Source organism: Pinus tabuliformis, chromosome 8, assembly GCF_031772625.1.
Source record: "Pinus tabuliformis cultivar Carrire ecotype Pingquan chromosome 8, CPIR1, whole genome shotgun sequence".
NCBI classification, from domain to species: Eukaryota; Viridiplantae; Streptophyta; class Pinopsida; order Pinales; family Pinaceae; genus Pinus; species Pinus tabuliformis.
Genome location: NC_142294.1, coordinates 660,919,442 through 661,063,620, shown reverse-complemented (window position 1 = coordinate 661,063,620; position 144,179 = coordinate 660,919,442). Strand labels below are relative to the sequence as shown.

General features: G+C 38.2%; 1 pseudogene; it reads right to left on the bottom strand.

Moving 5' to 3' along the window:
* Window positions 1-24,597: 24,597 nt before the first annotated feature.
* Window positions 24,598-125,714, bottom strand: LOC149237327 (putative galactinol--sucrose galactosyltransferase 1; annotated as a pseudogene).
* Between the last annotated feature and the right edge of the window lie 18,465 nt (window positions 125,715-144,179).

The window sequence follows — 144,179 nt, the reverse complement described above, 5'->3', positions numbered from 1 at the left end:
TTAATTAATGAAAGTATTACAAACTCATGTGCTAGGGTGTGCCTATGTTATTTTAAGCAACTGATCGATAGGATTGTGAAATACACAGGCACTTAAAACAACAAGAGAAACACAGTAAGCAAATACAAAACACAATAAATTTAATAAAGAGTTCACCCAATCCTCCTAGGTTACGTCTCCTAGTCCAGTCTTCAGTGGTGGCCTTTTATATTGTGTCTTAAAGCAGAGATTTTACAATAAAGAGCTCAATTTTAGTCTCACTTAACAGAGAATGATCAGTAGGATTGTTCTTGGATCCCCCAAGTCTCTAGAGTATATAGACTCCCCTTACTGAATTTCAACCTTGACTGGTCTTTGTGGTATGAGTCCAATTTGGTGCTCAATACCTGACAGGTCTACACAGAGGAGTTGCTTGAACCTCTCAAGCCTTCTGTGGAGTTCACAGGCTCTATGACTCTCTCTGTTCTGTCCCGCTCGATGCTGCCTTTGCTCCGCAGGTCAGCTCAGCTTCTTTGTTCTCTGTAATTCGCTTCTTTCTCTCCTTCAGTTTTTTCTACTCTTTGTTTGTTCATGGCTTAAAGCCAATCTACTCTTTGACCGTTCATTTCCTCTTCCCGTCTCTCCGTACCACCTACCTCAGTCCGCTAGAATTCCCCTGCTCTGTGTCATTATCGTTGTGTAACGCTACACAGAGAGGTGGCCACTTGTCACCTTACGAACTGAGTGTCAGTTTTCTTTAAATGGTCATTATTTCTGTTACTCCAAGATTTGCCCGTGAAACTGATTCTTCTGTCAGCTCATCGGTCATGTCAGACCTCAAATATTTATGTGCCTTAGTCTATTTCTCCGTTGAATTTGGTCATCCATTGGGTTAATTCTCCGCCGTTGATCTTGAGCCTCCAGATCCTATGGTCTCCATCTATATCGTGCGGGTAAGTTTCTCGACCATTACTCACGTGATGTAAGCAGTTTTCTCTCTCATCCACTGGACAAGTGTCGCCTGATGTGTGGCATCACGCTGAACTCGGCCAAACCCGCTTACCGCTCAAAGTGCACGCGATATCCTACCGGGTTTGGGCACGGGACCCGCCTTCTGACGATTTTGGTTATTTCCATGTGGTTCTATGCTTTTGCCCGTGACCAAGCACTCAGGGCTTTCATTCACTGAGAGTTTTTCCTTGCGATACGCAATTGGCACTTTGCACTAATCGAGTATCAGAAATTGCCTCTGTTTTTGGATCTGGGCTTCCGATTGCCAATTTGTATCCATGCGTAGTCTCCATGGGCCAATGGTCAGCGCGCTTTGACCGAGGGTCCTCGTTGTTTCATGCTGGCCACAAATTGCCATTGTCCAGAGGTCATATCTGATAAGCTCATTATTCATGATATTTTGAAGCCTGACATAATTTGAAATAGTCATGGAAATGTTTAAGGATCCAATTCGGATCACGGCCTTCCAACTGAAAAAGATTTTGGACCACCAAAAGTTTGTTTTCAAGCATCGAATAACTAAGGGTATAGCTGTCTCACTTTTCCAATCTCTATCCATTTTTCACTGCTTGGCTTTGAACCCTTGAGTCCAATCTCGAGGTACTCAACATCTCCCTTGCGCGTCATCCTCACCTTCCTGTCCAGAACTGTGTCTTCTTGCAATTCATTGAGATAATCAGGTAACAGATCATCCATAGAAGGCAATTGACTTTTCTCTTTGGGATCTTCAATTAACGAAGGTTCAAATAGTCTTAAGCTGTCTGCATTAACAACTGAGTAGATGTGCATGTAAGCTAGTAAATCAAGGTGAAAATAATTCTCACCAATTTTCTCAAGTATCTTGAAAGGTCCATACCTTATTGGATTTAGATTTTTACCTTCACCTTACATTCTGTCTTTGTTGATATATAGCTAGAATTGATCACCAACTTGGAAACTATGCTCCATCCGATGCTTGTCATGCCTTGCCTTGTATTTGGCTTGGCTCTTTTCTAGCTGTTCTTGTACTGCCTGGTGAATCTCTTGGATTTTTTCAATGAAATTGGTTGCCTTTTCCACATCACTATGTCCACCAACTGTTATGTCTTTACTAAAGACAAAATCCAAGGGAGACCTTGGTGTGAAACCGAAACAGGTCTCAAAAGGAGATCTCTTTGTAGAAGAATGTTTGGCTCGGTTGTAAGCATGCTGCACATAACACAAATGTTCATCCCAAAGTTTGGGATGCTTGCTGCAATAGCCTTTGAGCAACTGGATCACTGTCCTGTTGTCCAAAATTGGCCAGTAGTATTTCACATTCTTCCAATTTTGTGTTTTCGTAATCTTGGTCATCCTACTCAATTCTTCAAGGTTCTTCCAGATCCAACAAAGGTGGAAATACCTCACAAGATTCCCCTCCCACATACAGAGCCATTATCCGACCCAAGTTTGGAGGTAGTTCCAACGAGTTCCAAAATGTCAGTCGCCATTTATGGTTAGCATGTACATGTATGGGGATGGCATGGTAGTGATGCCCTTCATATCCCATCGCTCTCTCGATATCACTTGGCATCATGGCTTCCTTGACATGTGTTTGTTGGTGACCTCAAAACATGCCTTCATGTTGGGTGAATTGACTTGACATGTGTTGGTTGGTGAGCTCAAGGTGTGCCTTCATTTTTGGTGAATTGACTTGACATGGGTTGGTTGTTGAGCTTGTGAATTGACTTGGCATGTGTTGGCCTTCATGTTGAGTGAATTGACTTGACATGGCTTGGTTGCTAGGCTCGTGGATTGACTTGGAATTTGTTGAGCTCGAAACATGCCTTCGTGTTTGGTGAATTGAATTGACATGTGTTGGTTGCTAAGCTCATGTGAATTGACTTGACATGTGTTGGTTACTGAGCTCATGTGAGTTGACTTGAGATGTGTCGGTTAAACATTCCTTCATTTTTGGTGAATTGAACATAAATTGTCTTGATATGTGTTGGTTGTTGTTGAGCTAGAAACATGACTTCACGTTTGATGAATTGAAAATAAAGTTAGGGGATGGGATAAGAACATAAAACCCCAATTTATTTTATTTTTTGAGATCCCCTCATTCAGCATTGTGCCTCCATTCGCAAGACTGTCACCCTATTGGTTGAGAGCCCTCGGGGTCTGGAAGAAGGTAATGCCTTGGAAACGGAGGATTTCATTTCATATTCTCATGATGAGGGATGCCACCTTTCTATTTATTATTCTTCTCAAGATCCCCTTATTCAGCATCATCCCTCTATTTGCAACATTGTTGGCCGGTCAGTTGAGAGGAGTGATGCCAACTTGCTGTTTATTATTTTTTCCAAGATCCCCTCATTCAACGGTGTGCCTCCATTTGCAAGACTGTTGGCTTGTCGGTTAGGAGCCTTGAGGCCCTCGAAGAAGGTAACCTCTTGGAAATGGAGGGTCTCTCTTCAAATTCTCAGGATGAATGAACGATGCGAAAAGGAAAAACCAACTTAATTACAACATATTCAAACAGAGATAGGTGAAAACTTGAAACCCGTGATATGAAAAGATATTTTTTATTAATGCCCCACAAATGACTGAAAGGTAGGTCAATGGGGGTGTGGAAACTTGGAAAGGTCCTCTCCATTCAAGTCATCCACTAAATTAGATTTGCATATGGAGGGATGTGGAGACTGGGAAAGAAAAACCTGCAAGGATAATTGTATGCCCGCATATTGACAAAACTCCTATGACAAAATTCTTCAATTCCTTTCTTTGTCGGATTCTAGTGATACGACATTATACATCTTTTATGGAGATCCCGGTCCCAGCAACAGAGCCATTTTTGGCTTATTGGGGGGCCTGACCCAGGTTCAGAGTTAAGTTAGCCAAAGAAATCCCGATACTACTGGCCCTTTCGGCAACAGTCTGTGGAGCACGGACTGGGGTCTCACCCGAAGTAGTATGGGAGGGTGTTAGAACCAGGTTTCCACACCCTGGAGATGTTTGATGAGTTTCAGTGGTCCGCGGTTTCGATCCTGTGTGCAATTCGCTTCGCGCTTTCCCATACCTCGTAGCCTAATATACTACCTTCATGCAGCCCTGATCGGGGGCCGAATGCTGCGCTTATGGATTATTACCCAAGACCTTACTGGTATTCTAATGTTAGTTGATTATTTTAGCCTACTTACGTGCCTAAGTTATACTTAACAACATAAACCATTCATATAGGTACGCGTAGTAAATAAATAGTACATTTTCAAATTATATCAAACATGCATTAACCCAAGAACAGACACACAAAATTATGATAAAACTTCTCTTTATTAATTCCTTCCTTGGTTACAGACTCGACTCTACCTTGCACACTCAACTGCAGGGGTCCACGCACTCAGCTGCAGACTACTAGGCCTTTGCGCACTCAGCTGCAGAGCTTTCTCCTACTCTACGACCCAAAGGCACACTTCGCCTTACTTCCTTAGCCTCTATTCCTTTCTCTCTACTTCCTCTCTTTACACTTAGTGCCTCGCTCTATTTATACAATCCCATGGTCCGTGGACCATGGGTAGGTCTATCCAGCCTACATTACATTACAAATCTACGGCGGACAACCCTATGACTCTATCATACTTTTCGCACTCTGCACCCGCAATTCGCGGAGATTTACAACAAGATTGGGTAAAAACTTGGGCTTTAAGCCCCAATACATGCCTTAGGGGGGATTCCATGCCCAACACAGTTTCAAAAGTGTCATCATAGAATTTTTACGATTATTGTTATTATTATTTTATATTGGCGGCTTCAAACCAATAAATTTTGAGGTTACTAAGAAGATATATCAAGGTACATGTGAAAATTGTATAGTTTAGTTTCCTACAATTTTTGAGATACACCCTTGGATTTTAGGGTTTATGACTAGTCCTCACATAATATTTTAAACAAGTCATCTTTATCTGTCCACTCCATTTTTTCCCTAGAGAATTTTTAGACTATGAATTTTTTAGGATTCTTGTAACAACCCTCGTTAAAGTCCATGTAATAAAGTTAATAAAGGAAAAAATAGACCAAGGTCATGGGACATGTATTCCAAGGTGAATGTTGGGCAAAACATCTTAGTGGGGTGTTCATTTGGTTTGTTATGGCTAAGGAAATTGACAAAGGCAATGACAACGACTTTGAAAAGGGAAAAAGGCATTAATTGGCATTTTATTTACGAAAATAATGGAAAATAGGAGAAAAATAAGGTGAAAGGTCACATATTTGCATGAGAGGGAAAGTGAAGGAAAATAATGGAAAATGAAGAAAATAGAGGCCTCCATAATAAAAAGGATTCTGAGGATCAATTCAAAGCCTTTTGTCAATTCATTTTTGGAGCTCTCTCTCTCTATTCTCTCACACTCTTACACACATGGAGCATTCTTGGAGCACTCTAGCATTGGATAAAGGAAGGCAAAGGAAGGACAAGAAAGAAAAGGGAAGAAACGATCAAGCAAGGAAGAGTTGGATCAAGCATCTGTAATGGGATTACTTGCAGATATTGAGTTGCATGTATGATTTCCTTGCTATTTTTTTCATGCATGGGATATCCATGTGTGTATTTGGTTCTCTTGTTTTCATTGGCATGGGTTTTGTTAGGTGTGATATTGGTTTTCATCCTTTCCTTTCCATTTTGGAATAGCCATGGTGTTATGGGGTTCTTTCATTTGGTTGAGCTAGATTTCTAGATGGTTTTGGAACCGGGTGAGGTGGTCTCAGGAAGATTCCCAAAGGCCAGGAATCCCTTGACCAATAATGGCAGGATACATGGTAAAGTTTGAGGGTGGAGACGAGGACATTCCTCAATGTATTGATGAAGAAATATAGAGGCATCCATGCTTGTTTAGGGCATAGTGATCCGTTCATAGGTAATGACGGGATTGTGGTAAATCCTGGCAGTGTATGTTTATTGTTTGGCCTAGTAATCCATTGATCGATAATGGTGGGATTGTGATAAATCCTAGATGTATAGATGAGGGTTTTGGGCCTTGAAATACCTTGATCGTTAATGGAAGTATATGCAGTAAATATTGAGGAAGCCCTCATTGTTTGTTGTGAGTCCCGCTTTCATGCTTAGAATATCGCATGGGGGTGATTGGCTGAAAGAAAGATTGGGTTCAACCAAATCTATGGTCAGGTGGTATGTAGAAGTCCTTGACTTGGTTGGATTTTGCATATGTTAATAAGAACTTTTTTCCTCATGTATTTCCTGAGTATTTATACTTGTCATTATGTGGATTTGATGGGAGTTCTATCATTGTTATTATTATGGCTATATGCTGGTTATAAGCATGGTTTTACGATAGACTTTAGCTATGACTCTCATCATGTTTTGGTTAGTAAATGAATGGTTACTAAATGTATTCCCTAATAGTTGATAATGTAGTTATTGTGAGAGGGAATTAGACCTTCTTGACGATTCTCAGATAAGTATGAGACCCCTATGTTCAGATATGTAATTATGACTTGTAGATTACATGTTCATGATGTGTTTGACGAAATGTCTATCATGGTTAGGCCTAGTTAGGTCAAGTTGTTGTCTAAATTTTGTATTAAAGGCTTTTTTCTTATGGTATTTATTGTTTTGGAAAGTTTCATCAAGTTTTTGGCAGTGGTCTAGAGACTAGTCCTGAAAAACTGGCTCAAATATCATGGTCATAGGCACAAAACTAGGTGAAAAAGATTGTAGTCACTCCCTTGCAGGCTTATGCATGCGACTGGAGGATTATAGTCAAATTTAGGTAGTGTTGTGCCAGTTTATGGGAGTCCAAGTCACTGAAAAAGAGGTTTAACTCAGGGTTTGGGCACCTGGAAGGGTGGTTTATCCCTTTGGGGTCTTGCAGCACCTGAGGGAAGCCAATAAAGTTTTGGTTGGATGATTCCATTTCCTTAACTGTACCTAGGAGGTTGAGTCATGTCATAGTAACTCTTCATCACATATTTATCCTAGTGTACCAATGAACTTGGGTAAGTGTGGGAGGAAGGTGTTACAGAGTGGTATCAGAGCATGGTTGAACACTTTGACTGGATGGGTGGAATGTGTTTGTCATGCATGCATGAAGGTTACATATGTGCTTATGTATGCATGGTGGTGGTCATTGTTATAGTTGTGTTGACATGTAGAAGTTGCTGATGTTGTTGTTGGGATGTGTTGGTCATGAACGCATGTCATTTGTATATGCATTTATAATGCATGTCAGTGTATTTATGTTTGTTATGCATGAATTGTTATGGTCATGGTTTCCATGCATGAGGTCATGGAATGCGGTTGGTATTGTCATGCATGATGTTGATATGTTTTTATGATTATGATTGTACATGTATCATGCTAATATGGTTGATCTTGAAAATGAGATATCCTCCCCTGAACTATATAGAGGTATGTTGGTTATGTTTAAGTTTGGTTATATAACATAGTATGTTTACAGGAAGATGATCAAAGATGACTAGAAAAATGGTGGATTATAGCTCATAAGACTCTCCCTATAGATCAAATGAGAAACGTGGTGATGAGTACTCCCCTCACATAGCAGATACATTGATAATTTTGAAGGAAGAAATCATAAGTTGCAAAACAAACAATGACAAAATTATTTAGTCATAGGAGAGGCTTGCCAAGGCACATGAGAAACAAGCAGAGGTCAATGTAGTTATCCTTTAAAATTTGTTAAACTTGTAAAGACATGGGAATGCACAAATCACTTATGGACAAGAGGAGAGGACTAATGGGGCATATGGCAGTATATCTCATGGTGGGAACTGGTTGGATAGAGATGACATAGTTAGAGATGGAAGGTTTTTAGATACATCGGATAGGATAGGTGATGGACATGGGTTCTACTCTAGTTATGGGACATATAGATATCATGTTCATCATCATTATCATGCTTACATGAGGAATGACAAGGGATATTTTCCAGATGAGCTCAAGAAATCCAAGCCACCTAGATTTGATGGAGAGTTGAAGAAGCCGAAAGATGTAGAGGCATGGTTACTTGGGATGAATAAATTCTTTGAGTTGCATGACTATAAAGAGAACATGATGGCCATGATAGCTATTTTCAACCTCAAAGGGAAAGCAGACATTTTGTGGGAAGTTGTGAAGTAGGTCAAAGACATCAAGGCAAAGGAGTTGAGGTTGCATGAATTCAAGAGACTATTCAGAAAGCAGTACTTGTCAGAAAGGTACTATGACAGTAAAGCTAAGGAGTTCTATGAGCTAAATATGGGATTGATGACAGATGAGAAATACATGACCAATTTCTTGGAGTTATTGAGGTATGTATTGTATCTTAAGGATGAGAAAGCCAAAGTTCAAATATTTGTTATTGGATTACCAATTGAGTATGATGAACCTCGGACACTTGAAGAAGTCATTGGAAAGTTGAAACACTATTATGAGCAATCAAAGTGTAAGACATATTCTCAGTAAGGCTAGAAAGGGAAAGACAAGACTAAGGGTAAATGGCCATTGAAGAAAACAAGACCTCAAGATGCAAGTGAGAAAGAGAATATTGTTCCTTATAAGAAGTTTAATGTAGTTGGAAAGGGACATGGGTCACAACCTGGAGGGCAACAAAATAGAGGTGATAATAAAGGACATTTAGAGTGTTGGATATGTGGCAAGGAGAATCTTAAGAAAGATTTCCCATCATATCAGAGTGGTAGGCCTCCGATCTACAATGCATATGAATCACAAACAGTTGGGGATGTTGGACATAGCATTCCTCGAATCTATGCAGCATTGGATAACAAGAAAGTGGATCACCAGACATCTATTATCGAGGTGGGTGGTAAGATTTGTGATTAAGTTGTTTCTATTCTAATTGACCTTGGATCTAATCATAATTATTTTAACCCTGACCTAGTGGACAAGTGTGGTTCGAATAAAAAAGTGCATGCAAAGTCTTGGTTAGTGCAGTTGGCCATAGGTACTAAGAAAAGGGTTCATTATTGGGTAAAATATTGTGCATTTGAGTTGAATGGTATGCCTACCTCAGTGCATCTGAATGTAATTCCATTGGGATCATACTGTATACTTTTTGGTATGGATTGGTTGTATATTCATAGGACTAAGGTGGATTGTTATGGCAAGGATATTACGTGCTTGGATGACAATGGAGAATAAATAATCTTATAGGGTAAGAAGAAGGCTACATATGTTAGAATGGTTACAACTATGCAGGAAAAACACAGTCGCAGGAAAGGGTGTGTGTTATTTGGAGTGCATATTTCTAGTGATAACGGTAAGGATGTTGAGGATGAAAAAGTATTGAAGAGATATCCGATTTTGCATCAGTTTTAGGATGCATTCCCCGCAAATATTTTAGACTTTCCACCTCACAGGGAAGTGGAATTTTCTATTGAGTTGGTACCAGGGGCAACACCAACATCAAAGGCACCTTACATGATGCACACATCAAAGTTAGTGAAATTGAAGTTTCCATTGAAGGAAACGCTTGACAAGGGATACATCATGCTAAGTGTGTCACCTTGGGGTGCACTAATATTGTTTGTGAAGAAGAAGGATGGTACTCTTAGGTTGTGTATTGACTACATGTAGTTGAAAAATGTGAAGATCAAGAATAGGTATTCGTTTCCAAGGATTGATGACTTGTTCAATTAGTTGAAGGGAGCGACAATGTTATCAAAGATAGATTTGAGATTAGGATACCATCGGGTACGCATAAAAGAAGAGGAAATTTACAAGACTACTTTCCAGACCACGTAAGGGAATTATGAGTTTGTTTTGGTTCCTTTTGGTTCGACTAATGTTCTAACTACTTTTATGTGCTTGATGAATAGTGTATTGCATCCTTATTTGGACAACTTTGTTATTGTATTCATTGATGATATATTGATATATTCTAATAATGAGGAAGAGCATGTTGAACACTTAGCAATAGTATTGATATTGCTAAGGGATAATTAGTTATATGCCAAGCTTAGTAAATGCAATTTATTTAAGACAAAGGTACATTACTTAGGACATGTTGTTTCCAAGGAAGGCATATCAGTGGGTCCAGAAAAGATAAGAGCCATCATGGAATGGGTAGATCCTATGAATGTGGATGAGGTTATATCATTCATGGGGTTAACTGGCTATTATAGGAGGTTCATTAGGAACTTCTCAAGGATTTCCTATCCTATTACATCATTGTTGCAACAAGGAAAGAAATTTGAATTGACAGAGAAATGTGCATCGATTTTTGAGTAGTTGAAGCAATTTCTTACAAATTCTACAGTTCTAAATATTGCAGATCTGAATAAAGAGTTTTTGGTGTGTATAGATGCTTGAAAAAGAGGACTTAGTGGAGTCCTGATGTAGGAGGGAGAAGTGGTATGTTATGAGTCAAGGAAACTGAATGAGCAGGAGTAGAACTATGTGACACATGATCTTGAGTTAGCAGCGATCATTCATGCTTTGAATATGTGGAGGCACTATCTTCTTTGAAGAAGATTCAACTTGATGAGTGATCAAAATGGATTGAGATACTTATTTGACCAACCTAATCTGAATGTCAGACAAGCTAGGTGGTTTGCCACGATCAACGAATTTTACTTTGAGATCAGGTGCATTAAGGGAAAAGAGAATAGGGTTGAAGATACTCTTAGCAGAAGGATACATGTAAATAATATATAATATATGAGTTCATATGGGACATATTTACATGATCAGATCTTACATCCAGGACAACAAGATGATAGGTACATGGAGCTTAGGCACAGGTTACAACAGCAAGGTACAGGTGAAAAAGCTGTGGATTGACATTTCATTGTAGACAGTTTGGTAAGATTTAGGGACATGATCTATGTGCCGGAAAAAAATGAGTTGAAGAAGCTTATTTTGAGGGAATTTCATGCTAAGATGTATTCAAGTCATTTGGGATATCAAAAAACATTGAAAACATTGAAGAAGTTCAACTATTGGCTGAATCTAAAGAAAGAGGTAGCATATTTTATGGATAAATGTTTGGATTGTAAGTAGGTAAAGGCAAAGCGCAAGCAACCGAGTGGTCTAGTACAATCGATTCATTGCATTACATGTTTTCTGAAGACATCTAGATAACATGATTATATTATGCTTGTGGTTGACAAGTTGACTAAGGTAGCTCACTTCATAGTGGTTAAGTCTACTTATTCAACGAGTGAGGTAGCTCAAGTCTTCATCAAAGATATAGTGATACTGCATTGTATTACGAAGAAGATTGTATCAGACAGAGATGCTAAGTTCACTTCTAGGTTTTAGAAGGAGTTATTTGCAGGTTTGGATATAGAGTTAGCCTTCAACACAACTTATCATCCACAGACAGATGGACAGACAGGGAGGGTCAACAAGATTCTGGAGGACATGTTAAGAATGTATGTTATGCATCAACAACGAAAGCGGGAAGAGTATATTCCACTGTTTGAGTTTGATTACAATAATGGGTCTCAAGAGACACTAAGGATGAGTCCATTTGAGGAACTATATGGCAAGAGTTGTAATATTCCCATTAGTTGGAGTGATCTAGTGAATAGGGTATTGAGAGGACCAAACATGTTAGCGAAGATGGAATAAGAAATGTAGGTTATCAAGAAGAATATAAAGGAAACACAAGATAGATAGAAGAGTTATACAGATCATCACTAGGTATTTAAGGAGTTTCAGGTTAGGGAACATGTGTACTTATGCATCAAACCAAAAAAGAGCTCCGTAAGGATTGGGTCATGTGCGAAGTTGGCACCTCGGCATTGTGGGCCTTCTGAGACCCCTGAGAGGATTAGACAAGTGGCCTACATACTTGCACTAACTTCGACAATATAAGTCCATGATGTTTTCCATGTGTCATTGCTTAAGAAGTATGTTGAATATGTTGATCATGTGATTGATTGGGCTATATTGCACGTGGAGCCAGAAGGAGAATTCCAGTTGGAACCTCTGTTCATTTTGCAGTGGAAACAACTCATGCTCTCGAACCGAACAATCGAGCAAGTTAAAGTGCAGTGCAATAAATTTGGGCCCAATGAAGCTACATGGGAGATGCCTTATCAGATGTGGGCTATGTATCATTCTCTATTCGTATTAGAGGAAATTTCAGCCTCAAAGTGGCCTCCTAAGGAAAAATCAAGAAATAATAAAAAATGCCATGCAAACATTTTTTTAATATTACTTTACTTTTATCTATCTTCCACAATATTTATTAGCATGGGATTCAAAAAAAAATTTAATATATTATTTCTAATTTTTCACTTTTATCGAAATCCCTCAATAAATGAAACTTTTATTAAAATAATTGTCTATACATATTTTATATTTAAATTTAACTGTCTCTATTTATATTGTATACTTAAGTGTCTATATATATTTTATATTTAACTATTTTTTTGTGGTTTTTAAAATTGTTGTCTATTGAGGCCATAATTTTGCCCGAAATATTTTTTTTGGCTAGAATTCGTATATTTGTCCTTTATGGGTAATGTTTTTTAACTATCTAGTTATTTTGTATTTAACTATATATTTTATATTTTTGGTCATTTCATAATTTGTCCTTTTTGGAATATTTCTTTAACTATTTAACTATTTTATATTTAGCTATATATTTTATATTTAATTATTTTAGATTCAACTAAAATCATTTATATTTAACTGTCTATATATATTTTATATTTTATTTTTTTTGGTGTTTTTTTGGGGCATGGTTATTAATGTCAAATGGAGCACACATTTTTAATTTATATTTTTTCACTAGTATCAAGATTTACATTGCATTAATAATTTTTTTGATATTCTAATTCATATGGGTCAGGTAGGTAAGTAATATTAATAAAATATTTCACCAATACCCAAATTAATAATAAAATATTTCACGGATACCCAAATCAAACAATTTAAAATTATATAAGACAGGTACCTCTTTTTAATTTTAAAGGATTTTAATTGGTTTAAATATTATAACATGGAAATTACGTGAAAATTTCATGGGAATTTTAGGATGAAATTTCCTCTAAAAGACTAGTTGAGCGGATGCCTTTTGGTATATGTTTTGGTGTTGTGTTTTGGTTATGTCTATATATGCATATGTATGATGTAAATACCACATTGAGTTGTGTTATAAAGCTCCAATAAGTGGTATGGTTTTCATGTTGTTATGTTTTTCATGTTGGTTTCTTCTTAGTAGGTTGTTCATTGTAAATATTGCATTGAGCTAAGTTATAAAGCTCCATAAGTAGTATGCTTTGACTTTTCAGTGGTTTTACTAGTCATAGGTCTTATTAAACATCAAGGATGGTGTTCCCCAAGGGGAAGGGTTATGTAACAACTCCTGTTAAAAATCCATGTATTAAAGTTAATAAAGGAAAAATAAGACCAAGGTCATGGGATACGTATTCCAAGCTGAATGTTAGGAAAAACATCCTAGTGGGGTGTTCATTTGGTTTGTTACGGTTAAGGAAATTGGAAAAGGAAATGGAAAAGGATTTAAAAAGGAAAAGAGACATTAATTGACATTTTATTTATGAAAATAATGGAAAATAAGAGAAAAGGAAGGTGAAAGGTCGCAAATTTTCATGAGGGAAATTGAAGGAAAATAATGGAAAATGAAGAAAATAGAGGCATCCATAATAAAAAGGCTTCTTAGGATCAGTTCAAAACCTTTTTCCAGTTTAGTTTTGGAGATGTCTCTATCTTCTCTCTATTCTCTCATACTCTTGCACACTTAGAGCATTCTTGGAGCACTCTAGTATTAGAGAAATGAAGGCAAATGAAGGACAAGAAAGCAAAGGGAAGTAAAGATCAAGCAGGAAAGAGTTGGATCAAGTGATTACAATGAGATTACTTGCAAGTATTAACTTGCATGTATGGTTTCCTTGCTAGTTTTGACATGCATGGTATATGCATATGTGTATTTGGTTCTCTTGCTATCACTGGCATGGGTTTTTCCAGGTGTGACAATGGTTTTCATCCTTGCCTTGCTATTTCCAGATAACCATGGTGTGATGGGGTTCTTTCATTTGGTTGAGTTGGATTGACAGATGGTTTTGGAACCGGGTGAGGTGGTCTCAGGAAAATTCTTGAAGGCCTAGGAATCCCTTGACCGGTAATGGAGGGATACACGGTAAACCCTGAGGGTGGAGACGAGGAAATTCCTTAAGTTATTGGTGAAGAATTTCATAATAATCCATGATTGTTTAGGGCCCAATGATACCTTGACCGGTAATGCGTAAAAACTAGTAGTGTATGTTTATTATTTGGCTTAGGAATCCCTTGATCAGAAATGATGGGATTGCGGTGAAGCCTGGTTGTATAGATGAGGGTTTCATGCCTCGAAATCCCTTGACTAGTCTGGCAAGATATGCAGTAAAGCTTGAGGAAGCCCTGGTTGTTTTGTTGTGAGTCTCACATTCATGCTTGGAATATGGCATGAGGGTGATTGGCTCAAAGAAATATATGGTTCAACCTAATCTATGTTTGGGTGGTACGTGGAAGTCCCTAACTTGGTTGGATTTTGCATATGTTAATAATAACTCTTTTCCTCTTGTATTTCCTGAGTATTTATACTTGTTATTATGTGGCTTTGATGATTATTCTATCATTATTAGTATTCTGGTTATATGTGGGTTATAAGCATGGTTTTATGACAAAATTTAGTTATGGATCTCATCATGTTTTGGTTAGTAAATGAATAGTTAATGAATGTATGACCTAATATATGATAATGCAGCTATCGTGAGAGTACATCATACCTTCTTGACGATTCTCAGATAAGTATGAGACCCCTAAGTTCATATATGTAATTATGACTTGTAGATTACATGTTCATGATTTGTTTGAAGAAATGTATATCATGGTTAGGCTTGGTTAGGTCAAGTTATTGTATAAGTTTTGTATTAAAGGCTTTGTTCTTGTGGTATTTATTGTTCTGGAAAGTTTCATCAAGTTCTGGGAAGTGGTTTGGAGACTAGCCCTAAAAAAGTGGCTCAAATCTCGTAGTCATAGGCACAAAACTAGGTGAAAAAGACTATAGTCGCTCCCTTGCAGGCTTATGCATGCAACTAGAAGGTTACAATAAAATTTAGGTAGTGTCGTGCCAACATCTGGGAGTCTAGGTCATTGAAAAAGAGCTTTAACTTAGGGTTTGGGCATCTTGAAGGGTGGTTTAGCCCTTGGGGGTCCTGTAGCACTTGAGGGAAGTCAGTAAAGTTTCGGTTGGACGATTCCACTTCCTTAACTATACCTAGGAGGTTGAGTCATATTATAATAACTTTTCATCACAAATCTACCCCAGTGGACCAGTGAACTTGGGTAAGCATGGGAGGAGAGTGTTATTATTCTGAGGAGACATATCGAAGTGCCTCATGTGGAAATTTTAGAATCAGATTTGAAAAAATGGATATGTGGCATTATGTACAAGTTCAATCTTGGGAAGTGGCCAAACATCAACAAGATTTGGGAATGTGACCATCAATTTCACTTGGCACAAGATTTTGGTTAGGCTTATGGAATTGCAAAGAAAACATATTAGAGTACTATAGGATAAAATTCTAGACTTATAAAGGTTGAAGTTGTAGAGATACATTAAATAGACGATTGGTTAGAAGGATAAACTCCATAAGAGGGTTTTAAAATGTATCTTAACCTCAAACTATCATAACTTATGATTGGGATGTTCAATTGAGGTGATTTAAAAGCGATTAGAAATACACAACATAGAAGAATATACTTGGAAAATGGTGATAACTATTTGAAATCACCATTGCTAATATATGAAGTTATAAGTTGAGGTTTTTGGTTAAACCCCAATTAAGAAGCAATGTGAATACGTAAGTTCAATGGAAATGAATTTAAAGATAAAATAAATACTATAAAATGGTCGAGGATAATAAAGAAAGTTATTTAGGATCTTTTTGGTTAGGATTTTACTTTAAAGTTGAAGTTTCTAGGTGGTGGAAAGGCCTTGAGGAAGGTATTAGATTTATACTCCATGGGGGAAAATTTGAAGAATTATTCTAAAAAAAATGGATCAAAGACTAAGAAATGGAGGTCATGCATAAAATTGTAGATGAATTAGAAAAAGGTAGAGAAGATATCAAGAAGAAGGGAAATGAACTGTCTAAGCTACAAAACCTTAATGAAGCACTTATTAAGGGATTCATAAGTTAAAACATGGAAAGAGTAGCAAAGGGAATTATAAAAGGAACGATTCATGGGAATAATTGAAAAATAAAGATGAAGAAATATTTAGATTACAAAACAATAACATAAAACCACTAGATCATGTCAAGAGATTGAAAGAAGAAAATAAGCATTTTCAAAGCCAAGAAGAAACAAAGATATTAAAGGAGCAAACTACCAAAAGGCTTAAAGAGTAAATTCACAAGAATATTGAAGAATCCCTAGACGCACATGAGGTAATATCAGAAATTCATTATAGAATTAAATAAGGACATCAAAATTCAATAGATGAGGTCACATTAGAACTTGAAAAAGAGAAAGAAGAAAAGATTCAAGAAGGACACCAAAGGATACTTGAAGAAGTTAAACTCCATCCAAAGGTTGTACATGTCAAATATGATGGTATTATCTCTAAGGCTAGAGTAATCAAGGACCAACCAAATATGATAAAGGAGGCCACTGTCTCTAGAAAGAAGACATATGAAAAGTGTATTCAGAGTGAAGGAAAGCCATCATATGTGAAACTATGTCAACTTCCTCATTATCAAGGAAGATTCGATGGAAAAAAGATAAATATCAACATTATCAAGGAATAAGTTGGAATAATAATCAACATTAATGGAATAAGGCATAAAAAATCATATTCAACAAGATATTATCAAAGGATAATGGCTACTACAAATTGGAGGAGTCACAACAACACTAGATGCAATCAAAGGAAATAAAACTATGCAAAAACCAACCATCAAGGATTAAGATGAACACGAATTGTGGTTGAATGGATGGATGATCATAAATAGAAAAAAGAATGTATGAATATAAGGAAATCCTATTCTTTGGTTTCATTGCATGTAACATCCTTAACTACAAATCTTTAAGGACAAACCTTTTTGAAGGAGGGTACTATAATATTATGACCCCAAAAGGGTCATATTTTGGGTTAAATGTATACGGTATGACCCGAATGGGAGGTATATATGGGGTTAAATGTAAAATAAGGGGCACACATGTAATGTGTGAACATGTATATATAGAAATAATGTAGTAATTATTGAGGATATGTTATTTGGATGTATAAATGTATCAGGTTATTAGGAGGAGTTTCTCTATTTATATAAAGAGTTATTGTGTAACTTATCACTCCTATCTATATTGGATTCATGCTCCATCCTCACATCATCATACATCATGTATAATTATGGTTTTTTATGTATTTTATGCATAACATATGTGGATGAAAGTAGGAAAGAAGTAGAAATCCTCATTTGCAAGTCAACCAATGGTGACTTGAAGCTAAAGCCGTGAATCAATATAACAATGTATTGATTTTATCTTTTCTTAGATAGAAAATTTCAATGAACTTACTCATGCAAGAAAAAATGGAGAGTAACTCACTTGGGAACATGGAAGAGTAGACTCATAGGTTTGAAACAAGGGTTATCAAGCCTTAAATCCTGAATATAACATCTCATATTTCCCTTGTTGTACCCTTTCAATAAGCTTTGTTGCAATTTTCAGTTAATATAAAATTTGCTAGTTTATGTTTAGAAAGAAATAAATTAAGGAGAATATTGCATATCGTCTCAAAACTTAGTAGATGAAGCCAATATTTAAATCCTTCAATGCCCTACCCATAATCATAGCTTAGGGAATTTGGCTTGCTCAAAATTCTAACATCTTTTAGGACAAACATATCTCTTCATTTCGATGTGCAACTCAAAGAAAATCCATATTTGATAATTTCAAATATCATCCTAAGATTGATACCCATAGTAAAATTGTCCAAGGGCATATATATGACTGTGGGACATCGGGGTCAATTTGGTTTAACTTGGGTGGTTGGGAGAAATGTTATTATCCTCTCCACCCTAGTTCAATTCACACATGTGACATGTTGAGATGATAATGAGTATTTCTTGTAATGGCTTCAACCCTTTTTGTCTGAGCAGTCCCTCAAGGACCCAAACATGCATATTCCTCATATAGAATAAAGATATTGCTCATGGAAAAAGAAAACTCATATGGGAGTTAAAGGCATTTTAACATAACATGTTAAGGAAACCTTTCTACTTGTGAGGTGGGTGGATAGTCTGTTTAAAATTAATATCATTTTAATAAGTTAAACGAAATTAAAGTTGAAGGCATGGATATGGAGGATGGATGAAGAATTAGTTGATTTTGGATGATCCATTTGAGGGTCACCAAAATTAGTCATGCCCTAATGTCTTAGGTTTGACTAGTGAACCAAGTTTCGATGTAAACAAGTATAATCCCTTGGTATCATCACCATTCGAGGCAAAGACACCAAAAATACTTTCAAAATTGGAAAAAAATATAAGTATGAATTGTGTAGATAGTGCTAGTAGAGGAGCTTATGGTATGTGAGAATCATACTATGGGGAGGAGAGCTTGCAACTGGTGGTATTAGGAGAGGACACTTCAATATATTTTTGTACTATTTGTGAGATGTATCTAGATCATATCTTGCGTCAATTATGTTTGTGAGTTTTTATGTCTATGTTCTCTATTTTCTACATAATTTTATATTGCATGCATGCACAATTAATAATAATCATAGATTTAGAGATATAAAGAGGAATAACACCTGAATAGTGTACATTTTGGATTTTTAAATACAATTTTATGAGACTTTTTGTGATGAACTACTAAGTGGAATATTCATGGAAGTTTATGGATCATATTGGTATCAATGTAGGATTCATTGGGTATATTACAGATATTCGTAGGGGATCTATATCCTTTAGGCAAAAAGTCGTAAAACCCTAATCATGGATAATGAATCTCTTAGTTGCCCTTGTGATCCTCCAGAGGAGAGGTTTTCATGGATGGAGGCATAAGTTTCAGATATAATCCATAATATGAATCTCGTTATGTCCACCTTGAGCAAGAAGATTTAGATATTTGGAGAAGATGGGAGTTCTAATGCATAGGACAAATCAAAGGGGATATCAGGAGATTGGGAATAAATAGAGAACTAGCTGAAGAAAGGACTTGAAAAAGATCAACCTAGTTGAATTGTCGTGAATCATTCACAATCCTTGTTCAAAATGAAAGTGAAGGTCAATATCAAGTTGTATCAAGGTGAGGTTGATGCTATAAATCTAAACAACTGGTGGCATCAATTAGAATTTTACTTTAGTGTCCATATGTTATGGCGGACTAATCGCTCTTGCGGACAAGAGCGTTCTCCATTGGTTCAGAAAGAGATCTAGTAACAAACAGACAAGCGATTGCTACATTTACTTAATTTGTAACTGAATAATGAAGTGTGATATATGCAAGATCCTGTTATCTTTTCTACAAAATTCTTGTGTACATTTTGGATTTTTAAATACAGTTTTATGAGACTTTTTGTGATGAACTACTAAGTGGAATATTCATGGAAGTTTATGGATCTTATTGGTATCAACGTAGGATTCATTGGGTATATTATGGATATTCGCAGGGGATCTATATCCTTTAGGCAAAAAGTCGTAAAACCCTAATCATGGATAATGAATCTCTTAGTCGCCCTTATGATCCTCTAGAGGAGAGGTTTTCAGGGATGGAGGCATAAGTTTCAGATATAATCCATAACATGAATCTTGTTATGTCCACCTTGAGCAGAAGATTTAGATATTTGGAGAAGATGGCAGTTCTAATGCATAGGACAAATCAAAGGGGATATCAGGAGATTGGGAATAAATAGAGAACTAACTGAAGAAAGGACTTGAAAAGATCGACCTAGTTGAATTGTTGTGAATCATTCACAATCCTTTTTCAAAATGAAAGTGAAGGTCAATATCAAGTTGTATCAAGGTGAGGTTGATGCTATAAATCTAAACAACTGGTGGTATCAATTAGAATTTTACTTTAGTGTCCATATGTTATGGCGGACTAATTGCTCTTACGGACAAGAGCATTCTCAATTGATTCAAAAAGATATCTAGTAACAAACAGACAAGCGATTGCTACATTTAATTAATTTGTAAATGAATAATGAAGTGTGATATATGCAAGATCCTGTTACCTTTTCTACAAAATTCTTGTGCAAGTCCTTCCGATGCTTTCAAAATCCTTTCCTCGACAATTCACAGGAATATCTACATGAACAAAAAAGACAATGCATAAAATCATAACGTAGATAAAGATGAAGCACAAAGTGAATGAAAATTTCAACATAGCATATATCATAATATTAAACCAATATTCAATTATAAATTATGCAAAAGATCAAGGAGCTTTGCAAAGAGTGTTAAAACAAGTGCAATTAGGAAATAACAGTGCTTGAAGTAATATTGAACAAGAAGAAGCATTACAACCTTGGCCTTGATGATGTATGCATCCTCCCAATGGTCTCCAATCCTCCCCTTAGGTGACAAGCTTTCTAGACCTATTCCAACAACATAAGTTTACATAAAGAAGTTCCCCTTAGCTTCCTATCTGTGTTGAATTTATAGGCCAAGAGTAAGAGGTTTGAGATCCTCTTATCAAGGGATTAAATACTCAAAAGGAGGGATTAGGGTTCCAAAAAGGGAGGGAGTTTTCTCCATGAACATAGGGATTAGGCCCAAGTATGTAGAGGCTCGAGGCCTTCAATTGGGAAATATTCCTCTAACAAGGCTTCTAGAAATCACTTTTTATTTTTACCCACGTTAAGATATTTGCACAATTTTCAGTGGAAGACAGAGCATAGAGTTGTGCTGGCCAAAATGGTCAAAACTGTGCTTGTGCAGATACTAGCTAGGGAACCACTCAAGTGCTTAAAATTAAGTTTTGAGCAATGCAATCCAATATTCTTGTGGTATTTGGGATATTTTTGCTTCCAAAATTATAGGGGAATGCTTGGAACATTTCATCAGATAGCGAGATATTTAGACTAGTGGTCATTTCCCTAATGGTGACAAAATGACATGTAACATATTGCTCACTAAAGTGAAAAGTTAGAAAGAATGTTGAGGACTGAAGCACTTTATCATGCCAAAGTTCAGATTAGAGACCAATTGGTTGGAGACCTAAAATAAACAATCAAGGATTACAATACAATATATTCATATAAACATCACTAAGGTAGGAATTCCCATAATCAAAGTAATAGTATCTCAAAGAATCAGTATGGAAATATACAAAGATTCATGTTAATAGTGGACACAGTATGGACATAACCATCAAATATGGATCTATATTTACAATCATGAATATCTTGAAACTCCATGCAACCTGCATGGATGAAAATAGATCCATGGTCATGGTATTTATCTCTATCGATCCATGGTACAAATCTAACCATGTGAGTGAATGTCTCAATGTTGAACGTGGTGGAAACCACTTGATTACCGGTCAATGATGTGAGCCGTTAACAAGTGCGAGAGAAACCACCGATAATGAAAATGGTTCTCAAGGTACTCTAGTATAATATATGAAGTGTGATTAAATGTCTTGAAGTCAAACATTCATAAAATCATTCGATCGAAGGTAAATGATGAGAACCTATTGTCAAAGGTGAGAAACTTGCCATTAAGGCATGCAGGCTTCAAGGTACTAAAGGAGGTTTCTAAGTCAACTTCCTAGATAATGAGGTAAAGTCAATAGGAAGCGACCCATCGCAAGAGGGCCTACAACATGAAGTTCATTTCAAGTTTTTAAGAACAAATTTGGAGTGGTTCAGGACTGAATTAGGGATGGATGACATAATTGAAGGCTATGAATTGCAAGGTAATTTTAATTGAGGTTGAACTTCTCTTGAACATATTGGCGACATGACATTTTGACTTGACAAAATTTGACATAAACATAAGACCCAAAATTGATATTAATACTTTCATAAGGTGTGGTAAATTTAGAGGAAAATGAATTTCCCAAGCCACACAAAAAAGTGATGGAGTGTCATGTTGAAGAGTGACATACTTCCTTCTTACAATTAAAAAACAAAAAATACTTTCAAATTCCCCCCTACCACTACTGGTAAGTACCTCTTTATTTTTGAGCAAGCTTGAGGAGGATAACATATGCTTGTCCTATAAACTCATCCTTCGGATGAGTCCTTCAGAGTACTTTTAACGAACACTAGGAAGAAGTGGTTTGGTCTCGTCATGATTGACGAGTCCTACAATGTTTATGTTTAACGAGTCTAGTGAAGGGGTAACTTGATGTCATTTCCATATTTAAAGAGTTTGAAAAAGACACAAAAAGAAAACTCATTCATTTCTTTCAATATAAAGTTTTAACGAGCTCAGAGAAAGTAAAACTAATTGTTTCTCAGTTTTAGGGAGTCAGAAAAAAAAAATAAGTAAACTCCACAATGTCCTTTTTCATAATTTTAGTCTGTCAAGCCTGAAAAAGGGTAAAATAATGCAATAAAGAACTCTTTTGACCATGAATAATCAAAATATACATTTTCGTAAATAGTCTACATGATTCGTAAAAGGGGTAAACATATATCAGGGAGACGTCCTTTCACTTACTTTTATGAGTAGGGAAAATTTTAAGAACCTCCCTAAGTTTATATGTATAATAAATGGGTGAATCCCCATGATACATAGGAAAAATGGAAGGCGATTTTATTAATAATATAATATGCATATATAAGTTTTTTTTGCGAATCTTTCACCAGATTATATTATCTTGTAAAATCATGGCGAATGACAAGTACAAAATGGTGAATCACTAAGAAATCCAAGGGTTGTTGCGGTCACTTAGCACCAAGAGGGTATTAAAGAAGAAACTATAAAATTACATGACTACGTTGTTGGCGAATTAGAAGATCTTGACTAGTTACCATCAAACATGCCACTTTAGTGTCTAGATCATACAAATCTAGAACCAATAGTTTCTGCCTAACAATTGCTTTCAAAAGTGATAGTGAAATGATAATTGAGATACTCTCTAAATATATAAACATTGGACATTGGAGAAACACGATTAATGGATCATTTGAGAAGGTTGTATTTGCATGTCCCAAAAGCATAATAAGTAAATCAACAAAAGTATTCATTAAGGGACTGCCACTCTTTATTTTTGTTAGGACCATATTAAAAACTAAGGAGGTAATATTGCTACTATGAATATCAATAGATGGAAGGGGAAGTCTCAATAGTCAATCCAATCATTTCACAAAATGTGATATAACTCGTTCATACTTAGATTTCAGACAATACCCTCATAGTTGTATAAAAGGGTCTAACATCACTATTAAATATTAATGAATCTTATCTACTTTTAATTTTCTCACATGGTTCTCAAGAAGTCTTAGTGAAAACATTGAAATTAGATATCTATTGGGTGTATCTAGCTTATCATCATTAGTTCCCTTCATCAAATTTTTATATGAGTCCAATGATCTTGAAGATTCCCGGCTAGGTTTAATAAACAAATCAATATTCCTACCCATATTTTCTTCCTCCATACCATCCCCAATCAATCCATATACAAAAAAAAAAAAAATCTGTTTGACTTAATGATGCATTAGCTTGAAGATTGGTTTCTAAATAGTGTAACATGGACTCAATCTTAACTTTTTCTTTTGGTGTAAGATTTCTATGAAGATTACATCTAACAAGTACCAACAATGTACTAGATTGCATAGAGAAAGTAATACAGTGAGAAATTAACTACAAATTTTCAAAATATTTGGTACTTGTCTCCATCATTTGGAAGGCAATTATTTCAACTTCCTTTTCTTCAACAATCCTATGATATCATTTTCTACAACTTCTAGAAGTTGTTGCACACAATAATCAATATCTCTAATGTCCAGAGAAGATGAAACTTTCGATAGGACAAGGGGACGAAAAAATTAATATGTATATATACATATTAATTATATATAATATATACCTTAGTCAAAGTCAAAGTCAAATTCAAAGTCAAAGTCATGTCCACCAGGTTGTTGTTGCCAATATAAATCCAAGGAAAAAACAAATTGTCATTAATTTACTATAGAAAAATTATGTCCACAAGGCTTTGGATTAACGGTCAATGGATGCATTGTTAAGACGATCAGCCACAATTTAAATCCCCCGTGGATGTTTACCCCAAAAACTATATAATAAACAAGAAACATAATTTCCCTAGATAACCAGATTGGTTAAGAGAAAAATGCTCCAAAATAAAAACAAGGGTCAAATGTGCAAAGAAGAAACAACTTAATCCGCCTATGTATTTGGTTACAATGGTTCCTCATACTCAAGGTGAAAACCACAACATAGTGACAAAGTCCTTCAAGATGCAAACACATTGAGGTTTGTGCCTTGAGTTTTTTACTTCCTCTTAGTGCTAAATAGATCCAGAGGTTAAGCTGGATCCATCATAAGAAAAAATCTTCCTTTTTTTTTCATTTGAAACATTATGCATACACTCATGCATGGACACATAAAGTACTGGACATATCCCCGATCTAGGTTATAGAATATACCTATTGCAACCATTAGGACTAAAACCAATCAAAAAATTTACCTAACATAAATTGAGCACCCCTCAATAGTTCAGGTAGCAACATGGTATTCACCCATTGGATGAAGACTCTGTATTATAAACATATAATAATGATCTACTATTTGTAGACTTGAAGCTTGGAAAATAAACTTGGAAGTACAAACAATAGATATATTAGAAGGGGCATTACATGGAACATATCCCAATCATGTTGCATAAACTCTCCCAAGAAAATGATGTTGTAGGCTAGAGAAGCAATATGAATAGTATGTGATGTAGGATCACTTGGCCATAAATCATCAGACGCTCTTATAACAACAATATATTTGGAATTGTATAAAATATTCAATACAAATTTGTTACTGTTACATTCAAGGGAGATAAAAGATTGGCTAGATTGTTTGTTTACTACAAGAAAACATACACAATTCTATGGAACTGACCTGTAAAGACTCCAATATGGACATATATGCTGATCCAAAATTATATGTTTCATTTACAAAACCACCTTCATTTACTCATATCGCTATAAATTCATTGTGTCAAGGACAGAAAGTGCTAAAATCTATAATGGATCACTTTTGGAACTCCAATGTTTAGCTCAGAAATATCAACATCTTATGATAGCAACATGTTAGTTTAAAGAAAACGTCACACTAGCCTTTAATTTAATACTGAAAATATCTTATGAAATTGACTATAGCAAGGTATTCACTAAGATATCACACTATCCAAATAGGAGATCCAATATATTGGGTAAAATTTATTAATAAAATGGAATAGGGTAATAAACACCTTGCAACAAAGGTTCTATAGTCCTGCGGCTGCAAAGCAGAGGACTTGCATTCTGCTGGAACATGTTTCAAAATCGTGAAATGTATGTTTTCAAGTTGCATAGCTATAGAGATGCACTCCATGTGAATATATATTCCTAATTTTTGAGTTTGCCTGAGCATGCCTCAGATGTAACTACTGTACTCACCAGTGGAAAACGACAATTTAGAAGAGTAGAAAAAAAGGGAATATAATCTCACTTAAACATAGTGCACACAAGGGAATAGAATCCTGATTGGCTTGTGTGCATTATGTTTAAGTGAGATTCTATTCCCTTTTTTTCTACTCTTCTGAATTGTCTTTTTCCACTGGTGAGTACAATAGTTACATCTAAGGCATGCTCTGAAAAACTCAGAAATCAGGAATATCTATTTCCATGGAGTGCATCTCTATAGCTATGCAACTTTACAACATACATTTCAAGCTTTTGAAACATATTACAACATAATGCACGTCCTCTGCTTGGCAGCTGCAAGACTGTAGAACCTTTGTTGCAAGGTCTTTATTACCCTATTCCATTTGATTGATAAATTTTACCTAGTATATTGGATCTCCTATTTGGATAGTGTGATATCTTAGTGAATACCTCGCTACAGGAAATTGCAGAAGATATTTTTAGTATTAAATTAAAGGCTAGCGCGATGTTTTCTTTAAACTAACATGTTAATATCAAAATATGTTGGTATTTCTGAGCTAAACATTGGAGTTCCAAAAGTTATCCATTATATAATTTAGCACTTTCTATCCTTGACACAATAAATTTATAGAGATATGAGTAAATGAAGGCAATTTTGTAAATGCAACATATAATTGTGGATCAACATATACATCCATAATTGTGGATAAATATATACATACATAATTCTGGATCAACATATACATAGGGAAATTTCGAGCAATAGAAGCCTCCATTGCTTGATGATATTGGTTGACCAATTTAACATGATCACCATGTCCTGCACCTAATGTCTTGATAATATTCTGGATGTCTTCTTTGACACCATTGATTCCAAAAATTGCTAGATACGAGTGGAGATCGTCATAAAATTGAAACACATTTTTGGGATGGACTAAACCTAATCCATTTAATTTTACGCATTCTCATTCCTCGTCTGGTTGGTGATGAAGAATCCCATGAGGCTCAATAGGGAACGACAATTTTGAATTATAATGCTCCATTCCAGAAACATCAGGCTTCACTCCTCCCCAGTAACCAGTGATAGCGTGCCAAACATAAATGTACCTGGAATAACACAAATTTAATATAAATTCAAAACAAAGTAGCATGACAAATCAACTATGGTGGTAAGTAGTCTGCATATACAAATGATAGTTTAAATATATCGACTAGTCAATAAACAAGGAATGTAGCTTATGAATTCATGAGGCAAGTGCTAGAATACAGGGTTTGGAGCATATAGATAAATAAGGAGTATAAATGAGTAATTCCTAAACGACAGCTAAGGTAGATCACTTTAAATTGTGGGTATTCTTTGCTTCTATACCAATGTGTTTGAGGCCCAAAGCAGGATCCTCTTGTCTCTGGCTAGTCCTTCCATCTTTTTGAAACTTATAATTCTCCTTTATATGTGTCAACCAATTTGCAAAATTGAATTATGAGCCCATATAATTTTTAGTGTTCCACTAGAAATTTGAGAATCAAAATGAAATTATCTTCATATTGCAAGAATGTAGAGAATCAAAAGGAAATTATCCTCATATTTCAAAGAGAGATGAATTATTGTCTTCAAATGTCATATTTGAAGAGAAAAGAAGGTCAAACCTACTTTTTTGTATTTCCAACTAGATGAGGCTTTGCATTAGGGTCCATTTCAATAGATTTATAGCCATCATCAACAAGTAAAAACTTTGGAGGGGTGCCCCCTTTCTCTAGACTGTTAAATAAATACAAAAAATCCACAAACATTTGGAACTAGACCATTAGGATAAGGTCACTGTGTAATTGCATCTTGAAAAGAGTTCATGTATGATTAAAAAACATAAAAGGGGGCCAAGAAAAATAATATAGCTTTCTAAACCTTGTTTCACACCCTTAGCTATGACATCTGTGTAAAATGCTTCCCATGTATACCACCCAAACAAATTGAGTATATCAGGTAATTGCAAGAGAAATATTCAAATCATAAGACTACATAGAACCAATAAGAACTTATAATGACTTAGTAAAACAATACATGGATGTGTCATTCTCAATTGAAAGTTAAGGCGAGCTAAACTTTTTAGCACACAGAACAAATTCAGACACCATTGGAAAGAACCAAGCTTCCATTCCATGAGAAATTACCGTCTTTCTTTCACGATGGGAAAAGGTTTTAGAATGCCTCTCAAAAACCCTGCACTATAAATAATTGATGTTAATCATATAACATTGATTCCGAAATATGAGAAGTTCCAAAAGAGAGTAAATTAAATAAGAAAGGTTTTAGAACGCCTCTCAACATACTACGCTATCAATAATTGATGTTAATCACATAACATTGATACTGAAATATGAAAAGTTCCAAAAGAGATGAAATTAAATAAGAAATTTGAAACATGGAAAGGTTCTCACTTTACTGCACTAATATTAACATCATATGGATTCATTCTAGCAAAAAAAAATTGAATAAACTTCTTGAGTTGTCTCAACAATAGGATCTTCTGGAATGCCAAATACGAAGTAAATTCAAGAGAAAATAAAAATGCCTATTTTACTCCAAGGAATTGACAAATTGAGTCACATTAAGAATTTTGTACCATTCATAATCCCTGAAAGTCTTACTGCTTTCCAGATAGATTTCAAGATCATTGTTTTCATTTCCTTGCAAAAATGCTCTAATAGATCTTTCCAACAGTGGTAAGAAAAAAATATAGATTTTTGGCTCTCCAATGCCATCACCCACACTAGTGCTCATAGGTGAATCTTCAATACCCTCAACTAGCAAAAATTTAGTCTCAAATGGGACATCTCTCCCATAGGAGCCCATCCTCTGTGTCATCCACCAGAGCTTGAAGCAGAACAAAGACATAAAATGAAGGCCTCTGTAAAAATACATATTTAATCATCCATCATAACCCATAGAAAATAATTGTGATCAGAATAACCAAAAAAGTCCCCCAAAAGTGCACTTCTTGCAGCTGTCATAATGCATTGTAGTCCTGCACATTCAAGTTGACATTTTCTGAATACAAGATGCTGGTAATAAGGATTTCATACACTTAAGCATGCACTTTCAGTAAATTAATGAAACCAAGTCTTGACAATAAAGAAAACATCCAAATTGAAGACAAACAATATCCTAATATAATAGTCTCCTACATGATATTTTATTGCATTATAAAGAATGTAATCTTCAGTATGTCATTCAAAATTCTCATAAATTATTAAAACCGAGTCCTCATCAAAAGTTCAAAACCAAAAAACAAGATATCCAAATATCATTCTGGTTTTTATTATCATACATGAACATGTAGTTTCTTTAGAAATTAATGAAACTCATTCTTGACCAAATCATGTTGCAACTAAAAAAACATAAAATGATAGATTCCAATACCCAACATTCTACTACTTCGGTTTTTACATAAGTAGATCATGTAAACTATCATACTACTGAAAACAATAACAGTCAAAATGACCTTCAAATTAGGCTTCTGAATACAAGATCAAGTTCCCCCCAAAAAAGTGTAAAACACAAAAGAAAATGCAGCTAGGCTTCTGAATACAAGATCAAATTCTCCCAAAACAAAGGTGTAAAACATAAAAGAAAATGCAACTATGCTTTTGAATACAAGATCATGTTCCCCTAAAAAGGTGTAAAACACAAAAGCAAATGCAACATTCTGTTGCTTAAGATCGTACAGAACCTAAATACATTTTGTTGTCACAAAAACAACTAGTAAAATGAATCAGATCGTTACCCTAGAGAAAGCCACATAAAAAATTTAATAGCACAAACAACCTTCAAATTAAGCTTCATTTTGAAACCCTAATCTTCAGAAACAACAATTTTCCATGAGCAATTTAGTTGTAGGGAAAAACCGTTCTACAAATTGGAGAATATTGAATTTTCTAGTCCCAATAAAACACCAAATATAGCCTACAAAACTATAAATTACACTACTGAAAAGAAGATAAAACTCCCACCCCCAAAAGAACCATAAAAACTGCAAAACCATATATTTTAGTAGCCTCAATGGGAAAAAGGCATCAAAAACATCCTGCAAAATAGGCTACTCAAAAGAAGATCAAGCTTCCTTGAAAACCAAATGAAAAGTGTCCTACATCACTATGACATTTATGGGCACAAACAACCAATCAAAAACTTGCAATAACAATTATAAAAAAATTGCAAGGAGAAACTCAATGAAAAATAAATGAAACATAAGCATTATAAATAGTTCAGAAATCAGGGCAACAACAAAGACTCCATTCTTATTTTCTCCACAACCATGGACCCCACTGCTAACTATTAACCCTCTTTTGATATGTGTCCACTTCCTCATTTATTTCCCTAAACATATGAGTAAAGAAATTCCATCAAAGGTGGCTGCTATCTCATGTAATTGATCTCCTTTAAATATGAGCAGGATATTATGTAATTCAACACTTCCCTTCATCTAGTTTATGAAAAAGGAGGCATAGTCAACATTCTGAATATGTTTGACTCTCCTTTCTAGTGCACACTAAAGAAATAACCTCAAAGTCATAAGCTCTGCATAGTTATTGGATCCTGCCTCAAGGCTTGATTTAAATGTGACATGATGAGAATCAAATACAAACAAAACTCCTTCAACATTGCTAAACTTTGGTGGACCCTGCCTAACTCCGTCAAAAAGACCCCAAGCTTGAATTTTGTCTAGTCCTAGTTCTTTCAACTAATGAGGAGCATCTTGCTTCTAACATTTGAAACCATTGATCTGATTTGTCAGAATTAGATCTGACTTGTGAGAAAACTTGAAAGGTGAGGAATGTGTTTATCCCCCAAGCTTGAATCTTGTCTAGTCCCAACTCTTTCAACTGATGAGGAGCATCTTGCTTGATAGGCATTCTAACATTTGAAACCATTGATCTAATTTGTCAGAATTAGATCTGACTTGTGAGAAAACTTGAAAGGTGAGGAATGTGTTTATCTTCAAAGATTTGATTGTTCCTAGCCATCCAGATTCCCAAATTATTAGGCATGTCAAGGCTATAAATTCTTTCAATTCTTTTTTGATATATCACTGCTTCAAACTTTACTCCACTATCTCCTCTTTCCACACATTTGAAATACCCAAGATTTGCTATGACTCTTTCCATATTTGTGAGCATAAGGACATTTTGTTAACTAGAGTAATATATTATATTCCTCCTTTCTACACAAAATCAAATCCGTGGTCCCTGTCTACACCTCCTCTGCATGAATTCCCATCCCAATTCCTTATTTATCAATGTTGACCATAAAAAGATGAGTCTTCTTGGGGGATTTTCATTGCCAGATCTGTCTCCACCTCCAGGTTGGCTCTTGAAATTTTGTAACAAACAAAGCTTTGCATCCAAGCTTTGCATCAATGCTTAAAAGATGGATTATCAATATTACTCTTCTTATGAGAACTCTTCTTATGTTACAAGAAAAAAAGGAAAGAAAAATATTATTTGTTTGTGCTCAGATCAACATGATGTCATTTCTACCATTCTCAAGAGCTAGGGCTTCTTCTTATATCAGAAATGATTAATTATATGGTTTTCTAATTCATATTATTTCTAGGGTTTATGAACCCTAGATGCTTCAATGTCCAAATCCTTCAATACATGTCATCTTTCAAACTTGCAAATTCTACAAGTATACTAATGTGTTAGCTACAAATCCTAGAAATGTTATTGACAAGCCTTCTATACATGAGATAGATTTCCATTTCATTCCTTGATCACAAAAATCTAATCTTCATATATAAGGAAAGGATTTGAATGCTAACATATCAATTATGTCAGGATCTCTAATATATCTATACATACCCTTTTATAATATGTCACTATCTTCCAAAGAAGCATAAGGTCGTTACCTTATTCTTCATGTGATTTCACCATGACCTAGAAGACTTAGCATTATATACAATATAGTTGACATAGGTCATTGGTTGCAAGAAAACTTTGAAATGAACAAAATTATATGTACTTCTTGAACCTCACCTGGCCATTTTTACAAATATTTGGTCATCTGCAACATATATTTTCTTCAGTTGATATATCATCTTTCTATAACATAGGTACCTCAGACCTTTAGCTATCGAACTAGAGCACAAATTACATATATTTCTTTAGGGTGCTTCAAAGAGATATGTTCACAACAAACTTAGACTTCTCATCATAGTAGATCAAGTTAATAATTCCTTTCAATTTTTTCCATAAGTTGTTATATGTCTGTCTTTCATATTGCCTCAGAAATGCTATGCGAGGTTCTTTAGAAGTGTTTTCTTTAATCATAGTAGAAGGTACCATAGACCTTTGTATTATCCATAGAGAATAACATAAGTGTCATAGTCCCTTGCATGAGCCAAGGGTACATATCTACACTGTTAGGTCCCAATAATACTAGTGATTACCCCATTACTATTGTAGTTGTATCCCTTATTAATATTTTTGTGCCCCTATTGTGTCCATATTGTTATTATTGTGCCCCATAGAATCCCTCTACTGTTATTTTTGTGGCTTTATATTATTATTGTTAGGTCAACTAGGTTATATTGTGACTCCTTAGAATCCTATATATAGAAAGGAGGTTTTGTCATTTGAATCATCCAAGAATTGTTCATTTATGTAATGTAAAGGAGGTTGCCCCCTCGAAGAGGCTGAATTCTAAGGCGTTGATATATCTTTTCTATCTTTTTGTGAGCTGGTTTCATAACATTTGGTATCAGAGCTTTGGATTCTAGGGTTTCGCTGCTCCAAATAGGTCATCATGGAATTTTCACTATAAATTTTTTTCTGCAATGTTTCAGAATCTAAAAAAAAACCCATTTGAGACGAAATCACGCTGAACCTCGAATCCGGATTTCAAAGCTTTTTGCACTATATTTGCGGAGATATGATCTGAGGAATTTGGTCTTTTTGCAGACTCCTGAATTATATTCCAAATAGGTGGCCTGGGGAAAATTGTCATAACATTCTCTCTGAGCATTAGATTGAAATTTCATAAGAAGATACAAAAAGAGGACAGATTGTAGTTTCTTGTATATATTTTTTAGAGCTAAAGGTTGAAACAGTGACTCGTGGCACATCGTACAAGTTCGCTCTTTTGAACTAGTCTATAATCAGGTCACTGTGGGAGATTTGGCATAAATCTTCCCTGGAGAATCCAATTTGGATCTGATTGGTGGCATTAGAAAGAGGACAAAGAGGGCTACTGCAAATCACAATTTTAGAACTGGATGATTCGAAATTACAGAGATACATCAGATTCAATATCAAGCTCCTATAAAGTGAAAAAAGGTGTGTAGTTTGTTTTTTAAATTTTTGCATAAGCTTGGTTTGAAAAATTAATTTGAAGGAATTCAAAGGGCATAGTAAAGAATTATTATCGGTAATTTATTCCCCAAGGAAAGAAAATTCAAACACCTAGTAAGAAACCTGAAAGCTCTAGCATGACTCATGAAGAAGAGGAAGAAATGCAACATGATATATCAAAATTACAAGACCAAGTGCAACAAGTTTCACTTGCACAAAAAGTAAGGGAATCTAAGATGGATGGTTTAAAGAAAGATGTAGAAGCTAAGATGGATGGTTTAAAGAAAGGTGTAGAAGCTAAGATGGATTGTTTAAATAAAGATGTAGAAACTAAGATGAATGACGTGGAAGCTAATTTGAAGACAGGCATGGAAGACTTGAAGACATGCATGGAAGACTTGAAGACAGGCATGACAAAGTTTCTACAAGAAATTCTTACTAATGGTGAAAGGGTAGTAAAGGTAACTCATGATGAGAACAATAGAAATGTTAATCATGATTTCATAGACTCTAATGTTGGACTGAAGACCCACCATATTCCAAAAATCGATATGAGGAAGTTTGATGGCAAGGATCCCACAACATGGATATTATAGATGGAGCAATTTTTTGATCTCAATAATGTGGAAAACACACAAAAGGTACGTATTGCAACTTTGTATTTGGAACCAAATCAGTTTGTATGGTATCAATGGCTTTGCTCTCGTAAACAAATTATCACTTGGGCAATTTTTACGGAAGAATTGACAGCACATTATGAGGATAAAAAAAGCAACACTTTTTTTAGCCAATTGATAAGTCTCAAACAAAAGGGTTCAATAATGGAGCACATTGAGGAGTTCCAAAAATTGAACATAAGGGTAAAAAATATTCCATAGGAGCATAGGATTGATGTGTTCATAAGGACTTTAAAGGATAATATCCAACATGATGTTCGCCTTTGGGAACCTGATTCATTAGAGAAGGAATTCAGGTTAGGAATAAAAATGGAAAGCAAAATTATGACAACCAGGAAGCATACCACTCACAACTATAAAGATGGAAGTGTTGTTGCCCCTAGTCTTCCACAACCTATAAGGTTGACACCAAAACAATGGGAACAAAAAAGAGAAAAAGTGCTTTGTTACAGTTGTGATAGCAAATACACTAAAGTTCATAAGTGTGCTGAGAAGAAATTATTCTACATAGATTGTGAAGAGGAAGAAGAAAAGGAGCAAGAAAGGTCAAAAGAAGAGGATATACTACAGGAACAAAGCCTAGATAAAGAAGAAATGAATCTGACCATATCTTGTAATGCATTGGCTGGAATTACCACTCCTCAAACCATCAAGATAAAAGGACAAATCAAGAAGAAAAATGTAATAGTGTTGATTGATTCAGGAAGCACCCACAATTTTATTCATTATAAGATAGCAAAAGAATTGAATTGCTTCCTATATCCAGCACTAGAGAATCATGTGATGGTTGCAAATGGAGGAACAATAAATTGCTTTGGAAAGTGCCATAATATCAAGCTATCCATGGGAGAATATGTATTGACTAGCCCAATGCTTTCCATTCCAATGGGAGGTGTTGATGTTGTACTAGGAGTCCAATGGCTACAATCCTTGGGTACAATAGCTTTTAATTTTCAAGAACTTTTCATGAAATTTTCTGCGGAAGGAAAGGAAGTTGAATTAAGGGGTATTGCAGGGAAACTAAGAAAGATAATCAACTCTAACAGTATGACAAAGCTTCTAAAAAAGGAACAAAGAGGTGTAATTGCACAATTATGTTCCCTAGATGTTTCCACATCGGAATCATCTATTTCTCTAGATCTCCAAAAAGTCTTGGACAATCATTCCAAGGTATTTGAGACTCCTAAAGGCCTTCCACCTATTCGTGATCATGATCATGCTATTCATCTGATTCCAGTAAGTGTTCCTCCAAACATCAGGCCGTACAGATATCGCTATGCCCAAAAGAGTGAAATTGAACGTATGGTTGCAGAAATGCTAGAGGTTAGTATAATTCAACCTAGTCAAAGTTCTTTCTCTTCTCCAGTAGTATTGGTGCACAAGAAGGATGGATCATGGTGCATGTGTTCAAATTATAGGGAGCTCAACAAGCTCACTATTAAATATAAGTTTCTCATTCCGATCATTGATGAATTACTAGATGAATTGCGTGGATCAATTTACTCCACCAAGGTGGATCTTCATTCAGGATATCATCAAATCAGAATGAAGACTGAAGACATTTTGAAAACAACATATAGAACTCATGAGGGTCATTATGAATTTTTGGTCATGCCTTTTGGCCTTACCAATGCACCTTCTACATTTCAAGGTTTGATGAATTCCATTTTCAAACCCTTCCTTAGAAAATTTGTGTTAGTATTTTTTGATGATATACTAATCTTTAGCAAGTCTTGGAAGGATCATGTTGAACATGTTGACAGGGTGCTACAACTATTGAGGAGAAACAATTATATGCAAAAAGATCCAAATGTTTCTTTGGAGTACAAGAGGTGGAATATCTGGGTCATATTTTATCTCATGAAGGAGTTAAGGCAGACCCTAGCAAAATTAAAGTCATTAAGGAATGGAAAATACCCACATCCAAGTGGGGATTTCTTGGGTTGACAGGGTATTATCACAAGTTTGTTAAGAATTATGGGAGAATAGCAGCACCTCTAACAACATTATTGAAGAAAGATGCATTTTCATGACTCCAGAAGCAAAAAAGGCCTTTGAACATCTTAAAGAGGTAATGTGTCAAGCACTATTCTTAGCTACACCGGACTTCACAAAAACCTTTATTATGGAATGTGATGCTTTAGGAAATGGAATTGGTGCTGTTTTAATGCAAGATGAAAGACCCATTGCTTTTGAAAGTCATCCAATCAAGGGAAAGTTTTTACACAAAGCTATTTATGAGAAGGAAATGTTGGCAATACTACATGCACTTAAGAAATGGCGACCCTACTTAATGGGAAGACACTTCAAGGTAAAAACGGATCATGATAGCCTTAAATAATTTTTAGAACAAATATTATCCTCTGAAGAGCAACAAAATTGGGTCACAAAGATGTTCGATTATGACTTTGAAATCATGTACAAAAAAGGGAAGCAAAATGTGATGGCAGATGCACTCTCAAGAAAGGATGAGGATGTGGAAGCATTGTTGTGTGCCATTTCTATTATCCAACTAGATTGGATAAATGAAGCAAGGGAGGAATGGAAGAATGATGAAAAAGTGTGGGCACTTATTCGAAAGTTACAACAAGATTCCAGTACATCTGATACATTTAGCTGGCAAAATGATTTGTTATGGTACAAAGATCGCTTATACTTCTGTAAGAATTCCCAATTCAAACAAAATATTCTTATGAAATTGCGCACTTCTCCCTTAGGAGGGCACTCATGATTTTTAAAAGCTTACCACAGGGTTAAGAAGGAATTTTTTTGGGATGGCCTTAAATCGGATATTCAAAAGTTTGTGGTGGAATGTTTGGTTTGCCAACAAAATAAAGTTGAAACAATTAAGACCCCAGGTCTATTACAACCTTTATCCATTCCAAGCCAACGTTGGGAGGAGGTTTCAATGGATTTTATCACAGTTTTACCCAAGTCTGAGGGAAAGAGTGTCATCGTGGTGGTGGTTGACAAACTTACCAAGTATGCACACTTTTGTGCATTATCACATCCATTTAAATCCAGTACAATTTCTACTACATTTATGGAAACAATTCAAAACCTACATGGAAACCCAAAGATTATTGTAACTGACAGAGATCCCATTTTCACTGGAAATTTTTGGACAAAGTTATTTTCTTGTCTTGGTACTCAGTTAGCTCATAACTCATCTTATCATCCTCAATCTGATGGGAAAACTGAGATGGTAAACAAATGTTTGGAAGGATATCTTCGTTTCTTTGTATCTGATAAATAGACACAACGGGTCAAATGGTTGCCTCTGGCTGAATGGTGGTATAACACTTCCTTCCATACAAAAACAAAAATCACCCCATTTATGGCACTTTATGGATATCAGCCACCATCCATCACATCATATTTAAGAGAAAATTCTAAGGTTCAAGCAGTGGAACATCACATCGAACATCAACAACAAGTCCTCCAACTCTTAAAGGATAGCCTCATGTTGGCACAGAATAGAATGAAACAATAGGCAAATCAACATCACAACGAAAGAAGTTTTAATGTAGGTGATTGGGTATTACTACAGCTACAACCATATAAACAAATGTCCCTCAAGCAAGCTAAGAAGGATAATAAATTATCACCAAAGTATTATGGTCCGTACAAGGTGTTGCAAAAGATTAGTACTATGGCATACAAATTGGAGCTTCCTGCAGCTTCTCGAGTGCACGCAGTTTTCCATGTTTCATGTTTAAAGAAGGTTATAGGCGACAAGCTCCAAGTTCAAACAATATTGCCAGAACTTGACGAGGAAGGAAAAAGTATGTTGTAACCGGAAGCAGTCACAGAAACAAGAACTCGATAGCTACAAAATCAATCAATTTCGGAGTATCTCATCAAGTGGAAGAACTTATCTGTCGAAGATTCCACATGGGAGGACGAGAATTTTATACAGAAGCATCTAGAACTACTCAAGCATTGAGGACAACACTTTTTTGAAGGAGAGGGGCATGTTAGGTCCCAATAATACTAGTGATTACCTCATTACTATTGTAGTTGTATCCCTTATTAATATTGTTGTGCCCCTATTGTGCCCATATTGTTATTACTGTGCCCCATAGAATCCCTCTATTGTTATTTTTATGGCTTTATATTATTATTGTTAGGTTGGTTGGGTTATATTGTGACTCCTTAAACTCCTATATATAGAAATTAGGTTTTGTCATTTGAATCATCCAAGAATTGTTCATTTATGTAATGTAAAGGAGGTTGCCCCCTTGAAGAGGCTGAATTCTAAGGCGTTGATCTATCTTTTCTATATTTTTGTGAGTACACATAAACAAGTGATATTTTCTTCAAAGATACAAAATTCAGACTTCAGACTTCAAATCTAGTGCTTTTATTTTGTGAGAAAAATCTTCACATCATAAATTGAATTCCATGGATGTTATGTCATAGGAATTTTCATAATTGGGATAGTGTTCCATGAGAGAGCTTGGACCTATTTAGAAAGGATAAGACATGTTCCTGGACAACACTGAGATACAAAACTACCACTTCACATATCATTTACAGACCTTCAATCTATCTCAAGAACTTGGCTTTATACATAGGGATCATAGTCATGTAGACTTTGGCTTTGATTCAAGAGGAGACCTAATCATGTCACTATTCGAGAGAGGCTTGGAATTATTTTTCATCAATCATAGAGAGGAATTTTGGATGTCATACACCCTCTTATTTTTAAGTCTAAAAATCATCCTTGACACTAATCTCTTATACTTGCCTTAAAAATGTCTACTCAAACTTTAAAAATTTTGGATGCCTTATTCCATAGAGAAAAATCGGATGCATTCACAAATCAAACTTTGTATCTCATAACACTTTTAGCCTTTTGAGAATTAGTTGTTCAGACCTATTAAATTCTTGAAATTGTCCTTGTTCTACCATAGAGATTATTACTTCTTTGGATTACTATTTCATAGATTGATCAATGCTTTAAGGATATTGGATCTTTAAGTAGGCATAGGTCACTAGCTTGCATAGTTTGAATGTCATATAAGGGTTTCAACATGTATTATTGTTTGTTATTATTATATATGTCTTGTATTTGTCATAGATATATCACAACTTCAGACTTTTTACTTTCCATACTCAGATTAGTTATTTTTTCACAAACTCTGATATCATTTGGATATTATATCACATATATGAGATTCAATATATTTTATGTTTCCATAGACTTCAAAATTCTATAGTTTAGATGCCTTCAAATCATAATAATGAAATGCTTCATATTTACAAATTTCCATGGAAACTAAGTGCCATAGATAGCTTACATGACCCTCAGAGGACTACCACAGAACTTAGCTAAATTTGTAGATGTATAAAGTCATAGGTAAGCACTATCCATAGCAACATATCACAATGTTCCATAGGGATTTTGAGTCTTCGTTTTTGAGTGAGATGTGTGTCCAATCATTTCTTTGAAATTCTTCAATTTAGCATTTATAGGACTTGAACCATTAAATCTAGCTTCATTGGAAATCCCTAACCCTAAACCTAACCCTAATGCACCTAGTGGATCTCATCATCATGTGTGGATAACACTGCTTCAAATACAAGACCCAGTAGGATAGACTGAATGCATGAACTCATGCACCCAACAAACTTAGAAAACTACACCATTCACAGAATAGACATTCATGCATGCCCTCTCCTGGATGGGTAACTGTGCCTTCCTAATTGAAGACAATACATTCATACATGTGCCTCATCCAGTGATCCTACTAAACTAATACACCTCCATTAGAGGATCTCTTATGGGCCCTCTACTAAACATCAACTTTCCTATGTACAAGCTGGAATGTATTTGTTGAAGGATGATGTTGTTGCCAAAGGAGAACAACCACTGAGAAATAGGTAAAATATAAGACTACCTCCACTCTTGTATCAAATAAAAGTAAAATTGCTGTAAAACTAAGAAATATTGTTAAGAAATTTTCTCTTTGTATATTCAGTGAGCCAAAAATGAAAAAGGATAATTGTAATTTTCTTTCACCCGATGAAATAAAGAATATATAACTGATTTCAAATTGTTATAGTTATGTGGGTAATATATTATATCATATGTCATTGTACATGGAGAAGTTAGAAATCAATCTACTGCCATAGACTGAAATGGAGTACAACCCTATTACTAGGCCTATGGTACCAAGTGCAACATATAGTTTAATCACAGTAATATTCATTGGCTTGTAGAAATCTTCTTCTGGAAAGCAACTAAAAGAGATTTATTACGCTTTGAATTTCAAATGCTTGTTAAAGGATAAAGTGGTGGGCACAATAAACAACTCAAACTGGGTGATCTCAGAAAAAAATAATTTAGTATTTCAAAGACAAAATAACATTATTGATGTATCTCTGAATTCCATGAAAACAAAACAATTTGATGTATTGAAATGATGTTAGGAGATTAGTAAATAGGATCAAATTAAGTGATGTTATGGCCATATCATTGTATTCGTTGACGCTTCAAGTGAAGAGACTCGGCAACACTAAGAACATCGGGTGCCCTCCAAGCATTGGTCATCCAAGACAATGTAGTCCTTGTGGTTTGTAGTGAGTCTTCTCACTCTAACATTGGGCTCTTCAAACCGACTCTACACAAGGTCATTACAAATGTAAAAAATCAATAAGATGCAAATTTGGTAGTAAATATGACCAAAATAAGAACTAGTTCAAACAATTTTCACAATCCCTCTTTTGAAACCAACATTCTAATATCCTTAGCATTATGATTAACTATTACTATTCTTCCTAGGTCAACGAACTCAGCTCCGACTTGAAAACGTGTAATTGCATAAAAGGAATTTCAGTCTCATGCCAATAGGTCTCCTACGATGAACGTGCAGGAACCTAGTACGTAGACCATTTTTCTCTTCGCTTCGCTACCCAGGGCTTATTTCCCTTTCCAAATATCAATAATTCTTTTCCAAGAAAATATAAAATAAGAATAATATTTTACTATATTCTAAAAGGTGAAGACGCTGAAATCATGCCAGAGAGTGAAAGGAAATCAAATATCTTTCCTCAAACCACAAAATATATAAAGAAAACAATAATAATAATAACAAATTCTTTCAGAAACAATCACATAGGAGTAATTTCGCTGACACGATTCGAACCATCCAGTGTGGTTCATCTTCAGGACAAGATTATGAATCAGATCTAGGCAATGAATTAAATAGATGAAGAGAGCAACTAACTAACCGTTAAGAAAACAACTAGTTTGAAAAAATATATTTATTTTTCTATTTTATTATTATTTTATTTCTATTTTTGATTTTATTTTGTTTAATTTTTAGTTAAAAAGAATTTTAATTATTATTAATATTATTATAATTATTTATTTAATATATATATATATATATATATATATATGTATATATGTATATATATATGTATATATGTATATATATGTATATATATGTATATATATATATGTATATATATGTATATATATATGTATATATGTACATATATATTTATATATGTATATATGTATATATTTATATATATATATATATATATCTATATATATATATATATATATAAGTCAATTTAAGTTAAAATGCTATAATAAATAAATAAATCGTATAAAAACAAATAATAATTATAAAAATAAAACTATATCTATCGATCTATGCATGAAATGAGTCAAGCGACTAAAAGAAGCTGACCAAAATAAACCAAAAATTTCAAACTTGACAAAATCCTATAAACAAGCAACAAACAAACTGCTAAAATTTTCTAAGATATCAGAGCTAGACATCAACGCAATTTAATGTACTTGAAAAAGCCCATTGTTGCTTAGCATTAGAATTCTTAAGTTAGTTATTTATCATTTAATACTAGGACACTATCTATGTGAAAATAAATAGGTCTCAGCTTCATCAAATCTGACTTCATTTCCAATCAAAGGTCAAATCCAAAGGAGACTAACTCATTACTCTAGGGTGGTGCTAAAGTTAAATACACAAAATAACAAAAAATAAAGATATGATAAAAAATAGACCTGAAAGATTATATTGGTCGAGTGTGACAGGGACACCAATAACTGAGACTAGAGAGATTTATAGAATGTGGTAGTTACTAGTGTGTGTCTATTGTGTGATTAGTGGTATGGTGGAGAGACCTACCAAGAAGGGATGTTGGTCTCCAGAAAGTATAGTAGGGAGATCCATAGAGAATTTATGTAAAAGGAAGATGAGAAGTGTTGTCTTCAAGTTGGGTTATGTTATGGTATAATTTTGGTGATAAGTGGTACCAAACACTTACATCAATAGGTAAAAAGTAAATTTGGGGCATGAGTTGGACTGACTCATGTTATCTCATCCCTTAATGGTCCTAAGGACATGTGGGGACCCGAACAACTTAGTACCTGAAAGACTTGAAAGCATGGCTGACAAATGACTGACAAGACTATACAAAAGAATGTCGTTCTCATGTCAATAGGTCTCCTACAATGAATGCGCAGAAACCTAGTACATAAACCATTTTTCTCTTTTCTTAGCTACCCATGGCTCATTTCCCTTTCCAAATATCAATAATTATTTTCCAATAAAATATAAAATAAGCATAGTAGTCTACAAAGTCATGCCACAAAGTGAAAGGAAATAAAAAAAACTTTCTTCAAACCACAAAATATATAAAGAAAACAATAATAATTATAAAACTAGATCTATGAATCTAAGCATGAAGTAAGAAATAAAATAATTTAAGGGACTAACATAATATTTGACCAAAACAAAACTCAAAACTCAATAAAATGCCCCAAACACAAGCAACATATAAACCATTAAAATTTTCCAAGATATCAGAGTTAGACATCAAGGTAGTTTCATGTACTTGAATGAGCCCATTGATGCTTTGTGTTAGTCTTGTTAAATTAGTTATTTATCATTTAATAATAGTCAGACACTATCTATGTGAAAAGAAATAGGTCCCAACCTCATCAAATCCAACTTTATTTCCTGTCACAGATAAGAAACAAACAATGTAATGATTAAATATGAAACATCAATCTTAAAATACCACACATCAAACTAATGTCGATGTAATGTTACAATGAAAAATACAAATATAGAACCTATTTTTACCTGAATTTGACATATAGTAATCTTGCATGATCAATGGAACATGTATACCAAAACAAGAGTCCTAGGGTATTTTAATTTCCCAGTTCGCATCTTGGTCCTCATTTTCTAAATTGTGAATATGATATTCTCTAAATGAACTGTCATTATGAGTCTCCAAAACATTATGTTCTATATCAAGTTCATTAGAGAAATTTGTTATATTGTTTTCTCCCCTTCTATCACAATCTGATCGCCAAAGAGTTAGCACTCTTTCATATGGAAAATTGTCAATGTCATACTTTGTTACATATAATCTTAAACATGTATTCATGTGTTTATCAAGCTTTTTCCTCAACTTCAACTTCAAGAATGATAATGTACTAAACATTCTCTCATCCTCCACTGATCCAAAAATCATGGTTTAACACAAATTTGCTAATTTGAAATATTTTGATATGTTTTATTGCAGGCATTGGCTAGCACTTAAAGTAGTCCATAATCTTGTTATAGCACCATTTTCATTATTCTCTAAAAAAGGATATTGCTTCCACATTGTTTTAGCAAAGCATCCACCTTGTTGATACAATTTTGATGAACCTAAAATAACTTCAATTTGTTCTCCATGTATCGAGACTTTCTTGCAAAAATGGTCTACCAAACATTTTAATCTTTTTTGAAAGTTGGCTTTTAAAGTTCTTGGACATTGATACTTGTTCCAATATTGAGGGTATACCACATACATGGCCTCCAACAATTCATCTCGAGGAAATCGTTCTCTTATCTCTAATGATAGTGATCTTGCAATTTCTATCAAATCTGGTGTCACTGAAATCACAATATTATCAAATTGGTCTCTTGACATGTGGAAATATTTTGTGATTCATCCCGTCTTACTAATATAATAAAAGGGAACCATATACCCACGCAATGTGATACTTAGTATCCCTTTTTCATCAAATGTCAAATTTTTTTTCAGTATTTTCTATATTGATGATATTAGTCCAACTTTTAAACTCTGGACCAGTAAAAGAGTCTAACATCATATACAAATGATCTAATGCAAGACATGTTGACTTTCTCACATTTGTGTATTTTGCAATATACATTGTTATGTTTTGAGACATTTTCACGAGGACATTCATTTCATGTAGCATAGGAAGAATTTCAGCCAATGTCAATAATGTCTCTATATTATTCAGTTGAGAAAGAATATCTTGAGCTTTGTCTACATTGTAGCAATTTTCATACATCAACCCTACCAAATATTTGAACTCACTAAATAGTCTTTGAGTTGGTCCATTTAATGAGATCCATCTTGTATCAACATCTTTCAGTAGTTTTTTTCCATCCCTAACACCATCTATAAATTGTTGAAACTCTAAATATTGTTTAGGACTACAAGAAAAGTATGCATGAGTCTCACGTACAAGATCTTCAACTTTTTGTTAGAAAATTATATATTACGGAGCAATGGAACACATAAAATATTGCAGAAATATAAACACAGAAAACGCACAAAACAAGAGAGACACAGATATACATGGTTCACCCAGTTTAGGCTACGTCCACCCCGAACAGCCAGTCCTTCCTTTCTATTATCCAGCAAAATGAAGAGATACAACCTACAGCAAAACCGCTGTAATATCCTCTGTTTTCTCTCACAGTCTCACCTCTATGTTTCTCGCTCACCGAATACACATCTATATCACAGCCTCAAATACAATACCCTCATATAAAGAGAGGGGTTGCCTTCTAGGGCAAAAAACCCTAAACTAAACATAAGTTCTACCGTCAGATCATCCGCCTAATGAACGGCCCAGATTGACTAGAAATTACTATACTTTTACAAGGCAATTTCGGCAGCAATTATTTTATGGGCGGCGTTGCCACCCCATTTTGAACTAGGGTCCAATATGCCGGTACTATAGAAGATAATCAGGCTCCACACCCAACACTTTTGACACTGATGGAAACTTGCTTACTATTTTAAATGCAAGATTCATCCTATGAGCCATATAATGAATATTAAGCATATATGTTGAAGTTGATAGTTGTAGCCTAACACAAAGGCATTCCATTGTTGTAGCATTACCGATGCTCCATCTGCTCCAACACATACCAACTTTTTTGCAATAATTAAATGATCCATACCACTTTCCTTCAAACCATTAAGAATAATTTCATAAATATTTTCAGCTGTAGAAGTCTCTCTCATCTTTTTAATCCCAAGTAGATAGGAATGCCTAATATGGTCATTAACCATATAAATTCTCATGCAAATCCATGAAGTATTATCTATAGCCGTAACCTCATCCAAAGACAATGCCAAAAACCTAGAATTTGCAATCTTCTCTTTCAAATCATCCTTTTCTACTTGAGCTAGATATCTTGCCCATTCCCAACCATTGGTTACAGACCAATGAGAAGATGGAAAGTTTGAAACTTGAAGAAAAGATAAAAATTTCATGTGATTTGGATAATCTGAAATAGGATGAACTTTAGATAAGATGTGAAATATAGTGCTCAATTGTATCGTCTTGGATAACAAATTTCTTTCCATCGTCTTTTCAAATAGAGATATGATGGTTCCTCCACTTGCCTCAAGTTTCCTCTTACTTATTAAATATTTTTTATATTCTTCTGCATATTCAATATGTCGACATTCCTTAGAATATTTCCATCTAACAATAGATTTCTCTTAACCATTTACAATTTTCTTTTCATACACCTTTCCTACATGCTTTTGTATTGTAACTAGCTTCATTTGAAATTTCACTACCTTTTGAGTTTTCCACTGGCGTTTTTTCCTTTTCCGCGAATGGATTGTGTCACCTTCCAAGGAAAAATATTTAACATTTTCATCACCAATTTATGTTGAAACTGCATTTATCTCACCCTGATCACTTGAGGAACCTATTATTTCATCAATCGTATGGATATCAAATGCATTTCCACAAGAGTTAACCTCTCTCTCAGTAACAGATTGTTCAAAGGAGCTTGAATCATGAAGAGAATGTGTATTTTTGGATGGAGCCTTTTGGAAGTATGATAATACATCCATTTGCCTTGATGATTTCTTCCCACGATTATCTTTTGACATATCACTGAATATTCCACTAGTAAAATTTCAAATCGATCTGCAAACCTGCATCAACAGTTTCTAAGAGTTGAGATATGCTTCATAAAAATTCACTTGTTCATAGAAAATAGAATTGTACTTTGCAAAAGAATTGTTGAGTCAACATTGAAAGAACATATATCAGAAATTGTATTTTGAGGCAAAAAGGAATTTCACAAAAAATATTTAACAATGATAATGGGAAACTATTAACTTTTAAGACATAAATATAATAATTCATTTGTATAACATTGAAACAACATCATCCTTGCAGGTCTATCTTAGTCCTTTTGGTTTACTAGTTTGGCTTGGGTCGATATCCATGCTAAATGTCTATGGGTGGGCTTTGAATCATTCTCATTCCATGCAGTCAGTTTTTTGGACAAATTCTATTAGAAAAATTAGTTAATCTTTGAATTCTGTGTAGAAAATAGAATATTAATCCTCATGGATTTCACTGTAGTCATGATCTAGCATGAAATCCATTGTTAAATGAGTAAATTTCATATGGATTTGTTGTATAATTCCCTTGTTGTTTTACATTTGTGTAGCCATCTATCATGCTAAGAAGTGGGTGAATCAATGAAATTTGCATGTGTTAAATGGGAATTCTATGTGAGCATTTGTAATTCCATCTGCAGTTTGCATCACGAATCCCATCTCTTCAATAGCGCTAACACTTTTATTGGTTCTTACTATATTAACACACTTCTCTCTATCTTGATGATTTGGGGTTTCTCGGGGCCATAGTGAGTGGGGTCTGTCACACAACTTTCACTCCCTTAATCCAGATATATATAAACTTTCTCTCCCTAAATCAAATATATATCAGCTTTTGCTCCCTTAATCTAGATATATAAGAGCAGGGATGGACAGATGTGAATGTCAAACGAAAATTTTGCTGTACACATAGTTGTCTTTGTTTTTGGATGTGAAGAATAATTTGATTTATATATAATACCACAACAACCATTTCAATATATGAGCAGGGATAAGATATTGGTCTCTGCATATATTTTTCCGTTATGAGATGGGCATTTATGTATGTGGATTTTTTTGGATGTGAAGAATAATTTGATTTATATCTCACTATAGCGATTTCAATTATGGCTCGACTTTACAAAATGTGTGTAGGAAGGAAGAAGTGATGTCATGTATAATATCCCCAAGTCATTAGCAACATGAGAAGCACTTTGGTAAACATTGAAAATTTAATTTTGAAATGTGAGAATGGGGGCAGGTTAAAAATTTAATTTTGAAATGTGAGAATGGTGGCGGGTTGAAAATTTAACTTTGAAATGTGAGAATGGTGGCGGGTTGAAAATTTAACTTTGAAATATGAGAATTCGGGTTAGCATAGTACATTTCTAGAGCATTCAAGTATATTTTTTTCATTATCAGTGAGATGATGGATGTTGGACTATACAATGTCGAATTCTTCTTCAACACATCATCATGATGTTGTGAAAAGGTCAGAATAGGGATTTCTTAGGGAGAGTGCAGGGTGCATGCTCAAATATATATGTGTACATGATTTTGCTTGCTGAACCCATTTTGGGCAAAGGAAGATGACACTGTGCTGCGCCATATGTTTTTTGGGATAGGATGGGATGCCCATTTCAACATTGCGGAATAATGTCATGTTTGAAGATATGACACAGGAACAAGCCAACTGAAAAGGAACTTGGCAACTTTTGGCTGTAACACACATTTCATTTTGGAGGAGAGGTGGAAGATAGGTTGATTGATTATGATAAGAATGTGAAGTTCATTTTGATTGGTAATGATATAGATTCCATTCTTATGAATCTAATTTTAAGAAATAAATAAACACAACATGTTTTCCTTCTTATTTATTAGTTATCCGAGTAATGTAATTTACAATGCTTACAACCTCCAATGGCTCTTGTTGATACAATAGTTAAAACCGCAACATGACCAAGTCCTCTTTATCTCACAAGTCCCATTGTTTTGAGTCTCGGTTATGCCCACATGCACTGTACAAACTAGCTGTAAATGGTTCCTCTTAAAAATAGGAATTATGGTTACCCTGTTTTTGCCTTTTCTCTACTTCACACACACACACACACACAGACACACACACACACATAGTAAGATTGGTGGACTTGTTTTGGGCAAAAGGCAGATGACACTTTGAACATCATCCAAACCCAATGTGAAAATAGGAATGAGAATTTGCAGCTTTGGTCTTTGCCCTTATTTTAAGGAAAGGTAACAAAATCAATTATGACATTGCATTTTTGGTTTTTGATGCATGAAATATTGCTGAGCCAAATATTTGCAAAACTATTCTCTGCTCGCCCACACTATTAGCCTTAATGATTAAAAAATAAGAAAGTGCTTCACTTGACCCACGTTGGCTCCAAAAAATATATTTCACAAATCCAATGATAGACAATATGTCCAGATGTGAAAGTCTCCATTCTAAATTCGATTTTGATTGTTTAAAAAAATATATTTCACACTGTAAAAACCACAAATTCAGTGATAGAAAATATGTCCATTTGTGAAAGTCTCCGTTCTGAATACGATTTTCCTCGATCAACAAAAGATATTTCATGCTATAAAAACCATAAATCCAATGACAGAAAATATGCCCACTTGTGAAAAGTCTCACCACACCACAAATCCAATGACAAATAATATGTCCACTTGTGAAAGTCTCCCTTCAAAATACGATTTTCATGGGTCAAAAGAAGATATTTCATGCTGTAAAAACCACAAATTCAATGACAGACACTATGCCCACTTGTGAAAGTCTCACCACAAATCCAATGACATAGAATATGTCCACTTGTGAAATTCTCCATTCTAAATTCGATTTTGATGGTTCTTCAAGAGGTTTCCCTAGCAAATGCAGGTTTTGAGTTTGTAATTAGGAATCACATGGAAGACCCATCCTATGTTGCTATAGGGAATATACGCTAACCTGCCAAGAATTATGTCAACATTGTGGCAGCTAAGAAGGAGCTAGAGTGTCCATAAATTTGAATGCAGAAGTGTAGACTTGGAAGGGAAATCGAAACTCAACTGTGATCAACTAAGGAATCAAAAAACTTCCATGAATCATTGGAGGTTTGATTCCATTGTCATAAATGAAAAGGGTGGCTTCCCTCATCCCCAATTTGGAACTCAAACACAAAAGGAGCAGGAAGGACGGGTGCAACAAGATATCCAGATATGTGGAGCATCCTCCAAGGGGATATGAAAAGACAAAATTGACTTCTTGAATGATGCATACAAGAATAATGTGGGAGGATCAAGGATCTTTAATGATGGAAATTCAAGCCACCAATCCACCTTGCCACACAGTGAATAATTGGGAAGGATCCATCCATCATGGCACTTAAAAAGTACCTAAGTGATCTGAAAATCACTCGTGAATGATATCAGTTAATTAATGAAAGTATTACATAATCATGTGCTAGGGTGTGCCTATGTTATTTTAAGCAACGGATTGATAATATTGCGAAATAAATAGGCACTTGAAACAACAAGAGAAACACAGTAAGCAAATACAAAACACAACAAATTTAATAAGGAGTTCATCCAATCCTCTTGGGCTACGTCTCCTGGTCCAGCCTTCAGTGGTGGCCTTTTGTATTGTATCTTAAAGCAGAGATTTTACAATAAGGAGCTCAATTTGAGTACTTAACAGAGGATGATAAGTAGGATTGTGCTTGGATCCCCCAAGTCTCTAGAGTACACAGACTCCTCTTACTGAATCTCAACCTCGACTGGTCTCTGTGGTATGAGTCCAATTTGGTATTCAACAAAAGATAGGTCTACAAAGAGGAGTTGCTTGAACCTCTCAAGCCTTCTATGGAGTTCACAAGCTCTCGGACTCTCTCTGTTCTATCCCACTCGATGCTGCCTTTGCTCCGCAGGTCAGCTTGGCTTCTTTGTTCTCTGCAATTTTCTTCTTTCTCTCCTTCTGTTTTTTCTACTCTTTGTCTGTTCGTGGCTTAAAGCCAATTTTCTCTCTGACTGTTCATTTCCTCTTCTCAGCTCTCTAGATTGCCTGCCTTGGTCCACTAGAATTCCCTTGCTCTATGTCATCATCGCTGTGTAACACTGCACAGAGAGGTGGCCACTTGTCACCTTACGAACTGAGTGTCAGTTTTCTTTAAACGGTCGTTATTTCCATTACTCCAGGATTTGCCCGTGAAACTGATTCCTCTGCCAGCTCATCGGTCATGCCAGACCTCAAATATTTATGTGCCTTAGTCTATTTCTCTGTCGAATTGGGTCATCCATCAGGTTAATTCTCTGCCGTTGATTTGGAGCCTCCAGATCCTACGGTTTCTGTCTATATCGCGCGGGTAAGTTGCTCGACCGTTACTCATGCAATGTAAGTGGTTTTTTCTCTCATCTGCTGGACACACATTGCCCGGTGTGTGGCATCATGCTGAACTCTGCCAAACCTGCTTATAGCTTGAAGCGCACGCAATATCCTACCGGTTTTGGGTGCGGGACCCGCCTTCTGACGATTTCATTGATTTCCATGTGGTTCTATGCTTTTCACCATGACCAAGCACTCAGGGCTTTCCTTCACTGAGAGTTTTGCCTTGCGATACACAATTAGCACTTTGCACTCGTATATCATAAACTGCCTCTGTTTCTGGATCTGGGCTTCTGATTGCCAATTGGTGTCCATGCGCGGTCTCCATGGGCCAACAGTCAGCGTGCTTTGACCGAGGGTCCTCGTTTTTCTATGTTGGCCACAAATTGCCATTGTCCAGAGGTCATATCTAATAAGCTCGTTAGTCATGACATTTTGAAGCCTGACATAATTTGAAACAATCATGGAAATGTTTAAGGATCTAATTCAGATCACGGCCTTCTCACTGAAAAATCTTTTGGACCACCAAAAGTTGGTTTTCAAGCATCGACTAACTAAGGGTATAGCTGTGTCACTTGTCCAATATCTATCCATTTTACATTGCTTGGATTTGAACACTTGAGTCCAATCCTGAGGTACTCAACATCTCCCCTATGCGTCATCCTCACCTTCCTGTCCAGAACTATGTCTTCCTGCAATTCATTGAGATATTTAGGTAACAAATCATCAGTAGAAGGCAATTGACTCTGCTCTTTGGGATCTTCAATTAACAAAGGTTCAAATAGTCTCAAGATGTCTGCATTAACAACTGAGTAGATGTGCATGTAAGCTGGTAAATCAAGGTGAAAATCATTCTCACCAATTTTCTCAAGTATCTTGAAAGGTCCATATCTTATTGGCTTTAGCTTTTTACCTTCACCGTGCATTATGTCTTTGCTGATATATAGCCAGACTTGATCACCAACTTGGAAACTATGCTCCATCCGATGCTTGTCATGCCTTGCTTTGTATTTGGCTTGGCTCTTTTTCAGTTGTTCTTGTACTGCCTAGAGAATCTCTTGGATTTGTTCAATGAACTTTGTTTCCTTGTCCACATCACTGTGTCCACCAACTGCTATGTCTTTACCAAAGACAAAATCCAAGGGAGACCTTGGTGTGAAACCGAAACAGGTCTCAAAAGGAGATATTTGTGTAGAAGAATGTTTGGCTCGGTTGTAAGCATGTTGTGCATAACACAAATGTTCATCCCAAAGTTTGGGATGCTTGCTGCAATAGCCTCTGAGAAACTGGATCACTGTCCCATTGTCCAAAATTGGCCAGTAGTATTTCACATTCTTCCAATTTTGTGTTTTCATAATCTTGGTCATCCTACTCAATTCTTCAAGGTTCTTCCAGATCCAACAAAGGTGGAAATCCCTCACAAGATTCCCCTCCCACATACAGAGCCATTATCCCACCAGAGTTTGGAGGTATTTCCCAACGAGTTCCAAAATGTCGGTCACCATTTATGGTTAGCATGTACATGTATGGAGATGGCATGGTAGTGATGCCCTTCATATCCCATCACTCTCTCGATATCACTTGGCATCATGGCTTCCTTGACATGTGTTTGTTGGTGACCTCAAAACATGCCTTCATGTTGGGTGAATTGACTTGACATGTGTTTGTTGGTGAGCTCAAGGCGTGCCTTCATTTTTGGTGAATTGACTTGACATGGGTTGGTTGTTGAGCTTGTGAATTGAATTGGCATGTGTTGGCCTTCATGTTAAGTGAATTGACTTGACATGGCTTGGTTGTTGAGCTCGTGGATTGACTTGGAATTTGTTGAGCTCGAAACATGCCTTTGTGTTTGGTGAATTGAATTGACATGTGTTGGTTTCCGAGCTCATGTGAATTGACTTGACATGTGTTGGTTTCTGAGCTCATGTGAGTTGACTTGAGATGTGTTGGTTAAACATGCCTTCATTTTTGGTGAATTGAAAATAAATTGTCTTGATATGTGTTGGTTGTTGTTGAGCTAGAAACATGCCTTCACATTTGGTGAATTGAAAATAAAGTTAGGGGATGGGATAGGAACATAAAACCCCAATTTCTTTTATTTTCCGAGATCCCCTCATTCAGCATTGTGCCTCCATTTGCAAGACTGTCGCCCTATCGGTTGAGAGCCCTCGGGGTCTGGAAGAAGGTAACACCTTGAAAATGAAGGATTTCATTTCGTATTCTCACGATGATGGATACCACCTTTCTATTTATTATTTTTCTCAAGATCCCCTTATTCAGCGTCATCCCTCTATTTGCAACACTGTTGGCTGGTCGGTTGAGAGGAGTGATGCCAACTTTCTGTTTATTATTTTTTCCAAGATCCCCTCATTCAACGGTGTGCCTCCATTTGCAAGACTGTTGGCTTGTCGATTAGGAGTCCTGAGGCCGTCGAAGAAGGTAACCTCTTGGAAATGGAGGGTCTCTCTTCAAATTCTCAAGATGAATGAACGATGGGAAAAGGAAAAACCACCTTAATTACAACATATTCAAATAAAGATAAGTGAAAACTTGAAACCCGTGATACAAAAAGATAATTTTTATTAATGCCCCACAAATGACCGAAAGGTAGGTCAATGGGGGTGTGGAAACATGGAAAGGTCCTCTCCATTCAAGTCATCCACTAAATTAGATTTTCATGTGGAGGGATGTGGATACTGGGAAAGAAAAACCTACAAGGATAATTGTATGCCTGCATATTGACAAAACTCCTATGCATGGGAATATTTTGATGGATCTTGTCAAGGAGAGCCACAAAAGTTGGCGCAGGAGGAATTTCACATTTGCAGGAAGCTAAAAGGTAATTGTTCCATTGAAGCATTGGGAGAGGGTACAAATAACTGGGCTAACATTGAATTCTCTTTGATTGCTGACAAGGGTAACAACAGGAAGGAGGAGTCTACATATTCAGATTTTAAGAGATTCCAAGATCGCCATTGACCAGATCAATGGTAAAGTAAATCAACCAAATTTGGTCCTTTCCCCCAATCTTGGAAAGAATCAAGGAGCTGAAAGAGAATTTCAATAAAATTTATTTTTCCCCAATCTTGGGGAGAATCAAGGAGCTGAAAGAGAATTTCACTAAAATTCCTTTTCAACACCTTTGTAGAGTTGAATCTTCCTACATAGGAGGAAGAAGCAGAGTCCCAACTCTCGGCCAGGGTCTGATGCTTGTACGATTAACACCTAGCCAGCCACTGTCAGATGCTATTATGATTAACACCCAATGAGGAGACCAACCACAAGAAGTGGCTAAAAACTGCAGGACGGATGCTCACAGAACTACACTGTTTCATTTTCTTGTTTTTCCATAGGGAAGATCTGGATCCAAGATTTTGTTAGAAGAGCCTGTATGACAATTCTTTTTTGATGTATGCAGTAATTGGGCTTTATAGCCCCTATTTTGTTGTCAATTTTTGATGTTGACAAACAATTTTTCCTCAATTGCAACATATATTCAAATTCAATTCCTCTCTCTCATATGGTAAATATACAATTTCTGTTTGAAATAGTAAATATACTATTATTTTTTTTTTTTTTTTTTTTCCTTGAAAAGGAAAAGCAGCACAAACATAGCATCCCCTTAATATGGCAAACAACACATCATGAATATCCAACAGTTTACTACAAGAATACAAACAAATAAGAAACGTTTGCCTCGTTGTGAAACCTTTGCGGCTACTGTGAAAATGTTTGACAACAAAATTCCACTGTTGGGACATAGAGAACCAAACCAGGGTCTCTCAGGTGAGAGTAGAAAAAGTAGACTAAAACTGAGCAAAAAGAAGTTAAGTTGAGAACGTGAAGTAATTTTGAAGACAAGCTTGTAATTTAGGAAATTGGCATTGTAATTGGTTTGAATCCATGATCAATCCATCAATGGCATCTCTATGTTCATATATATTTCTAGAACAGAAGAATGGAACACTAATATCAATCTGTGAATTGAATGGCACTTGCAAACAAACAAGAACAAGATTAATGGAAATTCATGAATGGAATGGTTAATAACAATATGTGAATGAATGGAATGGCATTTGCTAATAAACATTAATAAATATTACTAATAACAATTTGTGATTGGAATAATAGCATTTGCTAACAAACATTACTAATATCAGTTTCAATTTGGAAATAGTTACAGATAATTTCTTTATCAGTTTCAGTGTGGAGGCCAATTCTAATTACAAACAATTTCAATTGGTTTGATGGTTGCGGCTTACCTAGAATGCCAAACCCCTTCATAAATGGTCCAAATGGAGGATTTTGATTCACAAATTGATACCCTGGCACTGCTTGGAATGAGTCACCAAGAAATGGAGGATTCTGCACAAAATGTATACCCTGGTCCTTGGCGCTACTGGAAAGAGTCACCAATTTATAAATCAGAAATTGAGGATTTGTGAACAGAGGAATCTAAAACTATCAAATTTATACACCCTTGCCATCGATGAAAACTAGATTTGAAAATAGGGAGTTGTTCACCCTTGCCCTCCATTTGAAAACAAAAAAAAAACAGGGTGATTGGGACCAAATCGAACCTCCCAAACCACCTCCCAAACCAGAAAAACCAGAAAATGGGCAATTGAAAATGAATTTAACATTGAAAATCAGAAAATCAGGAAATTGTAAGGGAACATGATGTCCCAAACCAGGCGAATTGAGCCAAATGAGCCTTCACATTGTTTATCCACCCTTTTTTTTGGGGTAAAATAAAAAAATAATTATTTTTTATATCAATGTTGGGCTAACTATATGAAAAGGGTGTTTTATAAAATTTTGCCCCTCTAAAACGTAAAACCCCTTAAATTTCGCCCTTGGGCTAAAATTCGCCCCTAAAATTTACCATGTTTATGAGTTCGAAAGAAACAAGTGTACTCAACAATATTTTCATATTTTGGGAGTCTGAAAAGAGATTTAAAGAGAACTCCTCCTATAGGAACAAGTGGTATGAAGTGTAACCACGAGTTCCAGTCATGATGGAACTACTCAAAACATGCAAAGGTTAAGAGTCTGGCTAAGACGACCACTCATCACAATAGTTCCTCAAGAAAGTGTAAAACAATCAAGTGAAAGTGTATGATCGGCCAAGCAAATGGTGACAATGGAAAGAGAAAACCAAGGCTCATCTGGCATAAACAAGCTAATAAAAATAACAATCACAAAGGATAGGATGAGAATGGTTTCATTTTTACACAAGCTTGAAACACGAGAAACAATGCTTGAGATTGGTTTCATTTTTACACAAGCTAGAAACAAGGAAAAAATTTGCTTGGGAGTACTTGAAAGTAGTTTCATTTTTACACAAGCTTGAAACAAGGAAAACCTATTCTTGAGATAGGTTTGTTTCATTTTTACAAAATCTTGAAACATAGAGAAAACTATGCTTGAGATAAGTTTGAATGTCCCCCAAGAATAACCTACAAGGGGACACACCCCCTAAGCTTCGTTTGATCTGCCTAAGTAGAATACTGGTTACTAATAAGCAGATGGAATGAAGGTTCATTTACGAGATCAGGTGAAAAACTCGAATTAATTAGGGCAAGAATTGTTTCATTTTTTAATGAGCTTGAAATAAGAAAATAACTATGCTCATGGAACCTTGTTTCATTTTTTAACGAGCTTGACACAAGAAAAATAACTATGCTCATGGGTGTTGTTTCATTTTTTAATGAGCTTGACACAAGAAAATAACTATGCTCATGGGGATATATTTCATTTTTTAATGAGGTTGACACAGTAAAAGAAGCATCCTCATAGGGACTTGTTTAATTTTATAACGAGGTTGACATAGTAAAAGAACCATCCTCATAGGGACCTATTTCATTTTTTAACGAGGTTGACATAGTAAAATAACCATCCTCATAGGCACATTGATGATGGCTTCCATATGGAAGGAACACATTCCAAGGGATACACCTCGATCATGGATTCCAATATGTATTCATCATAAGGAAGAATAATTCTTTAGATGAAACACATGTTAAGGGAATCAATAGGGATAAGAAAATCAGATTCAAATGTCCCCATTGAAGAGTTATCCATGTAAATTACCAAATCTAAATGAAAATAAGTTGAGAAAAAATAGTAAGAGGCTCACTTGCATCGATAACTGATAACATGGGACAGGATGCCACATAATTAACCCATGGTGGGGTACATACCACTTCCATATAGGAACATTCAGGAATGTCATATGGTTGGCAGTCAAATCAATACCAATGAATGAAAGTTGGTCAATAGTCACAATGTTTCCATTATGAGGGAAAGACATCACTCGAAAGAGTGTCAACATGATATCTTTCAGGGCATAGACATAGTCTCTCCCAAGGAGAAAATTGAAATCCAAGGGGCCTTGGACTACCATAACATCAATACAAACAATTTTACCTTCCAAGGTAATGGTTAACTTAGGAAGGATCCCTAAAGGTTTGCTGATGGTTCTGTTAATAGCCAAAAGATTCTATGTAAAAGACAAAAGTTGAGGGGAACCCAAAGCTTGTAAGTGGTTGAGGATAAAATACTAACATAAGCACCTTCATATACATTTTTTCAATGCAAATTCTTACCATAATATTTCACAATGATTTGGAAAGGGATGGAAGAAGGAATACGAGGGTCTATCAGTATATTCCAATCAAAGGAAGTAACCTCAATACTTGGAGGGGCTTCTATGGAAACATGTGAAATGCCCCCTTGTGTGGTGTAATCTGAAGTAACAAAAGGAAACTAAGTGGTATTAACTTCACTCTCCAAAGGGGGAGTGGGATCAATGAAGATGGAATCAATTCAACCACTTGATCAACCAATGGTTCATCAACATGAGTGATATGTGTTTCAATATCTAATGGAAGAGTGGGATTGATTGTACTTGGAATTAGATCAATCACTTTGTCAACTAATGGTAGGATGGGAGAAATATTACAGTAACCAATTAGAATTTTCTATTGAGAAATAGAAAGTTTTTCCAATAATTTTGAGGCTTCATCCCTGTAAGGAAAAAGGTGAGTTTTATGACTCCCTTTACATAACCTACAAGGAAACCTAACTTTACCCTTTTTCCCTGAAACCTTGGAGTCACTAGTTGATGGATAACTAGTAAGTTGATGAGAATTTTTAGAACACACTTCTAACACCTTTGGAATACCAGGACAATCAATAAGAAGTTGGTCACCCTTACAAATATTGCAAGGGAATTTGGGATTGTGACGTATTTTCGAAGGTTCCTCAACATTTTCCATACTCAAAGCAATGGTTGGTTGATTGACTTCTTTCTTATCTTGCTTCTTCTTGTTAGCCACCTGGTTACTAACATTAACGATTTTACGAAGAAAAGAAGAAGAAAGGGAGGAAGACATTTTGGGTGAAGAAGGTAAAGGGTCAGCAAATAGTTGGTATTTTTGAGATGGATAACTTTATTGAGGTGGAGAAATTTGGGTATTTGGGATTAAAGAAGTTGAAAAAAACCACAACAGTAAACCTACCGTGAATCCGAGAAGTGACAACATAACCATATAAGGAGGACCAAAATTTCAAAAGCAAGGAAAAGGAATAGGATTCCCATTAAAAGGGATTCCTTGATTGGTAAATTCTAGAATTGTTGCCATTAGATTCAACTTTAATAAATTTAATTAAGAATTTAAACAATATTAATAGTCCAAATTCACAATCCACACCTAAGGTCTGCAGAAATTAAAACAAGAAAATAACATGCGCTAATAAATCTAAGGAGTCAAACCATGAAAACAACCTTTTCACACCGAAATCACTAGTTGGTGATGAAACCCAACACCGTAGAGATCAATGTAAAAAGTGGATAGAGATAGAGTAGGTAGAAATAATTACTCTGAAAACATACTTAATGGCTAGAATCTAGTGCAAGTAACTTCACTTATGCCATCTCGAGTGAAGAATAACCTCCAAAAAGGTCAAAGTGAGTCTAATCAAGGTCTTATCTAGATACAACAGGGACTTCCCCCACAATTTTACCTTGGGAAAAATCCCTAAGATAATGGTCTCTATGGTTACCACATATAACAACTTAACTTAGGGGGACAGTCAAAGATCGAACATACACACAAGGGCATAGTAACAAATATCAATCCCCTTGAAGGTTCCTTAACATGGCCAATCTGAGGTTTATCCTTCAAGTGAATCCAAAGTACCTTTCGACACCATTTGTAATGCATGAAAATCACACTACCATAACCAATGAAGTGGGGTCGATCACTTCATTGGGCCCGACATGATGTCGTGCTTAAATCCCTTGTAAGAGGAGCTTCCCAAAGTGAAGCTGTAATAGATGGATTTACTCCCTACTACAAGATTCTATTATTTGTTTGCATCTTTGCAAAGTTAACCACTTTCCTATTCCAAAGCCCTACAATCTTATATAATGTAGGTGTAATTAGCCCTAGAAATATAAAATGTCTAATTTATTTTATTAGTGTTGTTTTTTAAGCTGTTATTTACTTAGTAGGTTGATGGATATGAAATCGGTGGTGTTATAACCTGACTCAAAACTAAATCCAATCGATTATGATAATGTAATATTTTTACTTTGATGAATCCTAACTAAAGTAAGGAGAGAGGTTTCATTTACTTTTCAATAATGCAAGAATCAATGAATCATTTTAAAATTGCAAGTCAAAGAGAATGCAAAATACGCGATTCTTGGCCCCCCCCCCCGCAACCATGAGGGGATTTTTTTTTTTGAAAAATGAAACATAATTTCCTTAAAATACAAGCTATAAAATGCTAATTTCTAATCTCAAAAACTTCATGCATACCCAAAAGCAAACAGTTAATTCCTCCTTCAAGAGACACAATCCATAATTTCAACTCGATGTAATGAATTACAAATCATTATAAGCATAATTTTGTGTTGTCTTATAAAAAGGAATAATCACTATTTCACTTCAAAACAACAATTCTAAATCAAAAGTACTAATCTTGAAAAACATTAAATTTTTATCAATGCTAATGATTATTTGCAATCATGAAAACAAAGTACTTAATCTGATATTTTGATAGAAGAAGGACAAACTCAAGCTATCTTAGCAATGACCAATATTTCTTTTGATTAATCAACAATTCACCAGATCAAACCCTGAACCCTAGTTTGCAAAGATAAGTAATTTCTCAAGAAGGAAACTCAAAACATCAATCAAAATAGAGTGGACTTTTCCAGAATGTAAACAAATCCAAGAAAGTACAACAATAAAAAAATATGGACCCAACAAATGAAAACCCTAATTTTTCAAAAATTTAAGAGACTTGTGTAGGTAACTAGTTATGTCTAGTGCAAAGATGCATTGTTGCTAAAGGAAAAGTGCACAAATTTGCGCACTACTGCCAAAGAAAAAGTGCACAGACTGATAAAACTTAAGAAAAATAAAAAAAAGCTAAAAATCAAGAACTTTAAACTTTCAAGATTCAGATCACAGTGAAAGAAGGCTACAGAAAGCAATCAGAGGTCACAAGAGGACATAATGAAGAAACAAATGTTCCCTAATATGGTCGCCAATTTGTTATGGCGGACTAATCACTCTTGCGAACAAGAGTAATCTCCCTAGATTCAGATTAGTTCTAGTAATAAACATACAAGACACTGCTACCTTTCCTTAATTCGTAACTGAAGAATCAAGTGTGATGTATGCAAGAGCCTCTTACCTTTTCTACCAAATTCCTGTCGAAATCGTTCCGATGCTTTCAAAAGAATTTCCGCATCGATTCAAGGAAGATATACATGAACAAAAACAAACAAGGCATAAAAGCATAGTGTAGATAAAGATGAAACACAAAGAAAATGAAAATTGCAACATAACATATATCATAAGATTAAACCAATATTCAATTATAAACTATGCAAAAGATCAAGGAGCTTTGCAAAGAGTGTTAAAACAAGTGGAATTAAGAAAGAACATTGCTTGTATTAATGTTGAACAAGAAGAAGCATTACAACCTTGGCCTTGATGATGTATGCCTCCTCCCAATGGTCTCCAATCCTCCCCTTAGGTGACAAGCTTTCTCTCCCTATTCCAACAACATAATTTTACATTAAGAAGTCCCCCTTACCCTCTTGTCTGTGTTGAATTTATAGGCCAAGAGGAGTAGGTTTGACATCCTCTTCTGAAGGGATGAGATCCTCAAAAGGAGGTATTAGGGTTCCAAAAAGGGAGGGGGTTTGCTCCATGAACAAAGGGATGAGGCCTAAGTATGTAGAGGCTCGAGGCCTTTAGTTGGGAAATATTCCTCCTGTTATCACAAAATCATGTACTGATGGTTGCTACCAGTTAGATTTCATGTAACTACTTCAGACCAGGCTTTAGACTAAGGTTAGCCTCCTTAGTCAGAGAGGGCTCTCTCACAGATTTGTAATAGGAATTATTAACAAGAAAAGATGGCTAATTCTTCAAACATTTTATGAAAACAAGCTGGTTGGAACTACAAAATAACATCTCTTCCATTGGGCTCATGGAGTCAAATACTTCTGCAGTAAACTATAAACCACTCAATCATAGAAGCCAAGGCATATAATGTTTAACACTCAAAACATCTCTCAAAAAGAACCTCAACTCATAAATATACACAGGAAGTCTGAGCACTAGGTGAATTCAGAGTGATTGCATATTTAGTGAGCTGTAAAATATATAAAGGATAATGACAAAACCACACATAATCTGAGCATTGAACACATGATGAATCTTGGGAAGAAAAAGTAATCCTTATATTACTGTCAAAAAGTCTTTTTACATAAGCTGATAAAAACTCTGTTTTTTCATAAATCTCCAACCCTACATACATCAGAGTTTTCACTATATATAGGAAAACCAAAACTAAAACTATCTTGAGTCTCCTCAACAAGCATGAGGGGAGAGCTCGATGATCTACCATTAATTAACCTTATCTATTTCAAAACAAACTTATTAAATACATAAGGTATTGTGCTGTAAATGCAGAGAATCCTAATTACATTGAAAGCCCAACTCTATCTTCTCGTGTGCATGATTCTCCTTGGATCCTTGACAGCTGTACAATTTCTGTTATGGCTGAGATATATTGAGGAACATTCACTGAATGAGCTGGCCTTCGGGTGCTAGCTGTAAAGATGGCTTATTAATTAGTAAACATGAACACCCTATTTTCACGGTCCCTGTCTTCCATTCTTCTTCACCATTTAAAAACCACGCCCCAAGCTCTTAATCCTTCAATAATAACGCATAACACCATCTGCCTCATGATCTGGATGCCTTGTGGACTGAACAGGTGTGCTAACCAACAATCTCGGTAACCCTACCAGAACCCTAATAATTCGGACATAAAGTGCCTTTAAGAACACTTTAGCAAAAAACAAAATATTTCACTTTTTCTTCAAAACTCACACCTGTCACTATTTGAGCTGCTATGATATCCATGTATAATCTCCCTCCGGTCCTCGAGGCATTCCTTTCAAAATTCGCTGACCCCATCATCAAATTTCATTGTTTTCTTATAAAACAGTGTTCTATAGTAGTTTCGTAGCGCGCTACGAAACTACTGTTTTTGTCAAAACAAAACATATTTATTTTGCAGCGCTTTCTGCTTAAACTCATGATTCCTTCAGACATTTTATACAGGTGCTAGGGACCTAAATAACTTCAAAATGATAGAATTTGAACCAAAATTTATCAAAACTTTGAAAAGTACCTTTCCTCTTAAGTCAGTGAGCTAGTTTACCTAGCTTCTTCTTCAAACTGCTAACCTCTTCCTTCAAAGCCTTATTTTCTGATCTCAGACACATGTTCAGCTTTCTCACGTGTTTTTCTTGTTTAAGTGCTGGTATCATCCATGAAAATACATCAGACCCTGAGCCAGCTTGCTTCAGTAGACTTGTGCTGCCTTTTAATACAGCCCTTCTATAATTAGCATATCTCATTGCACGTTCTCTAGAAAAACTCTTGGTCTGAGGCACCTCTTCTTGGGTCTTTCCTACCTGGTTCTTGATAGCTATGACATTCCCTCCTTGGCTAATAATAACCTTTTTACCTTTGTCTTTACTCTTGGCTGCATGCACTGTTTTAGTCAAAATTTCAATAAACTCTGTACTAGGCATTTTTACAGCTGCCTCCTCTTTATGCACTTTCTCGGCCTCTTTCATTTGTCTTCTTGTAATTGGCCTCCTTGGTTTAAACACATATTCTTCACTTGGCTCCTCAAACCGTAACCTTTTCGAAGCCTTTGATTTCTTCATGCTCTCTGGTGAAGATTGGGTTAAGTCAATGTGCATTGGTTGCACTGGCTGATCTTGTTCAAGTTCCATTGGCTCAATCTGCACTGACTGATCTTGTTCAAGTTCAATTGCTTCAAGTAAATCAGTTAAACTAGCTTTTGACACAGGACTCTCTTCAACAGCAATTAACTTACCCTTCTCCTTGCTCAACTGACCTCTGGTTTTTACTCTTGATCCCTTTTCAACTTCACTTGGTGCAGGTGCATCCTTCTTCTGTTTGACCTTCTCTTTTGATGATGATTTAGGTGTCTCCTTGATCACCACAGGCTTGACTGGTTTCTTCAACTTGGTTTTGGACTTCTTTAGATCTTTCACCTCCTTCCTGATCTCAGCCAGAGTAGGTTCTTCAATTGTTTTCTCCCTTTCCCTAACAGGCAATGGAGTAAGGCCCGTCTTGCTCTGAAAACCCGCCATAAAAATAAAGGAGTCCCAATCTTTACCAATCTTCTGCAAACCATCTAACACTAACAACTTCACCAAACCATGATGGAACAGTGATGTTTCACAGTGATCTTTTTTCAACTGAATTTTATCACACATTTTACTTAGGCTTCTGAATAAATAGAAAGGGATATCAATTGATGCTTTGCCTGTGAAATGTAACAAAAGCTTAAAATGATATGAGTACACTTTGTTATACCTCCCTTCGCATGTTAAATACTTTTGGATGCATGTGAGGAGCAGGGAAAAATGTTCTTTCACGTAACTCCTTGGCACAGCTTTCGTGAGATCCTCATTTACATAAGGCTCCTTCAAAAATTCCTTACATGGGCTCATGTCGAATTTAAAATTTTTGAACCATTCATTTCCACCTCTAGGGATCTCAGTCACATTAGAAATGGCTTCTGGGGATACAGGGAATTCTAGCATTGACACCTTAGAGTTTAAACCAGTAAAATTCAATGCAAAAGCTTTTGTTACCTCTGCGTGCCCTCCTTGCAACTTCTCACAAAACCTCCAGCAACCAGCGTTTTTAAAAGCTCTTGCTACACCTTCATCCTTTAAAGTAATATCAAGCCCCACGGGTTCTGTTCTTTGGCACCTACTGGATCGATGTTCCCTTTCTCCATTTTACTTTGCAGACTTTCGAACAGAAAACTAACAGCAGCTTCAACTCAGAAGAGAACTTCAAACTTTGGGATACAGGCTCGCTTGCAATCAGGTCCTTTTAAAAGGAAACTCGGGCTCCCTTTGCGCTTCAACAGTCTTTTCATACAAGCAAATCAGTTTACGCACAAATAAAAAATATCATGACACTACCATACATCATAAAATCACTTTGAATGATGTTTATGTGCGTGGTTCTGAACCTCATGGCGGAATGATGACCCATAATGGCCCGGAGAGGACATCAACTGACAACATATGCACGGACCTAATGACTCAACCCCCAGACTTGACATCTCAAGAAAACGCGCTGCAAAATCCCTGAATCCCCGATTTAGTAGCGCAGACAGTTTAAAATTAACGAAATGCGCTACGAAATGGCTGATAGATGACACGCTACGAAAAAACAGAAACATCATTGCGCTGCCAAATTGGCCAATCAGACTGCGCTACGAAACTGCGCAAAGGACCAATGACGCAAACAAGACAAGACATGCCTTAAACAATTATGATGAAGGATGATAAACGGTTTTTGAAAATGACTCACATCAATACCCTTTTTAAAACATAATCCCTAAGTAACACACATAGGAACATAACCACTACACAACTCTTTTTTGACTATGAAATTTTTTTGGACAACATTACATACATTGACTGCAATTTACATTGATAACACCTCCAACAAGGCTCCTACAAATCACTTTTTATTTTTACCCATGTTAAGAGATTTGTGAAATTTTCAGTGGATGATAGAGCACATAGTTACATTGGAAAAAATGGTCAAAATTTTGTTTGCATAGATACTGGCTAGGGAACTGCGCAAGTGCTTAAAAGTAAGTTTTGAGAAATGTAATCCAAGATTCTTGTTGTCTTTGGGATTATTTTGCTTCCAACATTGTAGAGCAATGCTTGGAACACTTCACCAGATAACGAGAGATCTAGATGTGTGGTCATTTTCCTAATGGTGAAAAAATGATGTGTAACACCATCATGTTGAGGAAGAACATAATATTTCATTTGTAAAATTTAAATTAGAGGGCCATACCATCGCTTAGTGGGAAAGCAACACAAAGACCTTAACGCTGGAGGGATAACCTCCAGTGACTAAGTGGAAGGACTTCAAAACCATCATAAAGTCATAATTTTACCTTATTGGGTATGTAGAGGACTAGTGGATCTAATTTCACTACATTAGGAAAAAGACGGGGCAGAGCATATAAGAGTACACTAGAGAGTTCAAAAACATGGCCATAATGCTGGGTATATCCCGAAAGAACCTAGATGTACTCATAAATTATTTGGGGGGTCTACACAACCATAAGTGGAAGAGAATGATGCTACTCAAGCCCCAATCAATGGAAGAGGCTTGTGTATAGGCACAGTACCTGGAGAACACAGGCTTAAAGAAACAAAAATCAAGTGGATCAAATTAGAAGGAGAAAAAGGACACTTCTAAGGAGGGAAAGAAGAAGTGGAAATGGGGAAAGTTAAAAGTATGCATCCCAAAACACACTAGTGCAAAGATCCCAACAACCACTACAACCACTCCAACATTGATGACCATAAAGAGGAGAATTGTTGGAAGTTGCATCCAGAGTTTAACTTGAAAAACAAAAAGAAATACAATAAGAAGAACCTCATTGCCACTGATTTGAGAAACCAAGTTGAAAGCACCTCAAATGTGGATGAGAAGCTTTTTTGTACATTATTACAGAAGGAGGTGAATCTAAATAGCCTTCAATAAAACAAAGAGAAAGAAATGACCAAAATCTTCCACATACAGATACATGTCAAGAAGACAAAGATTGATGCTCTATTTTGTTGAAGGAAGTGTAACTAGGTTCAATCTTCATAAATGTACTTTTGATATTTGTACTTATTCAAGAAAATAAATATTATTTTTCTAATATATGTCAATGAGTTTCTTTAGATAGAGGAGGAATGACCTATTATACAGTTTTATGAATGTTGAAATATGGAAACAAGAATATTCCAATTTAATTTGTCCTTGAATTAAATTGTGAATTAAAATCAATTTCAGTCTTAATAGCTGCTTGGAAATAATTAATTAATTTATTTTAAATTAATTAGTTGGGGAAATTCAAGTTAGAAGTCATTCTGAAGTCATGCAAGAGTTATCCCTTAAATTAAGGAGATAAGATTGAGTTATATTTGAGTTGTAATTAGTTAACTCAGTTTACTGAGTTAAGTCCAGTTAAATTAGTTCCAAACTATTTTAGGAACTAATAGTGAGTTAACAGTCAATTGATGCATTAATGCACTCAACTAGTTCTACTCCAGTTAACTGAAGATTCCCTCATCAAAAATTCATGCATGTCTATTATGAGAAAGACCCAGTTGAGATTAATTTTCAAGGGCAATGTACTATCAGTTGCATGTGTTTTCTCATGGAGAAAACTCATGCATGCAGTCAAGGATTCATCCTTGAGGATTGTGCAGTTTTGAAGGCTTGTTTTTCCACTTGGTAATAGGCTAATCATCCACAAGGAATGGCGCAAGGAAATAGGAGCTTGGAGGGCAGAGATGAAGGCTGGAGAGAATCCAAGATTGCCTGTGAGCATCTGTGAGGATTGAACTGAGAGTTGGCTAGTTGTGAGAGCTAAAGCTTTGTATAATTCCTATGCATTTCCACCATGTATTATAATACAATAGTGTGGGGTTTTTATATGAGACTTTCCCCAAAGTATTTTCCTGTGTATTGTGGCATTGATTCTTCTTCTTCTGATTATATTGTTCAGCTCGATCTTTAAGCTTCCGCAAATTGGTAGTAGAAGTAGGTTATAGTATTATGCTTTGATTTATATTGCATTATCAGGTTAACATATCATAGATTTTCTACATGGTATCAGAGCTGTGAATAGTATACTGAGAAGAGAATTCGAAGTTTGAAGTTCGGGGTTGCAGGTGCAAATAGAATTCATATCATACTTCAAGGTTGGCCAATGGCGTTCTATAGCTTGAGACTCGAGTATGGCTTGGAAGGTAGCTTGAATTACATAGCATGGAAAGATAGAATGGAGGCTGTATTAGAGGAAAATGGCTTGAAGGAATTCATTGATTAAGAAATCCCAAAGCCAGCATCAACTAATGCACAAGAGTTGGTTGAGTGGAAGAAGTGTGTGGCAAAGGCAAGATGGATCATCCTTGAGGGAGTTTGAGACCATATTGTCTTGAGTCTCCATGGGAAGGATACTCCATTTTCAATGTGGAAGACATTGAAGGACCTTTACCAGAACAGTAACGACTAGAGGAAATTGGCACTCAAGGATAAGCTTCGAAGAATCATGATGGAGAAGGGTGATACTATTTCCACAAATTTGAACAAGCTAACCACCTATAGAGATGATCTTGGTAGTGTGGTAATAACTACTGCCGATGATGATATGGTGAGCCTCGCTCTCCTTGGCCTTCCAAAGAGTTGGAATATCTACCAAGACTCTATGAATGGAAGGGATAAACTACCGGATTGCGAACAACTGTGGTCAGATATTATGCAGGAAGAGATCAGGAGGAGCACACAAGATAGTTCTTCATCTAAGAATGATGATGAAGAAAATTTGGCCTTAGCAAGTAAGGCAAGGAAAGGGAAGGGGAAGGCTTCCCATTTCAAATCGAATTCTTCTCATGGAGGGAAGAAGGGTGACATGTCTAAAGTAAGATGCTTTAATTTTCACAAGATGGTACATTATGCGACTAATTTCCCATCGAAGAAGTCCAAGAAGGGATCCTCAGAAGGATCGGAAGGTGAGGCATTAGCCTCTTAGTTCGAAATGGAATTTACCCTCATCACATGCATGGTGTCATCGATGATGGGTTGTGTTTGGTATCTTGACAGTGGAGCCTAATTCCACATGATCGATGATAAAAATTTATTCAGTGCCTTGGAGGAGAAAGACCTCAATATGCGCATAGAGATGGGTGACGATGGAAGGTATAGTGTTTCAGGAGTGGGCACGGTTGCTTTTTAGAGGGAGCATGGAGCTCCTCTCACCTTGAGACAGATGTGATGTATGTGCCTAGACTAAAGAAGAACTTGGTATCGGTCGCAATGTTGGAGGATAAAGGCTACAATGCTGTCTTCAATAAAGGAAAGGTGTTCCTAAGACACATAGCCATGGGTCAGACCAAGAGGATAGGGATTTGGGTGAAGAATATCCATAAACTAGAGGTAGATGATTGTGCAACATTGAGTACGAAAGTAGAATGGGTGCAAAGCGAAGACATTGGTGAGTTGTGGCACAGGCGGTTGGGCCATTTGCATCATGGGGCTTTGAAGATAATGCAACATATATCTACAGGACTTCCCAAAGGTAAAATTGAGCAAGTTGACACATGCAAAGGTTATACCTTGGGAAAGTACACCAAGTCTTCCTTTCATGATTGAGACAGTCGAGCAGAGGCTATCTTAGAGTGAGTTCATATTGATTTGTGTGGACCATTATTGATGACATGCACAACGAAGAAAAGGTATTTGTTGGGCATGGAATCCCCCCACAACATGTTTTGGGGCTCAAAGCCCAAGTTTTGAGTTGATATTGTTGTAAAGCTTCGTGAATTGTGGGCGTGAAATGTATGTTAGAGTCATAGGACTATCCGCCCTAAGTTTTGAATGTAATGTCAGCCTACCCATGGTTTGCAGACCATGGAATTATATAAATAGAGAGAGGCTCTAAGTTGTAAAGAGAGAAAGAAGAGGATGGGTATGAAGGCTCTTAGAGATTAATTCGAAGTGCAAAGTGTGTTTTGGGTCATAGAGTAGGAGGAGGTTCTATAGCTGAGTGCGCAGAGGTCTAGTGGAGTCTGCAACTGAGTGTGCAGACCCTTGCAACTGAGTGTGTAGGGCGGAGTCAAGTCTATAACCAAAGAAGAGAATAATAAAGAGAAGTTTTATCCAAATTCTGTGTATCTGTTCTTGAGTAATTACATGTATGATATCAATTGCAAATATATTGTTTCTTTATTGCATGCACTTGTATGAATTGTGAATATTGTTAAGAATAATTGAAAGCATACAGATAAGCTAAGTTAATCAACTAATATTAGATTACTAGTAAAGACTTGGGTAATAACACTGTTCGGCCCCCAAGTAGGGCTGCGTGAAGTCAACATCTCAGGCTGCGAGGCTCGGGTAAGTGCGCGTAGTGACGTGCGAGCAGGGTCTAATTACAAACCCCTTGCACTCATCAGACATCTCCAGGGTGTGAAAGCCTAGTTCTAGAACCCTCCCATAATACTTCGGGTGAGACCTCAGTCTGCTCTCCGTGGACTATTGCCAAAAGGGCCAATAGTACCAAAATTTGTTTGGCTAAATCACCTCTGAACCTGGGTCAGGCCCCAACAAGCCAACAAATGGTTCCATTATAGTCTAGTTAGTTAGGATACTCGGCTCTCACCCGACGGACCAGATTCTGCATAAGAGATGTCTGATGTCATGTCACAGGAATCCGACAAAGAAAGAAGTTGAAATGTGGCTAGACAGAAAGATTCACGAGCTCGCGGCATAGGAAAATAGGAATCCGTGAGTATCAAAGGAACAGTGGTTAGAGTAGTATGTGTATATGGAAATCCACGAAATTTTCTTTGCATCCTTCCCCTATGATTTGTATGAGTGGATCGTGAAGCTAGCAGACAGTCAGGGAAGGTGTAGGCTCGACAAACCGAATGTGTGGACTCTAGAGTTGGTGCGCAAACTAGAAGCATCAGAAGATAAGATTGTGCACGCTGTGGACCATTGGCTTGATCGAATCATAGGAGGGTTTATCACCGAGTTCACGATAGATACATCAGTCAGCTACAATGAGGCAGAACGACACTTCCTCAAAGGGCCACGAGGTAAGTATATTAAATATTTAAAAAATTGAATTAAAATTCTATTATGTGAAAAGTGGGTTATGCGAATAAATTGATGTTTGGGGCTACGCAAAGTGGGAATATCTACAAAAATGAAAGTAGCAAAGAATTAGAGACTAGTCCCTTGATTTCACCTCCGCAAGAAAGAGAGGAAGAGCTTGCGAAAGTTTCTCTGAGAAGCGTGATCAGTCTGATAAGGCAACAAATTCTGTGCATACCGCCCCAACCTACGCTACCATTGGTTTCTCCATTGTCACCTCCATATCCACCCACACCAACTCCACCACCACGACAGTTCCATATGGCGAGCACAATAAAATTGTCGGTGTTCAAAAGAGTAGGGAACGAAGATCTAGACCAATTTTGGTTCATGGTAAAGGCTGTATGGGAAGTGCAAGGGGTCACAGATGAAAAAATAAAGAAGGAAACATTGGTAAGTGCGTTGCAGGACTACACACTGACGTGGTACATTAAGCACTCTAATGATAATCCAAACATAGGGATTGCAGATATCCAAGTTGCGGTGAACAGGGAATTTAGCAGGCCAAAATCAAAGACATAGTTGATTATCGAGTTTAAGGAAATTGCGATGCTTATAGGCAAGACCCCCTAGGAGCTGGATTAGAAACTGAAGGGAATGATTCATGTAGCCAACATGACCTTGATATATGGGCAGCATCGCACATGGTTTGTAGCATCACTAATGCCGCATCTAAGAACGGCGTTGTTGCATCAGAAGTTATCCACCCAAGCCGAAGCGTTGGAGATTGCAATGAGATTGCACGAGACCCCAGTACAAGATATTGGCCTGGGATTCCAAAAAATCCATGCACAACTAAAGAATTTGTGTCTGGAAATGAAGAGTTTAAAATAGGACAGGACAACTTGCCCAGAGGTGCGTGAGGAGGTATGGTGCATAAAATGCAAGGGACAGGGACATGACAAGGACCACTATCCAGTCTTCACAAATTACTTAGAGGGAGGAGGGCCAATGCCATTAAGGCCAGAGGCATAAGCAGGACTGAGCACGACACCTGCATTATGGTGCACGATTTGTTAGATAGGAAGAAAACATATGACGGATAATTGTCATCTATTACAAAAGTATATGTAGATTTCCCAACAATTGTTCTGTAATTTCTGCAGGTCAGTAGGCCATGATGAGTGCACCTGCAGAAGCTATGAACTAATGATGGATCGGACCCCTACCTACAGGGTGCAGACCAAATCACGAGCCCTCAATCAAAATGCAGGGATGGCATGCACTAGATTTCAGGGGCACGGATGAGGTCGAGGTGGGATGGGACTGGGAAGGGGTCGTGGATAGTTGATTTGATACAATTGCGGAGGGCCAGGGCATTATGCCCATGATTTTACAAACTGGAGGAGAGCATAATGTTTATATTGTACCCAATTTGATCATGAGACAGAGGGCTGCCCTACACTGATAGCAAGGTTGCACGATAAAGGAATACTCTAGCCTCCTTCGACTCAGAACCTACAAATGATGAGATCTGAGCCACGTGAAGAGGACCCGAATGTAAAAATAGTGCTCCGGAGTGGTATCACGATAGGAGATGACAAAGGTAAGCAGCCTGAAGAAAGTGCGTGGGCTCGCAAGGCTCCTACAAGGGAACCTGAATTTGATTTGGAGCACGTGAAGGAGACATTCATGGAAGCTAAGAAGAGCTTCACGGAGGCCTCCACTTCAAGTAGTAAGGATTAACTAGACCTGGAGATGGATCCTTCAATGCTCACTACCTTTCAAGAACGGCAAGAGAAGAGATTGAATTTAGCGTAAGCGGCAATAGGATTTATATAGGAGTTATCAGAAATAGGAGTTCTATATAGAGAGAATTACTAATATATTTCAATATAGAGAGAGTCTAAGCGTTATAAGTGCTAAAAGAATGAGTCTCTTTCCTGCAACGGAAGCCGTAAGATATAGGATAACGGATTGAATCAACAATCTACTCCAGGACCGGAGGGATATGGAGACAGGATGGAAAGCAGTCTCTCTTCTGTAGATCCCGGTTTCAGAATAAGAATCCGTTTCATGGGTCAATCGCTCGCTCTGGTTGATTGGAAATGTGTTATAGGGCATTCATTATTGGCTTGTCTTCAGTGGCATGCATGGCCTATTGCATTTGTATGAGTGGCTTTTTATCGAGCTTATCAATATATATATATATATATATATATGGAGACATGTATGAAGCTGCTGCATGACAGCAATGCTGTGAAAGGACTGCAGGAACTTATCAGTAGGTGCACTAGGTCAGGAGAATCATGTGTAGTCCAGAAGCTCGAGAAACATACATCACAAATCGGTAGGGAAATGAGATTGACCACGAAAATCAGGGAATATGAAATGGATCAAGTGATTTTATATCTAGGGGTGCAAACATTCTGCCAAAGCAGACATGAGAGCGCATGGACAAGCCCGCATTGCAATGGTCTCTTATTCAATTGAGAATGGCGAATCAGCAAAAGATCCTATCGATGGGAAGATTGTAGGGAATAACGGTAGATATCGAAGGTGCGAGCATGCTTGTAGATTTCTAAGTGATAGATATTATCGATGACAACAATCCCTATCCCATGCTACTGGGAATAGATTGGACCATTGATATGAACATAGTGATAAAGATAAAGAAGCACAAGATGATTTTTGAGGAAAAGTCATTGCACATAGTGGTACCTTTAGACCCTGCGGAAGGATTGCACTAACAGAATTGGTGTGCGATGATGATAACAGTGATGATCTAGACTGTATCTACAAGATAACCATGTGAGAGCAGGATTGGGTGAATCCAACAGCAGATGGTAGTATCTTGTGGGAGTGCGAAAGCTCTTGCACCTCAGATTCAGACGAGGAGATAGAAAGATGGCAGAATTGGTTACACGAGGTAACCACTCTCAATTGCAATATGATGATAAGGTCACTACGTTGTGTAGCAACAGAAGCAAGAGATCTACCTATGTATGATGAGCTAACCACGGTAGATGATTTCCTCAACAAGTTTGAAAAAGAAGTACCATAACAGTAGCGTTTTGATGCGCTGAAATGGGCATTGCGCGCTACGCCTGCAAAGTGGTGGGGTACACATCAAAAAAGTTTTGAGGATTGGCATGAATGTAGAAGGATGATGTGCCTATGATTTGGGAAACCACAGATGCAGATAAAAGCCAAATGTGATGGACGATACAGCCTCCGTGCCCACCTCTCTAGATGGGTATGGGCATATGGTACGCAACCTGTACAAGAGCACACTGTCCTTGTAATAGGAGACAGGAATGACAAACAAGAGTGGGCACAATCTGGGCATGAGCAACGAAGTACGATAAGACCAAGCACATCGAAGATTATACATGGAGAAACCTTTGACAAGATGTGCAAAGTGCTAAACACGGTCCACCATGTGAGACGCATTGACTGGGACCTGCACGTACCAACGGTTCTATGGGCCTATAGGACCATGTGCAAAAACATGACCACGCGAGTGCTTCCGACACTGAAGTACAAAGTAGACGATGTAATCCCTCTAGAGCATGCAAAGCCTAGTCCGCGAATAACACCACCCGTAGATACGACGGCCCGCGAGGCCCAGAATGAAGGAACCATACAACCGCATGAAATAGAACACATAGAACTAGAGGACGAAATATGACAGGATACTTTAGACTCCACAAACTTGAAAAAGAAAGGGTATGATTATGGAGGAAAAGTGCTATGATGGACGTAGAAGTCAAGAAGCTAGAGGACGAAATAAAGGAAGCATTTCTCGTCGAAAAACAAAGGATGGTAAGGCAAGGTGCGTACGATCATACTAACAAGATGGAGGACTATTGCTATGAATTGGTTAGTCTACTGCATTGGCTGGGACCATATGTAGTTAAGGAATCCACCGATGGAGGTGCGGTCCAGCTCATAAAATTAAATGGAGAACCCTTCCCAGGCAAAGTAAATGGCAGTCGCTTGAAGCCTTAGACAGGTGGGCTGACTATCTGACTAACGGATAGAAGCACTGTCTTCATGCTCCAAGGATCCAGACAAAGGCATGAGACTATAAACATATACTGGTTAAGATGGATGTGAACAGTTCAGTCACAGAGGTCTTAGACCAACGGATGTAGCAAGTTCAACAAGCAGCAGCTTAGTGCGATGCAAACATCAGTACCATTCGAGAACAGTTGGAGGGACTCAGTGCCAAGATCGCCGCACTGACAAAGTGACTCGAGGGCGAGTCACGATGTTTGTGTTGGGGGCCTGTTAGGCATGGAATCCCCCCACGGCATGCTTTGGGGCTCAAAGCCCAAGTTTTGAGCTGATATTTTTGTAAATCTCTGCGAATTGCGGGTGCAAAATGTATGTTAGAGTCATAGGGCTGTCTTCCCTAAGTTTTGAATGTAATGTCGGCCTACCCATGGTCCACGGGCCATGGGATTGTATAAATAGAGTGAGGCTCTAAGTTTTAAAGAGAGCAAGAAGAGGATGGGCATGAAGGATCTTAGAGATTAAGTCAAAGTGAGAAGTGTGTTTTCGGTCGTAGGGTAGGAGGAGGCTCTGCAGTTGAGTGTGCAGAGGCCTAGTGGATTCCGTAGCTAAATCCGCGGACCCCTGCAGTTGAGTGTGTAGAGCGGAGTCAAGTCTGTAACCAAAGAAGAGAATAATGAAGAGAAGTTTTATCCAAATTTTGTGTATTTGTTCTTGAGTAATTACATGTATGATATCAATTGCAAATACACTGTTTCTTTACTCCATGCCTGGTATGAATTGTGAATATTGTTAAGAATAACTAAAAGCATATAGATAAGCTAAGTTAATCAAATAATATTAGATTACTAGTAAGGACTTGGGTAATAACACTGTTCAGCCCCAGAGTAGGGCTGCGCAAGTCAGCATCTCAAGATGCGAGGCTCAGGTAAGTGCGTGTAGGGTTGAACTGCGAACCCCTTGCACTCATCAGACATCTCCAGGGTGCAAAAACTTAGTTCAACACCTTTCCATACTACTTCGGGTGAGACATTAGTCCACGCTTCGTAGACTGTTGCTAAAAGGGCTAGTAGTAGTGGGATTTTTTTGGCTAAATCACCTTTGAACATGGGTCAGGCCCCAACAAGCCTGTTGGAAATAATACTGAGAGGGGGGGTGAATCAGTATTATCAAATTCTTTTCAATATGCCTTCCAAATTTATACTTTAATTAATTTGTATGTTAGTGCCATATAAAAATGAACAAGAACAAGTAAAGCACACCAAAGAACACCAGATATAAGGTGGAAACCCAATGTGGGTGAAAACCACCTGCTACAATATGTCTCTATCTTCTTTCAATCAGAAACTTCTTTTACAAGGATTTTGTACTGGTGCAGTCCTTTACCAGTACGCAGGCTGCAACCTGCAGAGAGCTACAACTCTCTCTCGATTTCCAGTCTCTCCTGGAAGGGAGATACAACCCCCTTAGCTCTTCTTTAAGGACCACGTTTCATTAATTTTCAGACTGGATCAAAGAAGATCAAATAATCATCAAGTACATGCAAATCACCCAATCTCCTTATACAATCAACCAAAGAATCACCCAACTTCTCAGAATGCTATAAACAGAAAAGTAATACCAGAAATCTAAACCCAAAACTCTGTAGCAATAGATAAAAGACAGTCAACAAATGTTTTAAGACAGGTCCGCAACTTCACTGATATAAACCTGCAGATATCCGCAGCCTTTCTGTTCTTGAATTGCGCAGATCCGCACTGTATCCTTCTGAGCTCTGCGTACCACCGCACTTTCTCGTTCTGTTGAACTGCGTACCTCAAGTCAGATATGCACTGTACTCTCTGTCTGACTGCGTACCTCCGCATTGTTCCTCCTGTGCCTCTGCGTGTCTCCGCACCTTGTTTTCTTCTACGCTGCGTACTTCGCACTGCGCCTTCTGTTGCGCTGCGTACCCCCGCACTGCGTCTTATCTTGCACTGTGTACCCCTGCAATTTCACCGTGGATCACTTGCGAACCTCTGATTAGGGCCAAATTAACAGTCCTCCAATGTGCCACAGTCAGTCAGATCCATAGATCTGATCATGCGCCCGAGAGATCATGACTTATCAATAGATTCGCCTTAAGGTTTCTCCTTGATTTAGGTCTAGCTTTGTAAAACCAAACACAATTTCAGATCTTAAGATTTTAAAATTTCACAAGTGAAGTCAAGTGATCTCTTTCCCCTTTTTATAGTCAATCCCTTACTCACACCATGGGACAAAACCATCAAACACCAATACAAGGGATCCAAACCGGGGTTCAACAATTTAGATCATATACCACGGGCCAAAACCATAGGATCATGAATCGACGGGCTAAATACCACGGGCCAAACATAAGAAACCCCACGATAGCGCACTTCTTTGCATTGGAGTGAGTGAACTAGGGGACCACACCTTATGAACGGATAACCTGTGGGTATGTCCGCACTCCCTGGACGGTGAACCTGTGGGTCCGCACCTTTTGAACGATGCACCTGCGAACCTCTTATATTCCATCATTTTAAGAGCCTGAATAGAAATTTGCCACTTGAGTGAGTTGCCATCAAGTACAACACCTGTACCATAGAGCCAAACCAGAATCATAATGCCAACAATCTCCCCCTTTGGACTTGATGGCAACCTCAATGAGGATCAAGATCCTCATCGTCATTCTCCCCCTTTGACATCAAGGGCAAAGGGTTATGCTCCCCCTGAGAACATGCTCCTCCTGACGGTAAACCAGATCTACAAACCATAATCCACCATACACCATAAGAGAAGGAGATAGAGACATATTGCAGCAATATTTACCCATGATCTCCTTCTGAACTTCCTCCAAGGTCTTCTACCATAATGCCAACAATGCATTATATGCTCCCCCTGAACCTGTGCCATTCTATCTTCGACCAATCTGCAACCCAACATGCGTACGACCAACAGATGAGATTCAACAACAAGATGATACATCAACAACCCCCAGCTTTTTCCTGAGGTATTCAAAGGTCTCTCTAGGTAATGGTTTGGTGAGTATATCAGCAACATGTTCCTTAGAAGGAACATACTCCAACTTGACCCTTTTTTCAAGCACTTGTTCCCTGAGAAAGTGATACCTGATCGGGATATGCTTGGTCTTTGAATGCATGATAGGATTCTTTGAAATGCTGATTGCACTTGTATTATCACATAAGATGGAGATGGGTGGAGTGCAAGTGATTTGAAAATCCTGCAAGGTTTGCATCATCCAAAGGAGTTGAGTGCAACAAGATGCAGCAGCCACATATTCCGCTTCAACTGTAGATAAAGCAATCGAACTCTATTTCTTGCTGAACCAAGATACTAATCTGGAACCCATAAAGAATGCACCACCACTTGTGCTCTTCCTGTCATCCACGCTTCCGGCCCAATCTGCATCTGTATAAGCATGAAGTGTGAGATCTATATCTCTAGGATACCATAAACCATAGTTTTGAGTTCCTTGAAGGTACTTGAAAATTCTCTTCATTGCCTGAAGATGAGTTTCCTTTGGATTTGCCTGAAATCTTCCAACTATTCCCACTGCATGCATGATGTCTGGTCGGGTACCTGTTAAATAAAGTAGACTTCCAATCATAGATCTGTAGGTTGGTTGGTGCACTGCTGCTGATTCATCTTTTGCACTGAGGCTACATCCTATGACCATGGGGGTACATACTGGTTTTGCATCTTCCATGCCATACTTCTTCAAGATCTGCTTGAGATACTTGGTTTGAGACAAAAAGATCCCGCCTTCATTTTGTTGGATTTGCAATCCAAGAAAATATGTCAGTTCTCCAAGCAAAGACATTTCGAATTCTTTCTGCATCACCAAGGAAAAGCTTTGACTCATAGCTTCTTCATTGCTGCCAAAGATAATATCATCTACATACACAACAACTATTAGTAATTTGTCATTTTCAATTTTTATGTAAAGATTGTTATCTGCTGATCCCTTTGAAAAACCTTGTTGATGAAGATATTTGTCTAAACGGTAGTACCAAGCCCTTGGAGCCTGTTTAAGACCATAGAGAGCCTTCTTTAGTCTGCATACAAGATTTGGATCATTTCCAAGAATGAACCCATCTGGTTGCTTAATGAACACTTCTTCTTCTAAGTCCACATTCAGAAAGGTTGATTTCACGTCCATTTGAAAGACTTTGAACTTCTGAAAACTTGAGAGAGCAAGGAACATTCGAATGGCCTCAATTCTAGCAACGGGAGCAAAAGTTTCTTCGAAGTCTATTCCTTCTTGTTGAGCATACCCTTTACACACAAGTCTGGCCTTGTTTCTAATTACTTCTCCATTTTCATTCAACTTATTTTTGAAGATCCATTTTGTCCCTATGACATTCTTATCTTTTGGTCTAGGAACCAACTCCCAAGTGTTGTTCTTTTCGATCTGCTCAAGTTCTTCATCCATCGCTTTGACCCAACATTCATCTTTGCATGCCTCTCTTACATTTTGTGGTTCAATGGAGGAGAGCAATGCCAAATAGCTTGAGGCTTCTGCAATTGTTCTTCTTGTTTGTACACCTGCTTCTTTCTGCCCCAAAATCTGAGATTCTGGATGATTCTTTTGAACATACCTGGATGGAGTCTTTTCTTCTATCCTTATTTTCTCCTCAGGTGCCTCTTGAGGTTCTTCTTCATCATTTGTTTGATTTGGAGAGTAGTCTTCACCTTCTTCGATATTTTCATGATTTACTTGCCTAGGGATGTATCCTTTTTCATCAACCACTACATCAATGCTGTCAACAATTCTTCCAAGTCTTTTATTGTAACACTTATATGCTTTGCTGTGGGGAGAATAACCAAGGAGAATGCCTTCATCTGCTCTAGGTTCAAGTTTGCCAAGCTGTTCATCAGTGTTCTTGTATAGCATTTGCTCCCAAAAATTTTGAAATGTTTTACCGAAGGAGTCTCACCATACCAAAGCTCATGAGGAGTTTGAGTGCTATTCACTCGAACATTTGTTTTGTTGAGGATAACAACCGCAGCAAATGTCGCTTCACCCCAGAAGGTTGCAGGAGTCCCAAATTCATCAAGCATAGCACGAGCCATTTGTTGGACCGTTCTGTTCATCCTTTCCACCACTCCATTTTGCTGAGGAGTCCTGGCTATAGAGAATTCCCTTCTTATTCCATTTTATTCACAGAAATAAAAAAATTCATTTGAGGTAAATTCCCCACCTCTGTCGGACCTGAGGCACTTAATTTTGTGATCTGATTCGTTTTCAGCCAAGGCTTTGAAAGATTTGAATTTTTCGAATGCTTCATCCTTGTGTTTCATAAGTCCCAACCAAACCATCCTGGAGAAGTCGTCAATGAATAATATAAAGTATTCTTCTCCTCGAGGTGACCTTGTCCTAAATGGACCACATACATCTGTATGGACTAGTTCAAGAGGCCTGCTAGCTGATCCTTCCTTCTCAGGGAAGTTAGTTCTGGTTTGCTTACCAAACTGACATGATTTGCATATGGTGTTGTCTGGAATTTTGATATCTGGAAGACCACGAACTGCCTGGTATTTGCATGCTTTCCTTATTTGTGAAAAGCTTACATGCCCCAACCTCCGGTGCCATAACCAATGTTCATCATCTTTGCTCAAATAGCATTGTTGTTATCCTTCTTCAAATATGTATAGATTATTTGGAGTTCTTCTGCCTTTGATCACTGTTTTTCCTGTATCAAGATCACGAATGCTACATCCATTTGATCGAAATATTACCTCGGTTCCTTGATCGCACATCGGACTGACACTCAGTAGATTATGCTTCAAGCCATCAACATACAAAACATTTCCAGCTTTGACCTTTTCTTTCAAGTGAGCAGTGCCTTTCCCTTTTATGGCTGCAGGGGTATCATTTCCAAAAGAAACTTTCTTACCCTTTTCTAAAGCAGTATATGATTCAAGTTTTTCTTTATCACCTGTCATATGCTTTGAACATCTGCTGTCGATGTACCATAGATTTTCCTGTCCTTCTGCATGAAAAGCTATCCCACATCTTTCTGGTTGTGGTTCCTTTATTCTCCATGTTCGGGTGCTTGAGGCTTGTTCCTTTGTCTGCCGAAACCTGCTCCTGCATTCAAAATCTTCATGACCAAAGTTATTACAAATAGAACATTCAATTTCATTTTCAATGGCCGAAAAATTGTTATAGGTCCTTTTCATAATCCCGGTCATACTTCTTTGTTTTTGAGCTTCTCTAGTCATGATTGTCTTATAGGCAACACATTGAGCTGCTTTGTGACCAAAGTAATGGCAAGAGAAACATTGGCCATTGAAGAAACTTTTGTGATTATCAAATCTACCAGCCAAATGATTGTAATTTCTATTGTCATCCATTCTTGAAGCAAATTGAGAAGTTTTTACCTGTGGCTGGTTGTAGCTTTTGTTCACTCTTAAGATGGATTGCCCCTGGTTTACCTGGTAGTCTCTATTTGTTCTTGTTGTAATTCGTCCCTGCTTTACCTGATGATCTCCATTTTGCTTTTGCTCATTCCTCCTTGCTGCATCAAGATAACTCTTTGAGGTGGATGCTTGAGATGTTTATCCATTATAACCCAGACCTGTCTTAATTAGTGGAGAATGCTATACATTGATAATCTCATCCAGAGTTTCAGATCCTTTAACAAACTTAAGATTAAGAACCTTTGTTTTCTGAATTTCTTTTCTAAGGCCAACAATTTCACATTCTAACTTCTCAAGATATTTTTCTTTTTCATCAAGTTGAAATTGCAGAGTATCAATGATCACATTCTTTTCTTCTAAACATGTCTTGAGTCTAGAACTCTCTTCATAAAAATCATCCACATCTATAGCATCCATGTAATCATCATCTTCAAAAGCCATTAAAAGTTTATAATCATTACCTCGTTCATCTTCGTCACTATTTGATAGACCATCACTGTCTTCATGAGTGTAGTAACTTTTCTTAGTTGCATTCTGTTTCTTGTTCCATCTAACAGGTTCTTTCCCTTTGTCGATCTTATCCTTGTGAGGACATTTGGCAGCATAGTGACCGACTCTTCCACAAGCAAAGCATTTGAAAGGTAACTTACCTCGGAAACGACCAGTACCCTATTGAGTATTTCTGACAAAATTTGATTCTTCTTCCTCCTCTGACAGGTGTCCTGACTCATAGCACTCTCCTTTGCCTGAAGCCTTGAAGGCAGCTTCTCTCCTGTCTGATGGACCTCCTTTCCTCATTTCATAAGCAGTTAGAATTCCCTGTAGCTGTGACATTTTAAGGCTTTGTAGATTCTCCTTTTCTTCTATTGCATAAACTTTAGATTCAAACCTAGGGGATAGAGATCTTAGAACTTTTTCAACCACAACTGCCTCTTTTATTTCTTCACCCAAATTTTTCATACAATTAACAATCTCATCTACACGAAGAAAATAGTTAGCCACACTTTCATCATTATACATCCTGAGATTTTCATACTGAATTCTGAGGGTTTGAAGTTTTGCTCGTTTTACCTGATCATCTCCTTCATAGCTCAGAACAATCTTGTCCCATATCTCTTTTGCGGATTTAAACTGCATTACCTTAACAAATTCTGATTGAGATAGGCATCCTAATAGAGTATTAACTGCCTTTGCATTTGTTTCATATTTCTTCTTCTCAGCCGGATCTGTAGGAGTTGCAGAAGGGAAAGTATACCCTGTATCTATGATATCCCAGACTTCTGTACCAAGAGATTGAAGATAGGCAGTAACTCTTACCTTCCAATAAACGAAGTTTGTCCCATCAAAAATCGGTGGCCTGATTGATGCTTCCCTCTCGTAGTTGCTCATGATGCAAGATATTTCTTCAAGCGATCAAGCTTCTTCTGAAGAACCTGCTCTGATACCAACTATTGGAAATAATACTGAGAGGGGGGGTGAATCAGTATTATCAAATTCTTTTCAATATGCCTTCAAAAATTATAATTTAATTAATTTGTATGTTAGTGCCATATAAAAATGAACAAGAACAAGTAAAGCACACCAAAGAACACCAGATATAAGGTGGAAACCCAATGTGTGTGAAAACCACCTGCTGCAATATGTCTCTATCTTCTTTCAATTAGAAACTTATTTTACAAGGATTTTGTATTGGTGCAGTCCTTTACCAGTACGCAGGCTGCAACCTGCAGAGAGCTACAACACTCTCTCGATTTTCAGTCTCTCCTGGAAGGGAGCTACAACCCCTTTAGTTCTTCTTTAAGGACCATGTTTCATTAATTTTCAGACTAGATCCAAGAAGATCAAATAATCATCAAGTACATGCAAATCACCCAATCTCCTTATACAATCAACCAAAGAATCACCCAACTTCTCAGAATGCTGTAAACAGAAAAGTAATACCAGAAATCTAAACCCAAAACTCTGCAGAAATAGATAAAAGACAGTCAACAAATGTTTTAAGACAGGTCTGCAACTTCACTGATATAAACCTGCGGATATCCGCAGCCTTTCTGTTCCTGAATTGCGCAGATCCGCACTGTATCCTTCTGAGCTCTGCGTACCACCGCACTTTCTCCTTCTGCTGAAATGCGTACCTCAAGTTAGATACGCATTGTACTCTCTGTCTGACTGTGTACCTTCGCATTGTTCCTCCTGTGCCTCTGCGTGTCTCCACACCTTGTTTTCTTCTGCGCTGCGTAACTTGCACTGTGCCTTCTGTTGCGCTGCGTACCCCCGCACTGCATCTTCTCTTGCACTGCGTACCCCCGCAATTTCACCGTGGATCACCTGTGAACCTCTGATTAGGGCCAAATTAACAGTCCTCCAATGTGCCACAGTCAGTCAGATCCACAGATCTGATCATGCGCCCGAGAGATCATGACTTATCAATAGATTCGCCTTAAGATTTCTCCCTGATTTAGATCTAGCTTTGTAAAACCAAACACAATTTCAGATCTTAATAATTTAAAATTTCACAAGTGAAGTCAAGTGATCTCTTTCCCCTTTTTATAGTCAATCCCTTACTCACACCATGGGACAAAACCATCAAACACCAATACAAGGGATCCAAACCGGGGTTCAACAATTTAGATCATATACCATGGGCCAAAACCATAGGATCATGAATCGACGAGCTAAATACGACGGGCCAAACATAAGAAACCCCACGAGAGCGCGCTTCTTTGCATTGGAGTGAGTGAACTGGGGGACCGCACCTTATGAACGGATAACCTGCGGGTATGTCCGCACTCCCTGGATGACGAACCTGCGCGTCCGTACCTTTTGAACGATGCACCTGTGAACCTCTTATATTCCATCATTTTAAGAGCCTGAATAGAAATTTGCCACTTGAGTGAGTTGCCATCAAGTACAACACCTGTACCATAGAGCCAAACAAGAATCATAATGCCAACAAAGCCAACAATATTATGTGATTTTCAATGATGAATATTCTCGTAAATGCTGGATTTATTTCATGCATAAGAAGGACCAAACTTTCACAAAGTTTTGAGAGTTCAGAGCTTTGGTAGAGAAAGAGTTAGGGAAGAAGATCAAGGCCTTGAGAAGTGACAACGATGGAGAATATGTCTCTCAAGAGTTTAAGGATTTCTGTGCAGTGGAAGGAATTAAATGAGAGTTGACGACACTTCATAACCCACAACAAAATGGGGTGGCTGAGAGGAAGAACAGAACTATTGTAGGGGCAGCACTGGCAATGCTGCATGACCAAGGCCTACCACTTCACTTGTGGGATGACGCATGCAATACAACGGTCTATTTGCAGAATAGAATCCCACATTGCATACTTGGGATGAAGATACCAGAGGAAGCTTTGGGGTGGCCGAGAGGAAGAACATAACTATTGTATGGGTAGCACTGGCAATGCTACATGACCAAGGCCTACCACTTCACTTGTGGGATGAGGCATGCAACACAACAGTCTATTTGTAAAATAGAATCCCGCATTGCATACTGTGGATGAAGACACCATAGGAAACTTTCTCCGGTAAGAGACCAGATGTGGGTCACTTCAGGATCTTTGGCTCATCGGTATATTGCCCTGTGACAAAGGATGCACAAAAGAATCTTGAGTCAACAGTAGAGTTGGGGATATTTGTGGGGTACACTGATACACCTCACAACTATTGGGTGTACTTGCTTACCAGTTGGAGGACAGTGGTTCATAGAGATCTCAAGTTTGATGAGCATAAGGCCATGCGAGTTTCCCTTGAGAGGGAGCTCCAACTATAGGTTGTGGAGGAACTGTTGGTTCCTAAGGAGGAGGAGCCTTAGACTGATGCGAAGAGTCTTCCAGAGATGGAAAAAATAACATAAGAGAAGTTGACAGATTATTGGAGGATGCGAGAGTGAATGTGGGAGCACCATCTTCTCAGCGCAGACAGAGGAGGTCACCTGAGAGGTACACTAGATACATGGCCCTTACTGGGGAATGTGTTGAGACCGAGCCATCTTCCTTTGAGGGAGTAGTGCAACAACCAATTTGGTTTGATGCTATGGTGGAGGAGTATGACTCCATAGTTCATAACAATGTTTGGGACGTGGTTTTGAGACTAGAGAACAAGTCAGTTGTGAGTTCCTGTTGTTTTTACAAGGTAAAGTAAGCTGCCGATGGTAGTGTGGAGAAGCATAAGGCAAGATTTTTTGCCCATGGCTTTGCACAGGTCAAGGGGATTGACTATGATGAGACTTTTACTCTTGTCACAAGGTACTCATCTATCAGATCTATGTTGGAACTATCAGCATAGATGGGTTGGAAGATCCATCAGACGGATGTGAAGACTACATTTCTCAATGGCTAGATTGAGGAAGAAGTGTACATAGAGCTGCTGGAAGGTTTTGACACCTTCGATTGTGAGTCGCATGTGTGCTAACTCAAGAGAGTGTTGTATGGACTGAAGCAAGCACCTCGTGCTTGGTACACCAGGATAGACAACTACTTCACCGGGATGGGCTTCACAAAGAGTGAAGCGAATGCGAACCTGTACCACATCATGGTGAAAGGTAAGCTATTGATCATCATACTTTATGTTGATGATCTCATATTAACTGGTGATGATAAATTGATCGTGTCTTGCAAGGAGGACCTTGCAAGAGAATTCGAGATGAAAGACATGTGTCTCATGCACTACTTCCTTGGCATGGAAGTGTGGTAGAAGGATGGGAGTTGTTTGTGTCTCAAGGCAAGTATGCCAATGAGATATCAGGAGATTCCACATGGAGAAGTGAAAGCCCATGCAGACTCCTCTAGCAAGTAACTGGAGGAAGGAGGTTGATACTTCAAGAAAAGTGGTAGAGGCTATTGTGTACAGACAGCTTGTGGGTTCACTGATGTACTTATTGAACACATGACCAGATTTGTGCTATGCAGTGAACTAGCTGAGTCAAGCGATGGTTCAACCCACCAAGATGTTTTGGAAGGTGGCAAAGCATGTATTCAGATACATCAGAGGCACATCTCAGTATGGATTATGGTACAAATGGATAGAGGGAGTGAAGCTACAGGGCTTCACTGATGCAGATTGGGTAGGGACTCCATCAGATCGGAAGAGCACATCAAGAGGGATTTTCAACCTTGGGTTAGCAACAGTTTCTTGGTACAGCAGGAAACAGAGGTCGGTTTCACTTATCTCGGTAGAGGCATAATACATGGCTGCCAGTTAGGCAACATGTGAGGCCATTTGGATGCGGAAACTCCTAGTTGGTTTGTTTGATCAGAGGATGGATCCAACTATGACATATTGTGATAATTAGCGTTGTATTAAACTCTCTGAGAATCTAGTATTTCATGATAGGTCCAAGCACATCGACATCCTGTATCATCATCTTAGATTCTGTGTAGTGAGGAGGATCATGTTGCTACAATATATTTCGACAGAGGAGAAAGATGATGACATTTTGACAAAGGCATTGTCAAAGTGTAAATACGAGTTCCATAGAGACAGGATTGGGGTGGCAGATAATCCCTTTCTTGTTGAGAGGGAGTGTTGAAATATGTCAACAAGAATATTCCAATTTATTTTTTCCTTGAATTAAATTGTGAATTAAAATTGAATTTAGTCTTAACAAATACTTGGAAATAATTAATTAATTAATTTTAAATTAATTAGTTAGAGAAATTTAAGTTAGAAGTCTTTCTGAAGTCATGCAAGAGTTATCCCTTAAATTAAGGAGATAATATTGAGTTATATTTGAGTTGTAATTAGTTAACTCAGATTACTGAGTTAAGTCTAGTTAAATTAGTTCCAAACTGTTTGAGGAACTAATAGTGAGTTAACAGTCAGTTGATGCAATAATGCACTCAACTAGTGCTACTCCAGTTAACTGAAGATTCCTTCATCAGAAACTCATGCATGTCTATTATGAGAAATACCCAGTTGAGATTAATGTTCAAGGACAATGTACTATCAGTTGTATGTGTTTTCTCATGGAGAAAGCTCATGCATGCAGTCAAGTATTCATCCCTAAGGATTGTTCAGTTTTGAAGGCTTGTTTTTCCACTTAGTAATAGGCTAATCATCCACAAGGAACAACGCAAGGAAATAGGAGCTTGGAGGGCAGAGAGGAAGGCTGGAGAGAAGCCAAGATTGCCTATGAGCATCTGGGAGGATTGCACTTAGACCTGGCTAGCTGTGAGAGCTAAGGCTTTGTATAATTCCTATGTATTTCCACCATGTATGATAATACAATAGTGCGGGGTTTTTATTTGAGACTTTCCCCAAAGTATTTTCATGTCTATTGTGCCATTGATTCTTCTTCTTTTGGTTAAATTGTTCAGCTCGATCTTTAAGCTTCCGCAAATTGATAGTATAAGTAGGTTATAATATTATGCTTTGATTTATATTGCATTATTGGGTTAACCTATCACAGATTTTCTACAATGAACCCAATGTTTCAGACTACCAAGTGAGTCCATCATTAGGGGATGCATCAATAGATTTAAGAAGATATTAATGATATATCCAGGAGCTAAATTTGAGAGTATACATATGGATTATGAAAAGAATAATATAAGAAATTTAGTCAGCCAAAATCTGATTAATCTGGTAATATATTGAAAAATTGAAATTTAAAACATTAGGGATTTGATTAATTAAATTCACTATAATCTATTTGTTAATTAGTTGAGATTTATTTATAATTAGAATTATGAAAGATTTATTACCCTTTTTGATTTAAATTTATAGATTACTTATAATTAATAAATATGATTATGATGTTTTTTTTTTCTTTAGAAGAATTCTTGATTTTAGATTAATAAATGAATAATTATGAAATTTCTGTTGATGTCTTATATTGAATTTAAATCATTAAGGATTTAATTAATTAATTCACTATAATCTAATTGAATATATAAATTATAGTGTTTAATAAGTTTTGATTTGTTTTTAATTTGAATTATTACAACCCTTTTTAATATGAATTCCTAGATTATTAATAAAATATATTTTTATTTTTATTTTTAATAAATGAATAGTTATGAAATTTGATTAATTTGAGAATTATTTTATTATAAGAATTTTTTTTTATATATTTAATAGGATGAACATTTATTTATTTATTTTATTCATTATAGTGAATTTAATTTCACTATAATGTTTTAAATTTCAATTTTTCAATATATTACCAGATTAATCAGATTTTGGCCGACAAAATTTCTTATATTATTCTTTTCATAATCCATATATATACTCTCAAATTTAGCTCCTGGATACATCATTAATATCTTCTTAAATCTATTGACACATCCCCTGATGATGGACTCACTTGGTAGTCTGAAACGTTGGGTTCATAAAACTCTATAACAGGTCATTCCTCCTCTATCTAAATTTCTCCTCACCTGTATGGATTCATTATTTAATAATTAGTTTCTTGCTCATTGAAGTAGGTATAGCACATGTCAAAGTGCTATAGGTGAGTCAAATAGTCAAGAGAAAATATTGAAGGCCTTAAGGTCATGTTACACCATGTATAAATATGTATTAAAGTAAAAGAGAAAGCATCCAAGAAAAGTCAAGTCTACTCCTATGCAATGCCACCTTCAAGCATGCTACACCACCATGGAAGCTATCTGAAAATTGCTCAATGAGTCAGCCTACAATCTGCCCTCAAAGTCGGCCTAAAAGCAGCCAGTCAAGTCAGCCTACAAGTCGGCTTAAATGGAGGGATAATACTGTATTTATAGAGGTTGTCCACTCCAGTTAGAACACACTACTCAAGCTTCTAAATACGAAAGAAATAGAGAGGACAAGAAGGTCAAAGGAAGCCAAGGTAAAGGGTCTACTAGGGCAGTGAAGAGAAGAGGAAGAACAACGAATATTAAGGGATTGTTTCTAGGGTATACATAGTCACACATGCGAGGGAATGAAGGACAATCTGTGGCTATACCAACAGAAAAATAATAGCTGTATATTATTCATTTTTTGGGCTAGTAACTAGGCCTACAAAGGCCTCCTACTCCAGTGTGGAAGGAAGACACTCAAGCGAAGGAGAGAAGAGCATATGAACCTAGTAATCCTCCCACATGTGTGAGAAACTAGGGCAACAAAAAAACAACACTGTCATACTCTCATATCTCAATAAGGATCTCGGTTGGTCAATGTTGAAGTCTACTTGTGCAAGGGATAGAATAGGAATGCCTCACCTAGAATACTCACTCAAGAAGCTCTATCTCTAGACAAGATTCATAATAGAATGAAGTGCCGGAAGAAGAAGGATGAAGTGCTGGATAACAAAGTGCCACAAGAAGTGATGGGGTATATGGTGCAGAAAGGAGTAAAGACTTGACTTGTGGTTGGAGGATCTCTTAATCAAGGGTCCAGGGTTTGACATTGAACAATATAAGCTTCAATAAGATAAATTCACTAAAGGGTTTTCCTCTCAAGAGAAGAGAGGTTTTGTCCCTGGTAGAGAGCCAACATCTTGTGTTCTTGTTTTTTATGTTTTGGTAGCAGTTTGATGAAGTACACACATATTCACTAATAAGAAGAAGAAGAATAAGCTAACAAGAAAAGTAAAAATATTCCACAAACTATTATCAAGTAATGAAGAATCACACTACACTACTTTTCCCTATATTATTCAACATGGTTTTAGAGCTAAGGTGACACATCAAGAAAAGGGAAACTCAAGAACACTCATCAAGGGGAAGCATCTACAAAGTTGAAGCATCAAGCCTATACATCTCAATTATTTCAAGGACGAGAAGGGTCTACAATCCATCATTCATCAAGGAGGTCTAAAAAGCTAGAAGAAGCGTCTTACATAAAGGCACCTACAAAGAAGACTAGATTGAAGCAGGACTACATCAAGCTACAAGTCTTCTAGAAAACATCATCACCAAGCAAGTCCACTTGGAGAAGGCAACTTGAAGAACATCAAGATCTAGGGAAGACAAGGCATCAAGCCTTCAAGGAGAAATCAAATCCATTACATCTCAAAAATCTATCAAGTAAGTACATGTCCCCTTCTGAATATAGATCAATGTCTTTTTGCAAGTAAAGCAATAAATTGGTAGGTACCAATAAATTTCTTGCATGGAAGAAGAGGACTAATCTACTACTCAAGGAGAATGAACTCCTAGAGCATGTCAAAGGGAATATCACTATCCCTGCTAAGGAATAGACTCAAGCCTTAGTTAAGTACAATAAGGATGAGACAAGAGCTCAAAGGATTATAATAGAATCAATCAAAGACTCTCTCATTCCTTATGTCTCCAAGTTTGAGACATCAAAAGAAATTTATGATAAGCTAGTAGAGATATTCTCGATATCTACAACCAGAGAAGTAATATCTTTGAGGAATGAATTATACAAGATGAAGAATAGAAAAGAAGGAATAGCTCCCTACTTCATGAAAATCTTTGAATGAGAGATCAACTTCAATATCTTGGGGAAGTCATGTCCGACAGAGAGATGACAACTATAGTACTCAATGATGTACTTGAGGAGTGGGGAAACTTCACATAAAACATATATTCCAAGAAGGAAGCAACCACTCTCAGTGAAATGTGGTCTCTATGTAGGACAGAGGAAACCAAACTTAAGGCAAAAGAAGATGTGGGATCAAAGGAGAAACCATTTTCTACCATGGCCAAAAGAAAGGGTAAATTTAGCAAGTTTGGTCCACGAAGAACATGTTATCAATGTAAATTGCAGTCAATGTATGTAATGTTGTCCAAAAAAATTTCATAGTGAAAAAAGAGTTGTCTAGTGGTTATGTTCCTATGTGTGTTACTTAGGGATTATGTTTTAAAAAGGGTATTGATGTGAGTCATTTTCAAAAATCGTTTATCATCCTTCATCATAATTGTTTAAGGCATGTCTTGTCTTGTTTGTGTCATTGGTCCTTTGCGCAGTTTCGTAGCGCAGTCTGATTGGCCAATTTGGCAGCGCAATGATGTTTCTGTTTTTTCGTAGCGTGTCATCTATCAGCCATTTCGTAGCGCATTTCTTTAATTTTAAACTGTTTGCGCTACTAAATCGGGGATTCAGGGATTTTGCAGCGCGTTTTCTTGAGATGTCAAGTCTGGGGGGTTGAGTCATTAGGTCCGTGCATATGTTGTCAGTTGATGTCCTCTCCGGGCCATTATGGGTCATCATTCTGCCATGAGGTTCAGAACCACGCACATAAACATCATTCAAAGTGATTTTATGATGTATGGTAGTGTCATGATATTTGTTATTTGTGCGTAAACTGATTTGCTTGTATGACAAGACTGTTGAAGCGCAAAGGGAGCCCGAGTTTTCTTTTAAAAGGACCTGATTGCAAGCGAGCCTGTATCCCAAAGTTTGAAGTTCTCTTCTGAGTTGAAGCTGCTGTTAGTTTTCTGTTCGAAAGTCTACAAAGTAAAATGGAGAAAAGGGAACATCGATCCGGTAGGTGCCAAAGAACAGAACCTGTGGGGCTTGATATTACTTTAAAGGATGAAGGTGTAGCAAGAGCTTTTAAAAACGCTGGTTGCTGGAGGTTTTGTGAGAAGTTGCAAGGAGGGCACGCAGAGGTAACAAAAGCTTTTGCATTGAATTTTACTGGTTTAAACTCTAAGGTGTCAATGCTAGAATTCCCTGTATCCCCAGAAGCCATTTCTAATGTGACTGAGATCCCTAGAGGTGGAAATGAATGGTTCAAAAATTTTAAATTCGACATGAGCCCATGTAAGGAATTTTTGAAGGAGCCTTATGTAAATGAGGATCTCACGAAAGCTGTGCCAAGGAGTTACGTGAAAGAACATTTTGCCCTGCTCCTCACATGCATCCAAAAGTATTTAACATGCGAAGGGAGGTATAACAAAGTGTGCTCATATCATTTTAAGCTTTTGTTACATTTCACAGGCAAAGCATCAATTGATATCCCTTTCTATTTATTCTGAAGCCTAAGTAAAATGTGTGATAAAATTCAGTTGAAAAAAGATGACTGTGAAACATCACTGTTCCATCATGGTTTGGTGAAGTTGTTAGTGTTAGATGGTTTGCAGAAGATTGGTAAAGATTGGGACTCCTTTATTTTTATGGCGGGTTTTCAGAGCAAGACAGGCCTTACTCCATTGCCTGTTAGGGAAAGGGAGAAAACAATTGAAGAACCTACTCTGGCTGAGATCAGGAAGGAGGTGAAAGATCTAAAGAAGTCCAAAACCAAGTTGAAGAAACCAGTCAAGCCTGTGGTGATCAAGGAGACACCTAAATCATCATCAAAAGAGAAGGTCAAACAGAAGAAGGATGCACCTGCACCAAGTGAATTTGAAAAGGGATCAAGAGTAAAAACTAGAGGTCAGTTGAGCAAGGAGAAGGGTAAGTCAATTGCTGTTGAAGAGAGTCCTGTGTCAAAATCTAGTTTAACTGATTTACTTGAAGCAATTGAACTTGAACAAGATCAGTCAGTGCAGATTGAGCCAATGGAACTTGAACAAGATCAGCCAGTGCAACCAATGCACATTGACTTAACCCAATCTTCACCAGAGAGCATGAAGAAATCAAAGGCTTCGAAAAGGTTACGGTTTGAGGAGCCAAGTGAAGAATATGTGTTTAAACCAAGGAGGCCAATTACAAGAAGACAAATGAAAGAGGCCGAGAAAGTGCATAAAGAGGAGGCAACTGTAAAAATGCCTAGTACAGAGTTTATTGAAATTTTGACTAAAATAGTGCATGCAGCCGAGAGTAAAGACAAAGGTAAAAAGGTTATTATTAGCCAAGGAGGGAATGTCATAGCTATCAAGAACCAGGCAGGAAAGACCCAGGAAGAGGTGCCTCAGACCAAGAGTTTTTCTAGAGAACGTGCAATGAGATATGCTAGTTATAGAAGGGCTGTATTAAAAGGCAGCACAAGTCTACTGAAGCAAGCTGGCTCAGGGTCTGATGTATTTTCATGGATGATACCAGCACTTAAACAAGCAAAACATGTGAGAAAGCTGAACATGTGTCTGAGATCAGAAAATAAGGCTTTGAAGGAAGAGGTTAGCAGTTTGAAGAAGAAGCTAGGTAAACTAGCTCACTGACTTAAGAGGAAAGGTACTTTTCAAAGTTTTGATAAATTTTGGTTCAAATTCTATCATTTTGAAGTTATTTAGGTCCCTAGCACCTGTATAAAATGTCTGAAGGAATCATGAGTTTAAGCAGAAAGCGCTGCAAAATAAATATGTTTTGTTTTGACAAAAACAGTAGTTTCGTAGCGCGCTACGAAACTACTGTAGAACGCTGTTTTATAAGAAAACAATGAAATTTGATGATGGGGTCAGCGAATTTTGAAAGGAATGCCTCGAGGACCGGAGGGAGATTATACATGGATATCATAGCAGCTCAAATAGTGACAGGTGTGAGTTTTGAAGAAAAAGTGAAATATTTTGTTTTTTGCTAAAGTGTTCTTAAAGGCACTTTATGTCCGAATTATTAGGGTTCTGGTAGGGTTACCGAGATTGTTGGTTAGCACACCTGTTCAGTCCACAAGGCATCCAGATCATGAGGCAGATGGTGTTATGCGTTATTATTGAAGGATTAAGAGCTTGGGGCGTGGTTTTTAAATGGTGAAGAAGAATGGAAGACAGGGACCGTGAAAATAGGGTGTTCATGTTTACTAATTAATAAGCCATCTTTACAGCTAGCACCCGAAGGCCAGCTCATTCAGTGAATGTTCCTCAATATATCTCAGCCATAACAGAAATTGTACAACTGTCAAGGATCCAAGGAGAATCATGCACATGAGAAGATAGAGTTGGGCTTTCAATGTAATTAGGATTCTCTGCATTTACAGAACAATACCTTATGTATTTAATAAGTTTGTTTTGAAATAGATAAGGTTAATTAATGGTAGATCATCGAGTTCTCCCCTCATGCTTGTTGAGGAGACTCAAGATAGTTTTAGTTTTGGTTTTCCTATATATAGTGAAAACTCTGATGTATGTGGGGTTGGAGATTTATGAAAAAACAGAGTTTTTATATCAGCTTATGTAAAAGACTTTTGACAGTAATATGAAGATTACTTTTTCTTCCCAAGATTCATCATGTGTTCAAATGCTCAGAATATATGTGGTTTTGTTTTTATCCTTTATGTTTTACAGCTCACTAAATATGAAATCACTCTGAATTCACCTAGTGCTCAGACTTCCTGTGTATGTTTATGAGTTGAGGTTCTTTTTGAGAAATGTTCCGAGGGTTTAAACATTATATGCCTTGGCTTCCATGATTGAGTAGTTAATAGTTTACTGCAGAGGTGTTTGACTCCATGAGCCCAATGGAAGAAGTGTTATTTCGTTGTTCCAACCAGCTTTATTTTCATGAACTGTATGAAGAGTTAGCCATCTTTTCTTATCATTAATCCATATCAAAAATCTGTGAGAGAGCCCTCTCTGACTAAGGAGGCTAAGCCTTAGTCTAAAGCCTGGTTTGAAATAGTTGCATGAAATCTTGCTAAGTAGCAGCCCTTAGTACACGATTTTGTGATAACAGAACAAACAACAAAGACATGTCCAAAATCCAATGTTTTGGATGCCAAGAATATGGAAACTACATAAGGAATTGTCCTAAGGTTAAGAAGGACAACAACAAAAAAAGAAAGAGGGAAGAAGCTCACTTGACTCAAGAGGTGAAAGAAGAAGGAAAGAAGAAAAAGAAGGAAGATCCTCCACATCTCTACTATGACTAGGTCAAACTCTTTTCTTATAGACTTCTCTAAAAGTTTTGAGTAGGATATGAGCATGTAGGAATAAATTAAAATTGCATGGCTAGAAAGATCCCCTAGAATCTAGCAGCATAATATAGAGTTCTAGATACTCATGAAGATGTAGCATTTAATAATGAGAATTAAAATGCATGGGAAGAAATATCTTCTAGAATATAGGATCATGGTAGATATAGATCAAGATATTCATATAGAAGGAACATACCTAGTATATAACCTCATCAATGATAAAAGAAAAATTTGATCATGATTAAGTATCTTAGAAGACCTCCATCATCAAAGAAAAAAACATTTACAAGGAAAGAATCTTTAAGATCCTATGATAGAAACTTCAAAAGAAGGTTCATGAACCAAGGCAAATGTCTCATTGGCAATCCCATTCATGGGATTCAAGAAAAGGATGATATGTAGGCAAGCTAAGATGAAGCAAGAAGGGCCACACCAAAGGATGATCAAAGGAGAATAAAGATGAGGTATGTATGCATTAAAGTTTAGTCATGTTATCATTTGTATATTATTGAGTCATGGGATAGTTCTATAACATGATCAAGCATGGAAAACTCTCTTTCACCAAGAACATGCTCGAAGTCATGTATCACAATGAAATGAAGGTCAACAAAAGAATATGCTCAGTTAAGGAGCATAAGATTGCTGAATAAGAAGTAAGAAGAAACACTGACAAGTCCAAAAAGCAAGTAATGAAGGAATGCTCTCACAAGAAGCATTAGATGGTTGACCTATCCATTTGAGAAGAAGAAAATGAAGAAAGAGATCAAGTAGGTGAAGAACACCATGATCACCGAGAATCACTATCTGACAAAATGATATGAATATATCTCCCGAAAGAAGGTAGGAAAAATCTGATAAAGGAAGAACGGACCCTTGACACCTAAGAAGGCCTTGGAGATATAAAATATGCAGAGAACTGATTCTACTCTACAAAGATGTCATGATGAAGAAACCATCCAAAAAAAAGCAATGTTGAAGAAATATCAAGATAAAGTCATGAGGGGCTACCAGGTCGAAGCATGTAAACAAGAAATACAATGAAGAAGCATCCATGAGAAGAATATTTTGAAGCATGGACAAGATAACAAAGGAGTAGCCAAGATGACAAGAAAACCTGATATATTATAAAAATAATATTTCTTTTCTTGAATGACTTACTTAACGCAGTTGAATCCCAAAAATGATATCTAACATTATAAGGTGTTTGGCTATTATCAATCTTGAAGAATTCACATAAGAGAAACTAGGTCAGCAATCCATTTGTTATATCATCATATCCATCAGCATTGTCATAGTGCAAGGCCTTGACTAACAGCTCCATCTCTTTATGAGAAAAGAAATATTATTTTTATAATATATGTCAATGATTTTTTTGCTCATTAAAGTAGGTCTAGCACATGCCAAAGTGATATAGGTGAGTCAAATAGTCAAGAGAAAATATTGAAGGCCTTAAGGGCATGTTACACCATGTATAAATATGTATTAAATTCAAAGAGAAAACCTCCAAGAAAATTCAAGTCTACTCCTATGCAATGACACCTTCAAGAAGCTCCTTCAAGCACGCTACACCACCATGGAAGCTATCCACAAATCTCTGAACAAATCATCCTACAATCTGCCCTCAAAGTCGGCCTAAAATCAACGATTCAAGTCGACCTACAAGTCATCTTAAATGGAGGGACAATCCTCTATTTATAGAATTTGTCCACTCCAATTAGAACACACTACTCAAGCTCCGAAATCCGCAAGAAATAAAGAGGATAAGAATGTTGAAGGAAGCCAAGGTATAGGGTCTACTAGGGTAGCAAAGAGAAGAGGATGAATAATGAAGATTAAGGGACTGTTTCTAGGGTATACATAGTCACACATGAGAGGGAATGGCTAACAGTTTGCGGCTATATCAATAGTAAAATCATAGTTGTATATTCATCATTGTTTGGGCTAGTAACTAGGCCTACAAAGGCCTCCTACTCCAACATGGAAGGCAGACACTCAAGTGAAGGAGAGAAGAGCATATGAACCTAGTAATGCTCCCACACGTGTGAGAAACTAGGGCAACATAACAACAACATTTCCATACTCTCATATCTCAATAAAGATCTCAGTCTACTTGTGCAAGGGAAAGAAGAGGAATGCCTCACCTAGAAGACTAACTCAAGAAGGTTTATCTCTAGACAAGATTCATAAGAGAACGAAGTGCTGGATGAAGGAGGATGAAGTGTTGATAACAAATTTATGCAAGAAGTACTGGGGTATATCGTGTAGAAAGGAGTAAAGACTTGAATTTTGCTTGGACGATCTCTTAGTCAGGGGTCTAGGGTTTTTCATTGATCAATAGAAGATTCAATAAGATAAATTCATTAAAGGGTTTTCCTCTCAAGAGAAGAGAGGTTTTGGCCCTTGCAGAGAGCCAACATCTTGTGTTCTAGTTTTTTATGTTTTGGTAGCAGTTTTATCAAGTACACACATATGCACTAATAATAATAAGAAGAATAAGCTAACAAGAAAAGTAAAAAGACTTCGCAAACTGTTATCAAGTAACGAAGCATCACACTACACCACTTTGCCCTAGATTCTTCAACATATTTAAATTAGGATGATAGGAAAATCTCATTGCAGCAGAGTTGGTAAACAAATTTGGATTGGAAGCTTGTGATGATCCAAGTCCATATCTATTGGGATGAGTAAATAAGGATATAAAGATAAAGGTAACAAACAAATGAAAAATTAGACTTGCTATTGGAGTTGATTTTATTGATGAAGTATAACTAGATGTGGTTCCCTTTAATGTATGCAGTGTGGTTTTTGGAAGTCCTTACATGTACATGTGAGATGAAATATTCATGTGGAGAACCAATCAATACTAGCTCCTCAAGGATGGAAAATATTTCACCATCAATGTGCACAAAGGAAAGTTGAAAATTTTGCTAGCAAGTGCCAACCAAGCCAATAAATTTATCAATTTGAACAAGAAACATGTTTTACTATTTTAAGAGAATCCCTATAGGGGTTTTCTAAGAGATAGAAACAACAACTGAAAGAGTTTCTATAGGCATATAAGGATGTGTTCTAGGAACCTAAAGGGTTACCACCCAAGATGGAATTGGAGCACGAGATCCAGCTATTGCTAAACTAATTGAAGTACATTGGGATGTACATGAAGTCTGTTATAGAAGAAAGTGAGGTGAAGAAACATTTTCAACAAATAGTAGAACAACATGTTATTTGACCAAGAACATCATCATGTGGGTCACCCATCATTATTGAGCCAAAGAACGATGGGACTTGATGGATGTGTATTGATTACAAAGCATTGAACAAAATCACACTCAAGAAAAGGTACCCCCTGCCTAGGTTAGATGATTTGGAAAATTAGATGTAGCAAGCAAAGTACTTCACCAAGTTGGAATTAACTTTGGATATTACTAGGCTTGACTCAAAGAAGAAGATACTTAGAAATCTGCCTTTAAAACCAGGCAAATTTTGATTGAGTGGTTAGTCATGCCATTCTTCCTATGAAATGCACCAACTACATTTATGTGGTTAATTAATGATATACTATGCCATTTTATAAACTCATTTGTTATTGTCTATTTAGATAATATACTGGCATATAGTGCTACCTAGGAGGAGCACATCTCACATTTGATGCAGGCATTAGAGACATTAAAGAAGCACTATCTACTTGTTGTCACTTGTCAAACACTCTCATAATTATGTCAAATGGTCCTATTTTTCATCCCTGGTATAGAAGAGAATGGATGAAATCTTGGTTAGCCAATCGAAGAGCCGAAGTCTGAAAACCAGAGGGAAAGCCAAAAAGGAAGGGTCGAAGTTCGAAATCTAAAGGAAGAGCTGAAGTCCGAAAGCTGAAGGTAAGGCCGACCATCGAGACCCAATATCAGAACCTCAGAGCATAAGGCATATCAAGATTTTAGAGGTTGGAAATAAGGGACCTCAATAGTCCATTCAAAGATAGAGCCAAAATGGAATATTATAGGAGGTAGCAGGAAGGAAGGTATATGGGGGTCCGATATTGGAACTTCCAAGCGATCTAATTTCAGAGCCTAGAGCTTTTGGAGCTTTGGAGTTTCATAACTCCTTAACAATTACAATTCTTTAGAAGCATCAAGGTAGTGAGGAAAAGATATTTACAAAGGAAATCACATTTGAAACCAAATACTAGGGACCCTTCTCTCTCTCCTTAAGATAGGACACACGGCGACAGGTGATGGGCCCTTAGGAGTCGACAAGGCACATGACATCAGCATGATGTGGTCATAAGGAAGACATGTGGTAGTCAGTTTCAATGTTCTTAGGTGGCCTAGTGGGAAAAATCCATGTGACACATGTCACTAGTTAGGAGGTGCCACATGGAGATGATGACCTCATCTCAGAGGTCGACATTTCAAAGGGAAGAGATTTCGTAACTCCTGTTTAAATTGTTTTGTGGGAAGGTTTCGATACGATGAGAGGGGCTTCGATGTGGATTGGAACTTGGTCATAAGGACCCAAAAGAATCAAAGGAATGATGCGATTACAAAAGGAAATAGGCCCCCGATATGAGACCAAAGGATTCAGTACCAAAGTTCCAAGCCGCTGGTCACGACACCCAGTTCTATGGTGGAATTGCAATAAGAGAGCTAAGAGAAAAGGGGCTAAGAGCATCAGAATGTTATAATTTTGTAACATTTATTTTAAATAGAGTTATGATGGATGAAGGCTCTGATACTATGTCCCCTAAGTGTTATACCAATGGTCACATGAAGTGGTTCTATAGTGTATAAGCAATAAGGAGCTAAGCATAGAAGGGCTAAAGGAATCAAAATTTTGTGTTTTTGTATTGTCATTTTAAATAAAGTTACGATGTGTTTTGGCTCCAAAGTTGCACTATGTAAATGTTAAGAGATGTATTGATAGGATAACATAGAGATAATAAAGGGTGGATGAGTAAAAAACTAAGATGCAAAATACCTCCACTCCACCACACCAAATCAGGACCCACTCCAAAAAGAGGTAATTTAAGAAACTAGAGGGAGAAAGCAACTGGAGAAGTGGTAGGTAACCGTGGGAGGAATATCATAATAGAGGCGTGGCTAGGTCATAAACCCCCCACTAATCTAGATAATGGGTCCTGAGTCCACCTTAGGAGATCAGAGGAATCAACATGGAGATATTTTTCTGTGTCAATCATGACACCTCATGTTCTCTTGTTTTGTTCATTTTTGCATTTTCAAGAAAATAATCGAGTCTGTTAGGTAATTGTTAGGACAATCAGGCTAGTCGCATGCTCAGACAACTATGTAGCTCAGACAACTATAGCATTTTCATATATTTTGTAAGTTGTCCTTATTTTTCTTCTCCCTATAAAAGGGGAGAAGAAACTCATTACAAAGGTTCCCAAATTCTGTTCTCAATGGTTCTGAATTCTGTCTTTTCTGAATTCTATTTTTAAAGAGAGGTTACAAATTTTGGTTCAATTTCCTATTCATGGGGTGGTAATTGTTCTACAAATTTCACTAGTTTGAGCCTGTGATATGGAATCCATTTTTGAATATTAATGAAGAAGATCTGGTGATTCCAAGCATAGGAATGTGTAGTATGTGTTCTTCCTCTATATGTCACTTCATGTGTGTTTTTCTTCATCAGAAATTGTGTAAGTTGTAGCTATTGGATTCACTCATAAATTACATATTTACTTTTTTTATGATGTAGTAGACAATACCTGTGAGATTGCAGATTTACTATGTTATATTGTAGCAGAAAGTACCTATGAAATATTGAGTTGGAAACCTTAAAATGCACTCCATAATTTTTGCACTTCATTTCCTTATTCTTTCATGATTCTACTGGGATTTACCACTTAGGATTATGGGTCTATCCAACCCTCTGTACTGAGTTCCTTCCTTATTTTTCTCCTTCCCATATTTATTGCAATGATAAATTAAGCTGCATTTACTGTGTGTAGGCCACCAGACTTGAACATTTACTCTTGGGATGATCTATATTGTTTATGTGTATGTTTGAATCTGCCTCTATGAAAGGTAATTGAACTAGATTTAAAATAATTTTACATTTATCTCTTGAGAAACAATGAATTATCTTCAATATACATTAATATCTCCTAGGCATTGACCTCTCCTCAACCCAAGGGTTATCTATAGGAGATACAACATCTTCTGGTGTTGTTGACGGGGAATGAATTAGAGTATTTTTCCCTTGGGTACGGCATTTTTACATTCCTTATCTCAGGTGAGCGAAGGAAGTGTGGGTTGAATATCTCTCACCTTGGAGACTCCATTATTTAAATATTCTTTCTGACCATTTTGGCTTTCAAAATTCATCATACTCGGTCTGACACTTCCCAACATAAAACTCCTCCTATATCCCATCCTGAAAGAATCATATCCATAAGAGTTTGGATAGAAAGGACCCCTATTACTCTAGATCCTGTAATTTCATTTCCTGAAGTGTCAACTTCCAGCTCTCAAAAGGATGAGATAAACTACTCTAAGTCCTCTTTCAAAGCCTTGGAATATTCAGAAGAACGTAGCCAATTGTTTAGCTCATTTTCTTCTAAAGTTAAATCTGAAGAAGCTTTTGTTAGTTCACCTCCTCTCACATTCCCTACCTTCCCAGAATCTAAAGAAGTAAAAAATGTTCTCATAACTAGTTTGACTCAAAGAATTGCTAGCACTCCATCTCAGCTCCATATAGCCATAATCCATATAGCTCCTCAACCAGGCCCTGTGGTAAATCTTCCACCACCTCCATTGCAAAACATGGTTGTCCCTACTTTTCTACTTAATAAATATGCTCCACTCAACTTTCCATAACCTCTGAATGGGATGCCACAATATTACCTTAAATCCCTGCCAAGGTTCACTGGAGAGGATGATATTTCAGCCCAAAAACACATAGAGATTTTTTGTGCATTTGCTGAGAATTTGAATGTGGAACATCTGGATGTAGTCCTAAGACTCTTTGTTCAGTCTCTAGATGGGGAGGCCAGGAAATGGTTCAAGATCATACCAAATGATTCAATTAATACCTGGGAGGAGATGGATAACTCTTTCATGCAGAAATGGGGGGAGAAAAGGGACCATGGATATATTCTTACAAAATTTAATGCAGTGAAGAAAAAACCTAATGAAGATGTTTCAGAATTCATAAAGAGGTTTAATAAGTTATATAATAGTCTTCCTGCTGAAATTAAACCTCAACAGGTTGTTGCTAAAGTGGTTCTTTTGGGAGATTTTGAACCTAAGTTTAGGTTCACCCTCAGAGAAAGAAAGTCCCATACTCTGGACCAAATCCAAACAAATTCCCTAGAAGTTGAAGAAAATTTCACCTACAATGGAAAATGGAAAGGGAAATTTGAATATGATGTCAGGAAGAGAGGAAAGTAAGAAGTTAGTTCTTCAAGCCATGTAAAGGAAACTCAAGGACAAAATTTAGAGGATATGAACAAGCTGATAAGGAATTTGTCTAAAAAACTGGTAAAATTGGAGTTGCAGAACAAAAACCCTCCATGAAAAATTTAACCAACTTGTAAAAAAAAAAATTAACCCCTAATATAGGAGGTCACCCTTGCAGCTCTTGCAAAGGGAGAGAAAGGATCAACATGATCATATTCAACCTCCTTTGTATTTAGAAGAGGATCTTGAGGAGATGGTCAAAGAAACTATAGAAGTTCAAGAAAATCAGTTCTCTTCTCTCTCAGAGGGAGAAAATGAAGTAGAAGCACTTGAAGGAGAAGGGGATGATATGGATGCCCCACTGGATGATGATGAGATAGATAGTTATTGCAAACAATTTTCTGACTTCATGCAAGCCCAGTTGCACAGGAAATATGATCTTAAGTCATATAGGAAAAGGTCCAGGGGGAACATCATAATGAAGAAACTCTTCATCCGAGTTCTCCTAAGCCAAAATATAAAGGGAGGAAATAAATAAACCCTGTATCGCCAACCAAAGAAGGATCCTCGAATCCAATTCCAAATGAGTTTAGAGACTCCAAAGTAGAGAAATTTCCCCCACTGATAAATCCAATATGCAATGAGAAAAAATAACTTATCAAGTCTGCTAGAATTGATAAGAATCACTTTGCCTTTAGCCTTCAAAAATAATTGGAGAAAGTCAAAATATCTGTCCCTTTGACTGAATTATTGAAACAACCCAGTTATAAAGCTCAAGTGTCTCAGTTTATGAGTTCACCCACCACTACCCCCTTGTAGTACAACCTTAACCCACAAGAAGAGAGGTCTATGGTTGTGTTTGGACCCCATGTGGAGGAGCACGACCCTTCCACTCCTCCATTCTATGTCACCCTGGCAATTAATGACTTTATACTACATAATTTTATGCTTGACTCAAGAGAATCTCATAACTTAATGCCATTTTCTATGATGGAACATTTGGGAATGCAGATAACAGAACCATGCAAATCTATACTCCTTTGATTCTAAAAGAGTAAAGTGCTTGGGTGTGATCAAGGATCTAGTGGTCAATTTGGCTCAAATCCCAGTAAAGAGCGTAGTAGTTGATCCAGGTGGCTCCAGACAGAGGCACAAGTCCAAGAGGACTCAGAAAGGGTCAAAATTCAAAGTGGTTATAACTCTCCCAAACCAACACCAGGTCGAAGTGCTCGTCGCCCTGATTCCAACGGTGTGAACGACACTCAAATCTGAGCTTGTATGAGGGAGAACGATCCAATCAAAGTTTTGGTCAAAGTTGGGTAGTGGGCCAGGTTTAAGTATCCTACAAATTCACCATCAATTAACATGGGAACCTAGCTCCTGAAAGCAAGCGAATTTGTTGGATACTTAATTTGTCTAATATCCCTTATATTAGACAAAATTGAAAAAATGCCTCTATTTAATTAAAAAAAATAAAAAATATTTATAAATGAGGTGGTGGGCACCACCCCCACCATCCCCAAACCAAGTATTAAAAACATATATTAAAAAAAAAATTGGGCCGATAGGCCATGACCCCCACTGGTCGCCCCAACCACCAGATATTACATAACATTAAACGTATATTGGGGTGGACAGGCCACCTCCAGTGGACCCGACCCATACCCTGCCAACATACACCACACATAGTATGGGCTAGTGGGAATCGAACCTTCCCGACCATGTGCCTAGCCCACTCAACGAGCGACCCAACCAACCCTCACATAAATACAACGCAATATGTAACAGTTGCCAAAACAAACCTCAAACAATGCACCCCCATAATCATTGTTTAACACCAATTCCGATGGAGGTTTGGGGAAGCGGGCCACCAGATTGGCAGACCCACCTCCAATTACAATGGTTAACTGATATATAATAAAAAAAGGGAGGGGTAGGGTTTGATCCCCTGACCCTCCTCAATCGTCAGACGATTTCAACCAATAAGCCAACAACTCGCATGTTGTAAGTTCTTCCATGTTTATAATATAAAAACTTGCTCCATTTCCGTAGTGCGTCGGAGGATGGAGGCAGAACGCGACACTGTGTCCAAGAAATATTTTTTAATTAATTTGCAGGTGGAAGCATGAGCATGGAAAAGAGGTAGGTAGAACCATGATTGAGCCCAATTTTCAGGAGGGTGAAATTTTTCCAGTGTCCAAATTGGACAAAATTTATGTCGAACCCACACCTCTTAGCGACACGAACTTGATGGCGCAGAAAAAATTTTGATCTAAGAAACAAATCTTCATATGACACAGAGGAGGGAATATTTGAGGAATCTAGGAGGAATCTAAAAGATTCCTGTAGCACCAGATCTTCACTTTGTTAGAATTCAGAAATTTGACAGTCAAGTTTACACTATTCAATGCCACAAATCTAATGGTGTAATTATATTTTCCATTTGATCACTCTATTTTTCAGCCACTTTTCAAAGTGGAGTGTAGGTGTCAGCATTCAATGTGCAAACAGTCATTTCCATGATATTCGATGCCACACGATCGATGGTACAGCCAAATCCAATAGTTTATCATCCTCTTCTTCAGATAACTCCTTGATGTGAGGTATGTGCAGTGTGATCACGTACTCCTTTGTCTCTTTGCTTGAGATGCATTGTGTTGTATAGATCCATGTTTGATGTTTGATGTGGGATCTTGTTTTTTTCTTGATGTGAGATGTACTTATTTTCATGTTTTGATTGAGATACCTTTGTCGCCATGTTGATGGGATACTCATGCGTCATCATGTATGTTTGCATTGAGATCCCTTTAATGCCATGTTGGCAAAATGCTCATTATTATCATACATGAAATTATGTCATGCTGATAGGAGTCCCTTTTTGAATAAGAGTTTGTTGGGAACGAGATCCCCCAAGGACAGTTTTGGGGCTAAAAGCCCATGCTTTGGGTCAATTTTGTAATAAATTAGTAAAGTCTCTATATTTTGTGGTCGCGGAGCATGAAGGTGTCAAGAGTCATAAAGGGTTGTTCGCCCTTATTTTGTAAAGTGTAAAGTCGGTTATAAAGATCTCTTAGGTTCCTATACCAATAGGTTTCATTTTTCATGATTGACTGTAGAAGAGCCAAATATGTTCATCCTTTCATGCTGCAAAGGTTCTATATTTTGTAAACAAATGAAGAAAATTAAAAAATAAAAAGAGGGTATGCCCTAAAAGAAAAATCAAAGGGAAAAAAGAATGAATTAGTCAGAAAAAATGATAAAAATGAACCCCAAACCAAAAGACCAGGAAAGTGGGTTAGCTTAAATGCCACTACTGTTCCATTTTTGAATATTTTCATTGTGTACAGGTGGTTGATTCTTGACACAGTTGATGAATAGCCAGACAATTCAATCCTGTTTAGATCACGTTTGAATTTACTTGTTTTTAGAATAGAGAATAAAGATCTGTCCAAACAGCTCAAGCTTGGCAGATGAGTAGGTAGGCAGAGAAACAAAGGAGCCCAACTACTTAATTTGGGCCCTTGGAAGAGATAAGGGTAGACTTAGATAGGAGGGTATTCAAAAGAAAAAGAGGAAAATTAGGGTTTGCTAGTCCAAATGCACCCAATCAAAAGGAAGAAAAAATGCTAGGTGTATTAGGCTGGGTAGGCAGTTTGAGGTTGCAGAAGCAAGTTTGTGATCATTTTTTGTCTTGTCAAGAAAGACTTATCTCATGGATGTCACAAGTACCATGACATTTGTTTAGTTTTAAAAAAATGGAGCATGACTAATTTCCCCTCTCATTCCCCCAAGTACCCTTACTGACATCCCCTCAAGGACATTGGGATCTACCTAGTAGTCCTAGTTCATTTCATTATATGATAACTACTAAGTGGAACTTTGTGTTTACTTAATCAAAACAAGCCACATTTCTTGTATAAAAGATCTTACCATTTTACTTCATTTCTCCAAAAACCTAAGTTATTACCTTATAAACTTAGCATTACCTGTCCATAAAATCATATTAACATTAACTTTATTGTATAGCTCCTTTATCATTTTCCCACCCCTATTTTATAAAAACTATACAAAAAAACCCAAAAAATACATAATATCCCTACCCCTAGCAACTATAGCCTTATAACAAAGTTTTGGGGAATTATGGGTTCATTTGGGTCCTTAATAATAGCCCCTCCACATTCAAAAAACCTTGGGGTTTATTTGACATTCGGTTAAATAAACAACCGCACTGAAACCCCCCACATAAACCATTCATTAACTCCTCGCGCGCATGTATATATTGGGATTTGTTTGACATTCGGTTAAACAAATAATTGTAGCTGCCTGCATAAACCACATAAAACCCATAAATCAAAAGTTTTAAACCCCTGCAAACATTATTTAATGTCAAAATATTAACGTGGGTCCCGTGTCATAAACCTCCGCCACTTACCTCACCCGTCGACCGTCAGATCCCGCGCCATAGATCCAACGGCTGGTGGCGATATCGGAAGCCCTTATCTGCCGAACGTTAGCGTCCGGGGGATTGGCAGTATTGCTGTCGTACCCCTGCCACGTGTCGGCTTCCCAGCGTGATCGAAGCCCCCTCCTCCAAAACCACCATGGCCCTAAGGTAGTGCGGGGAATACCGCTTACCGCCCCGCCGCCTACCCCCTGACGTCATACCCACGTCACCTGATGATGTCGCCATCCACGTCGCCTGCCACCGCTCCGTATCAATGCCATGTCATCTACTGACATCACCACCTCGCCTCCATGTCATCCGCCACGTCATCCGACACGTCATCCTCCGTACCCGCTACACGACAAAATTACTTCATGGTGACGTCATCATAAAAAAGCACCAAAAGCCCGAAAAAGCCCAAATTGTGTTAAAAGTCGCAAAAGTGATTATTTTTTGTTTTTTTCTATTTGTTTGTTTGTGGAAACCTCTGCATGCGAATTATGACGAATTCGCACCCAAGCTGCACAGTCCGTCACCCACTGAAAGCAACTCCACAGCGCGTTCCTCAGCTCGGCCTGCAGTCCATGTTATGCACCTAGCGCCCATTTGAAGCAGGTATTTACCCAATTGACCCCGAACCCTCTGCATTTCCAGTTTTTCTCTATGTCTGAACCTGTAGAATCAATAAATTGCACAAATCGAGTCACTAGCTCTTGACAGATATACTGCAACCATCCCTGTTTTTAACACCCTTTCCACAAAGCGGTCAGTTTTACCCATTTTCATGGTAAACCACACTTTTAAAAAAAAATGCATTTCCGTACTTAAACCTATGCGCTATAGCCTTTGTTTTTGTCTTGTTTATCAAAGGAATTCCTCAAAATCCATTTCCCTCTGCAAGTTTCGCTCATTTAGCTAAAATTCAAGCTCATCTTCTCTACAGTCCACTCGAAGAGCCAGCAAATCCAGCAAATTCAGTCAAAAACCCTGACTAAACTCTACAAAATTTGTTTTTAACCATAAATTTTACACAGTAAGGCCATTTCTGTGTAAGGCTCAGTCTGCAATTCCCTGGGAAAACCTCATAGCTAGTACTCAGTGTTCTGTTGCTACTTAGACCCACATTCAAATTAAAAACACAGAGAGTTTAAAGATGGAGACTCCAACAGCCTTGAATGTCACTCCTCTCAATGCACCCCACAAGGAACTGGAATCATTACCTTTGGCTGATAGGGATTATCTAATCCAAGACTTGGTTGGTGACAGAAACCACCTGCAGACATTCTGTGAGCTGAGGAATAGTTATCTGAATAACAATGATTTTTATGGGATATGGGAATCAAATCTCCCCATATACTTCCTCCCCTCTGTCAATATCTTCCCTGAGATAATTCACCTCTATTGTGAAAACTATGAACCAACTCAAAGGGCAGTCAAGTCTCCATCTGGGAGCATCCTCTTTCATATAACTCCTGACTCCATCAATCAAATGCTAAATTTAAACCAACTCAGATGCTGTTCCCTCTTTCTATGAAATTCTTGCTTGATGAAGGTCCTAAACTCTCCAGCTCAGAGATAACCTGAATTGCCCAAATATTTATGAGAGCAGATCGCTAGCCTACAGAGCCACCTCCTTTTCACTATGTATGGCTCAATGAAGTGGGTAAATTACTGGTTGATATGATATCCTATGTTTTGGGTTTCAAGACAAGTGAACATGTTGATGAAACTATATTGGTCTTACTGTCTGCATTTACCCCAGGGCAGCCCCCTGCTGTCAAATACAACTATGCCAAATTCATTGCCAGCAAGATACATGATCAACTATTGAAACTAGATAGTGAGGGAGTCTTCAAGTATTCATCCTACATCTATCATCTATTCCTATATTATCAGCCAGACTGTTTCCAATGCCCCATCAAAAGATCAGACTCTAAAGGAGAAAAGAGGTCTGTGATTTTTTGGACCTCAGTCTTTCATGAAGTCCACAGCTCTCCCTACTCTTATTGTGAGTTCATTGACATGTTTGTCTATCCAGTCTCTTCTCTCCTAAAGAGAAATCCTCCTCCTAGGTTGTCTTATGATATGCAGAAAATATTGTAGCTCTCAAAAAACTACAAAATAGGTGACTGGTACTTCTACCAGAATCACACTATCATCAGGATATATGGCTGTGAGTTGTGCCCCTACACGCTGCCAAGATATGTGCCAATGAGACTGTTTGCCTTGGAATATTACAGGCAATTTATCAATTCAGATTTGACTCATTTCCATAGCACCAAGAAAAAGGCTCAGTTGAAATTCAGAGACAAACTAGGCCCCTATGTCATGAACAAAAAAGAAGGATGGCAAGATGCTGATCAGATATTGGGTGAAAAATTCAGATTAAAAAGGAGTTTTTGGTGGGCACCCTATGACCCAAATGGCTTTATCAATGCAAGAAAAATAAAATATAGGCTGTCAGCTTATGAACATTGCAAAGTCGCAGAGATAGAACAATTTTCCAACCAAGATGAGTAGGTAGAAGGCACACTAGTTGAACAACTCACTGAGGAAGAGATAATGGAGAAAAATATGAAAAATCTGGAAAAGACTCTTGACTTGCATTCTTTTGGGCAGGTGTCTCTCAAACTGCCACAGCAAGTCAGAGAAGGCACATCAACTACTGCAACTTCACAAGCTACCCAAGCAAGGACTACACCAACAACAGGTACAACAAAAGGCAAGGAGGTAGTAGATACAGAGCAAGAAACAATGACAGACCAGCCAACTACCTCAAAGGAACAGAGTCAAGGGCAAGCCCCTCCACTGTAGATAGAGGCACCATAGATTCTAGCATTATAGACTCCTCTCAATGAGGAAAGAAGCAAGAAACAGGACAGAGAAGAGACCACACCTTCAAGTGGGTCAACACAGTAGCCAGAGGCCAAAAGGCAAAGAGTAGATCCTCTACCTGAAGAGGAAATTAGTGAAGAAATCACAGGAAGTCCAAGGAGGGAGAGGGAAACTAGCCAGCAAACATCCACCAGCTCTCACAGACAAGAAACAGAGAGGAAACATGGTATGGAGGTGTCCTCCTCAAAGCAGCAAAGTAAGCAGCCATCTGGTATTAAAGGAACATTCATGGAAATTAAAGTCCAAAATGAATTATTGAGAATATAGATTTATGATCAACTTCTCAAAACAACACCCTCCAAATAGCAAAGACTGATGGCAGCTTATGACATTAAGGAGGACAAAATGCTCTTAAGTCATTTCAAGCCTAAGGTTCAGCAACCACAGACAACCGCGGACTACATAAAAGCAAGTCTAGAAGTCCTCGCCAAAGACATACACCCAATGGACCAAATTGAGCTACACAAGCAAACAGGCGAAATGGTCTATGCTACATTGGCAGACAAAGCAATGCTGGCCCACCAATTAAAGGAGTCATTAAGCAATACATCTGCCCAATTGTATTTGGAAAAAATATCTTCCTTGGCTAAAGACAACAGAATAAAGACCCTGGAGGAAATTATTGTTGAGCTAGGGCATGACCCTAAGGATGCCAAGGGAATCAAAGCCCTCATAAGGAAAAAGGAATAAGATATTGCTGCACTTAGAAAGCAATTGAGGCTGCCTGCAACCATGCACCCACAAACTACAGAACTTGCACAAGAAAAGGCAGAAGGAGATACGATGGATTTGCTTATGAGGATGAATCAAAGAATAATTCAAATGGAGCAAGAATTGGAGAAAGCATTGCAAGCCAAGCAGGGAGAGTCAACCTACCAGCCACCTGAAACAGCTCCAACAGTTGCCACTATCCCTCCCCCACTTGCAGCAGCAATCCCTCCTATCATCCTAGCATCAACAACAGGTACATCAACCACGGATGCTTCAACAACAGCATGTTATGAAACCAGTTCAAGAAAAGATAGAAAAGATAGATCAACACCTTAGAATTCAGCCTCTTCGAGGGGGCAACCTCCTTTACATTACATAAATGAACAATTCTTTGATATTCAAATGACAAAACCTCCTTTCTATATATAGGAGTCTAAGGAGTCACAATATAATCTAGTCGACCTAACAATAATAATATAAAGCCACACAAATAACAATAGAGGGATTCTATGGGGCACAGTAATAACAATATGGGGGCAATATGGGCACAAAAATATTAATAAGGGGTATAACTACAATAGTAATGGGGTAATCACTAGTATTATAGGGACCCAACATGCCCCTCTCCTTCAAAAAAGTGTTGTCCTCAACGCTTGAGTAGTTCTGGATACTTCTGCATAAAATTCTCATCCTCCCATGTGGAATCTTCAGCGGATAAGTTCTTCCACTTGATAAGATACTCTGAAATTGATCGATTTTGTAGCTGTCGAGTTCTTGTTTCTGTGACTGCTTCCGGTTCCAATATAATTTTTCTTTCCTTGTCAAGTTCTGGCAATATTGTTTGAACTGGGAGCTTGTCACCTATAACCTTCTTTAAACATGAAACATGGAAAACGAGGTGCAATCGAGAAGCTGCAGGAAGCTCCAATTTGTATGCCATAGTACCAATCTTTTGCAACACCTTGTACGGACCATAATACTTTGGTGATAATTTATTATCCTTCTTAGCTTGCTTGAGGGACATTTTCTTATATGGTTGTAGCCGTAGGAATACCCAATCACCTACATCAAAACTTCTTTCACTGCGATGTTGATCTGCCTGTTGTTTCATTCTATTCTGTGCCAACACGAGGTTATCCTTTAAGAGTTGGAGGACTTGTTGTTGATGTTCGATGTGATGTTCCACTGCTTGAACCTTAGAATTTTCTCTTAAATATGATGTGATGGATGGTGGTTGATACCCATAAAGTGCCATAAATGGGGTCATTTTTGTTGCTGTATGGAAGGAAGTGTTATACCACCATTCAGCCAGAGGCAACCATTTGACCCATTGTGTCTGTTTATCAGATACAAAGCAACGAAGATATCCTTCCAAACATTTGTTTACTATCTCAGTTTGCCCATCAGATTGAGGATGATAAGATGAGCTATGAGCTAACTGAGTACCAAGACAAGAAAATAATTCTGTCCAAAAATTTCCAGTGAAAATGGGATCTCTGTCACTTACAATAATCTTTGGGTTTCCATGTAGCTTTTGAATTGTTTCCATAAATGCAGTAGAAACTGTACTGGCTTTAAATGGATGTGATAATGCACAAAAGTGTGCATACTTGGTAAGTCTGTCAACTACCACCATGATGACACTCTTTCCCTCAGACTTGGGTAAACCTGTGATAAAATCCATTGAAACCTCCTCCCAACGTTGGCTTGGAATGGATAAAGGTTGTAATAGACCCGATGTCTTAATTGTTTCAACTTTATTTTGTGGCAAACCAAACATTCCACCACAAACTTTTGAATATCTGATTTAAGGCCATCCCAAAAAAAATCCTTCTTAACCCTGTGGTAAGTTTTTAAAAATCCTGAGTGCCCTCCTAAGGGAGAAGTGTGCAATTCCATAAGAATCTTTTGTTTTAGCTGGGAATTCTTACAGAGGTATAAGCGATCTTTGTACCATAACGAATCATTTTGCCAGCTAAATGTATCAGACGTACTGGAATCTTGTTGTAACTTTCGAATAAGTGCCCACACTTCTTCGTCATTCTTCCATTCCTCCCTTGCTTCGTTTATCCAATCTGGTTGGATAATAGAAATGGTGCACAACAATGCTTCCACATCCTCATCCTTTCTTGAGAGTGCATCTGCCACCACATTTTGCTTCCTTTTTTTGTAGATGATTTCAAAGTCATAACCCAACATCTTTGTGACCCACTTTTGTTGCTCTTCAGAGGATAATCTTTGTTCTAAAAAGTATTTAAGGCTATCATGATCCGTTTTTACCTTGAAGTGTCTTCCCATTAGGTAGGGTCGCCATTTCTTAAGTGCATGGAGTATTGCCAACATTTCCTTCTCATAAATAGCTTTGCTTAAAAACTTTCCCTTGATTGGACGACTTTCAAAAGCAATGGGTCTTTCATCTTGCATTAGAACAGCACCAATTCCATTTCCTGAAGCATCACATTCCACAATAAAGGTTTTTGTGAAGTCTGGTGTAGCTAAGACCGGTGCTTGGCACATTGCCTCTTTAAGATGTTCAAAGGCCTTTGTTGCTTCCGGAGTCCATGAAAATGCATCTTTCTTCAATAATGTTGTTAGAGGTGCTGCTATTCTCCCATAATTCTTAACAAACTTGCGATAATACCCTGTCAACCCGAGAAATCCTCGCAGATGCTTTATGGATGTGGGGATTTTCCATTCCTTAATGGCTTTAATTTTGCTAGGGTCTACCTTAACTCCTTCATGAGATACAATATGACCCAAATATTCCACCTCCTGGACTCCAAAGAAACATTTGGATCTTTTTGCATATAATTGTTTCTCCTCCAATAGTTGTAGCACCCTGTCAACATGTTCAACATGATCCTTCCAAGACTTGCTGTAGATTAGTATATCATCAAAAAATACTAACACAAATTTTCTAAGGAATGGTTTGAAAATTGAATTCATCAAACCTTGAAATGTTGAAGGTGCATTGGTAAGGCCAAAAGGCATGACCAAAAATTCATAATGACCCTCATGAGTTCTAAATGCTATTTTCGGAATGTCTTCAGTCTTCATTCTGATTTGATGATATCCTGAACGAAGATCCAACTTGGTGAAGTAAATTGATCCATGCAATTCATCCAGTAATTCATCAATGACAGGAATGGGGAAATTATCTTTAATAGTGAGCTTGTTGAGCTCCCTATAATCCGGACACATGCGCCATGATCCATCCTTCTTGTGCACCAATACTACTGGAGCAGAGAAAGAACTTTGACTTGGTTGAATTATACCAGCCTCTAGCATTTCTGCAACCATACGTTCAATTTCACTCTTTTGGACATAGGGATATCTGTACGGCCTGATGTTTGGAGGAACACTTCCTGGAATCAGATGAATAGCATGATCATGATCACGCATAGGTGGGAGACCTTTGGGAGTCTCAAATACCTTGGAATGATTGTCCAGGACTTTTTGGAGATCTGGAGAAATAGATGATTCCAATGTGGAAACATCTAGCGAACATAATTGTGCAATTACACCTCTTTGCTCCTTTTTTAGAAGCTTTGTCATACCATTAGAGCTGATTATCTTTCCTGGTTTCCCTGCAATACCCCTTAATTCAACTTCCTTTCCTTCCGTAGAAAATTTGATGAAAAGTTCTTGAAAATTAAAAGCTATTGTACCCAAGGATTGTAGCCATTGGACTCCTAGTACAACATCAACACCTCCCATTGGAATGGAAAGCATTGGGCTAGTCAATACATATTCTCCCATGGATAGCTTGATATTATGGCACTTTCCAGAGCAATTTATTGTTCCTCCATTTGCAATCATCACTTGACACTCTGGTGCTGGATATAGGAAGCAATTCAATTCTTTTGCTACCTTACAATGAATAAAATTGTGGGTGCTTCCTGAATCAATCAACACTATTACCTTTTTCTTCTTGATTTGTCCTTCTATCTTGATGGTTTGAGGAGTGGTAATTCCTGCCAATGCATTACAAGATATGGTCGGATTTATTTGTTCTTCATCTAGGCTTTGTTCCTGGAGTATATCCTCTTCTTTTGACCTTTCTTGCTCCTTTTCTTCTCCCTCTTCACAATCTATGTAGAATAATTTTTTCTCAGCACACTTATGACCTTTAGTGTATTTGCTATCACAACTGTAACAAAGCCCTTTTGCTCTTTTTTCTTCCAATTGTTGTGGTGTCAACCTTATAGGTTGTGGAAGACTAGGGGCAACAACACTTCCGTCTTTATAGTTGTGAGTGGTATGCTTCCTAGTTGCCATAATTTTGCTTTCCATTTTTCTTGCTAACCTGAATGCCTTCTCTAATGAATCAGGTTCCCAAAGGCAAACATCATGTTGGATATTATCCTTTAAAGACCCTATGAACACATCAATCCTATGCTCCTCTGGAATATCTTTTACCCTTATGTTCAATTTTTGGAACTCCTCAATGTGCTCCATTATTGAACCCTTTTGTTTGAGACTTATCAATTGGCTAAAAAAAGTGTTGCTTTTTGTATCCTCATAATGTGCTATCAATTCTTCAGTAAAAATTTCCCAAGTGATAAATTTTTTACGAGAGCAAAGCCATTGATACCATACAAATTGATTTGGTTCCAAATATAAAGTTGCTATACGTACCTTTTTTGTGTTTTGCACATTATTGAGATCGAAGAATTGCTCCATCTGTAATATCCATGTGGTGGGATCCTTGCCATCAAACTTCCTCATATCGATTTTTGGAACATGGTGAGTCTTCGATCCAACATTAGAGTCTATGGAATCATGATTAACATTTCTTTTGTTCTCATCATGAGTTTCCTTTAGTACCCTTTCACCCTTAGTGACCATTTCTTGTAGCAACTTATTCATATTTATCTTCAATTCTTCCATCTTATCATCCATGCCATCAATTTTAGCGTCCATTCCATTCACCTTAGCTTCCATGCCATCCATATTAGCTTCTACGCCTTTCTTTAAACCATCCATATTAGCTTCTACATCTTTTCGTAAACCATCCATCTTAGATTCTGTTGCTTTTTGTGCAAGTGACACTTGTTGCACTTGTTCTTGTAATTTTGATATATCATATAGCATTTCTTCTTCTTCTTCATGAGTCATGCTAGAGCTTTCAGGTTCCTTACTAGGTGTTTGCATTTTCTTTCCTTAGGGCATCAGTTACCGATAATAATGCTCTATTATGCCCTTTGAATTCCTTCAAAATAAATTTTCAAACCAAGCTTAAGCAAAAATTTAAGAAAATCTACACACCTCTTTTTCACTTTGTAGGAGCTCGATATTGCCTCTGATGTATCTTTGTACTTTTCAATCATCTAGTTCTAAATTTGTGACCTACAGTAGCACTCTGTGTCCTCTTTCCAATGTCACAAGTCTGACCCAAATTTGATTCTCCAAGGAATAGTTATGCGAAATCTCCCACAGTGACTTGATTATAGACTAGTTCAGTAGAGCTATCTTGTACGATGTGTCATGAGTCACTATTTCAACCTTTGGATCTGAAAAATACATACAAGAAACTACAGTCTGTCCTCTTTTTGTACCTTCTTACGAAATTTCAATCCGATCCCTAGAGAGAAAGTTATGATGATTTTCCCCAGGTCACCTGTTTGGAATGTAATTCAGGAGTCTGAAAAAATATCAACTTCCTCAGATCATATCTCCGTAAATATAGCGCCAAAAGCTCTGATATTCAGACCTGAGGTTTAGAGTGATGGGTTTTTTTTTCAACTTCTGAAACGTCACAGAAAAAACGTTATAGCGAAAATGCCACGATGACCTGTTTGGAGCAGCGAAACCCTAGAATCCAAAGCTCTGATACCAAATGTTATGAAACCAGCTCAAGAAAAGATAGAAAAGATAGATCAATGCGTTAGAATTCAGCCTCTTCGAGGGGGAAACCTCCTTTACATTACATAAATGAACAATTCTTTGATATTTAAATGACAAAACCTCCTTTCTATATATAGGAGTCTAAGGAGTCACAATATAATCCAGCCGACCTAACAATAACAATATAAAGCCACAAAAATAACAATAGAGGGATTCTATGGGGCACAGTAATAACAATATGGGGGAAATAGGGGCACAAAAATATTAATAAGGGGTATAACTACAATAGTAATGGGGTAATCACTAGTATTATAGGGACCCAACACAGCAACAATAACAACACCAGAATCTAGCATGAGTATGGAAGAAATGGTGAGAGCAGTAAAAGAGCTAGAAGTCCAAATGTCAGAGCTGAAAGAGGCCAAAGAAAATTTGGCCAAGCTAGAGGTAAGCTATGACAAATCCAAGATAACAGTGGCTAAAAAAACAAGAGAAATAAAGGCCTTGGATAACAAAATAAAATCCTTAGAAAAGGAGCTTACTCTACATAAAACTCTGTCTAAAATCAAGTCAATTATGTGGACCAAAATTGGCTAGTCTATCATTGACCAATGGCAATCAGTTTAGACAATACATGAGCAAATAGAATTGATAGAAATAGCCCGAGTAGAGATTCAGAGGGCTAGGGCATCATTGGGAAATATGCCTGAACATGCCAATAGAATGATTCAATTTTTGAATACTCATACGAAATAACAACTAGTAGCTCTAGACATCAGGAACAGAACAGACACCATTTTGATAGTGAAAAAGGTGCTGACCCTGAGGAATTTTGTTCAAAATCTGGAAAGAAAATGTCAGGAAATGCAGGCAGAAATAAATGCCTTTACAGAAAAGTTTGCAATGTTATAGAGCAAAGGGTTACCCAGCTTATTGACCAGCAATGGGAGACTGTTAACACATGAACAATATGCTAACAAGGTAAATACCTATGTTTCTAATCAAATTACAGCATCATCCAGCATTTCAGAAGACACAGTGCCTCCCTCTGGACAGAGTATATATGACAAATTAAAAAATCTGTTCTAAATTGAACATGAGATATATCATCTTTTTGAAGTCCAGCCCAACTTCTACAGGTATATTGAAGCTGATGAGACACTAATAAAAATACAGAGACATCAGTTGCCAACATACCAATGGTGGCAGGGAATGCTGGAGGTTTTACCGAGGTAATTTTGGTTCTTTTTCTTTTTTGATCAGCTACATTTCAGAAAATTCAGGGCCACCTGTCAAAGAATGAAAATAGCAGAAAGAGGAAATCAGGTTGGGACCGCAGCTCATTAAAGCAAGACCAAGCACCGATGACAAGGCTAGGACAGCAACACAGCAACACAGCAAACGCAGGAATGCAGAGTAAAGACGCAGCTACCAGCCGACTCACTCATTCCAAAAAGTCAAATATATCCGACAGACTAAACAGCTAGCACACCAACATTTACTGCTACATTCATCTCTCTCATTTACTTCATCTGTAGAGTGGGTGAAGGAAGTTATTTCTTGATATCTTATCTACATGATATTTTGTATCTCCTTTTGTATAAATGCCTCCCCATGAGATGTATTTAGGGTTGGTGATTCTCTCTTTGGACTGCTGTTGGACCGTCTGAATGTGGATTTGATGTTCTGGGACCTGCTACAGAATTCCTGTGTCTTTCTATGGATCAATAATTTATTCTAAATTGTGTTTTGTGTCTCCTGTGTTTGCAAAATTCATATATGTTTCAAAACCTTAGTAATAGAGAAAAATAATAGCCCAGAATTTGTTTAAATACACTCTGTGTTCAATCTCTGTTATTAATTATGTTTTCTTTAGAGTTAGCATAGACATGAATTCTTAGCTGCTCCTGTTTCCACTGACTCTTTCACTTTGAATATTGCCTAGGAATTCTTTACTGCCCCTTGATAATATTCATGCACTTTCCCTCTACCAACATGATGAAAGATTCTTAATTTCCCTTCATCCACTGGCTTACATTCCACCAATTTCTAGATTTCAAAATTGTTCCAAGGTCGATTATCTTGCTCTGTAGTATTGCCCTTTACCAAACAAAACACTTTCAACAGTTCATCTTCATTGACCCCATTTTCCCAATGGTATAAACTATTTTAGACTTGCATCCCAGCTCTGTTTAAGATCACCATCCAACAAACTTAAAACCAAACCCTGTGCATCATAACTAGCCTAAAATACTTCAAAAACAAAGCTAAATTACAAAGAGAGAGCCCTCTCTGGTTGCAAATTGGCTAGAATCTGCAGCTAAAAGATTGGTTAGTGGTTACCTCGGCCGTATTCCCCCCTTAGATCTTTCCTGGGGAACAACCTGAGTGATAAAATCATTGGCGACTCCACTGGGGAAGTGAATGATTGTTTGTTACTGCTGTCTATTTTCTAAAGCTACAGATGGAGCCTGAAGTTAGCTAGGTAGCCTTTGAAACTGTTTTTGATGTGCATTTACAGGAGTAGATAAACGCTACTTCAGTGAATCTCCAGTCTAGTTTTAGGCTTTAATCAGCTGTCCCAAATATTTGATCAGTTTCCTTGATTTAACATATCTAAAGGAAAGCCCAAAGTTTCCCATATTTCAAAAGAGCTTCCTTCAGAATATTGTCAAAAACTGTGATCTTCAAACATTTCCAGAAAATACCAAAAACACATTTAGAAGCTGGCTCCAAAGAAGAAAACTCGTTACACCAGGTCAAATCCTGACCCAAATCCTCCAACTATTTTTGAAAATCCTAACTTGATCTCTAAGAGCCTTAGAAGACAAGAAAATCTAGAAAATTTTGCTGATTTAGACCTTGATATACTTCAGCAAAACCTTACAAAATCTGCGCTTACTCCTGGGAGAGCAGCAGTCCTTTCTGTCAATACTACAGCTTCTCGAAGTTCTTTATCCACACTTCAAAGCATTCTCTCCACTCCCCCATCCACTACACATATTTCCACCACTGTCCCTGCTGTTCCAGTTGTCTTATTTCTTCTTGTTGTCCCATTTATCCCTGTAAATATGGCAAACCGTTATGCTCCTCTGCAATTACCTGCAAATCCAGGGGCTATGCCTCAAGATTATCAGAGAAAAATTACATATTTTGATGGTACTGGCTCCTATACAGCCCGGCAACACACTAATAAAATGATGGACTACTTTGAGAACTATGAAATTGATGACAACAATGTCAGAATGAAAATTTTTGTTCAAAGCTTAACCGGTGAAGTAAGGACCTGGTTTAGGGAACTTGGTGCAAACACAATTGTTGATCCAGATGCCCTATACCAAACCTTTTTGACCAGATGGGAAAAGAAGAAGGATCCATTGCATATCCTATCAGAGTATGACAGTTTAAAAAGAGGCCCACAAGAAACTGTCCAAGACTATTGTGCTAGATTCAACAATGTGTACAATGCTATCCCTCAAAACCTTAGGCCTCCACCTGACCTAGCCTTGATCAAATTCCTTGATGGATTTGATTTCGACATGGAATATCAACTAAGGGAAAGAGCTCCTCTTAGCTTAGAAGACATGAAAAGTATAGCGGTTATTGTAGAGGCCAACTTGATATCTAAGAGAAATCGGGCTAGAAATGAAAGGAGAACAAATTTCAAAGAAGAGCCTTCAACATTTGAGCAAAAACTAGATGCAATCATCAAAGGTATGGACAGATTGGGTGATAGAGTGGAAACCATTGAAAGGAAATCTTCTTAGGATGGTCAACCAAGTAACACCACTAGAAATCCAAACTTTAGAAAAAATCAAAATCCTAACACCGGGAAAGTTGGCCGTGATCATAATATTAGACCTCCATTTCAAGAGAACTATGCCGAAGCCTCAACCTCTAGTGAGCCAACAGAGGATACTCAAATCAACCTAATGGGTTCGAACAGTGAACAACACATCTTTCTAACCCAAGATGACCAAGAAGCTCATGATTTCAACCAATTTCAAACCAAATCTGGAGAGTCATTTGATTTCAGAGAAGGGTATGATGCAGCGGTTTATGAGGTTCATAAAAAATACAAATTAAGAAGCAGAACTATAGATGTGCCTGAACCTGCCAAGTTGAAAGATACCAAGAAACCAAAGAAAACAAAGGATAAAGTTGTCCTGATAGAACCCCCTACTAAAACAGACCTCGACCCAAAGGAAGCCACTGTGGAAGACATATCAGACTTAAACCCCTAAAAAAATCAGTCATCTACATCCCTTCCATCAAAACAAAATCTAAACTGCCCTCCTGAAAATAATTTCAAAACATATTTACCTCAAAACAACACTCATGATGAAGATAAGGTCACTGAAAATACCGCAAAAAGGGAAAACCTTGCTGCTTGCAATACAAGAATTCAAGTGGAAAACCTTTTAACCTAGAAATAGAAATAGGCAAACTGAAAATAGCTATTCCACTGTCTGAATTGGCCAAACATGAAGTTTATAGGGAACAAATCAATAGGTCACTTCAAATATCAGAGAATAGAGATGCAGTCAATGTTTTAGATGACCAACCAGAACTGATTTTTGGTCCTGAAGTCAATGGTAAAATAGTAGATGGAGGGGTTCCTCCATTCTATGTAAGCTTAAACATTCATGACAAGGTGCTGCATAATGCAATGTTTGATTCGGGAGCTTCCCATAACCTAATGCCTAAGTCTGTGATGGAAAGACTGGACCTAGATATCACAAGGCCATACAAAGACTTGTTCTCATTTGATTCCAGCCAGGTCAGGTGTCTAGGCCTAATCAAAGATTTGTGTGTATCTCTAGTACAATACCCCGCCAAGACAATCTTGATGGATGTGGTGGTAGCTGATATCCCACCAAAGTATGGCATGCTTTTGTCCAGATCTTGGGGTGAAAAACTCCAAGGATCTTTGCAACTAGACATGTCCTATGCCACCATTTCAGTCTTTGGACAGCCAAAGAGATTGTACCAGGAAACATTGATGAAATATGTGGTTAGCAGTCAAGAGAAACCCCAAAACTTCCCCATCTATTCTATGCATTCCGATATGGATTCATTCATCTTATACAATGCTAAGATGTGTCCCAAAACTGATATCAAACTCCTGGAAATAGCACAAACAAAAAGCATAAATTAACAATCTAGTGCCCAAGATCAAAAAATTATTGATGTGATTGATGCAACAAATGAACATGACATACCATATGAGTTACAAAATCCAAATTTGTCCACTGAACAAGTTTCCAAAACTCCTAAGGCTAGTCACAATCAAGAATTCTTATGGTACTTAGAATTTGATGGGTCAGTGAACAAATTAGGAGCAGGGGCAGGGGTTTGGATACACAACATGCAAAATGACCATGTTCAAGGTCATGCATATAGGCTAAATTTCAGATGTACAAACAACATGGCCGAATATGAGGCCCTTTTATTGGGTCTCAAACTGATTAAAAGTCTTGGGGCAGCTAGGATTTCAATTCTAGGGGACTCAAATTTGATTATACAATAGATGAAGGGAAACTTTGTTACAAATGATCTTAGGCTAAGATCTTACAGAGGGGCAGCCATTGAAATACTTAACACCTTCTCAGAATCTCAGCTCACCAAAATTCCAAGAAAGCACAATTTACATGCACATAGTTTGGCAACTTTTCCCAGCACTCGCAAGCTACCATTTGAGCCCAACCACCACTTCACTGCTGAAATCAAACACAAACCTACTGTCCCAAAAATTGGCAAGTGTTTGAAAATGATACACAAATAAATAATTTCCTGACTTTGAAAGAGGAATTCTCAAGTACAAACATTGATACAAGCACCATTGATGATCAACAATAAATAGAAAAAAGTGAGCAAAGTATATCAACTGAAACAACAAATTTTCTTTGCATCCAACAACTTTTGATAACAAAAATTTACAAGAGCTGAAGCAAATGGACCTCGATGAAATGGCTGAGGGAGAATCTGAAGTAATTGAACTAAAGGATAATTTTCTGCCCACAAGCCTAACTCCTTTGGAGGATATATTTGATTCAAATGATATTCTAAGAAAGCCAAAAATGCAACCACTAAATTTAGAAATTGAGGACTACAATATTGGAACCACAGAAAATCCCAAAATGATAAAACTGTCCAAAACACTGCCTCCTAACCAAAAGCTGAAATAAATTGAGTTGTTTAAAGAATTCCAAGATGTATTTGCTTGGAGCTATGAGGACCTCAAGTCCTATGATACTTTTGTCATCCAACATACAATACCTTTGAAAGAAAATCAAAAACCTTTTAAAAAAAATCTTAGAAGGGTGAATCCTGTCCTCCTTCCCCTGATTGAAAAGGAAGTCAAACGAATGTATGAAGCTGGAATAATTGCACCTATCAGGTTCTCAGAGTGGATTTCAAATCTAGTGCCTACTAGGAAGAAAATGGGAGAGATAACACTGTGTGTTGACTTAAGAAATTTGAATAAAGTCTCTCTCAAGGACCACTACCCCTTACCCAAGATGGATCACATCTTACAAAGGGTAGTGGGAGCCTCTAGGATCTCATTGTTAGATGGATTCTCAGGATTCAATAGATCTTAGTTCACCCGGATGATCAAGATAAAACTGCCTTTACAACACCTTGGGGAACCTTCAAATATGTCAAAATGCATTTTGGACTAAAAAATGCAAGGGCCACATTTCAATGAGCAATGGACATAGCCTTTTCAAAAGAGATCCATGATTTCTTAGTCATATATCTCGATGATCTCACTGCTTTTTCAAAATCAGACCAAGAATATTTATAACATTTGAGACAAGTGTTCCTCATGTGCAGAAAATATGGCATATCATTGAACCCAAAGAAATCAATGTTTGGCCTAGAAGAAGGCAAACTCCTAGGTCACATAATTTCAAAAGATGGCATTAGAATTGACCCGGACATAATACAAGCTATTCTCCAAGTGCCTCACCCAAGAAACATCAAAGAACTACAAGCTTTTTTAGGAAAGATCAATTTCCTAAGGAGATTCATTCCCAATTTGGCTGAACTAACAATACTATTAAATAATATGCTGAAGAAAGATTCTAAAGTCAAATGGACAATGGAAGCGAAACAATCCTTTGAGGAAATCAAAATAGCTTTGACTAAAACACCTGTCCTCACAAGTCTCAAGTTTGATAGAGATTTCATAATCTTTTCCTTTGCATCTGAGCATACTATTGCTGCTGTCCTATTACAAAAAGATGACCAAGGGTGTGAGAAGCCCATTGCTTTTTTCAACAAAGCACTTAGAGATGCACCCTTAAAATATCAGATCATGGAAAAACAAGCTTATGCCCTTGTAAAAGCCACCAAGGATTTCAGAATTTATATCTTGTATTCTCATGTGATAGCTTATGTCCCAAATGTCGTGGTCAAAGACATTCTAACTCAAGAAGGAATTGAAGGTAAAAGGGGCAAATGGATAGCTAACATTTTAGAATATGACATTGAAATTAAGCCAACAAAGCTGATAAAAGGACAAGGACTAGCCAAGCTGATGACTGAAACCAATTTTCAAGCCCTTGACATCAATGAACTGGATAACGAACAGGAGATGGCGACTCCACAGATCAATCAAGCCTTTTTACAATCACCTTGGTATGTTGACATATGTTATATATTGTTAAACCTGCAAGCTCCTCCAGGGTTATCCAGGACTAAAAAGAGATTCTTGAAAATGAAAGCTTCAAAGTTTTGTATCATAGATAATGTGTTGTTTTGGAAAAACCATGAAGGTATTTTGCTTAATTGCCTAAAACTAGATGAAACTGACAAAGTACTTAAGGAATTTCATGCAGGAGACTGTGGTGGACACTTGTATTGGAAATCAACAGTTGATAAAATCCTAAGGGCTGGATTTTATTGGCCCACACTCTTTGTTGATGCAAAGAAATATGTAACTTCTTGCCACAAATGCTCAATTTTTGAAGGCAAGAAAAAGCTGCTTCCTTTGCCCCTCAAACCCATTTCAACTGAAAGGCCATTTCAACAATGGGGTTTAGACTTCATTGGGGAAATCCACCCTTCATCCTCTGGTAAACATAGGTGGATTTTGATAGCCACAGGCTATTTTACCAAGTGGATAGAAGCTATCCCTTGTAGGCAAGCCAATGACTCAATCATCATGAAATTCTTAGAAACCAATATTCTGTCTAGATTTGGCTGTCCGGAGAAGATTATTACAAACAATGCTGCTACCTTTAAATCCAAAAGAATGATCAATTTTTGTCATAAATACCACATTACGTTGGGCCACTCCACAGCCTATTACCCTCAAGGTAATGGTCTAGTTGAGTCATCCAATAAGAGCTTGATCAATATCATAAAGAAAGTACTGGAGGAAAATAAGAAAAATTGGCATAAAAAACTGGTAAACGCACTATGGGCAGACAGATTGACCACCAAAAGATATATTGGAACAAGCCCATATGAATTGTTTTATGGCATGGAGGCAAGACTCCCTTCATCTTTGGGAATCCCAGTGATAAAGTTGCCACAAGAAATACAAGCAGAACCTAATGATATCCAGAGAAGGATCAATCAAACTATTCACTTGTAGCAGACTAGAGAGGAAGTGTATTAGAGAAGTTAGATTCTACAAGAAAAACTGAAAAAGATGTTTGATAAAAGAACCAAAGCAGAGGATTTCTGCATTGGGGATAAAGTTTTAAAGTGGGATTCCACAAGAGAAGATAAAGGAAAACATGGAAAATTTGATTTTCTATGGAAAGGACCTTTTGTTATTCAGACTGTACAAGGAAACAACACCTATTTTCTGAAAATCTTGGATGGCACAGAGGCAGATGATGGGCCAGTAAATGGTCGAATGCTGAAGCATTATTTTGATTAGGTTTTTTGAAGAAATCAGCACTTTAGTTTGTACGTAATAGTGTTTACTTTCTGCAATTTATTACAGCAATATGATAGCGAATGAGATGCAACAAATTTTGAGGGAAAGACAAGGAATTGTGCCACCTAGTGATATTGCACTTGGAGTTTATCAGAAGAAGTTGAAAAAGAGACTTCGGAGCTGTGAAAATGATGAAAAATATTCAAATAGAGTAACCTAAACAGAGCTGCAACTATGTGAATGAATTCATCAGAATCACTCAAATCTTGCAGAGGCGTCATTATGTGTACAACAAAGGAGAAATGTCAGAATACATCAAGAATTGAACATAAGGCCCTCTGACCTGCTGTTCTTGACTTTTCACCAGGAAAAGCCATCCCCAAGTGGAGCCACTGTTAGGTTCCTATACCAATAGGTTTCATTCTTCACGATTGACTGTAGAAGAGCCAAATATGTTCATCCTTTCATGCTACAAAGGTTCCATATTTTGTAAACAAATGAAGAAAATAAAAAAATAAAAAGAGGGTATGCCCTAAAAGAAAAATCAAAGGGAAAAAAGAATGAATTGGTCAGAAAAAATGATAAAAATGAACCCCAAACCAAAAGACCAGGAAAGTGGGCTAGTTTAAATGCCACTACTGTTCCATTTTTGAATATTTTCATTGTGTACAGGTGGTTGATTCTTGACACAGTTGATGAATAACCAGACAGTTCAATCATGTTTAGATCATGTTTGAATTTACTTGTCTTTAGAATAGAGAATAAATATCTGTCCAAACAGCTCAAGCTTGGCAGATGAGTAGGTAGGCAGAGAAAAAAAGGAGCCCAACTGCTTAATCTAGGCCCTTGGAAGAGATAAGGGCAGACTTAGATAGGAGGGCATTTAAAAGAAAAAGAGGAAAATCATGGTTTGCTAGTCCAAATGCACCCAATCAAAAGGAAGAAAAAATGCTAGGTGTATTAGGCTGGGTAGGCAGTTTGATGTTGTAGAAGCAAGTTTGTGATCATTTTTTGTCTTGTCAAGAAAGACTTATCTCATGGATGTCACAAGTACCATGACATTTGTTTAGTTTTAAAAAAATGGAGCATGACTAATTTCCCCTCTCATTCCCCCAAGTACCCTTACTGACATCCCCTCAAGGACATTGGGATCTGCCCAGTAGTCCTAGTTCATTTCATTATATGATAACTACTAAGTGGAACTTTGTGTTTACTTAGTCAAAACAAGCCACATTTCTTGTGTAAAAGATCTTACCATTTTACTTCATTTCCCCAAAAACCTAAGTTATTACCTTATAAACTTAGCGTTACCTATCCATAAAATCATATTAACATTAACTTTATTGTATAGCTCCTTTATCATTTTCCCACCCCTATTTTATAAAAACTATACAAAAAACCCAAAAAATACATAATATCCCTACCCCTGGCAACTATAGCCTTATAACAAAGTTTTGGGGAATTATGGGTTCATTTGGGACCTTAATAATAGCCCCTCCGCATTCAAAAAACCTTGGGGTTTATTTGACATCCGGTTAAATAAACAATCGCACTGAAACCCCCCACAGAAACCATTCATTAACTCCTCGCGCGTGTGTATATATTGGGATTTGTTTGACATTTGGTTAAACAAATAACCGTAGCCGCCTGCATAAACCACATAAAGCCCATAAATCAAAAGTTTTAAACCCTTGCAAACATTATTTAATGCCGAAATATTAACGCGGGTCCCGTGTCATAAACCTCCGCCACTTACCTCACCCGTCGACCGTCAGATCCCGCGCCATAGATCCAACGGCTGACGGCAATATCAGAAGCCCTTATCTGCCGAACATTAGCGTCTGGGGGAATTTGCGGTATTACTGCCATACCCCTGCCACGCGTCGGCTTCCCGTCGTGATTGGAGCCCCCTCCTCCAAAACCACAATGGCCCTAAGGCGGTGCGAGGAATACCGCTTACTGCCCTGCCGCCTACCCCCTGACATCATACCCACGTCACCTAATGACATCGCCATCCACGTCGCTCACCACTGCTCCATATTAGCGCCATGTCATCTGCTGACATCACCACCTTGCCTCCGTGTCATCTGCCATGTCATCTGACACCTCATCCGACACGTCATCCTCCGTACCCACTACACGACAAAATTACGTCATGATGACATCATCATAAAAAGCGCCAAAAGCCCGAAAAATCCCAAATTGTGTTAAAAGTCGCGAAATTGATTGTTTTTTATTTTTTTTATTTGTTTGTTTGTGGACACCTCTGCATGCGAATTACGACGAATTCGCCACCAAAGCTGCACAGTCCGTCACCCACTGAAAGCAACTCCACAACGCGTTCCTCAGCTCGGCCTGCAGTCCATGTTGTGCACCTAGCGCCCATTTGAAGCAGGTATTTACCCAATTGACCCCGAACCCTCTGCATTTCCAGTTTTTCTCTGTGTCTGAACCTATAGAATCAATAAATTGCACAAATCGAGTCGCCAGCTCTTGACAGATATACTGCCACCATCCCTGTTTTTAACACCCTTTCCACAAAGCGGCCAGTTTTACCCATTTTCACGGTAAACCACACTTTTTAAACAAAAACGCAGTGCCGTACTCAAACCTGCGCGCTATAGCCTTTGTTTTTGTCCTGTTTATCAAAGGAATTCCTCAAAATCCATTTCCCTCTGCAATTTTCTCTCATTTAGCTAAAATTCAAGCTCATTTTCTCTGCAGTCCACTCGAAGAGCCAGCAAATCTAGCAAATTCAGTCAAAAACCCTGACTAAACTCTGCAAAATTTGCTTTTAACCATAAATTTTACACAGTAAGGCCATTTCTGTGTAAGGCTCAGTCTGCAATTCCCTGGGTAAACCTCAGAGCTAGTACTCAGTGTTCTGTTGCTGCTTAGACCCACATTCAAATTAAAAACACAGAGAGTTTAAAGATGGAAACTCCAGCAGCCTTGAATGTCACTCCTCTCAATGCACCCCACAAGGAACTGGAATCATTACCTTTGGCTGATAGGGATTATCTAATCCAAGACTTGGTTGGTGACAGAAACCACCTGCAGACATTCTGTGAACTGAGGAATAGTTATTTGAATAACAATGATTTTTATGGGATATGGGAATCAAATCTCCCCATATACTTCCTCCCCTCTATCAATATCTTCCCTGAGATAATTCACCTATTCTTTGAAAACTATGAACCAACTCAAAGGGTAGTCAAGTCTCCATCTGGGAGCATCCTCTTTCATATAACTCCTGACTCCATCAATCAAATGCTAAATTTCAAACCAACTCAGCTGTTGTTCCCTTTTTCTATGAAATTCTTGCTTGATGAAGGTCCTAAACTCTCCAACTCAGAGATAACCCGAATTGCCCAAATATTTATGAGAGCAGATCACCAGCCTACAGAGCCACCTCCTTTTCACTATGTATGGTTCAATGAAGTGGGTAAATTACTGGTTGATATGATATCCTATGTTCTGGGTTTCAAGACAAGTGAACATGTTGATGAAACTATATTGGTCTTACCGTCTGCATTTACCCCAGGGCAGCCCCCTGTTCTCAAATACGACTATGCCAAATTCATTGCCAGCAAGATACATGACCAACTATTGAAACTAGATAAGGAGGGAGTCTTCAAGTATTCATCCTACATCTATCATCTGTTCCTGTATTATCAGCCAGACTGTTTCCAATGCCCCATCAAAAGATTGGACTCTAAAGGAGAAAAGAGGTTAGTGATTTTTTGGACCTCAGTCTTTCATGAAGTCCACAGCTCTCCCTACTCTTACTATGAGTTCATTGACATGTTTTTCTATCCAGTCTCTTATCTCCTAAAGAGAACTCCTCCTCCTAGGCTGTCTTATGATATGCAGAAAATATTGCAGCTCTCAAAAAACTACAAAATAGGTGACTGGTACTTCTACCAGAATCACACTGTCATCAGGATATATGGTTGTGAGCTATGCCCCTACAGGCTACCAAGATATGTGCCAATGAGACTGTTTACCTTGGAATATTACAGGAAATTTATCAATTCAGGTTTGACTCATTTCCATAGCACCAAGAAAACGGCTCAGTTGAAATTCAGAGACCAACTAGGCCCCTATGTCATGAACAAAAAGAAGGGTGGAAAGATGATGATCAGATATTGGGTGAAAAACTCAGATTAAAAAGGAGTTTTTGGTGGGTACCCTATGACCCAAATGGCTTTATCAATGCAAGGAAAATAAAATATAGGCTGTCAGCTTATGAAAATTTCAAAATCCCAGAGATAAAACAATTTGCCAACCAAGATGAGTGGGTAGAAGGCACACTAGTTGAACAGCTCACTGAGGAAGAGATAATGGAGCAAAATATGAAAAATCTGGAAAAGACTCTTGACTTGGATTCTTTTGGGCAGGTGTCTCTCAAACTGCCACAGCAAGTCAGAGAAGGCACATCAACTACTGCAGCTTCACAAGCTGCCCAAGAAAGGACTACACCAACAGCAGGTACAACAAAAGGCAAGGAGGTAGTAGATACAAAGCAAGAAACAATGACAGACCAGCCAACTACCTCAAAGGAACAGAGTCAAGGGCAAGCCCCTCCACTACAGATAAAGGCACCACAGATTCCAACATTACAGACTCCTCTCAATGAGGAAAGAAGCAAGAAACGGGACAGAGAAGAGACCACACCTACGAGTAGGTCAACACAGCAGCAGAGGCCAAAAGGCAAAGAGTAGATCCTCTACCTAAAGAGGAAATTAGTGAAGAAATCACAGGTAGTCCAAGGAGGGAGAGGGAAACCAGCCAAAAAACATCCACCAGCTCTCACAGACAAGAAACAAAGAGGCAACATGGTATGGAGGTGTCCTCCTCAAAGCAGCAAAGTAAGCAGCCATCTAGTATTAAAGGAACATTCATGGAAATTAAAGCCCAAAATAAATTATTGAGAATATAGCTTTATGATCAACTTCTCAAAACAACACCCTCCAAACAGCAAAGACTAATGGCAGCTTATGACATTAAGGAGGAAAAAATGATCTTAAGTCATTTCAAGCCTAAGGTTCAGCAACCACAAACAGCGGCGGACTACATAAAAACAAGTCTAGAAGTCCTCGACAAAGACATACACCCAATGGACCAAATTGAGCTACACAAGCAAATAGGCGAAATGGTCTATGCTACATTGGCAGACAAAGCAATGATGGCCCACCAATTGAAGGAGTCATTAAGCAATACATCTGCCCAATTGGATTTGGAAATTGGATTTGGAAATAATATCTTCCTTGGCTAAAGACAACAGAATAAAGACCCTGGAGGAAATTATTGTTGAGATAGGCTGTGACCCTAAGGATGCCAAGGGAATCAAAGCCCTCATAAGGAAAAAGGAATAAGATATTGTTGCACTTAGAAAGTAATTGAGGCTGCCTGCAACCATGCACCCCCAAACTACAAAACTTGCACAAGAAAAGGCAGAAGGAGATACGATGGATTTGCTGATGAGGATGAATCAAAGAATAATTCAAATGGAGCAAGAATTGGAGAAAGCATTGCAAGCCAAGCCGGGAGAGTTGACCTCCCAGCCACCTGAAATAGCTCCAACAGTTGCCACTGTCCCTCCCCCACTTGCAGACACAATCCCTCCTATCATCCCAGCATCAACAACAGGTACATCAACCACAGATGCTTTAGCAGCAACAACAATAACAGCACCAGAATCTAGCATGAGTATGGAAGAAATGATGAGAGTAGTAAAAGAGCTAGAAGTCCAAATGTCAGAGCTGAAAGAGGCCAAAGAAAAGTTGGCCAAGCTAGAGGTAAGCTATGACAAATCCAAGATAACAGTGGCTGAAAAAACAAGAGAAATAAAGGCCTTGGATAACAAAATAAAATCCTTAGAAAAGGAGCTTACTCTACATAAAACTCTGTCTGAAATCAAGTCAATTCTATGGACCAAAATTGGCCAGTCTATCATTGACCAATGGCAATCAATTCAGACAATACATGAGCAAATAGAATTGATAGAAATATCCCGAGTAGAGATTCAGAGGGCCAGGGCATCATTGGGAAATATGTCTGAACAGGCCAATAGAATGATTCAATTTTTGAATACTCATACCAAATAACAACTAGTAGCTCTAGACATCAGGAACAGAACAAACACCTTTTTGATAGTGAAAAAGGTGTTGACCCTGAGGAATTTTGTTCAAAATCTGGAAAGAAAATGTCAGGAAATGCAGGCAGAAATAAATGCCTTTACAGAAAAGTTTGCAATGTTACAGAGCAAAGGGTTACCCAACTTATTGACCAGCAATGGGAGACTGTTAACACATGAATAGTATGCTAACAGGGTAAATACCTACGTTTCTAATCAAATTACAGCATCATCCAGCATTTCAAAAGACACAGTGCCTCCCTCTGGACAGAGCCTATATGACAAATTAGAAAATTTGTTCTACATTGAACATGAGATAAATCATCTTTTTGAAGTCCACCCCAACTTCTACAAGTATACTGAGGCTGATGAGACACTAATAAAAATGCAGAGACATTAGTTGCCAACAGACCAATGGTGGCAGGGAACGCTGGAGGTTTTACCGAGGTAATTTTGGTTCTATTTCTTTTTTGATCAGCTACATGTCAGCGAATTCAAAATGCACGGGCCACCTGTCAAAGAATGAAAACAGTAGAAAGAGGAAATCAGGTTGGGACCGCAGCTCATTAAAGCAAGACCAAGCACCGATGACAAGGTTGGGACAACAACACAGCAACACAGCAAGACAACAAACGCAGGAACGCAGAGTAAAGATGCAGCTACCAGCCGACTCACTCATTCCAAAAAGTCAAATATATCTGACAGACCAAACATCCAGCACACCAACATTTACTGTTGCATTCTTATCTCTCATTTACTTCATCTGTAGAGTGGCTGAAGGAAGTTATTGCTTGATATCTTATCTACACGATATTTTGTATCTCCTTTTGTATAAATTCCTCCCCATGAGATGTATTCAGGGTTGGTGATTTTCTCTCTGGACTGTGCTGTAACTCTGAGACTGTTTAATACAAAGGCTATTGAAGTTCACTGCTGTTGGACCGTCTGAATGTGGATTTGATGTTCTGTGACATGCTACAGAATTCCTGTGTCTTTCTATGGATCAATAAGTTATTCTAAACTGCGTTTTGTGTCTTCTGTGTTTGCAAAATTCATATATGTTTCAAAACCTTAGTAATAGAAAAAGAATAGCCCAGAATTTGTTTAAATACACTCTGTGTTCAATCTCTGTTATTAATTATGTTTTCTTCAGAGTTAGCATAGACATGAATTCTTAGCTGCTCCTGTTTCCACTGACTCTTTCACTTTGAATATTGCCTAGGAATTCTTTACTGCCCCTTGATAATATTCATGCGCTTTCCCTCTACCAACATGATGAAGGATTCTTAATTGCCCTTCATCCACTGGCTTACATTCCACCAATTTCTAGATTTCAAAATTGTTCCAAGGTCGATTATCTTGCTCTGTAGTATTGCCCTTTACGAAAGAAAACACTCTCAGCAGTTCATCTTCATTGACCCCATTTGCCCAATGGTATAAACTGTTTTAGACTTGCATCCCAGCTCTGTTTAAGATCACCATCCAACAAACTTAAAACCAAACCCTGTGCATCATAACTAGCCTAAAATACTTCAAAAACAAAGCTAATTTACAAAGAGAGAGCCCTCTTTGGTTTCAAATTGGCTAGAATCTGCAGCTAAAAGATTGGTTAGTGGCTACCTCGGCCTTATTCCCCCCTTAGAGCTTTCCTGGGGAACAACCTGAGTGATAACAAGATCCACCCATGGTACGCGGACCATGGGATTGTATAAAAAGAGCTAAGTAAGAAAGCTCTAAGTAGTCGGAAGTTAAGTTAAGAAGAAAAGAAGTCTTAGCGTCTTGGTAGTGGAGTCTAAGTATTTCGGGTCTTAGCGTAGGTAGAGGCTCTGTAGTTGAGTGCGCAGAGCCCTAGGGAAGAAGTTCTCAACTGAGTGCACGGACCCCTGCAACTGTGTGTGCAGGGCGGATAGAGTCTGTAATAATCTGGAGATATCAATAAAGAGAAGTATTCTGCAAGTTCTGTGTATCTATTTCTTGTTAATGCATTTGGTTATATTGCATTTTGGGTTTAATTTACAATGTTCATGTGATGCACGAATGTATGTGACTGTATTAGCTAATCGAATGCAAGTAAGAATATATGTTTACGTGGCACTAACTGTGATTGTTTAGTAAGATAAGTAATACACTTGGGATAACTTGGGAACCTATACAACCTACTGTCATAGCAGTGCAAAAGTACCTGGATCGTGGGTTAAGGTTGCGCGAAGGTATTGAAGGGCGGAATAGAGGGCTAAACTGACAGAGCCCTAGAACTTAGTGACCTATGCAAAAGTAGGAACAGAGGGTATAAACCAACATCATGACCATCTCAGGGTGCGGAAACTTGGTTCCAGCATCCCCCCGTACTGCTTTGGGTGAGACTTCGGTCCGCGCTTTGCAGGCTGATTCTGAAAGGACCAGTAGTGTAGGTATTTGTTTGGCTAACTAACGTTGAACCTGGGTCAAGCCCCACATAGCCAACAAATGGTTCCGTTGCCGGGACCAAAATCTGAATGAGAGATGTGTGATGTCGTATCATTGGAATCCAACTAAGAAATAGATCGAGGAATGGTTGGATAGGAAGATTCATGAATTCACGGCGCAGGAGAACAAAAATCCATGACTGACAAAGGAACAGTGGCTGGATAGGTACATATATATAGAAATTCATGAGATATTTTTATGTTCCTTTCTGGTTGAGATATACAAGTGGATCGCAAAGATAGAAGATAGCCAAGGAAGGTAAAGACTTAACAATCCTATTGTCTAGACCTTGGAGTTAGTACAGAGATTGGAAGTATTTGAGGATAAGATTGCCCATGCTATCTATTTGCTTATATGGGCCTAACCCAAGTTTGGAAGATTTAGTTAGCCAAACAAATCCCATAGCTACCGGCCCTTTTGGCAACAACCCCCGGAGTGCGGACTGAGGTCTCACCCGAGGTAGCAAGGGAGGGTGCTGGAACTAGGTTTCCGCACCCTAGGGATGTCTTGGTGTGGTCTGGAGGTTTCACACACTGGTTTATAGCTTCGCGCTGCTCGGTATTTGCACATATCCAACTTGAGTATATCTTTCTTATTAGTGCACTATTCTATTAGATGATGTGGTTATCAATTACCAAGGTCTTTAAGCAAACATTTAACCAACACAATTGATTCGCGTATTAAAATAAACCCAGATTTATACTCATTCCAACCATTAGTAGATAAGATTAAACATGTATTATGAAAGTTCAAAAGAAACATAGAATTCCAGAAGAAACTTATCTTTATTTCCACTTTGTCCTTAATACATCCAGATCCGCCCTACGCACTCCGCTGCACGGGTCCTCACACACAGCTGTGGACTTTCTAGGCCTCTGCGCACACAGCTGCAGAGCCTCTACCTACTATCCCAATCCCTTGACTTGGACTTATAGACACTTTCCCAATATCTTTTTCAAGAACCCATTACATTTCATATTATCAAAACTCTACTCCCTCTACCCATAGAGCCTCGCTCTAGTTATACCCTTCTTTGGCCCACGATCCCTACATGGGTCGACTCTATTTACATTTTTTTTGGGCGGACAACCCTTTGACTCGACCTATTATGATGCGCGCTCCGTGCTTCCAGTGGAATATTTATCCTAACTTTACCCAAAATATCTGGCTTCGTGCCCTTTAATCATTGCGTGGGGCTTCTGCTACACAAAAATCCCCCAACACAATCAACGTGACTTGTCCCGAGTCACTCGGCTAGTGCAGTAATCTTCTCACGTAGGGAAGTTAGCATCCTCTGTGCCTCACTTGTTCCAGTAGCAATTTATTCTGTCATTCGTTGCATCATTTCCACGTGTGTGGCCGTCAACTCAGTCTCTAGCAGCGCTATCTCAATAGTGGCGTACTCACTTTCCATCTGAGCTACCCTGTGCTCGAGGGTGGTTGAAACTGTAAAAGCCTCGTCGAGCCATGGATAGAGACAAGCTTTAATCATGACTGCCTTCTGCCAGGCCACGTTAACCTGGATCTTTAGGTCCTGGGCCCCCCTTATCTTGGCCAGGCATTGCGTGATAATGAGAGTCGACACAGTTCCTTTGATCCTATCATAAGCTTCCTGAAACTCTCGAGCTTCGATTTCCAAGTGCTAAAGGGTTGGGTCCTCTTGAAGGGTCATGTGTGTGATAATTGACTGTGTGAACAAGTCCGTACATTCCTTCATTGTTCTTGTAAACATTTCGCAGGCGACGGTGATGATGTTCTTGCACTGCTCCACCATCTTAGGGGGCATCACTAACTAAGTCTGCAATTTTAATTTTGCGATATGCACACTAAGCTCCCAATGGATCCATGCAGCCTCCTCCTTAGCGTTACGGAACCCAGTACCCAGCTTCTGAACTTGGGTCTCAAGAGGGAGATTAGCCGTAACCTCCAATTCAGGGGCACTGGAGCAAGCTTTCGCGACAATTTGTTGCATTTGGTGGTTTTGTGTGACGACTTTGTCCCATTGAATGCACAGCTATTCGAGATTGATTTTTTGTTCCTGGAGGATTTGTTCAGTACGGACTTCCCAGGTGCGGAGCTCTCTCATGGGGCTATCCTGAAGCTGTTGCAAGCTTTCATGTGGTAAGGCGGCTATGATGAGTCCCAGTACTGTAAACCGTCCCAGCACAACTCTGTCCTCTGCGTTTTCGACGATCAACGTGCCTACTGGAATTGCAATAGCATAGGTGACTTGAGTCTTCAGTAATGGTTCTGTAGCTGCCATACTAGAACCCTTGGTAGTAGTACTTTCACTTGTGGGTGCGACGTGGATTCCTAATGTCTGTAACTGTGTACGGAGCTCCCCCAACACAATCTGTTGCTCGGACATAGCTTCGTCAACTGCATCATGTGTGGCCTCGCGAATGACATTTTCGATGTCATTTAGGTCACCCTCGGTTAGGGTGGTCACCTCGCTGTTTGTCTTAGATGCCTTCACCTTCTTCCGTGGCTTTGGCCGCTCAGGTGTCACTGAGTGCTTTAAAGGAGCCCCCGTAGTAGTGGATGGAGTATCTGTTGCGACTGACTGGGTGGTTTCCTTTTGACTGCCTTTATTCTTTGTCGACGTCTCCTCGCCGGGTTGGATCTTTCCTGCTGCTATGAGTGTCGCCTCTTGAGCTGCTTTAACTTGCGCGGCCAACAGTGCATTCTGCTTTTTTTGCACAACGTGCTTGGCTTCCTCCTTTTTTCCTTTTTTTTTCTGAATAGTGACTTTATCATGCTCTTCTGCCAAGGGTCCACGCCAGGCCGCTGGCCAAGTATCCACAATCCCGTCAATAACGTCATTAATGGAAATAAACTAGAGTGATGTCCATGCTTGGGCCGGGTCCTTTTGTGCCCTGATGTAGACATGATGCATGTCTGCTTTAAATTCGGTAATTTTCTTCATGATTTCATATATCTCGTGAGTTAAACAGGGTAACTGATTAATACATTTCCACACAGTTGCGTCCATTAATATCCAAAAGATTTTGATATTACGAATTCGTCCTGTGTCCCTTGTCACCCAAACACAAGCATATCGTGCAACTTCACGCCATTCTGGATCCAAGACTGGAAACTATCTTTCCTTGGGTAGGTTAGTGGCGACCAACATGATGGATAGGAGCAACCTTCCATAATGGAATCTCATGCCTTCCTCTGCACGCCACAGCAATTGGTCTGAAACTCTTCACAAAGGAACTACGACCAATTGAACCATACACTGGTTGTGCATTCATCAGCAAGAGCGATAACTATGGTGGGGAACTCAGTGCCACGACATTTCCTCATGACTTCCCCTGCCAGCAATTGGGTGGAAACACAAATTGCGTTGTCTGAGATACTATCAATGATATACCCTCACGATCCCTTGGCGAGCTGGTACTTCTTTTTTAGTCGTTCAATCATTGTGACATCATTACCCTTATCAGTGATCTCTTGAGGGTCTCTCCCATTGCAAGGTAGGTGTGAAACCCTATGAAGCAGTTCCGCTGTGATACGAACAGGTTTACCAACCCATAATATATTCTCATGGATTAAATAGAGCAACAACTTTATAACCAACATGGTGATAGGGGGCCAGAGAAAGTGAAGAATTGATAAGAGACCGAGTAACCCAGCTTTCTCCACCTCTTTTAGCCATGCCTTTGGCTACAGGGTTTTCACTGTTCCTTCTATCTTCTGGTCCATTAGTTCATCTGTCGCCAGATGGGGAAACTTTACTATATCTGCAAGGTCCCAATCTTCAAACTTCATTGTCGCAACTTGGCCAACCACCGAGTTTTCCACTGGCACACCCTTTGGTAGCGATGGGGTGACGATTACAGAGTCAACTTCATCCATATTTGCAGGTACTTTTGCCTTCCCTTTTCTTGGCGACACATACTTGGGTTGCCGTACTGGCTGTATGGGGTCTTCGTCAGGGAGGACTTCTTCGATGTATGTGGGCGGACCCTCATCTTCATCCTTTCTTTCAATTATCATAGTTTTAGCCTTCTCCTACATTGTGAATTTTCCAGATGGTAGGTGCCGAGGTGACCTTCTTACTGGGTCTGGGCTCTGAGGATCCTTCTTGGTTCGTGGCGTCTGGGAAGATTTGGGGAGCTCGGTGGTCTGTAGCGTGGCTATTTGTGGCCTGTCCGCAGGAGGATCTTGTACCTTCAGAATTTCATCTTGGTAATATTTGGGCAATGCTTGAAACCATGGACTATTTCTGAACTGCTCATCATTCATCATGCTGGGCAGCTTTCTTGCAGAGCGGGAAAAGGTGGTGGCATGACCCCGACCTTGATTATATATGATTTTACATTCCAAGTTCGCTTCTTTCCCTTTCGGTAGTTCATAAATGCGATTTTGGAAGTTATTCCTTTGCCTTAATTGTCTGCCGCCGGCTTTGTAGTGCTTTAAATAGGTCATTATTTCATGAGCAGTACCTGCAATGGTCGCTTTCCATCTTTCCTTTGCGGCTACAAATCCCCAAGGATGTAGACGTTGTTATTGTATGTATGTGATGGTTTTGTCGCGTGGCTTCTCAGCAACCGATTTCATTATCCCGCGCCCTCTTTCAACTGCATGGGGCACTGGGGCTGGGTCTCCGATGGATAGTCAGGTGGGCGAACCCCTAGTACGGGTCTTCCGTTTCCCAACTAGCCCGGGTTGCAAGCACCCTATACATTCCTTCGATCCTACTACTGAATTATGGTGCACACATCCTTGTTCTTTTAGGTTCAGTCGCACTGGCGCTAGTGGGGTTAATGCTTGTAACAGGGTAGGAGAGCCAGCCATGTCGGTTTCCTTTAGTAATTCCTTTTCGTAATCTAGGTAGGCAACTTCTAACTGTAATTTCACAATTACTTTGTCTAGCTTCCTATTTCATGCACAGAGTTAGGCCCTAGTTTCTTCTAACTTATCAAGTCGTATTTTCCCATGCAGAATGGTTGCCCAAAGCTGTTGAACTCTATCGTGGACGTTGTCACCAGTGGAGTGAGTTGTACCAACAGTGGTTAGTCTGGCTATAGAGAGATGGTCCCTCCCGGCATTGTGACCTGGTGTTCCGCGTAGGTTCAGTTGGGTTGTCAGTCGTGTGATGCGCATCCGTATCTTTCGAACTACCACTTTATGCCATCATGGCCGCTATGTACGTCCTCTAATCCGAACTTGAAACTGCTGCCTATCCCCCAGCTTCTACGGCTCCTCCCCATGTGCACACAACCTGTCTTTCGGCACACTGGGCTGCTCCCATATTTCGCATAACGTACCGGGAGGGCCGAGCTGTGCTTCGATGGTTGTGCCATTCTCCTTTGGTCGTGGTCTTTCTTTTGTCATTACGCGTCATACCAACCGAGTCACCATATTGTAGTTGAGTGTCATAACTGCCTGCAGTCGATTCTGCCATCGCTCTGCCTCCTCCTCAGAATCCATGGTGCGGATGCTATCACATTCCCACAAGGGTCTTCTATTATCGACGGATTGCATTTGATCTGAGCCTTGCATTGTTATCTGATAAATGAAATCCAGTTCGTCGTCACTTCCTTCGTTGCGTATGGGTTCAGTATAGCATTCCCCTTTCACTGGGTCCAAAGGAACTACTACCCGTAGTGACTTCTTTTTGAATGTCATTGTTACACAGTAATTTGTCACTGCCTTCCTGTCAGTCACCCTGCTGTGCCAATCACTAAGCTTCATGCCTTCTGAACTGGCCCAAAAACCCATTTTCCTAAAGTTTTGTTCATCAGCGCGTCTGTTTGGAAAATACCCACGATGACTGGCACTCCATAGTGTATCCTGCGCGCTTCCAGCTCGGAAGGACATCACTTTTCCGCGCTGGTAGCCAGCGTGCCTTTCCCGTGTTCTTCTGCGCTGACATGACTGTCCTAGTTATGTGAACGCGGCGGCATCGCGTCAGTTGCCTCATAATCCGCGTTGATCCAGTTTGGGTGAATTTTTTCAAACAACCAGCCTTCCAGATAACTCCAGGCTTGGTTGTTAGCTTTGTGAATGTCGACTCCCTTCTATGGCATGTCTGTTCGACCCTTTGCAACCATTTCCCTCAAGGATAAGCTCATCCTTCCACCCTTTTTGGAGGCTCCTTCTCCTACATATACTTCCACCATTACCATGAGCAGCTAGTTAGACTTAGCTTGGAATAGCTTGGATTGTACAGAGCTTGTAGTGCTCAGATTGCTGCTATAGGTTTGGTGTGCTAGGTGTGGAAGTGATTGATTGCTTAGGGAAGGTTGTTTTGTGCCATTTGTGTGAGAGAGAGAGTTGTCTGTCTTGGGAGAATCATCCTCAAAGGTGAATGCTTGAGATACATGCTGACTGGCCCCTCCTGAGAAGGTTACCGATGTCAGAACATTTGGTTGTACTCTTCTCTATTCTGATTAATAATAGATGACTGCTATTATTGTTCCATTCTCATTTGTCTATGCAATGTTTAAATTTGAATTACATCTTTTCTGACTGATGTATGGTTGCTTTTACTAGATTTCACGCTTGTGTTTGTTTCCCCTTCGTGTGTGTAGGTATCTATTCGCGGAGATCGTGGAGGATTGTGACCAGCCGAAGCGGAGGAGCGAAGGCAACATCTCTTCGTCAAACGACAGCGCAGGAATCCAAGTAGGTGCCCTTTACCTCTTGTTTAATTGTAATTAGGAACATGCGTAGCAGCATTGTGTGATTGTTGCTAGACCCCTGCTGGGCTAGTAGGGATCGCCTCTATCCGTAGAGGGGATTTACCTCTCCAACAATTTGGCGACTCCGCTGGGGATCAGCGTTTTTGTCTCTTGAGTCCACTTTTGTGTTTGGCTTTGATTGATCTCTTTTCGAGTTTTTGGGATTGTCTCTTTTGCTTATGAACTTTCTGGGTGTTTCTGGGAAACATCTTTATTGTCAAAAGGCTCTTGCCTTTGGTTTGGGAAGTTTTTATTTTGGCCTTCCTTGTTTTTTGCTCTCAGCGCGTTTTAATTCTGAACAGTCGCGCTGACATCGCGATCCTGTTCTTTGGTTTTCTTTCCATCGTGCCTGTACGTCTAACAGTCGCACTGACCTCGTTTTCAAGGGCAGCGTGCTTTATTCGTGTCCTTCCGCGCTGGCATCGCGCCCCCGCTTCTTTGTGGTTTTTGTCATCGCGTCTGTGTGTTTTATTTCCGCGCTGACCTTGTTTTTCTAAGACAGCGCGCTTTATCCCTGTTCTTCCGCGCTAACGTCGCAAAGTTGCTACAGGCCTCCCCCTGTCAGCGCCGAGTTGCTGAAGGCTACCCGCGCTGATCCTGTAAAACTCATTCTTGACCAAATTGGCCTCTTGAACCTCTTGCTGTGACTTTCCCTTCTTCTCTCCACCTGTCTGATGACTTGTTTTTCACTGTCTGAACTCTGAACTGCTTGATTGCGGAGCTTGGTTCCATAAAGTTTCGTTTTTTGCTCAGTTTCTAAGTTTGCAAATACCTTCCCTTGTGCTTTCGCTGCTTGGTTCGTGTTTCCATAATTACTCTTGCAATTGCCGGATTGGGTTGAGTCTCTAATCGACTGGTTGTGGCTCTCGTCCTTCGGGTGTTCGCTTTTCTCTATTGATTTCGCACTCTAGCCCTAGGACATCTAGAGGCCGTGTGTGTATCAAGCCTGCCGTAGGAATCTTGTTTGCTTGTTTGACCAGCTGATTTCAGATTTGTTTTCTCACTCGTTCAGTGATTGTCGGAGTGTTTTGGATTGTGTTCCCGAGTGGTTTCTTTTCGCTTCCTCCTTGCTTGCAGTCCTTGCTTGTCTTGCAAGAGCTTAGATCACATAGCTCGTGCGGATTTTGTTTTCTTTTGATTTGGAAGCTTTGGTTGAGTGTTTTGGGAACTTTGTGTGCTTTCATTAAGTAGTTTACTTGGTGTTCCGGTTCCTCCAAATTCATTTAGGTGCTTTGTGTCATTGAAAAGAAATCAAACTAGTAGCTTTGCTTTAAAAAAAAATTGAAAAGGAAAAGAACATTTTGTTGGTTTGCATCTTCAAAAGAAAAATTTCCTTTCTTCGCTTTAGTTGCATTAAGTTGCTTGTTTGCTTGTACTTGTTTTGTTTGGTTAAAAATTCCTTGCCCTCTCGTAGTTAGAATTCATCGAACAAAACGAAATTCTTTGGCATATAGATTGCATCTAGGTAATTGTGAGCGAACATACGATAGAGCTTGAAATCGAAACTTAATCTCAAGATCAACTGTAAAATGAACCAAATGAATCTAAAAACGCATTGGAACTAAACGCAAACATCTAGAGGTCTAGGTTAGAGACGTGTTCCGGCGTCTTTAAACATAGTCACTGTTGTTTCACATTAGGTTGGGTGATTCCTCCTTCTGTGACTCGATAGTGGTCTAACACGGACTGCGCTCCCACGTACCGTCGCGTATATAGGGAGACCCCACTAGGCTTTTATCCTTTATCTATAGGAAGCCGAGTCGGCCGCCCTACGATTCGCAATGCAGTGAACACAGCATTCACGAAGATTGACCACCCGTACCCTAAAAAGTATTCTGTGGTTTTGCGAAAAGTTTGGCACACCCTCTACCTAGAATTCTAGAGCAGTCACTTTTGATCCTTTTCGGACTCCCTAAACAAAAAGGTGTCTGTGAGCGTCTTGTCACTTCGTGCTCATTAAACATTCGAAGGAGACTGGAGTCATCTTTTCGTCCTTTTCTCGACTCCTGAAACATGAAAAGGTCAAGTTTGGTTCTTGTGTCTTAAAATTAATTTGGCCACGATAACATCACCTATTTTAGATCTTGTGTGCGATAGTTTTGAGTAGGGTTTTATCGTTAGTTTCCTTTAGGTTTTCTAAGGGGTCTGGTCATCCTGGCTGACCCATCAACTCCCGGTCTAAGTGATCAAGGTTCTCCGTCCTCTGTTGCTCCAGAGGTACCAGTTGTAAGCGATACTCTTCCCATTGTTCCGAGTATCCAGCCTATCAATGTACGTGCCCCAGGTGACGAAGATTACATAGAGGATTGGAATCCCATCTGGGAGCCCGATTATACCCCCCGTACCCCTCGTACCCCTCTCGGTATGTCGTCTCCAATGTCTTCTTCCCACATGGATGAGACAGCTTCCAGCACCGGTGAGACACCCGTGGTCACAGACATCGAGACCCCGATCCCGGCTTCCTCTCCCCTCCCTCCACGATATCAATCAGTGAGGGATAGGTATGCCGCTAGAACGACTTCTACTACTATATGGGATCCTAGTCTTGTTGCCTCCACTGGGCCTTTTGTTTCGCAGCCCCTTAGTACACCCCTTACGACAGGGCTTAACACGCCCGTCACCTCAGTTCCCACTCAACCTACTGTCTGTGTAGCACGTTCGACTCCGGTCGTCAGTGCTGTACCGGTTTCCTCGTCTGAAAACCCTCAAGCTGGTTCCTTTGTTGGTGGAATTCCAGGATCAGGACCGTATGATGCTTTTGGGGAACCCATAACGGACCCGGATTACGAAGGTCCCTTCTTTTTCTATGATGAAAACGATGAGTTCCTTGAGAGCATCTCAGGCCTCCCTCATCGCCCTTTCGAAGAAAACGAGGAACCCTTGAATGTCACGTACGATTACGCTACTCATATGTTCAAAGGGAACCGGGATCCTCCCAGGCAGCCCATAGGACCACCCAATCAAGGCCAGCCATTCTACGTGCAAACCCCCCAGGGGCAACCACTTTATGGCCCGCTTGACCCAGGACAATCTGGGGGCCCACAAGGTCAACCTTACCAGGAACAACCCATGGGAATTGGAGGTCCGCCATATCCATATCAAAATCAACCTACTGGACAACCAGAGCAACCTTCTTTTCAACAAGGCCAACTCGGTTTCCAGCAAGGGTACCCCTCTGGACAAACTGGCTCAGTTTACAATCCTCCAAATCAACCAGTGGCCCAGCAAGGGTATCCTCTTGGGCAGGGTGGACAACCCTATGTACAACAGGGCCAACCTACCGCCCAGTCTGGTCAATTCCCTGGGCAGGGTGGGCAACCCTATGTTCAACAGGGCCAACCTACCCCTCAAATCATGAATCCTTCTGGGCAAGGGGGGCAACCTGCTATACAGCAAGGCCAACCCTCTGCTCAGCCCATACACCAAGGAGGGCAGCCTGCCATACAGCAAGCCCAGCCCTCTTCTCAATCTAGTCACGCTGGGGGACAAACGGGCCAACCGTCTATACAGCCAAATCAACCCGATGTCCACCCCCATCGTCAACCTGGACAAGCTGGCCAACCTCGGCGTCAACCAGCTATCCAGCCAATTCGACCACCCGTTCCGCAAAGACAACCCTTGGTGGCACATGGACAACCTGGTGCCCAGCAAGGCTACCCTGCTGGCCAACCAGGTCCATCTCGAATCCGACCAAGTCAACCTTCGGGACATATGGTTCAACCCCAGCCGGTTCAAGGACATTACTCTGGGCCTCAAACTCAAACAGGTTATCAACCTTCATACCAAACGCAGCCTACCTACCAGGCTCCGTATGGGACCCAGCAGTCATCTGGCTACCAGCCACCCCAGGGGCAAAATCAGTATGCTCCTTATCAAAATTATCAGCAACCACAGGTCACTCCTTATCAAAATTATCAATATGGTCAACCTGTCGGGCAAGCTGCTAATACATGGGGAGCTGGGGGGCAGACACAGGGACAGCCGTCCGCATATGGCCAAAATCCATACGGACAAAACTCCTACGGACAAACTCCCTATGGACCAGGTCCATCGGGACAAAATTCCTACGCGCCAGGTCCTTTTGGGCCGGGCCCGTCCGGACAAAGTTCGTGGGGGCAACCCCAATCTGGGTGGAACCCTAATGTCGCCTCGAATCCGCAGCCACAGATGTCCTTCAACCCGCAGCTACCATTTTTGGCAACGTTGGAACTACCTGATGTGTCCAAGTTAACAAATGACCCTATTTTGCATAATCCATATTGGCCACCGGTTCCAACCAAAATACCAGGTGACTGTCCAAAGTTCGACGGCAAAGCCGGAGAGGATCCTCAGGCCCATGTAATGACTTATCACCTTTGGTGCTCATCTAACTCATGGCTTGATGATTCTATCCGACTTCGCCTCTTCCAGAGGACTCTCACTGGTTCAGCTGCTAAATGGTACATCGAACTCAATCGCGGCATGTTTTCAGATTTTAACTCATTGGCTATGGCCTTTTTAACTCATTTTCATTTACCCATTCGGTATGAGACTGGGACCCATCTGCTCACGTCTCTAAAACAGGACACGGCGACGCACATCTCCGATCATATACATGAATGGAGAAGGCACCGTCGCTTGATTAAATTTTGGATCCCTGATCAACTCCTGACTGACTGGTTTACCACGTCCTTTGTCCCTAAAATTGCCAAAGATATCGCAATGGGGGCGTGTGTAACTGAGGAGCAAGCAATCGCGCGAGCTCAATACCTGGACTTAGTGTATTCTCAGTCAGGTACTTTGTATGAGTATTTGCCAGATGCCCCGAGGCCCGGACAACCCAAAACTCCACCAAAGCCTTCTGTTGATGGAGTCATCGGTTCCGTAAATTCATCATCTAAGAAATCGACCGCGAATCCTGGGAAGCAGAAACAAAACGCCTCTAACGAGAATGCTTCTCAGAGCCAATCTATTCCTGGGAATACCTCCGAGGTAAATGCCGTTCAGTCCACCGCGGCAGACAAATCCTCGAAAGGAAAAAAGAAAGGAAAGGCCAAA